Source organism: Neoarius graeffei, chromosome 20, assembly GCF_027579695.1.
Source record: "Neoarius graeffei isolate fNeoGra1 chromosome 20, fNeoGra1.pri, whole genome shotgun sequence".
Taxonomy (NCBI): Eukaryota; Metazoa; Chordata; class Actinopteri; order Siluriformes; family Ariidae; genus Neoarius; species Neoarius graeffei.
The window spans coordinates 35,313,325-35,457,503 of NC_083588.1; the positions used below are offsets into that span (position 1 = coordinate 35,313,325).

Genomic DNA, 144,179 nt, shown 5'->3' on the forward strand with positions numbered 1-144,179 from the left:
TGACTATATTTTCTATTCATTTTACAACTTATGGTGGGAAATAAAAGTGTGACTTTTCATGGAAAACACAAAATTGTCTGGGTGACCCCAAACTTTTGAACGGTAGTGTAGGTGCTTTGATTTGTTCAGTGGTACATCAGGTCATATTTGGCTGGTGCAGTCATATGGCCTTTTGATATTACAGGGATGAGAATGAAAAATATTTTTAAAAAGTCTGAAAAAAGCCAGGGGTTTGGGGGCTGCAGGCACCGAGCCCCAGTGGGGGCCCAGTGGGCGAAGCCCCTGGGAGCTAATGATTTTTGGCTATTTTTTTTTTTTAACCCCAAAACCATCAATTTTATCAGCAAAAAGTTGCAATTTATTTGGAAATAAATTCCCCTTCTCGGTGGACTACCAGGTGAAAATGATTAATATAGTACAAGAGACTTGTTTTTAATCAATTCACATTTGATGATTTAAAAAAAATAAATAAATAAAATCAATGCACCTTTTAATATAAATGAGCTCTACAGTATTATATTTCTGCATTTTTGCTATTCATGTCTTTGTTAACATGTGGATATCAATGTAAATTAATGAAAATATAATTTTTAAAATGTATAAAATACCTTACCAAATGGAGACTGGGCTGCTTTCTCTGAAGTTCTTTTCATAATAGTGATAAGGTTACAATACTTTTCCGTGTTTCTGTCCAGTTTATATACAAAATTAAAGTTTATATCAAACATTCATACACTCTAAAAAATAAAGGTGCTTCAGTGGTTCTTCAAATCTCTGGATGGTTCCATGGAGAGTCAAAACTCTGTGATGAACCATTACATTATGCGAAAGGTTCTTCACATTGGAAATGGTTCTTCAGAGCCTGGCATTCTCTTCCCATTTGCTGGTCAATGCACATAGGCTATGTTTACACAAATCTGTCTTCACTGCTCAAACAAATGGTTTAAATGGTTCTTTAAAGAACTGTTGCATGAACGGTTCTTTGAAGCCCTGAAAAAGGTTCTTCTATGGCATCGCCCTGAAGAACCGGTACTGGCCCCATTATTTTTTAGAGTGTAAGCATTATATTACGTCAATAAAATACCTGAGCATGATTCACACGATCAGCTACTGATACCAGAGGCTTTACAGTGGAAGTGTGGCCATCTGTGCTTTTCACCAGTGGTTGATGTACATGAGCTGCACTGCTACTATCACCAGTCTGAAGTGATGCTGGTAACTGGTAGTTTGTCCTCAGAAGTTTCAGTTTGTCTAAAATGATATCAGTATCATATGAAATTTATGTTTTGTTGATATACTCTAATCCTTTCAAATGAAGTGCAAACCAGAAAAAAGTTCTACCATATAATTCTCTTAAGCTTTCTTCTGATGTTATCATGGTAGCAGGAGGTCTTACATATTAAGCAGGCAACATTCAACATCACTTACCACTTCCCTTTCAACTGTTGTGTGTACTAACTAGGTTTCATCTGGACAGGATGTTGTGTAATGTAATACCATATGGTCAATTTGAAGATCAAGATGGTGATTTTGAATTAAAGAACAGGCATGTACAATTGGCATTACATATTGGAAAATTTTTTAAATCAAAAACTATAAGTTCATCTCGGCCTAAAAAATTTGGGCAGACGCTCCCGCGTGGCACATGCCAGCAATCCCCCTCATGAAATGAGCAATAAATAGGAGAGTTACCGTATAATACCAAATAATAGCCCGGGCGATTATTTGTCTCAATCACGTAAGAGACCCGGCGCGTATTAGAGACTAGGCGGCTATTTGGAACAGGCGATTAATTCCTTCTTCACAAACACCTTCCCCAAAATCTACCTCAAAACGGGGAAAAATCATTCTCAGATAGGCCTACTTTTAACCAGTATAACTTACAGTTTGTTTAGAGTTAGATTACAGATAGCACGGTGCCGACTTCGGGGAATTTTGAAGACGCAGAATGCATCTTCGCATGGCACAGTCAGGGTGGATAAAGGATAAATCACACACCTTTTCCTGTTAATGACTAGTTAAGCGCATGCTTTACAAAATAATCAAGAAACCACACCATTGTCTGTGAGCAGCACTGTGATTTAATTACTCTGCAAAGTTATGGTCACTTATATCACCCTCACCCATGCAGCCTCCACCCTTTGCGCTTCGCGATGTCTGTCAATCTGAAATTGCATGGAGGGCGCGACGCTGAAGCAACATAATTAGGGTGCGAAGTGTCAAACCAAAGGGTTTTTTCTTATGCTGAAAAATAAGTGACCTGCAGTGGCTACATACTGTCATCTTGCATTCTCACGTTTCTCTCCAAGACGTCTCCCTATTTGGCCGATATGAGCCTATTCCCCGAGTGAGTTGGTACGGTGGCTCGACCCCGTAGAAAACTTAAAGTTCGGATGAAAGTTAGTTGAACAGGTTACTGACTTGTAGGCCTACATGTTGCCTGCCTGACGCGCGCTTCTGCCCAACTTGCACGACAGATTACTTGTTGAAAAGGCCCCTGGGATTAGATTGGCCGCGAGCAGACTGAAATGCATGTTAGAACGCTCTCACCTTTTTTGTAAAGCGTCTTCCAGATCCGAATGGGTAAGGGCAAGTGAAATGGTATAAGGTCTTTAATAAAACTCAGTGTGTGCTTTGACGCATGCATTCGGCAATTTAGGTGGTTTAACAGAAGCAGCAGTCCAACCTTGGAAACCCGCAGTCCTCAATGTCACCACACACGCTGGCTTTCGTTGGGTATACCCAAAGGGGTGGCTAAGACATCTGTCAAAAGTTACGGAGTTGCATTCCTCAAGAAATATTACGGTAGACCAAGATTATAACATTGAAATGGCATGTTTATTATCACGTAACAAAATGTTGTAAACAGTATTATAGAAATAATTTCATTCATTCATATTGTTTCGGTAGAAAACTATGCAATGCAAAATCGTTTAAACACCAGAAAACCAGAAAAGTGCTGGGCCTCAAGATTCTAGATAGAACGTTCGGACGCTTTTTTTTTTTTTTTTAGACCCCGGCGAGTATTCGGAACCGGCCTTTATTTGTCACAACACACGCGTACACCCGGCCGTTAAAGGGAACTCGGCGGTTAATTGGAACTCGGCTATTATTTGGTATTTTACAGTATACATGGTATCATACCTAAAATTTCATCAGAAATATAGATACGATACTATGATTCTCCCCAACATGCTACATTAGATAAGCTAACTCCATTTATAAAAGATACACACTTGTATTTGATATTGATTTATTTTTATATATCATGGCATTGATTTGTGCAATATACATTATAAATAATATAATGAATCATTGAACAGGCAAAGTAATTTTCGACCTACCTTTGTGTTTTTTTGGTGTATATGTTTAGTTCGATAGTCCTTGCCCCTCTACTAGCGTAGTTTATCATGTCAGAACACAATGAGCAAAGTACTTTTCCTGGGACGTCTATTTTCCGTATGTGATCACAGGGCTTCGTTGTGATCTCGACATTCAGTGTTCTTTCTAACCAAGCCCATCGAAAACAGTTCTTTATTCCTGCACCTTTATCAATCTCCCTCACTCGATCCTCTTCTTTCTTATCTAGGACTTTTGCCATTGTCGATATGCTAAAATATCTCGCCTGAATACATGTGCCTTTCCGATGTTACAAATGCGTATCGTCAAACAGTGTGTACGGTCGGTGAACGGTGATTGCAAGCCACGCATGTAGAGCATGTGTACTTGTGTTTATGCACTGCACGCGATGGGATTTCCCGAAAATTCTACCGCAAATAAGTCGAACGTTGTCGCAAAAGTGAATGTTAATTACGACATGTCGAAAGACTCGAGTGTGTTAACCCGGAGCCCACCAAGAATCAAGACGTTATAAGGTGACCACAGATCGTTAACCATAACCCCCCCCCTCCCGAAAATTTCTCAACGGATTTACAACGATCTCAAAAACAATCATTTTGGTCTGAAAAAGTCAGAAATCCGCCGATCGGCGGAAAATTCTCATCCCTGATATTAGACCGCTAACTGACAATATTGCATAAAGAAAGTTTCAGTGTAGTACACACACCCCAAAAAAAAAAGGGTTATTCATTTTATTTATTTACTTATATATATATATATAAAAAAACCCACAACCCTTCAGAGAAACCATTTTACTGAGGCAGCTTTTTCAAGGACTGTGCTACAAATTAATCTTAATGGCTAAAAGTTTGTGGACACCTGACCATCAAACCCACATGTGAGCCTTCCTCAGACTGTTGCACACAATTGTATGGAAATGCCTTTGTATTGCTGTAGCATTACAGTTTCCTTTCACTGGAACTAAAGGGCTGAAACATGCTGCAGCAGAAATCTCATTAGAACAGTAGCTGCACAACAGCAAGCAGCACGTCATCCACTAATTGAGCATGTTTAACCTTATATTAAAATTCATTGCCTGTTCATTATAAAAACAGATACTGATGAAGAAATAGGAAAAATATAATGTATTACAGTGGATGAATCATTGCTATTATACCGTAACTTGTCTAATATCAATTTATCATACATGATAGCTACTTTTTTGTGCTTATAATGGCCTTAGAGCAGCTATAGATTCATGTCATGGTGTACCTTTAGGACCCCTACAATGGTTTAAGCTCAGGCATCTCCACAACCTGAAGGCCACCCTGATGGGAAGACCGTGCACAGACAGGAACCTGAACTCTGGATTGAATACAGGATCCTGGAGCTGTGATGTGGCACTCTCGTTAAATCTTCATCTTTAGCTCAAATTAAATAACTGCCTACTTTATTTAGAATTTTTGAAAACTGGTGGTGCAGCAGGTAGCGCTGGTGACTCGCAGGGTCTGAGGTCTGATCCTGAGCTCTGGTTACTGTCCATTTGGCGTTTCCTATCCTGGGTGTGTTCCTCCATAACCCTGACCAGGATAAAAGCAGCTACTGATGAGAACAGTGAATAAATATTATTTGCAGTATTTTTCTGCCTTACATTAATGTTAAGTGGAAACGCCTTTCAGTTATGACCTAAAGACTACTAACGCTAAAACCAATCACTTCTCACATCTTATGAATTACCACATACTTTATATATTTAAAAAAAAAAAAACAACCAAACTAAGCTTGTTTAAATACACAGTATTAAAAGGAACTTTGACCAACTGTTTTCTAAAGGCTTAATTATTACTGTTAAACAAAAAATTCTTTTGACCTCCATTTAAAAAAAAATTATAATAAATGCATTTTACCAAGGGTGTCAATAATTCTGGCACTAGATAAGCGTGTGGACAGTTTAGCTCTCTTCCAGTACAAAGAGGGCAAGCAAGCTGCCATGCAACACAGGCCAGCAATAATTTCGTGTGTGTCGCGTGTTTACAGTGCACAAGTCCAGACAGACCAAATCATTAACCTCACATCTCAGGAAAGAAAAAGTTCCAGGAATTAAAAAAAAATTAACTCAATTTTGAATGAAGTGGTTAATAGCCGTTTCAAAAATAAACCGCTTCCTGCATGTTGTGTGCCCAGATTTATTCACATCGGTATCCTTAAATTGCTGTACATAACTGACACTAAAGAAGCTAAAGACTGGAGACCAACAACCCCTTAAAAAGGCAGAGAACAGATTACAACATATCACAAGATTTTTAGAATTTCATTTTTTATTAATTTTGGAAAAAAAAAGCAAATTAAAAAAAAAAAAGCCCCCCAAAAAACAATAACAAAAAGAAACGCTCAAAACCTGTTCTTTAAGTAACAGAAGGTGAGACATTTAAATAGGAAGGATTGGTTCCATGTAGACACTGGTGCTGAGTGTCGAATGGGGAAGTGTGTACAAGGAAATAATGGTGTTTCACTGCCTCTCACTGTGGGACTGACCAACACACAGGCCAAAGCTGCAGGCTGGAGACACGGACACCAGAGAAAAAGGCACTAATCCAGAAAGAACAATAACAAAAATTGTTGGAGGAGGGAAAAAAAAAAAAAAAAAAAACTTACATAAAACAAAGGAATCAAAATTGCTGACACAAAGTGCTCGAAACACACAATACTAATGGAGAGAAGGGGAAAAACAAAACAAAACAAGAGTTACATCAGTAAAGCTGATCTCTACTATTCACATACAGACTCTATGGTTTCGCATACTGGTATTATTGGTGCCAGTTTTGGGACTGGCGAAATACATCATAATGAAAGATCAATCTTCTGTTTAAAATGTGTATACACGCCTAGTGCATATTGTATCATGTGTATGCATACATGGTCATGACACTGTAAATAGATGCGCCTCTGAAATCTTGAGCAAGTGTGTGGTTCAGGACAGTGACCTTACTTCCCTCATGCTCATTTCTAAGGTCTAAAGTCAGCTACATTCACGGCCCGGGGTGGAGTGGGGGGGGGATGGGTTGCAGTAAATACCTTGGCTTTGAATGGTGGCTGGCCTCACAACAATTTCACATTAGACAAACTCCTGCAGGATAAAATGGCTCTTACCTGCACGTCACTGAAAGAGTCCTGATAAACAGTTACGTTTAAGAAGATGCAGCTCCAACGCTAACTTTTCTTTTCTCCAAACGGACTATGTGGCGAGTTAAATAGCATGCTGATGTATCTGAGAAATCAGATTATAATTCATCAAAAATTATACTGACGATTCAGCATGTCCCAGAGCTACTCCGCTTCGTCCAAAAACAACTGAACATAATTTACATCTGAACAAACAATGTGTGGAAAGATAAAAAGACAAAAACACATACAAATATATAATATATATCTTCTTAAAAATGGATTCTCTCTCTATGTATATTTTCATGGCCAAAAACTGATGTAAAAAGTTCTTGTGCCTGTTATTTCAGACTTTAACTTGTAATTAGCATCAGATTTTTTTTTAAATGACATCTATCTAATGTGTGGTGTTTTTTTTTTTTTTTTCCTTTTGTTAAACATAAAATGGCCTCAAGATTTCCTGTTACAATGCCATTAAAACATGCAGCCAAAACTTAATGAAAGGAAAAATGCACTTCAATGAAAAGGTATTGAAAAAGAGAAGATGGGGAGGCAGACGGAGCAGGGGAAATCTACACAGAGGATTGTTTTGGTGTTAATTTGCGTGGTGTTGCACTAAGCTTGAGCTCATTAGACCCTGGCTGCAAGCGTTCATACATAGTGATGCAATCAATAATTCTCAGGAATCAGCAGTGATTTTTGCCCGTACGTCACTGGAGAAATGAAACACTTTACTAAACCTTTTTTTTTCCCTCCATTTTTTTCAGTTTCCATTTTTCTCTTTTCACTCTGCAAAACACAGGGTGTTGAGGCAGAGGGGGACATTTAGGCTTATTTGAGGAGGGGCGTTGTGTGTGTGTGTGTGTTTGGAAAAAAAGGGACCTATACTTTTATTGTTTACATGTTCCGATTGACAGGTGTGACGTAATTGCGCGGGAACATGCCTGTCTGGCTATGGCATGCACCCTTCCACCAGTTAGGATCCGAGTTGTCCAGGACCTGGATGAAGTCACCGCGACGGAAGCCCAGCTCTCCATCCTCCTGAGGGTCAAAGTCAAATAGGGCCTGCACATATGAGGGGTGCTGCACAAACAACAAAAGAAATACAGGAGTTATAATGACAGGAAGCCTTGAATACACCAAATCACATCTAACTGTCGAGAATACATGTTTCATCTGAATTCGGCTGTAAAAGCTCTGGATGCTAAGCATTCTGGTAGCTCCTAAATACAGACAAGTCATTCAGCTCAATCATGCGACTTAAGGTTCTTTCTGACTGACCTGATGCACCTGCTCGATGTCACGTAGAAAGATCTGTTGGTTTCGAGAGACTGAAGTGGAGCGGTGGTAATCCACCAGCTCGTTGAGGGAGTTGAATTTTACAACCCACAAAAAGTACTTTCCTGCTCCATCGCGCAACACCTTGAAATGCTGCACATCATTGCCGAACCTGCACGAACACACACACAGACAGACAGACAGAGAGAGAGAGAGGGACAAGTGAGCCATAGTCCAAAGTTTTTAAACCAGCATATGGATGACTGCCATCAATAAATCTAGTCACATTTTACATTTGTCCCGATCAGTGTGGACTGGCTGTAGTTTTGAATTTGCGTTACATAGTTGCTGCACATTACAAATATTTATTGAAGGAGAATTCTATTACAAGTCAGCTTTAACTAAATGGGTTTTCCATTCTTTTCATAGTAACGTCAAAATATTATTGTTGCTAATCACGCAAATGTTACTGATCCAGTGAATGGAAGAGACTGAAAAAAACATGATGTTTCTTTAGATAGGAGGTACACGTCAACCTTATCTTCAACACTCCATTGACGGTGCCGTAACATAATCAAGTAATAAAATGTATTCAAATGGTGGACTGTGGAATGACCTTATCCTGGAACACAGACATAAAACCAGACTCTCTCTCTCTCTTCTCCCAGTCAGTCACGTGAGGCAGTGGAATAAATGAGGTAATTACACTGATAAGAGTTGCTTTGCATGTGAAACTGCACATCAAAGCCAAGAACAACTGAAGCAGTGACAGACCATACAGAATCCGACAGCACGCACACACGCAGATGAAACCGAGGTAGATTAAAGACGAGACTGCAAGCTGGGCTGTGGGTAAAGGGCAGCTGGGAGAACTGACCACTAGAGGTCAGCTAAAGGCCTACAGTCCTTCTGTACAGTAGCAGTCACAAGTTTGGACACCCCTACATCACCCCTACACAGTTTTTCCGGTATTTTGACTATTTTCTACATTGTAGAACAATACTGAAGACATCAACACTATGAAATAACATATGGAACATATGGATGTGTGTGGTTTAAAAAAAAAAAAAAAACGTTTCATATTTTTTCCAAAGTAGCCAGAGTTTAGCCTAGGTCACAACCGGACGTATGACTTTTTGGCCGTGCGATTTTTGGCGTTTCCCAAATCGCTGCATTTTTTTTGTTCGTGGAGAAAGACGCACGTTGGCTGCAAGTTTGTCTTGCAACCTGAAAAAAACGTAAGCGCCTGTAGAGTTTGACATGACAAAGAACCTCTGCAGCCGGTCTGCGGCCAGTCTACGGCTCGAAAATCAGCACGTCACACGCGCGCCCTCCGTGCGTTTCTTATACGTAGACCAGCCGTAGGAGCACGTACGGCCGGTTGTGACCGAGGCATTTATCTTGATGCTTCGCACACTATTGGCATCATCTTAACCAGCTTCATGAGGTCGTCACCTGGAATGCTTTTCAATCAACAGGTGTGCCTTATGTATCAAAAGTTAATTCGTGCAATTTCTTGCCTTCTTAATGTGTCGGAGTTGTGTCAAGGTTGTGTTGGTATACAGTAAATAACCCTAATTCCACAACTGTAGTAATCCATCCTTGTGTCTGAAAATCACTCGCTCGTCCACTACTCCCTATATAGGGAATTACTATATAGAGGACTATATAGTGAACTCCTTGATGAAATGAAAAAAACGCTTTCAGACACTAGTCCGTCACGTTGCCATTCATGTCATCACTGTTGCATAATTAAAACGTGACAGATCAGCCGGCTGCTGGGTTTTCAAAATACTACATAAATGCATGCATTTGTAATAAATCCATATTATACGGCGCGTGTTTCCTATATTAATCAATACAAAGTACTTTGTGTCTGCTGCATCTTTCAGTTCTTTTAAAAATCAAGGCTGAATACTTTCTTCTTTGCCGCTGCCTTTTATTAAATCAAATTTGAGGCTTTTGATTTGATTTTTCAGCGCGACCGCAATGCATGATGGGATATATTGCTTGGTTAGTGACCCTCGGTTGTACACTACTTTTTGTGATGAATTGTGGGATATTTTGAGTGAACTATATAGGGTGTAATAATGCTCACTATACATTCAGACAGCACTACAAAATGGCGACCTCACTATATAGTCCACTATGTAGGGAGTGATTTCGGACACAGGGCATATTACGTCAAGAACCGCTCAACTAAGTAAAGAGTCCATCATTACTTTAAGACATGGCCAGTCAATTGCAGAAACTTGCAAGAACTTTGACTGCATCTTCAAGTGCAGTTGCAAAAAAAAAAAAAAAAAAAAAATCAAATGCTCTGATGAAACTGGCTCTCATGCGAACTGTCCCAGGAAAGGAAGATCAAGACCTACCTCTGCCGCAGTGGATACGTTCATTAGCATTACCAGCCTCAGAAATTACCAATTAACAGCACCTCAGATGAGAGCCTACATGAATGCTTCACAGAGTTCAAGTAGCAGACATCTCAATATCAACTGTTCAGAGGAGACTGTGTAAATCAGGACTTCATGGTTGAATTGCTGCACAGAAACCACTACCGAGTGTGGATAATAAGAAGAGAATTGCTTGGGCCAAGAAACTTGGTCCAATTCAGTCCACAAATCCAAGGAATGGACATTAGAGCATTGGAAATCTGCACTTTGGTCTGAGTCGTCCAAATTTTAGATTTTTGGTTTCAACTACCATGTCTTTGTGATGCAGACAAGTGGGAAAGGATGGTATCTGCATGTATGGCTCCCACCATGAAGCATAGAGGTGGTGTGATGGTGCTTTGCTGGTGACAGTGTTGGTCATTCATTCAAAACTGAAGGTGCACTTGACCATCACCACAACGTTCTGCCATCCCAGGTGTTCTACAAATTATGGTTCCCCAAAGTGTAATTTCAATGACCCAAAGCACACCTCCAGGCTATATAAAAGGTTATTTAACTAGAGTGAAGGAGTGCTACATCAGGTGACCTGGACTCCACAATCACCCAAACGAAAACACAGATGGTTTGGGAGGGACTGGACCACAGAGTGAAAGAAAAGCAGCCAACAAGTACAACATATATGTGGGGACTCCATTCCAGGTACCTCATGAAGCTGGCTGAGAGAATGCCAACAGTGTGCAAAGCTGGCATCAAAGCAAAAGGTGACTACTTTCAAGCATCTAAAATTTTAAATATTTTGCTCCGTTTACACTTTTTTCCTGCTTACTACACAATTCTGTTCATTACTTCATAATTTTGATGCCATCAGCATCATTTTACAATGCAAAAACTGAAAGAAAAACCACTGAATTAGGTGGTGTGCTAAAACTTTTGCCTGGTACAGGTCAATAGGTTGGTGGAGAGAGCGACAATCAGTGCGTTTACATGCACATCCAAATCGAGCTAAGGGTCCCAGCAGGGGTGCCAGAGAAATCCAATCCTACATGCACACAAGGAAATCGAGCTATTGTGTGAGGTACATTGTGCACCCGAGCCACAGGTGGCGCTACACGCCCCATCGTGTTGGTACACTTCCGGTTGTCGTCATGAAGAAGAGCTATTCAAGAGTATAAACAAAGTTATCAGTTCCGTGTTCACAAGAAGAACGACGACGAGGACAGCAACATCGAGAGATGTTGTTCTTCCCGACCTCTTCTGCCGCTCGCTACTACTACTGTTGTCATGCCGACCGAGGCTGTTGTGTTTCCCGCTTGTGGTCTCGTCACTTCCGGAAGGGGCAGTGCTGAAGTAAGTAGCTCGACTACGTAGCTCGATAGGGTTTTACATGCACCAAGTAGCTCGGCTACAACCGCATAATCTAGGTTGCGTAGCTCGATTACGAGAAATCCAGTTCGGTTCGATTTCAGCCGAGCTAAGGTGTTTCCATGGCATTTAGAACTTCGATTTCAGTCGAGCTACGGCAGAAATTCGATTTTCTCTATGTGCATGTAAACGCACTGAATGTTATGACAATACTTGAATTGAAAAAACGCTATAGAATCAGAGATCTTAAGCATCGGTCAGTAGAACTGGTTCTATAAGCAGCAGGTGGAAAGTTCATGAAAACACAACTAATTGACTATGGACAGAAGAGCCACGCAAGACATCCCAAAGCACTCAGACTAATGACCAGAATGTCAAGGACGTAGTCGCTCATCTGGCCTGCCATCAAAACAACCTTGACTACCAAAACGAACAGAACTGAAAATGTGACAAATGTGAGAGAGAGGACCAACCTCCACGGCAAATTGTTTACAACAGGAAAAATCAACAAAGGACTAAATTCTGTTCCCCAAAGGAAGATCTACCCAAAACATTGATCGGAACTGAATTCGCATGATAAATGAGAGAGGAGATACAAATTCTAGTCAGAAGAAAATGTGTTAAGCTGACCAAATTACTAATTTGTTCGCAAAAAAACTGACAATACAATGACCAAGTTTTGTTCCCTGGGGGAAGATCTACCAAAAACATCGATCAGAACTAAAATCGGGTGAGAACTGTGAGAGGAGATACAATTCTAGTGAAAAGTCTGAAAACTTAAGGTGACCCAATTGCCAGTTCGTTAGTAAACATTTGACAATGACCAAGTGTTGTACAGAAGGGCCAGTTCTTTCAAACAAAACAATCAGAACTGAAATCCACTGAGAACTGAGGGAGGAGATATGATTTAACTGAAAATTAACAACCAACCAAGTTTTGTTCCTCATAGGAAGAGCGAACCAAAACCTCAATCACAGCTGGAATCAGATGAGAAATGAGAGAAGATAAAATGCTAGTGAGAGGCCTGGAAAATTTGGCCTAATTACTAACTCGCGAGCAAAATATTTGACAAAACAGCCAAGTTTTGTGCGGAGTGAGGAGTTCTTTCAAACAAAACCATTGGAACGGAAATCTGTGGAGAACTGATGGAGGATATACGATTTAACTGAACTGTGGACAACGGACGCCACGCCATGGCAATAGCTCATCAGTCTTATGGCTAGATAAACTAATAAAGAAGGTAAGACAGAAGCCAGCAGTCACATGAAAGCAGCAGGAACAACAATTACACAAAGAACAATAAGTAATGAACTGCAACACAATCACCTCAGTTCTTACACCCCATGCATTCAGACAAATTAAAACTAACAATATACTCCGGTCAGACCAAACAAAAATAGAACTCTCTGGCAGCAGTTCAGTTTGTTGGGGAAAGGAGGAGTGTGTGCATTTCCCAGTAACACCATACCCACATTAAATTACGAGTTAGGAACATCATGACTGGGGCTGCTTCTCTGCAAACGGTACTGGGCCAGTACATTTCATAAAAGAAAACCTGAATGGAGCCATGTACTGGGACATTAGATTAGAATTTAAATCTTAAGGTGACCAAGAAACTCAATCTAGAGAGAAGATGGATGTTTCAACAAGAGCACAACCCTAAACTAACCAAGAATGTCCTGCATGGTCTAGTCAACCTCCTGACTTGAATACCAATGATTTATGGAGGATTTTAAAATTGCAAGTGGGTCCCTCGTTACTCTGGAGAATTGATGACAACTGGCAAAGAGGAATGGGCCAAAACGGAACCACAGTGCTGCAAAACCTAATTACTTCTACCATAAAATGTCTCAAAGCTGTAATTGCCAACGATGGCTTTGCGACAAAGTATAATGTTGGTAATTTGTGGTGTCTGAAATACTTCCTCCACTTCAGTTTTGTTTTTAAAAACATCTTTTCATGCTTGTAGTTTTTGCTCATACAAGTACAAAATCAAATGTGGATACGTACATATGCACTGGAAGTATATTAAATAAACAAAATTGATTATATGCACTCCGAGCCTTTGCAGACAGATGGGGACACAGAGCTCTAAAGCACACCCAACGTGATCTCAGTTTTAAACAAAAACTAAGAAAGGGCAAGCTCAGACAGACAAAATGAGAATAGTCTCATCTCATCTCATTATCTGTAGCCGCTTTATCCTGTTCTACAGGGTCGCAGGCAAGCTGGAGCCTATCCCAGCTGACTACAGGCGAAAGGCGGGGTACACCCTGGACAAGTCGCCAGGTCATCACAGGGCTGACACATATGGCCCTTTTCCACTACCCTTTTTCAGCTCGCTTCAGCTCGCTTCAGCCCGACACGGCTCGCGTTTCGACTATCCAAAACCAGCACGACTCAGCTTGCTTCAGCCCTGCTTAGCCCCTAAAACTCGCACGGTTTTGGAGTGGGGCTGAAGCGAGCCAAAGCGAGCTGAGTGAGGCTAGGGGCGTGAGGAGACACTCCCCTGCGCGCTGATTGGTGAGGAGGCGTGTCCTCACATGCCCACAGACGCCCCGCGAGCACGCTGGGATCTGTAAACACCGTAAACACGGAAGAATTACGAATTACGAGAATTATGAAGCCTTATGCGCCTCGCCTCATCTATACGCTCTTGCCAGTATCTGTCCGCGTTGTCGGTGACAACAAGCCACAGCACCAAGACCAGCAACACTAACGACTCCATGTCCTCCATGTTTATTGTTTACTATCCGGGTCGTGAGACTACCGCTTAAAAGATCACTGATGTCACTGTTTGCGCCGCCAAACGACATCACCTGACGTCCACCCACTTTCGCTAACTCCACCCAATGTGTCCACCCACTTCCAGCCAGCACGGATCAGCGCGGTTGTAGTCGAAATGCAACTCCAACAGCCCCACTCAGCTCGACTCAGCACGGCACGGCTCAGCCGCGTTGGTAGTGGAAAAACGGCAATAGACACAGACAACCATTCACACCTACGGTCAATTTAGTGTCACCAGTTAACCTAACCTGCATGTCTTTGGACTGTGGGGGAAACCGGAGCACCCGGAGGAAACCCACGCGGACACGGGGAGAACATGCAAACTCCGCACAGAAAGGCCCTCGCCGACCACGGGGTTCGAACCCGGACCTTCTTGCTGTGAGGCGACAGCGCTAACCACTACACCACCGTGCCGCCCACAATGAGAATAGTATTTATGAAATTAAAACTGAGCCAGGATTGGGTAAAATACCCAGCATGAGGTATGAGCTCCAGCATGGTCACTCACTTCACAGACAGGGAGAAGTCCCCAGGCGCACTCTCGCTCTCTCTAATAAGGAAAGCTCCATCATGCCTCTGTTTGTTCAGCAGCTCCTCTGCTCTTGCCCGAGGAATCCTCCCAAAGAACCACCTGCACGTACACACAAACAATAAGAGATTAAATGCTGTATTAAATACTCAGCAATGATTAGACAGCTGATTATCTGAACAAATCCAACTGAAACAGGGTGTTGAGGGCTTCACTATAATGCCTACAGTTATTACTTTTAGGTAGAGTGTGTGAGCAATTTTAAAACATGCATCAACAGACTGCTGGTAACTTTCAATAACTGGTTAAGACTCATGTTCATATTTTAAAAATCAAAAACACAACAACGCTTGTATGTTGAGCTTGTTTTTTTCTAAGTTTAAAAAAAAAAAAGTTCTAGCTTCCCCCCCCCTTCCCTCTTCCTGGAACATTTACCATACAGTGCAATGAGGAAGTGGCTGTGAGGGCACACAAGACAACTGTCTGCATGCCATTCAACACGTGCAACATGGGCATGATCTGGAACGCACTGGCACCTCTGGGAGCATGCCAGTGCAAAACAGAAGTTACAAAAAACCCAGCTGTCCTGTAGTAGCCTCTCCCTTTCCTCTGCCCAAGATCGGCACAGTTGTGTACACGCACAAAAAAAAAATAAAATAAAATAAAAAAGGCTGACTAGCAGAGGAAAGAGCCACCACCCCAATGCTCATCTTCCTGGAGAAAATTGACCTTTAGGGACACTAATTTTCAAACATGTCTAAAATTAAAGGTAAGCTGGTGGAAATCGCATCAGAATCATTAAAAGGCTTGTTCACGCTAAAAGCAAAAATAAAATATTCAGATTTATCAACTTAGGAAAGCGACCATTTAAGCCATTTCAGATCATTTAAAAAAAAAAATGCACATTAACAGGTTAATTTTAAAATTCTTTTAAGCACTAATGTGGACTACACCTTAATGAACCCTCAGCTCTTGCCCAAGCTGCACTGAGAGGAGGAATGCAAAACACACGGCCCGCGGCCACAACCAGCCTGATAAAAAGGCCCAACAAATGACCTTAGAATCCATGTTTGAAGTAAAAATCATCTGGACCACAACTGAACCAAAGGATTTAGAGAAAGGGGGAACAAAAAGGGGAAACAAAACACCAAAAACACCACCACCACTGGTCTCTTATTCCACTAGGGGGCATAATAGAGCAATAAACAGCTCCTAATAAAATGAGCTAATGATTCGCAATTCTTTGTTAGCGAACTAAGAATTAGTCGCTATGACCGTCTTTTCAAACAAGCTAATTTAAGGGTTTCACAGCAATAGCAGTGAACGCTTTTACAATCAAATACAATCAAAACTTGTGTTTACTTTGTACCTTTCAGATAAATGCTGATGAAGGAATACATTTAAGAGGAGTTCTTTTATAGGTCACTCAACGGATTTCTTTTTTTCGCTCTGGTGCACTTGCACTGAAAAAGTGTAACGTTACCTTTGAGAAACCTAAAACATTACAACAAAGACTGGGGGGGGGGGGGGGGGGGGGGGGGGGGGGGGGGGGTTTGCACACAAACAAATAAGCCAGCAAAACCTAAATGTGCCTGTCCAAGAGGGAAAAAGCAGCATGTCTGATATTAAAAAGCCTCCAGATTAACTGCATCAAGATGTTTAAAAAGTTCTAGCCAATTTCTTTATTAAAACTGCAAAACTGCCAATTTCTTTATTAAAACTGGGGCACGCCCAGCACGTGCGTTTTCCATATATGGAAGTTAAATCGAGAAAATCAAATTTACCGCCAAACATGCAGCGTTCTTACTGGTAAGACTTCGAAACAAGGCTTGAATGGAAGCAAAATACGACAAGTTTTGAGAGCTTCTCTGGCGAAGCTCGGCAGGTTTAGAAGGAGTAAGTCATGTATTTAGATAATTATCTTCATGAGTTTATCAAACAAGCATGATAAACATATTGACAGTAATGTTATACTTTCCTATGTGCCCACTGATAAATACAGATTTTAAATGACCTAAATTAGATGAAACATAAAACCTGTCCCCTTCCTCAGTCACACCGGACTCGGCGCGCTGAGAGCCCACTTCTGCATTCGTAAGAGACTGTTTGCATGGTAACGGCACGATAATCACTTTCACGTTTTCGGTTTCGACTGGTTTCTCTTTCACCAAGACTTACATTATCTTAAAATAGCACTTTCATAAACTACCATTATTATTGAATTTTTTTGTATTGTTTACAGTATTTACATTTTAAGTAACTACAGGAAAATTTCCTTCCATTTGTAACTTAATTTCACTTATTTTAACTCCTGTTTATTGCACTTAACAGAATCAAAATGATTAACATTTGGTGATAACATTTGCATTATGTATATTTCGTAAAATCAAAACTTGCTAAAGATATCTATTATTTTCAGTTGCATACCTTTCATAATATTAATCAGGAGTTGGCTGAATCTCATTTATCTTTGCTGTATATAGCTAGTAAAGATGTATTCTGTGTAATAGGACTTGATCGCAGCAATTTGTATTTAGTTAAGTGCACCAGAAATGATAATTTAAGGTTTCTGCATTTATTGCAGGAATTTGTAGATTTTATTGATTACAGTGAGTTGTAAAGTTCTGGTTAATGAATAAGAAACTAAATTTAAACTTTGTTATAACATTTTATTAAGTTAGTAAATAAAGTTTGTTAAATGCCTAATAAAATATAATTCACACTTAAAATTAATGCTCTCCTTCATTTCTTTTTAAGGCTCAATTGCAGCTCCAGAAGTCACCAGGTTGCACCAAAAAAGATGAAATTTTCTAAAACTATTCTTCGCCAATGTGCAATCAAAATATATTTTCTTATCAGTGCAACCTGTGTACATACAGAACCAAAACAATTCTGTTTGTACTATTTTAAGTGCAATCCGTGTACATATAGAACCATACAATAGATTTCTGTTTATATTCTGTTTATACCATTTTACCAGTGCAACTCTGTATACTTTACTATTTATTTTTATACTCTTTGTTCTCCCTTTTTTTCCCCTTCTTTTTTCTTTTTATAACTCATGAGTCAACAGCACCTTCAATTTCATTGTACCTTTGGAAAAGTGACAATAAAGACTTCTTAAATCCCCCCCTGTCACGACCAAGTTACACTCCCTACTTTCAGAAAAAACATTGTCAACCTTCCCAATCCCCTGGGTTGCTTGGATAGAGACCTTTTGACCTTTGAGTCAGGTGTTTCTCATCTTCCTCTTGTCAATACCCAAGAGGTTTTGGGGTTCAGGTCAGATGAGTTGGCTGGCCAGTCAAGCACAGAAATATCATGGTCAGCAAACCATTTGGTAGTAGTTTTGGCACTGTGGGCAGGTGCCAAATCCTGCTGGAAAAGGAAATCAGCATCTCCATAAAGCCTGTCAGCAGATGGAAGCATGAAGTGCTCTAAAATCTCCTGGTGTTGACTTTGGACTTGAAAAAACACAATGGACCAACACCGGCAGATGATCTGACACCCCAAATCACAGACTGTGGAAACTCACACTGGACTTCAAACACCTTGGATTCTGTGCCTCTCCACACTTCCTCAAGACTCTAGAACCGTGATTTCCAAATGAAATAAAAAAATTTACTTTTCATCTGAAAAGAGGACTTTGGACCACTGAGCAACAGTCCAGTTCTTTCTCTCCTTAGCCCAGTTAAGACACTGACATCTCTGGTTCAGGAGTGGCTTGATATTAGGAATGCAACAGTTGTAGCCCCTTTGCTGAAGACGTCTGTGCGTAGTGGCTCTCGATGCACTAACACCAGCCTTAGTCCACTCCTTATGAAGCGCTCAAGTTCTCGAATCGACTTTACTTGACAATCCTCTCAAGACTGCAGTCATCCCTATTGCCTGTGCACCTTTTCCAGCCACCCTTTTTAGCAATGATCTTCTGTGGCTTACCCTCCTTGTGGAGGGTGGTGTTGATCGTCTTCTGGACAACTGTCAAGTCAGCAGTCTTCCCCATGATTGTGGTTGCGCATGTACTGAACTCGACCAAGAGATGCACAGTTTTTATAAATGTTTTTACTCAAACTTGAAATGGAATATTCTAATATTTCAAATTTAAAAAAAAAAAATTGTGCTGTAGGCCATAATTATCAAAATTAAAATAGAAAAATGCTCAAAACAGTTTACATGTAATGAGTCTAGAATATATTAAATTTTCACTTTCTTAAATTGATGGAATATATTGAATGTTTCCATGATATTAAAATTTTAGATGCACCGTTATAAAAATAGATGTTTCTGTTGTAAACATCTGTATATTCTAATAACTAAAGTGTTGTTAAAAGTCATTTAGCTAATGATTTTACTGGCTTTAGTTTTCAGTGCAATCAGAGTACGGACTACACAGTCATTAGATTCCCCCATCAGTACGAACACAGTTTGATAGTTTTTTTTTTTTTTTAAATCACTTGCATGAATTTGATTCCTGTTTAAGCAGCAACAGCACACTGGAAGCAAGACTCGATTAGAAAGAAGTCACTAAACACTAAATCACGGAGCCTGTTCAAAATACACTTTACATCAAAACTATAATTAATTTCCTGGGTCACAATGTGAATTGTGCAACATTTTATAGAAGCCAGTTACTTATGAAATCACCCATTTGAGTCTGGTTCCTCTCAAGGTTTCTTCTGTCATCTCAGGTGCCCCCCCTTCCCACCATCTGCATGCTCAGTAGGGATAAAGTCATAGGTTTAAAATTTGTATTTTTCTGTAAAGCTGCTTTAAAATATATATTGTTAAAAGCACTATACAAATAAAAATTGACCTGGGTTTGTTTTCTCACGTATCCATATCATGAGAAGAATTACACCCAGCATAGAGGGCTAAACCATCATGCCACCCAGTAATAGTGAAGTGATATAAAAGAACATAGCTGTGTTTTTTTTTTTGCTCTGCTTGCATCTTTACTGTGAACGCCAAAAGTCTACCTGCTAACTCCATGACAACACGTCAGAAGATTTCACACTACTTCAATCTACACAATGCACTCACTAGAGATATTCAAACCTGGTTAAGCTCATAAAGTGATGTATAGAGTGGATGAATAACGCCAGTGATGGTGGGAAGGAGACAGAATGGCCATGTGAGTCATACTTACGGGTGCGCCTTCATTTCTATGTAATTCTTGGGGATGAAGCCATCTTTGCCGTTCAGCTCTGCCTTGTACCAGTTCTGATCACATTCTTCATTTAATACCTGCAGTCAAAACAAGCATTACTACAGGTTAGTTTAATGATTGTAAAGAAAGCATAGAGGTATTCTGACACTCCAAGTACATGAACTTTACTACCCCCCCCCCAAATAAATAAAGGAATGAAACCAGAGAGCTGTGTGTGAGATAATCAACCATTTCACAATCATAAGTCATGCAATCAGCTGTACACACAAGTAGGGTGTGGTGTATGTTTGATGCATGGGTTACCATGCACACAACACCAATTACATGCTACCTCAAGTGCGCATGTGCATTACTCCAGTGTGCGCATGCGCACACACACACGTGAACACTGTGGGGCAGCCATGTTGATGATCAAATTCTAAGACACTTTTTTTTAAACTCAATCACAACCCCATCACACATTTCTGAGTCAAACAAGTTACGAGACTGACCATAGGTCTTACATTTTTTTAGCATTTCTAGCTATGAACCCCCCTTCCAAAATACAATGCAAAACCAGTACTACAGCTTGCTTTGTAGTAGTGAGTCTTTGAGAGAAGAGGAAAAGGGGGGGGACCCCCCCACATCCCTTCCTCCACTTCTACTGGGGAGCTTCATCAGTTGTGTGGCATGGTAAAAAAGAAAAAAAAAACCCGCCATCATTTATTCATTGCTGTATGACCGACACGTTCAATATCATGAGACCAACACGTTTTTGATGGCGAGTGCTATGACTTGCTGTGAAACCAGTGGGGTGCAGACAAAACCATTATGAGGCCAGTGCATGCAGATTACCTTTGGAGTTTCATAACGTGACCGCGGTTCGGCTTAACAACGTAACATCTAAGCTGTGTTCACATATATACCGGTACGATAGTGGTATAACTGTATCGATACAAAGTATACCGGTACAGTTTAGTGCATCTGTCCACACTAGCGAGAAATGTTTGCGGTTTTCTTTCATGGTAGTTGAAATGCGCGTGCGCGAAATGTTTCCGTGGTTACCGAGTAACTTCCTTCGGAGAATATGGCGGATGAAACAATGCGTGTGCTTTTTGTTGTCAATGTACAGTCTGTATTTCTGGTGATCATTTATTCAGTCGAATCATATAAAACGCGCGAGGCAGTTTGGAAAGAAACAAAGAAAACGAATCTCCGTTCTTCACTATTTTATTCAGCGAAGACAGCGAAGTAGGAGGACTGGTTCATTGCGCATGCGCATTATATTTGTATTGATACAGAACCGCTTCATCTGTCCACACTACAGCGAAGCGCTACAGTACCGATACTGTACCGGTACGAAACCCATACATTTGTGGGTTTCGTACCGATAGTTGCTAGTGTATAGTTGCTAGTGTGGACAGGTGTTGCGGTACGAAAGTAGTATCGTATCGGTACAAAATCCCTAGTGTGGACAAAATGTTCATACAATACTTTTGAAATATCAAACAAAAACGACAAATCAAAATACAAAAAAATAAATAAATTTTTTTAGACTGGCAAATTATTCGTGTAATCGTGCAAAATATCAGTCTATTACTCTTCAGAAACCTTTTATTTTTGTTCCGTGTCTTTCTCAGTTTTGTTTGACGTAATTTATTTTGGTTGTGATTCCAGCTCTCGTTTGCGCTCCCTGACTTTTTTTTTTTGCTTGCAGTTTTGGCACAAACTTCACGTGTGGGTGGGCTGTCCAGGAATGCATTCCCATTGGCTAACTTGTGTTTGACTGACAGCTACGCTCAGCCATTCCCTACTCGGATTCTGGCGGACTGTTTGACGAGTGACCGATCCATTGACGGTAAACAAGGATCGAGTGACGCCAGAATCCGAGTAGGGAATGGCTGAGCGTAGCTGTCAGTCAAACACAAGTTAGCCAATGGGAATGCATTCCTGGACAGCCCACCCACATGTGAAGTTTGTGCCAAAACTGCAAGCAAAAAAAAAAAGTCAGGGAGCGCAAACGAGAGCTGGAATCGCAACCAAAATAAATTGTCAAACAAAACTGAGAAAGACGTGGAACAAAAATAAAAGGTTTCTGAAGAGTAAGAGACTGATATTTTGCACGATTACACGAATAATTTGTTTGCCAGTCTAAAAAAAAAAAAATTTTTGTATTCTGATTCGTCGTTTTTGTTTGATATTTCAAAAGTATTATATGAACATTTTGGCACAAAATTGATTCCATATACTATTTGCTTTAAAAAAAAATCTTTGGGATTATTCATCAGAATCCTTGGCAGAAGTGAAAAATTGGGACAAAAAGCCAAAATGTACCACTGCATAAAACAAAAAAAAAAAAAAAAAGAAAAAAAAAAAAAAAAGAAAAAAGCGCATACTATACTTTTGCTCACACACACATTTAACTATAAAACATGGTTAAAAAAAAAAATCCAGCTCTGAAACTAAGCTATCCCTGTGTCTGAAATCACTCCCTATATAGGGCACTATATAGTGGTCACTAACCTAAGCAATGTACATCCCATCATGCATTGCAGTCGCACTGAAAAATCAAAGTCTCAAATTTGATTTAATAAAAGGCAGCGGCAAAGAAGAAAGGATTCAGCCTTGATTTAAAAAAAGCTGAAAGATGCAGGTACTTTGTATTGATTAATGTGGGAAATACGCTCAGTATAATATTACAATATAACATTACAAAAATACATGCACGTATTTATCATTTTGAAAACCCACCAGCCAGCTGATCTGGCACGTTTTAATTGTGCGACAGTAATGACGTAAATACCAACGCGACGGACTAGTGCGCGAAAGTGTTTTTTCATTTTACCAGTGAGCTCCCTATATAGTCCTCTACATAGTAACTCCCTATATAGGGAGTAATGAACAACTGGGCGATTTCAGACACAGGGTATGACGAATTCCAATTTATAAACAAAATACCATTCCAGAGGCATTTACTTTGGGTGATCACGTCAACAAAACTGCTTAAACTATATGAACAGGTCAACACTGAGCACTGTGGTCTCACTACAACTGGAATAATGTCTAACTGCAAACAGTGAGCATTGTCAAAATAGTCAGCTTCCTTCACCAAAAATCAGGGGTTTCTTGGGGGGTGGGGGTGGGGGTGGGGGGGGTGGGGGTGGGGGGGGGGGGGGGTTTGGTAATTTCTGGATAAAGAATTCTGTGGTTGAAACTTGGGCACACTCGTGGGGGTACAATTAGCATCAAATAATTTTGTAATTAACCACACAGGCCGGACAACTAACCACCAGGACCTATGGACCCTTTTCACGTGACGTCACGACAAACGCGGCCGCCATTTTGGACGTGTACTACCAGTAGTTTACCACAGCCAACATTGAGGAACGGCAGCAAAGAAAGTGTTTATTTTCAGCAAGACTTCCATCATGCCACTATATTGTTGTGCACCTGGATGTAGTAACCATCAACAAACAAGGCAAGGTTTATCATTTTATCGGATCCCGACGGAGAAGATGGATAGCGGCCATAAACAGCAAAGACTGGCAGCCCTCGGCATACCAGCGCTTGTGTAGTGACCACTTTGTTGGAGGTAAGACGAATAAAATTAGCCAGAAAAGGCATTACATTGCTGTTAACATTCTGTGGCGGCAAGTGTGTAACCAAATAGGCTAAAATAACCCATTGTAACCTCTTTGTTCTTCTGTAGTAGCTATTAGCTAACGACATTAGCTAGCGTGGTGTTCCTTTGCTGTTGGTAGACTGTAGGACAGATCAGAGGCAGTGTCCTACAAACAGCGCTTAATTTGAGGGGGAGCAAGCCGGAGCGCACTCCGGAACCTCGGGCGTTGGCTCCGGCAGCTATTTACACTGGATCCAGTGATCCGACACCTCTCTTGACTATGTAACAAAAAAAAAAAAAAAAAAAAAAAAAAACTAAATAAAAAAAATGCAAGTTTATTTAGTGTTAATGTCCGATTTTGATATCTGTCTTGTTGGTGATTTCTCTCATGAAATGACATCCACAAAATATCTGCAGATGAACTTAATTTACAGTGTTATTACAAAACATGCCCAGAAGCGCAGCGCAGCGCCACGCCCCCCTTTTTCCGCACCGGAGCCGCTCATCCTCTGCGCTCCGGGACCTCCCACTTTACAAATTAAGCACTGCCTACAAATAAGTGTTCAAAATAAGAGGAACATGTATTTGTCTCTTAAATCCAGGCCGTTCCCTGTAATCTGTAACAACGGTTGGAGAAAGTAATGGCAAATAGTGAGTGCACAAACCATACGGTAGAAGGTAAACTGTACACAGCACCAGGGCAGTGTGATGGTATGTCTGCTTTTAGATTGTGTTAGCTTATCAATGAACACACTCGTCACTCGACGAGTTTCACGTCTTTACGACGGATACTTAAATGTGTGTTAGGTATTACTGTTGCAGTCTAAGCAGTCATTGTAGCAGCTAGATGAGCGAGAACCGAAAGGGTCTGTGCCATAAACCGTTATTTCTGTACAGCATTGCTAATGTGTTGTTACTGTTATTTCTCCTTCTGCTCACCCTGTAAATGCCCTACGTCGCTGGATAGCGAAGGTGTTTTCTGCATCTCGCTCCTTTTTCTTGTATGTTCTCCGTTTGTCGCCTTCCTCGCATTCAAACCAATTCGAGCTGAAGTCCGCTACATGTCCAAAATGGTGGTCGCGTTTACGAAGGTCACGTGACTGAAAAGGGTCTATACTTGTCATTTTGTGAAACTACTTTGGTCTGTGTAGGCAGAGTTCTGTAGCTGCACCAGCTCAGAGCGTTTATGTCGCCTGGGTGCACATCTAGGTTTTCAGAAACAAACATTCAAATGCAAACTAAGAACAAATCCAAAATAAGAAATGGAGGAAATGGACATTACGTTATGCTTCCTGCACCAAGTGTGCTTTGCATGTGAGGGCTGTCAAGTTTAAACTCCATCTCCAAGCAGCCTAACATGGAGTAAACAAAGACAACTTGGAGGAGTGAGACTGCAGTTTAACCACACGCAGCTCACAAAATCTGCTATAAGCCTAGGTCACAACCGGACGTACGACTTTTTGGCCGTGTGATTTTTGGCGTTTCCCAAATCGCTGCGTTTTTTTTGTTCGTGGAGAAAGACGCACGTTGGCTGTAAGTTTGTCTTGCAACCTGAAAAAAAACGTAAGCACCCGTAGTGTTTGTTTAACATGACAAAGAACCTCTGCGGCCGGTCTGCGGCCAGTCTACGGTTTGAAAATCAGCACGTCACACGCGCGCCCTCCGTGTGTTTCTTGCACGTAGACCGGCCGTAGGAGCACGTACGGCTGGTTGTGACCTAGGCTATAATGACGTTTCACCATGGTTAACACTTCAGGACTCCACAAACCAGAAGACAATACAAACATGCGTCACAAGTCTAATCCAGAGACTCAGAGCTACACAACACTTTGCTCAATCAGAAGCCTCATTGCAAACACTTCGATTTCTACACAATATGGCATAACTATTAGTGCAAACCATTATACGGCATCTTACAGTCCTGGGAAAATACTTCTGCATTTGGCTTTTACACACAAACACTTTCTCAAGAGCTTTGTTGATTCCTCACCTGCTGTCAAAGCTAGGAAATGTTTTTGTACACATTACCCTCATTATTGCTTGCCGTTTCTGTTTAAGGTTGAAATGTCTATTTTTGCACTGGCACGATTCGATTTAATGGCACACGGCCTGGTTGTGGTCGTGTCCTGTTTCGCCACAATAACAAAGGGAAACTTGTAGCCAAATTGACATGCAAATCTTGACTCCAAGTCCTGAAACGATGATTGTCTTCTTGAAACGAGAGCAGTGGCAGTTCAGTCGTGAAGGGTCCGTGTTATCACAGGACTGACTGACAAAGACTCGCGGAGCTCATAATATACAGATGACGTGCCTGCTTCTGGTGGGTAAAGACTAAGGTACAGACACCGCAAATTTGGTTTCACACCTTGACTAGACGCCCACCTGAATACCGGAAACCTGCTCAAAATCCCCCTTGCAGTTTATAAAAGAGACTCGAGACTTCACCCATGACAATGTTCTCAGGAAAGTATACAAGGCGATAACATGCAGCACTACTTAAATCTGCTCACAGCAAAACTTTTAAATCCTCCATTTACAGCCTCTGACTGAGCCCCTTATCAACAGTGAATTACACAAATGCTTTGTAGTCTATTAATTACATATTCTCATGCTACAGATCAGTCCAGCTCTGAGAATTACCATCAACCCAACACCCTGTTCAAAGTACAATTCCTGATAAAGACGGAGTGAGGATACTCCACTACAGTACATGCCTCTCAAGATGATCTAGTTAAAGGGGAAAAAAAATTAGAAATAACTTACACTCATTTGCAATCAAGAACCACACAGACTTCCAAAAGGAACAATATTACACAACTGATCCGAGGCTTTTGCTTTCTTTTGTCTTGACTGCGATACTGCTTTGCTCACAAGGCTAAATATATCCCCAATAATATCCTAGCTGCACGCCGTTGAACACACACCAGGAAAGAGAACCCATTACACCAGTTTTATCATCACTGCACTAGTTTCCTGTTTGTACAACTGACTATAAAATGTTATTACCAGGTTTTAAATAGTGTCATAATGCACAACCCTCACAGCTGTCCGAGTGTATAATACCGTGTGCTCTGAATTGTCCTTTAAGATCAAGCAGTGCTGCGGTTCTCCACACTTTGATTTGCATTTCTATTCGTTCTATTTTAGCTGGCTTGATTTCTATTTCTGCGATCAGTTCATCTGCTAGGATTCTACTTTAATTTCAGCTTGTATTATGAGCAATTCCAGCGTTATGGACGTGACACTTGAACTCAAAATGGCAACAAATGACCCAGTGCATGTTTTATCGTCTCCCAGTATTTAAACAGGTGTTGCATATTTTAAGGCTGTACCATACTGGAGAAGTGATAGAACAAGAACAATTCCCATAGTACATCTAGGGCATGCCAGAAAATGCCAATAAAAGATGCGTTATGGATGTGACAGAAAAAGTATCACTTTTCTTGGGTGACTGTACATTTTTATCAAACTCTGTGAAATTGTAAACCTAATGTCGAAATGGAGATATCCATTTGATAGAGGGGTCCAAGGTGAATATTAAAAAATCTTTGTTTAAAATATTTTGTATTTCATGCAGAGTTTCGGAAGGAAAAGTCAGCGTTATGGATGTGACGAAATTCCGTTATGGATGTGACGCGTCTGAAATAGACATGGCATATGTTTAGAAAATCAGCAATTTAACCACCATAACCCTTTGAAAAACTCTCTAAATATCAACTAAAACTATCAAAGTTCTTAAATAATATTTAGGATGGCTATTGTTTTGCTGTTTTGTGGATTTTAGCATACATTTCTGTGGCTTGTGGCAATAATATAGAATTGTACATGATCAAAGTTGATTTTAGCTTGGGTTTTACATTATAAGAAAGAAAGACTGACAGTGACATATTAGGTTGGTTACAAATTGGTTCAACTTATTCACATCTGTAAAATACAGGCCTAGGTGATATCTCTGGGAGTGGTTTTGATGTATTACATGTTGCTTTATTTTTGCATGGTGAGGTTGACATTTACATGGAATTGCCCTTCTTAATTATGTTCACTTTAACTTGTGGATTTCCTTCTCATTACTCTTATTTTATTTTTAGTTTTTGTTTGCATTTTATTCTATTTGAAGGGTGTGAAGTGATAAGTGCTTTAAGGTGGGTGAATGAAAAAAAAAAGTCATTCATTCAAATACAAAAGGGGGGGGAAAAAATCAAAAACAGTCTAATAGCTCTGGAAAGACTACGCCATGTAGTTTGTGAACAGTTCCCCCAGTAATCCATGCTAAAAGTTTAAAGCGGAGATATTTCCAGGATCTAACTGTTAACTCTTTACCCCTTAAAGCAGTTGCTACAGCCACCCTTGTATATGTATATACTGTTCGCCCTTAGAACATATTTACAAGAAAAAAAAAAAAAGTCATCAAATGTCATTACGGTGCATACACGGGGTCGTCATATGTCGTCATTAAGGGGTAAAGAGTTAAAGGTGCTGACTGCAAAGCCATCTGAAATTTTGAAATCTTTTTTTTTTTATTGTGCATGGCATTTTCCTATGTCTCGCAAGATCACCACCACGCGGACGAGATATGATCATTTTGATGTGCGGAGGGTCACTTTCCTCCGTTTTGGGACCGAATATCCTCCCTCTTGAGGTAAACAGAACGGCCCCAGGGAAACAGCCTAATGTGAGGAGCTTTAACTAATTAACATAGTTATGGAACTGAGTCACACCAAGATGGCGATGCGCGGAAAACATCACGACTCTGTATCGACCTCAGAGTTTTGAGTTGCAGGGATGTAATTTGTAGTTGACATTCACGAACAGATCCGTGAAACAAAAGATGAATACACCTTCTGTTACTGCTTTTGCGTTATTGTTTCTTTCTCTGTAAGATCAAAACATTGTGTATAACTCCATACTCACTACCATGGAGCTGAGCCCATGTATCCTAAGACTAAGATAGCTAAGCGCTAGCTAGAATGGTTTAGTTATCGGTCCAGAAAAATGAGGTCATCTAACCTTGCTATATTTTGCAGTTGCGCTCACTAGGCAGGCTTTCCTTTTCTTCCCCGCTGGCTTTTAGCTGGCAGGAGAGCAGAGTCTGCCATGTTTGCCCATGCCAACTTGTTTTGGTTAAAAGTAGGTCAAAAAAAAAAAAAAAAAAAACCCACGGTGGTCACGTGATATTGTTACTCACTTGCGTCGGCAATCTCTGTAATCGTAAAATACAGGACACATTTTATCTCTGCAGAACATTTACACACGAGATACACGTGTGTGCAGCAGCGAAACATCTCGAAACTCCAACAGCAATATCAATAGAACATTTTGCCCAGAATTCAACTTTGCAGTCAGCACCTTTAACTGAAAAGTTAAAAATGACCGGATGCAATCAGAAGTATTCCTGCTATGAAAAGCGTGTTATGTATCACAGTAGCTGGTCGCCTGGTAAACACAAACTACAGGCAAAACGAGATTTCTTTCACTGAACCATGTGTGTGCTTATCTTTATCCTCCCTCTAATTGTCACAGGTCATCACATTAACATGTTGTATTAAAACATGCATTTGCAGGAACTGATATACGTTTGGTGGCATCGCTATGATTTGCCTGATCTCTTTTCCATCAATAGCTCTGCTAACCTTGAACATGTGCAGTGATACTATACTGAAGGCACAATTATGCTATCAACTGAGCTTGTATAACATGGTCAGACATTTCATAAGCAGCTAGAAGAAAAAGAAGCCTTTATGACATATTACAGCACAGTGAAATTCTTTCTTCACATATCCCAGCTTGTTAGGAAGCTGGGATCAGAGTGCAGAGTCAGCCATCATGCAGCACCCCTGGAGCAGAGCGGGTTCATGACCTTGCCCAAAGCCCCAACAGTGGCAGCTTGACCATGTTGGGGCTTGAACCCAACCGTGTGATCAGTAACCCAGAGCCTTAACTGAGAGCCAACATGCGTCTACTCAATCATCTGCACTTGCAGAGTGACCAACAGCTCAATAGCGCTAGACTGTATTGGCCAACATGTATGACAAGAACCATGTTATAATGGTTAAACAGAGCTCTCCAGTAGCTTTCAAACACCACCAGTCCTGTGCCTCTGATCTACAGCATCCTGGAAAGAGGCCACAGAAATTGGACATTTTAGCCGACTTTGAAGCACTGTGGAGCTCAGTATATTTCAGCTGATCACCTTCTATATCCCCACTTCCGCAATCTTCTTGGACATCCTGCAAACTTCCCAGACAATCAAAATCTCCCCAAAATACAGACTGCTGATAATTTGGACATTTCAACTGAGCCTTTCACAATGGATGAGCTGCTCGATGTGGTTAAGATGACTAAAACGAACAAGTCCCCCGGCCTTGATAACATCCCAGCAATATTATGGAAAGACCCTGTATTCCACAGCTTACTCTTGGATATCTGTAACACCACCTTCTCTGACCTGGCGCCACCCTTACAATGGCTAGAATCCGGCATTATTCCAGTTCCAAAGAAGGGAGCTCTCACAAACCCGTTCTATAGAGGCATAATCGCTAATACCAATAGCGGCCAAAATGTACAACAAACTCATTCGGAACCGACTTGTACCACTGGTGGACCCGCTTCTCTGCATGAATCAGAATGGTTTTAGAACAGGAAGATCACAATCACCCAGATACTAACTCTTAGAAGAATAATAGAGGAGATGAACAGGTACAACATGGATGTCGTTGTCTGCTTTGTAGATTTCAAGAAAGCCTTCGACTCCAACTGTAGAGAGACCATGTTTGAGATACTTCCCCTCAATGGAATACCTGACCATATCGTGATGGCGATCCAGGTACTTTACACCAGCACCGAAGCCTCTGTCATCACACCTGATGGCAAGACCGACTTCTTTGATATCTATGCCAGAGTGCTGCAAGGTGACACACTGGCTCCGTTCCTTTTCACCATCGTGCTTGAGCATGTCCTCCAGATATCCATAGACATGCACCCTGAGAGAGGCCTTCAGCTCCAAGCTCTAAAAAGCCACAGGCATCCTGCTGAATACCTCACTGATCTCGACTATGCTGACGATATAGCAATTGTCTCGGAACATGTAAGAGACGCGGAATCCCTTCTTCAGGCGCTTGAATCATCAGCCTCCCTAGTAGGTCTCTACTGTAACAAAGCTAAGACAGAATACATCTCTACTATCGCAGATATCACAAGCATCTCCTGTCTCTCTGGCAAGGAAATAAAGCGCGTTGATTTTAAGTACCTCTGCTCCTACATAATGGACTCATAAGGATTTTAAGACTTGTAAGGCACTTGCCTGGAAGGTGTGCGACTCCCTCGACAAGATATGGCGCTCGAAATTGGAAAATAACCTGAAAATCCGCCTCTTTAAATCTGTCGTGGAGCCCATTCTCCTCTATGGAGCCGAGACCTGGACCCTCACAGTACAACAGCAGCAGAGACTGGACGGTAACTATACCAAACTTGCTACACAGAGTTCAGAATATTCACTGGTCGACGCATGCTACGCTACAGGAGATTTACAGAGACCTGTCCCCAATTTCTACTCGGGTTAGGCAAAGGAGGCTGAAGTTCGCTGGGCACTGCTACCGTGCCAAGGATGAAGCAATCTCCCGACTGATACTGTGGTAGGGCTGAACGATATCGCTATCGTCTCTATATCTAGATATGAACATTCAAGATATTAATATCGAAAAAGCAACGATATAGATGATATAGATTTCCCTTCCCCGCACTCGCCCTGCATGTACAGCTCTGGCAGTCACAACAAACATTTTTACGATTGCCCTTGAATGCACCGCTAAGGCCAGCCAACCACAAACCTTATTTCATGCTTGCTGTGGATCGACAGCTGAAGCCAACCAATGACAAACATATGAGGGCGGGACGAGGGAGACAGAGACCGACGCGCGCGCACACTACAGACACAGCTGGGAAATTAAAAAGAAAGAAAGAAAATGAGTGCGGAAGATAATGCAGCCGGTGGCGGTGCAGAATCTGACTTGGTGCCAAAACATAAATCATCCTCCATTATTTGGAGGTATTTTGGATTCAAAAAGGACGATGTTAACCAGAGTAAGGTGTTGTGCAGGTTGTGCTTAGCAAAAATTGTGACAAAGCAAGGTAGCACAACAAACATGTTTCACCACCTGAAACACCACCATTGCGTGCTGCACGAAGAGTGTATGACAATGAGAGAAACACCGGGGACTTCTCAGTCATCCCAAAATAAGCCAAAGCAAAGTTTGATTGCTGATGCGTTCAGTAGCGTTACACCGTACGAGTCGACATCCACCAGACAAAGAAATTACAGACGCTATAACATACCACATTGCAAAAGACATGGTACCTGTTCTGTTAGTAGCAAATGCATTTTCTGCATACAGTTATGTGATCTTTTGAAGAATACAAGATGTTGCACTTCAATGTTCCACCAGCTGCTGCATTTGTTATTTATTGTTAAAGCAGAGCTGCAGTAAAATGTTTGATTTGTAATTTATTTATTCTAGTGCTGTCAAAAATGTCGCGTTATTAACGTGTTAACTTGACTCAATTTTAACGGCGATAATTTTTTTATTGCGAGATTAACGCTCTGTGACATGATGTAGGTTTTTCATAAGCTTTTGAAACTGCCAGGAACTTGGAACAGAGACTTTGCTTAGAAAAACGATAGCAGCTAGCCCCGCCCCGCCAGAGTCCTCTGCCCTCCTCCCTCAAAGAACCAGCGCGGGCAGGGCGCGCTAGTAGAGATGGGATTTATGGCTCTTTGATGGGATCCGCATCTTTGTGATCCGTTCTTTGAAAAGAGCCGTTCAAAAGACTGGCTCATTTGGCTCTTTTTAAACATTTATTCAGTTTTAAGAAGACAGCGTCTAAAGAAGCCAGATCCCTCTGAACTGTAAACTCAATGCTATCCCAGAAATCCTTCCTGCAATATGCAAATTTGGCCGCCTCTGATTGGACAGCGCGACGCATCAACAGGCAGAAAGTGTAAAAGTACAAAATGTGTTAAGTGAGCTGAAACAGTAAAGATCAGATTCAATGCAATATTTATCAACGAACAACTTAAACTTAATATAATAGTGTACTTTATATTATAATCAAGCATGTCAAGCCTACCGTCACTGTGTAACCTGTCTCTCTGATAGACTAACTCAAGCAGTAGATCACTTCACTCATGGTTCTCTTGTTAGTCTCGGGACGAAGAGCCCCGGTGCTCAGCTTAGGTTTCAGTTTGCAGTGGCTGTGTCAAGACGTGTTATGCTTTGCAATAAGAAAAACATTGGTACAAAACAAGCCCATTCACTTTTTTATGCTGGTAAGAGAATTACAATGGTTTTTCGTGTGACAAAAATGTGCGATTAAATTGTGATTAATCGCAAGTTAACTATGACAGTCGTGACATTAATCACGATTAAATATTTTAATCGCTTGACAGCACTAATTTATTCGTAATTTATGTTAATGTTGATGACTAGTAGTGAGTTATTAAAAACAAAACTGCACTTTCCACATTTTTTTGTATTATGATGTTTTTATTTTTCTGAAAAATGCTTGGTTTTCACCGAACCCGTAGTCATATCGTATCGATATATCTGGCATAAATATCGAGATATGAAATTTTGTCCATATCGTTCAGCCCTATACTGTGGAGCCCAAGCCGGCTCCCTGTGAGGTCACGAAAGCTAACTTTCCCTGCCACCATCGCAAGGGACTCGGGAATACCTTTGCAGGATCTTCCATCCGCAATGGCCGACTGAGAGGTGTGGCGAACTGCTGTATGCAACATCTCGGCCGAGGCCAAAGGAGGAGGAGGAGGAGGATATCCCCAGGTCAAACACTTGGTTTGTTTAATAAGTTTTTTTTTGGGGAGAACTACTGTCTTCTGGTGAAATATTATTAAAATAGCAAATTTGGTCTGCCTATTTGCTTGAACAATAAATTAAGAGCATTATTTCACCAGAAGACAGAGCGCCCAAGTTTTATTCCATTATTAATTTGTGTCTACATTAACATGCATCTCGCAAAGACTTCCGTGATTCTTGTTTTTCCCTCTCCATACTTCTACGTGCCTTACTAAAGAGCACCTGTCGAATTACCCAGAGCCATATAACACTTGTTCTTTTGGGGGAGAAGAAAAAAGGAAGCGTCTTTTCATTCAGAAATTTTCAGAGAATTAAATTAAATAGAATCATAACTGGACTGAATCAGGACACCTCTGACTGAGAGGACAGAAAGGCACCAATACGCCATTTCCAAAGATAATGTACAGTATATAAAAGATAATTAACTGCAAACCCCGAGACAGTGCACGCAAACGATGAGAAAACTGCCTTCTTTTGATCTTGCTAAGCTGCAATTGCAGAGACAGTTTCTATTTCTGTGCCTGAAATCAGGGATAATCTCATCCACAGCTGGTTGGGCCTCTTGATGCTGCGGGTTGGACATCGGGACATCTTGAGGATCAATCATTTGACCGCATTAAAGCCTGTCGAAATGTTTTTCTCCCCACCCACCCAAATAAGATCTCCATATGGATGGCTTGCTGAGAGAAAAAGAGTCGAACCTTAGGACAAAAATCGAATATAAAATAAAGAATTACTATAATAAAGAATGAACGTGAATTCCATTAGAACAGGGGAGCCGCTTGTATTTTACACAGCACTATCAACAGTCTAGCATGTGACTCAACAAAAGGTTGCCTCAGCACAGCTGTACACTCGAATACACAGTAAAGTATACTATACAAGTTTTACGAGCAGTGCTACGACTCCTTTCACAATGCTGTGTGTTTGTACCAGCCTCTCTGCAGCGTCATTCATGAGCACTTGGACTTTCTAGATAGAACACACAGCGTTACAACAATCAGACACACTTCAAGTATGGAAGACTTATGGGGTTAGTTAAACAAGAGTCTTGCTCAAAAGCAAACGTGCATCCTGCCAGCTGTCAGTCAAAGGAAGTTGATTACAAAACTAAGTCTAGGCTACAGAAAAGCATGCTAGATGTGTAACGGCTTCTTTAGCAAAGCTCAGGCTTTGGTTGTGTCCTGGTGAAGTAAGGGATGAAGTATAATTTTTTTTTTTTTTTTTTTAAACTGAGTTTTTACAGGAACCTCCGGATGCTTTCAGGGGCACCGGACCATGCTGTCTGAACAGTTGTAGAGAGAGCAAGCAAACTTTTAAAAAAATGACATTCAAATCACCACCACTACCATTACATTTATATGTAACATCAGATCTTACACTTCACTGTAAGCCTGTTTATTCCATCAGGTGCAAAAAAGTGGTGTTTTACCCATTTTGGTTTAAAAATTCAGTGACCTGCTTAATAAATACAGAATAACGACATGCTTATCTAATGTTAGTCAAGTCAAACAAACCTTAACAGACTTTCACAATAATGAACTCAAAACCCTCCCCATTTACCTTGAGAGAAAGTGAGGGCACTGTCTTTCCAAGTGAGAAAATCGACAGGAGACGACAGAACACTCATGAAAGATGACGGTGTGGGGCTTCCATGGTGTCCATTAACAGAGTTTTAGGCCCTGTCCACACGGCAACGGATTCAGGTGAATCTGATAAAATTGTTTAGCGTTTCGGCCTGGCGTCCACATGGCACCGGCGTTTTGGGTGCCCCAAAACGAAATCTTTTGAGAACGGGTTCCAGAGTGAAAAAAATCTGGCAACGGCGCCGTTGCGAAGTCGTCTGGATGAGTAGAACGGATTTGTTTACGATGACATCACAACCACACGACTAGAACAAGCAGCACTCTCGCACGCATCATTCGTAACAACAGAAACTGAAATTGTTTACACATTAACCTGACTGACCTGCCAGACAGACAATTTACACCTGCTTTGATGAACAGAAAGTACAGCCTTCCACACAAAGCAAGAGTTACCTGACTACAGTGGAGGCAGACGGGAAAAGGGTCAGAAGACCCTTCAACAGACTGTTTTGTATGAACCACTGCATTGCATTCACTTTTGCATACAGCTTTTCTTTTAAATAAACAAGTAACCGAACCATTTCTTGAATTTCTTTTTTTTTTATTGGATAAGACTGCTTTTCAAAATATTCACACAATAAGAAAATTAAGTTATATAAAACTATGCACACTAATAAAACTAATTTGTACACACAGAAGGCACGATTTCCTCGCGTAGTTGCAGCCATCTTCTTCTTGTTGTGTGTTTGTTCCTGTGAGTGCTTCACGCCGGGTAGAAGAAGGGGTTTATGCGTGTAACAGACATTGCGTTGTGTTGTTCACCAGTCTTTTTATTCTGAAGGAATGAGACACAAATACACTGCTGAGGACGGGCTGCAAACGTCCAGTGGAATTGGCGCTTACATTTCCAAAACGAACCGAAAGAGGCCAGCGCCTCGTTCCCATAACTACCTGCGCTCTTAAAGGGCCAGCGCAGAATTTCCCCACCACTACACACAATGGCAAGTGCAAAAAAATAAACCCGTTACATGTGCATGCGTCCTACTTCTATTGTTCTGGTGTCTCCGATGGGACCGTCTTACAGCGCACGTAGAGGTGTGGCATGTGTATTGCATCGTTTTCAGCAAGTGTTGCGTTGCCATATGGACCTGATATTTTACTGATCCGTTGCCCATGTGGACGCGATATTTTTTTTACCCGCTAAAAAAAAAAAAAAAAAAAAAAATCTCGTTGCCGTTGTGTGGATGTAGCCTTAATTAAATACCTACACAACAGTCAATCAGCTCACCATTTTTTTTTTTTTTAAATGGGGGTTGGGGGAGCTTTGTGCATGTTTCAGTGAAACAGCATAGCAGTTGTCCTCCATACAAAAAAGTGAGCAGGTCTGCATATAGCGTTAGACTCTCAAAGCTTTGCTTCATCTTTAAGTATGAGAGAAAAGCAGCTGTAAGCAACCAACAAGTTAGACAGACCTTGATGGATTTAAAAAAATAAAAATCCAAAAAAATTTAACCACCACTGTGTAACTCCGCCCACCCCCTCTGAGACCTGTTCTGAATGAATTTTTTTTTTTTTTTTTTTAAAGCAAGGCAGAACAGATTCAAGGGACATCTTCCAAGACCACTTATGCAAGACCATATGCCACAAACCAAGCCCTACCCCCAAGACAGAACAAGACCTTCCACATAAACAACGAGATCAGATCAGATTTAGGCCAGTGCTGCCATTACACCATACAACACAAGCATGAATAAGTTTACCATGAAGTCAAAATGATAAATACACCATAAACAAATGATAGCTTCATGTTCATTGACCACTGCCTGAGGTGTCCTGAGCAAGTCACATGACCCCAAACCACTGAAATCCCAAACATCTGAAGAAAAATATAACCCACAGCAGAGCTTTGGGAAAAGACGACAGCTCGATGGCTGCTGCGCAACTTGATGGTACAGACCGATGGACGAAGCCTCATTTCATAAACAGGATGTTGGTTTTAACACTTCTTGGACATCTTCCGCAGAAGAGGCTTCTTCAGAAGCTCATTCATCACGCCCTCTGTAACGATGCTTAAATACATAATGGAAAACCAGGGAAAGGTTCTGCTACAAATTACCGTAACTGATCTAAAACATAGCTTTGAGAGTTAAATGGCACTCTCACACTGAGCATCCCAGATCATTAAAGCCCAGTCAAGACAAAGTAGGTTATTCAGGGTGCCATTACTTATCTCTTTGGCCACACCTTATTTGTACTTTTCCTTTGCATGCCTCAGTTTGTCTGAGCAAGAGGAGGTTGATGGAAATCACATTTTTTTTACGGGAAGTTATGCAAGCGAGAATCGAACACAGTCCCCCTCTCTCAAAACGGACCGTCGGAGTTCATAGACAGGATGTTGCTCATCAATACAAGCAAGTTTATTATTCAACAGACATGACTGATGATTCCAGAAAAGATTACAAAACTTTTCAACCAATCATACAATGACTAGAATGCACAGGAGGAGTTATTTCTATCTGCACTTTTCCAAAGAACAATCATTGTGAAGTGTTAAAATGAGAAAATATTTGATCAAATCATGCAAGGTCAGTCAAAGCAAAATAAAAAGGAATCGCACTGTGATAAAATGGAAATTAAAAGGTCACTAATGAGACGCGTTCTCGCTGAGAATTAATGAAAAAGATTAATTAAACTACTCTTTTTCTGAAACACGAAGGATTAGGAGAACAAAACTCCTAAGCTGAGAAAAGGTTTCGTGAGTTGAGCATTCCTTGAGCTTTCCAGTTTGGTCCTTCTGCTGAAATGTTATTTATATCTAAAGTGATGCTCCAGATGTTTAAGAGCCATGGGGGAAGCCATAGCCTAAAGGTTAGAGAAGCAGCTTTGGGACCAAAAGGTCGCTGGTTTGATTCCCTGGACCAGCAGGAATGGCTAAAGTGCCCTTGAACAAAGCACCTAACCTCAAACTGCTCCCTGGGCTGCTCTGGGTATGTTGTACGTTGCTCTGGATAAGAGCGTCTGCTAAATTGCCTGTAATGTAATATTAGGACGACTTCTACACAATGCCATTAAGGTCTCTAAAGAGAAAAATAAAAACTAAACCTAAAATTGTCCAATATGCATATGAATAAAGACAAAATATCCTCTTAAACAAGGTTTAAAAAAAAATAATAATAATCAGCGTGAGGCTGTTTATCAAAATATCTAGGGTGATGATTATATCATTATTATGATGAAGACCATGAGGAGGGGGATGTGGAGGAGGGCAAGCAGAAGAAAAAGGAAGGAAAAGAAATAGAAGAACTGGGGGAAAAAAGTTAACACTAAAAAGGATGACGAAAAATCCAGTTCGGTAATTTTTCAAAAGCATTTAATAATTTTAAGGGATTCAGTTTAACATCAAAATATTTATATTTACAAAATGTGTCATAAAACGATAACAGTAACTGGGAGCAGATAAAGCCTAGGTCACAACCGGACGTATGATTTTTTGGCCGTGCGATTTTTGGCGTTTCCCAAATCGCTGCGGTGGTTTTTTTTGTTCGTGGAGAAAGACGCACGTTGGCCGTAAGTTTGTCTTGCAACCTGAAAAAAAACGTAAGCGCCCGTAGAGTTTGTGTGACATGACAAAGAACCTCTGCGGCCGGTCTGCGGCCAGTCTACGGCTCGAAAATCAGCACGTCACACGCGCGCCCTCCGTGCGTTTCTTGCACGTAGACCGGCCGTAGGAGCACGTACAGCCAGTTGTGACCGAGGCTTAAGTGGATTGTGACAATTTATCATGATCTAGATATTATAGCCTCACAGTGCCAAGCTCTAGTACAAATCGCCTTATTCTTGTACACACAAACAAGAAATTTTATTTCATCTTAAGCTTCATTTTCTCTCCACTCTCCTCCGGCCCTCTCCCCTCCTCCTTCTGCCCCCCTCTGTATCTGCACACACTTGCTTGCCTCCACTACTCCTGCCTGTATAATAAGGTTATATTTGAGAATGAGTAACGGGATATAATTCTCACCAATATTTGATCAGGCAACCATTAAAAACATCAAAATATTGCGGTAGCCACCACTAAAACGTTGTAAATTTTCAAAACAGAGGTCACTTCTTTCCCTTGAAAACTCTAGGTCAAAGCTCAGAGCCTTGAGGCCCTCCGGTAACGTTACAGGATTATCTTCATCAATATCAGGCATCTCTTTCATCTTGGAGTAATATTTTAACAAACTAATCTGAAAAAGCAATCAAGAATATTTAATACATAACTTCAAAGAAAAGAAAACCCATTTTTAAAATACAGTTATGAAGATAGAGGATATAAACTAACGATTCATGTGAATAATTGAAAACAAGGAGCTCACACAACTAAGATATCCATCTCCAAAAGTCAGTTTCTATGCAGAATGGACGATTTCATGGAGGCCACCATTGAAAATATTTTAACCAATCAGAAAAATCCCCCCCCCGATTGTTTCCTGCAGTGTTCCGACGTCATTTGGGTGCAAGACACAGAAGCACCGCATAGCGAGTAAGACTTGAAGCTGCCCCTGGCTGGAGATTATTTCACTAAAAGTTTATATATATATATATATATATATATATATATATATATATATATATATATATATATATATACATACATACACTGGAGATCAAAATTAGAGAACAACTTATAAAAACTTGAATAATTTTGAAATAATACCATCTTCACTGCTCAACAGTTTAAGGACATTTTGTTGTGTCTATACCATGCTACAACAACACTTTCACAAAATGGATAACGCATTTCAACAAAAAACCTGCATTTTGCAAAAAATGCACTGATCAAAATTAGAGAACACTTTCAGGTGCCTCCCACTTAATGGTGCTAATCTAGCACATGGTGCTAATTTCCTTGATTATCAGTCAACCCCTATTTAAGTGGCATTCTAACTGCCAGTTTCATTGACTTTGCAAGATGGTGGGTCGTTCTAAAGTGACTGAAAGCCTCCGGCAGCAGGTTGTCCAGATGAAAACCAAAGGGATGACCCTATCAGCCATAGCAAGACAAGTTGATCGTTCCAAATCTGTGATTTCAAGCATATTGAATCTTTACAAAACTACAAACTCATTCAAGTCGCCCAAGAAGGCTGGTCGTCCACGGAAGACAAATGCAAGAGAGGACAGGTCACTGCAAAGGATGTCAATGGGTAATCGTTTCCATACTGCAGGTGGAATTGCTCGCCAGTTCAGTGCTGAACATGGTAAGGATCTGTCTCACCATACAGTGGCTCGCCGTTTAAGAGCATTTGGACTGAAGGCCCACACTGCAGTGACCAAACCTCTCATTAGCAAAAAAAAATCAAAAAGCTAGACTGAGCTTTGCTGAGGAGCATGTTGTGTGGACAGAGGAGAACTGGTCCAGGGTTCACTTCAGTGATGAAAGCAAATTTAATTTATTTGGGTCTGATGGGAAGCATTATGTTCGGCGACACATTGGAGAAAGACTAAACCCAAAGTGTGTAAAGAAGTCAGTGAAAGGTGGAGGAGGAAGTGTCATGGTTTGGGGCATGTTTTCTGCTGCGGGAGTTGGGCCTCTTGTACAGCTACATGGCCGAGTGAATGCAAATGTGTATCAGAACCTTCAACAGCACATGGTTCCTTACTTGCGTTCATCGCCCAATCAGCCTGCAGTCTTTATGCAGGACAATGCTCCATGTCACACAGCAAAACAGGTAAAGAATTTCCTTGAAGGTGAAAACATTGAATTAATGGCATGGCCTGCCCAGAGTCCTGATCTCAACCCAATAGAGAACCTCTGGAAAATCCTTGGTGACAAAGTTATGGTCAAGAAACCCTCTACAATCACCGAACTGTGGAGGAGGCTGGAAGAAGAATGGACCAAAATCACACCAGAGCAGTGTGAGAGACTAGTGCTATCCTGTGGCCGCAGATGTGCTGAAGTCATTCACAGCAGAGGCCTGTACACTTCTTACTAATTGCTGACTGTTGTAACCTTCAGATTTTTGTTCCAGATTGTTGTTCTCTAATTTTGATCAGTGTGTTCTCTAATTTTGATCAGTGCGTTTTCTGAAAAATATTTTTTTTTGTGAAATGCCTTTAGTCATTTTGTGAAAAAAATGTTGTTGAACCATGATATGGACACAATAAAATGTCATTTAACTGTTGAGCAGTGAAGATGGTATTATTTCAAAATTATTCAAGTTTTTATAAGTTGTTCTCTAATTTTGATCTCCAGTGTATGTATGTGTGTGTGTGTGTATATATATATATATATATATATATATATATATATATATATATATATATATATATTTTTTTTTTTTTTTTTTTTGGGGGGGGGGGGGGATTTCATTTCTCTAATAAAGTGGAGGGGGAAAGATAATACTGAGGTCACTGATAAACAGCGAGGGAATAGTGAACAGCTGATGCATGTGTGTGACTGAACGGACGGAGGTAACTTTTCATATTTATATCCCCAGTACAAGTAGTGCTGCCGTGACAGCCTCATTCTGTGGACTGTAACCGTGCTAGACAACCTACAAACAGATCTGCATACAATCAGGCTTGCCTAAATCTGTTGTTGAGGGAAGCGCAGGAGTTTTCACACGTTGCTGGCAGCATAAGCACTCGTTAGCACACTTAGCATGCTCTCAACTCATTCATGAAAAACTTCAAGACATCACCAGGCGAGCCTACCATAATTACCGTCGTAGACAGTCCAAGCCCCGCGGCAATGCAGAAAGAGGGTAAACAAACACTGCTTTATGCAGCTCGTGTGCTCGCAACATCTCATTCTCGTCTCATTATCTCTAGCCGCTTTATCCTGTTCTACAGGGTCGCAGGCAAGCTGGAGCCTATCCCAGCTGACTACGGGCGAAAGGCGGGGTACACCCTGGACAAGTCACCAGGTCATCACAGGGCTGACACATAGACACAGACAACCATTCACACTCACATTCACACCTACGGTCAATTTAGAGTCACCAGTTAACCTAACCTGCATGTCTTTGGACTGTGGGGGAAACCGGAGCACCCGGAGGAAACCCACGCGGACACGGGGAGAACATGCAAACTCCACACAGAAAGGCCCTCGCCGGCCACGGGGCTCGAACCCGGACCTTCTTGCTGTGAGGCGACAGCGCTAACCACTACACCACCGTGCCGCCCCGTGCTCGTAACATTTTGAATAAAATTGTTTCACTCAAACAACTCTGATGCGCTGGCATTAGGAATACTGTACAAGCCAACGCTGAATCCAGATGTGGTTCCCACAATCTTCGGCCAAAACAAACGAGACAACACGGTCAGTAGTCCGCAAAAGATTAGTTCAAAGGGTAAGAAAACACTTTTTATGGCTTCCCTAACTGTTTATTAAGCATGATGTTATTTTGAGCTCCTTTAGGCATAAACATAGTAATTGCTGATGCAGCTAAGCAGCTTGATGTTTGTTGGGTGTCTCGCTTTGATTCAGTGTTGTCAGAAAAGCCTCAGTAATGACTCAAACAACTCTATAAATATTCTTCACTTGTGTGTAACCAGCCCTGTGATGACCTGGCGACTTGTCCAGGGTGTACCCTGCCTTTCGCCCGTAGTCAGCTGGGATAGGCTCCAGCTTGCCTGCGACCCTGTAGAACAGGATAAAGCGGCTAGAGATGAGATGTGTGTGTAACTGACATGATAATGCTCGTTTATCATGACTACTATTCGTGCCATTGTCCGAAATACTCGAGGAAATCAGTGAAGAAATGTCGCTGGCGCTATGGTCCAGTTTGTCGAATACGGTCGTGTATCGTAAGTGACGTCACACTTTACGGAAACCATTCGGAGTTCTTTTAAGTAAACAGGAATGTGTTTGTGGAATAGCCGACCTCGATCAGTGCAAATAATTTTGGTGCAGTTTCTGTTATCTAGTCGTACTCTGTGATACAGCTAGCAGTTTTTTGTTTATGACTTTCATCGTTTAGACAATTTTGTCAATTTATTATTGTCTCTTATACTTTGTTTCCTGCTGTCAAGAGGACCACATTAGAAATAAGTGTATTTTATACTGTGTGTTATCCTCGGTGTGATTTATACCGCATCTTTTTTTACATGTATGAATTTTACCAAACAAATCCATACCATACCAGCAGCTCAGGTGTTTCTGGCAACATTTCTGCCTTTTTTCATACAAGTGCATCTTTCTGTAATGCTCACATGAATCCTGTATAGCAAAAAACAGTGTTTGTTTACCCTCTTTCTGCATTGCCACGGGGGTTGGACTGTCTACTACGGTAATTACGGTAGGCTAGCCTGGGGACGTCTTAGTCTTGTTAACACCAGACCATATCGCAAGTGAAATATGGTCTGGAATCCGCCTATTGAATTTCTCGTAGGGGAGGTGTGGTTTACGATTGTCAACGGCCGTTTATTGGACGTTGCGAATGTCTATCATTTGGCGTATACGTAGCCCATGGCCAATCATGGCAGTTGTACCCGGTGACGTAGTTAGAGCGACGAAGACGAGAAGGAAAGAGAAAGAGAAGGCAAAACAAAAATAGGAAAACAATGGCACCGAACGATTACTGCCGTTTGTGCAAGACAAAGCTTGATCGAAAGTTTGGTTCGTATCGCTCGCCACCATGTTAAATGTGATCCGTAAACAGTCCCAAATAAACTACAAGCTTCCGTTTGTCGAGTAGTACGCGTCACCGTCTTTCCACCCCTCCCCACTCTCTGATTGGCTCCCTAACTCAGGCGAGCCTTTAGACCATAGTTTCCAGGCTGTCTTTTCAGATCGGAACGATTGTGCAAAGCAGCATGGGATTTCCCAGGCTAGGGACGTCTTGAAGTTTTTCATTAATGAGTGGAGAGCATGCTAACGAGTAGTATAACGCATAGTTTCAGCCTCGTTTTACAGGTAAAGAGTTCAGAGTTATCCATAAGTCAGGGTTGCAGCTCATTAATACACTATTTCAGATGTATAGTTGGGGGGGGGGGGGGGGGGGGGGGATCGTCACCTTAGTAGACCTTTTGCTTTGCCCCTTCAGTCCTGAAGTATAAACTCAGCCTTGCGCCCAAACGACGTTACGCATCGCCCTTCCCACAGGCAACATGGCAGCCTCCTGGTGTCAGAGTAGCGATACAAAAACGCTCACAACTTTCTTATAAAATGGTCAAACATACCTGAAACTTTTCTTACAGGCTCTCAATATTACAAGCTACCAACCCATGCATGTATTTACTTCACATTTTCTATTCCTTTAAACACAATTGATAATTATTTTACTGAAGTTTATTGAAGTAACGTTAATGTTAAAATGATGCACTGAAATAACTGTTACATAACTAACGTCAGCTGAACCATTATTTCACGACAAATAATAAACAAGCTGGCCATGAACATCAATAGTGAACATATATTTTTAAACTGTACAATCTAACTCGACATTAAGCTCTCTTTCTTCCTCATCTCGTCTTGCCCAGGTGTCTCCACTTCCTTTATCATTCCAAATTAAAAGTCCTCTGTCGAATCATGACCCTTCATAAAATTCTGTAGCAGCAGTAATAATTTTGTATAAATAGAGGATATTACACAGGTGCAGAAAGATATGAAGTTTATCTTCGAGTGGTGAACATATTCACAAGCGAGCGACATGAACAAGTGATATTTTTCAACACGAGAAGATAAACTTCATATCTTTGTGCACCCGTGTAATGCTCTTTATATTATATAGACACATTCACCCAAAAAAATAAAATAAAATAATAAATAATATTAAAAAAAAAAAGTTAGAAGATTTCACGTGACAACATGCGTCACGTGAGTGGGAAAACACCGGGAGTGACATCACCGGAGTGAAATCTCAGAAAATAGGTCACTCAGATGCATTTTATATGAAAAACACGAGTTTTTCAACATAAGAAACTTCATATCTTCAAGCCAATGTGTTATTTTCTTTTTATAGGCACAAACAAAAAGTGCCCACACTTATCAAAATTTATATATAAAAACCCGAGCCCGCCCCCTCTCCGAAAAAAGGTGCAACATAGCTACAGGTAAACAAAAAACCTGTTTATTAACAGAACCTTGTTTTTTTTGGTCAATCAGTGCAAAATGGCTGATGGTCAATCAACAAAATCAACCACAATCAAGTAACAACAAAGTCAAGCTGAGTAATTTACTAATAGTAAATCTCACGTTTTCAATTTTTTGGCCTGGACAAGCCGTTCCATGGCCAGTTTCCTCTGCTTTGCCATGTGTCTCATTATTATAGCTGGTTTAATATTCACAAACTTCCACTGCTATTACAAAGTTGTTAAGACTGGATCCTCATTCCAACAGACATGATCTAGGCCAGGGGTCACCAAACTTTTTTCTCTGGGGGCCACACTGTCGTTCCTGACTGTGATGGGGGGCCGGGGTCGGGTCAGCTATATAACAGAATTGTATGACCCAGACAAATATGACCACCAGCAGGCCTCATTGTGTAGTAAAGATTACTAGCCTGGCACGGCCATCCCCACTACTATATCCCCACTACTATATCAACACTTGATTCCTGGCACATATTTGTTTATCTTTACTATGGTTTGCAAAAGTAGTAATCGAGTCTTCACACTTTGTTTTAATTTGAAATACCACTGATATTCCATTTATTTATTTTCTAATAAAAATAACATCAAAGCTGTCAAGGTAAGAAACATCTGCCTAGTTGAGGTGATTGACACTGGCAAAGGTGAGTGGAAAATTATAAGTTATAGGTAGGCCTGTTGATATTATTATTAATAATAATAATAATAATAATAATAATAATAATGTGCAGCACTTAATAAAGGTAAAATAAATAGGCCTATAAAATAAATACATTAAAAAAGAGAAATTATAATATGAGCAATAGATCAATAGATTACAGCAGTTGTGCTGTGTCCTGCACATCACTGCTCTCATCCATGGCCAAAGCAAAAAACTCGAATTCTGACGCTCTCTCATTCAGCTGGTCATACACGTTGTCCCCCAAATCTTCGGTTCGCCTGGTTATAGCAGGTGCGGAGAGACTCACCGCGTTGAGCGCATCCTTGTCGGGACACACCTCCTCGGCCACAGCAAGCATGCATACTTTAACAAAGTCCCCATCAGTAAACGGCTTTCCATGGGTAGCTAGTAGGTGAGCTACCTTATAGCTAGCTCGGACAGCAGCCTGGTTGATCTGGGTTTGGTGAAGGAATACATTGTTGTGCAGCCAGTCCGCATTTCATCCTCCGAATCCTGTCTTCTCTTGTTTGCCCTCGCAAACTAGCATACTCTTTGTGGCGGGTTTCGTAGTGACGACGCAGATTATATTCTTTGAAAACCGACACACTTTCTTTACATACAAGATAAACTGCACGGTCCTTACACTGAACGAAAAAATAATCGGTGGTCCACTGTTCTTTAAAAACTCTGCACTCTCTGTCAACTTTTCGCTGACCGCTAGCCATTTTGCTGTCCTGAACACTGACAGTTCTCTGCGTGTGCGCTGCCTGTCACTGCTTGATCGCGAGCATATGACGAAAATTCGGAAAAATATGAATAGTTCATTTTATAACTAAATATAAATTTTAATTGATAAAATCAACAAAACACAAGATGTAGACATGTTATTTTGCCAAAAAGCAATTTAAAAAAAAAAAAAAAAAAAAAAAAAAAAAAGATAGGTCATGACCACTTTTGGAGATTGCCTCATAGGGCTGGTTCAAGTGGTGGGGGGCAGAGGGGCTGGGGGGCCGGTAGGCCGGAGTCGGCCCGCGGGCTGTAGTTTGATGACCCCTGATCTAGGCTATGGTAGCTAATCTCTAAATTAACTAAACGTGCAATGTACAATATTTTTTGGCAATGTAGGCTAGTCTACTCCTATTTTGCCTAACATTAGCCTACTGGCAAATATCAAGTAACCTGTTAAACAGTGAAATGGTAGAATTACAGAGAACTACAAGCCTAGCCTATCCTACACACCTCTGCATTGGCAACTCGCTGAAATGTAGGTACAGGCACCCTGACTCGCTCCCTCATAACATCAGGCCTCTTGGAAGCACTTTGCTCTGGGACTGGAAGGACACTGGATGTGGTCATAACAGTGCACACTTTTTGGCAGTGTGCCAAAAGAGCACGAGAGCCTTTGTTGCTCTAATTTATTTCTTTTTGGCAAAGGCTGCATTTTGAATACCTGCCTTTGTCTATCTTGTGCAAAAACTGTGACAGCGGGAAGCTGTGCTGAACTCCCTTCACTTCAGTCTTGACCTCGATTTTTAGCCAGGCCCAGCTCCACCTGCACCTCAGACCTGCATCAAGCTTCGCTACATAAACAGCATCTTCCTCTTTAAGCTCCCTCATTCTGGAAAAGAATTGACCAAATATTATCGGCTGGGTCAGGGCTCCTTTTTGTTACCATAAACGTTTGTAAAGGCCAACTCTACATCCATCCATGTTAAATGATCCGCCGGAGAAGGTGTTTCAATCACTTAAAAAACACCGGTGTACTAACGTTAATGTTACGTGTTCGTTTTCATTCCTCATCTTGTGACAATGTCGCATTATCATCAGATAACAGTACGGATGCAGTAGAGATAGCCTTCACAAAAATTATTCGAACTGAACCGACTGGCATGAAAGGTTAACGTTAACACACAATTCACTGATGTTAGCTGACATCCTAGCTAACGTTAGCATACAAGCTGAAAAACTTTACATTATGTATAACGTTAAACATGTTGGAAAAGGTTTCATGTCACGACACGCGTAACGTTGCTAAAGTAGGATTATCTTTAACAAACCAAGTTTAATTTACGCAGCATATTACATTGTTGGCAGATAAGACTTACCTCAAGTCTGTCGCTAGTGTCCATAGATCTCTGAAGTCTCCGACGCAGGTCGTATGTTTACTGTCTATGGTTTAGTCAGGCAAAGGTTTAGTTCGCCATGGGGAAGATGGATTGAGTTGGATGTTTGTGATTGGCCAAATGAGTCTTGTGAAGATGGCAATCCCATTTTACTGAAAGTCCCATCCACCGCTGATCTCTCCCCCCCCCAAAAAAAACCCTCTTCGGATCTAGATGAATCACGAGAAAGACATTTTGTTTGCAAAATGGCGAATTTTGCCGAAAAGCGACTAGTTTGCAGGTATGATGTATCCTCTTGAGTGACAGACTTCTGTCATAGTTTTGGTTCTTCATGTCCTGGATGTAATAGTTCATATGAAAAATATGAGTGGTGCATTTCCCAGTAAAACTATCTATCTATCTATCTATCTATCTATCTATCTATCTATCTATCTATCTATCTATCATTAGGTCCATAAATATTTGGACAGACATTTTTCTAATTTTGGTTCTGTACATTACCACAATGAATTTTGAACAAAATAATTCAGATGCAGTTGAAGTTCAGACTTTCAGCTTTAATTCAGTGGGTTGAACAAAATGATTGCATACAAATGTGAGGAACTAAAGCTTTTTTTTTTTTTTTTTAAACACAATCCCTTCATTTCAGGGGCTCAAAAGTAATTGGACAAATTAAATAATTGTAAATAAAATGTTCATTTCTAATACTTGGTTGAAAACACTTTGTTGGCAATGACTGCCTGAAGTCTTGAACTCATGGACATCACCAGACGCTGTGTTTCCTCCTTTTTAATGCTCTGCCAGGCCTTTACTGCAGCGGTTTTCAGTTGCTGTTTGTTTGTGGGCCTTTCTGTCTGAAGTTTAGTCTTTAACAAGTGAAATGCATGCTCAGTTGGGTTGAGATCAGGTGACTGACTTGGCCATTCAAGAACATTCCACTTCTTTGCTTTAATAAACTCCTGGGTTGCTTTGGCTTTATGTTTTGGGTCATTGTCTGTCTGTATTATGAAACGCCGACCAAATCAGTTTGGCTGCATTTGAGCACACAGTACGTCTCTGAATACCTCAGAATTCATCCGGCTGCTTCTGTCCTGTGTCACATCATCAATAAACACTAGTGACCCAGTGCCACTGGCAGCCATGCATGCCCAAGCCATCACACTGCCTCCGCCGTGTTTTACAGATGATGTGGTATGCTTTGGATCATGAGCTGTACCACGCCTTCGCCATACTTTTTTCTTTCCATCATTCTGGTAGAGGTTGATCTTGGTTTCATCTGTCCAAAGAATGTTCTTCCAGAACTGTGCTGGCTTTTTTAGATGTTTTTTAGCAAAGTCCAATCTAGCCTTTTTATTCTTGAGGCTTATGAGTGGCTTGCACCGTACGGTGAACCCTCTGTATTTACTTTCATGCAGTCTTCTCTTTATGGTAGATTTGGATATTGATACGCCTACCTCCTGGAGAGTGTTGTTCACTTGGTTGACTGTTGTGAAGGGGTTTCTCTTCACCATGGAAATTATTCTGCGATCATCCACCACTGTTGTCTTCTGTGGGCGTCCAGGTCTTTTTGCATTGATGAGTTCACCAGTGCTTTCTTTCTTTCTCAGAATGTACCAAACTGTAGATTTTGCCACTCCTAATATTGTAGCAATTTCTCGGATGGGTTTTTTCTGTTTTTGCAGCTTAAGGATGCTTGTTTCACCTGCATGGAGAGCTCCTTTGACCACATGTTTTCTTCACAGCAAAATCTTCCAAATGCAAGCGCCACACCTCAAATCAACTCCAGGCCTTTTATCTGCTTAATTGAGAATGAGATAACCTGCCCATGAAATAGCCTTTGAGTCAACTGTCCAATTACTTTTGGTCCCTTTAAAAAAAAAAACAGGGTGGCACATGTTAAGGAGCTGAAACTCCTAAACCCTTCATCCAATTTTAATGTGGATACCCTCAAATGAAAGCTGAAAGTCTGGACTTTATGTCCATGTCCATTATATAAATATAACTTGAATATGTTTCAGTAAACAGGTAAAAAAAAAAAAAAAATGTGTCAGTGTCCAAATATATATGGACCTAACTGTATCTAAAATTAATGGAGACATGTTTAATTCTAAATAGCAATTCTCTCAGGATTTTGTGGTACAAATTACTAAAATCAAAATACACATGAGCCATCATTCACAAACACATGAAAGGAAATACAGCTGCCATGGCCTACTAAATGTGATTGCTCCTCGTCAAAGACCATGATGAAATGATCTCAATTCTAAGCCAAAGAAATCGCACAGCCCTACCCCAGACCTGCATTTAAATTTATTTTACAGTGATGTGGTTCGATTTATGGCATTAAAAATCAGACTCTCCATCACCATTAAATCACCATCTCTAAAGAATATGGAGCATGCGTGAGTGAGTCACTGTAGCTCAGTGCTGTATGCTCATGTCGATGAGCTCATGGCCCAGTGATCACAGCAGGAAGGAGAGCTGCTCTCATCTGTATAAATGCAGGAGTGCACACAAACCAAGCAATAAAATATGATTAGAAACAGGGCATCTGTGTGAATGCTGCGTTCGTATCCAGCAATTTACAGCAGATGGCATTGTATTAAAGACAAAGTTGGGGAGGGGGGTGTTTTAATATGGCTACAAGTAAATAGGTCGGAGTACATTTTTATAGTTAAACTATAAAAATAGCTGAACATGCATAGCAAACATGACCGACTCTTCTGAGGACCCCCAAAAAATTGCTGGCAATTACTAATGACGGGATCTACACTTAATGCCAATTCATATCTACATTCAATAAAGAAATAAAAGCAATACAAAGAGGCTTATCATCTTGCGTGTAATATAGATCTTTGTGCTGTGTATAAACACTGAAGGATTAATCTATGGTGAGTAAAATTTGTTCTCAAAGCAAGAAGTAACCTACAACTTGGTGACTGCTTTACAATAAGTCACATCTGATTTTATAGCGCTTCTTAGGCCATGTACACACGTAGCCGGGTATTTTTAAAACCGAACATTTCCCCCCCCCTCCGTTTATAAAAATGTTTTATCCACACCACCTCGTCTTCGAAAAAAAATCCCTTCCACACACAACCGAACATCTGCGTTTTCAAATCACATTTATAAGCATTCCAAACCTGTAGATGGCATTATTTCCCCAAATCCTACCCCCTAATCACATCAATAGCCCTCTGTTGGCGTCACTTCCGCCTAAACATAAAACATGGCGCCAAGCTCGTTCGTCTGGACAGACTCGGAGACAGAATTGCTTCTAAACACAATTTGAGTATAAACTTCAAAAGACGCAAGAAAACGTTAATTGGGAATCTTATCAGTACTTGGGCTTCTAAAATGAAACATGTAAATAGCACCTGCACAATAATTAACGCTTTCAAGGCACTACTCCGATCCATTACTCTTTGTCCATGCTTAATCTGGCTTCTGCAGTAAACAAAGGTCGCATGTTTGACGTCAGGGCAGATGTGTCGTCATTTTTTTGGCGCAGATTGTGACGTTCTAAAACGCAAAACTCCGGTTATCTCTGTCTACACGAAAAGGCATACACGGAGTTTTCAAAAATCTTCACTTTGCCCGGAGTTTTTTTAAATATTCGTTTTTGATGTGTTTTCATGTGGATGACAGGCCAAAACGTAGAAAAATATCTTCGATTTAGCAGATACCCGGCTACGTGTGGGCGGGGTCTTAAACTGGATGGAATGGGTGTTGAGTCTGAACAAGTTTTGCTGGGTGTTTACAGGCTTTGCCAGCTCCAGCATCTGTACTGTGCTGGTTGAAAAGGGAGCAAAATGAATTTGACAGAGCTCAAAGGATCTGAATTATAAATCCCACAGTACTCGTTTTCCCAGTTAAAATATAAAGAATGTTAATGCACGTCTTTGGTTTGTAAGCACACTAGCAATGCAGAAACGATATTTCCTTTACTACAAGACTTCAACAACCACAGAAAACCGGCTGTTTGCTTGTGCTGTTTCTGTGCAAGACACGCTGCACTGGTGCAGCCTCGAGCTTTCATTCTGATTTTCTGGGTCAATGTGAAATAGAAGGGGGGGGGGGGGGGGGGAACCAGAATTAAGAACGTTTGCTTGAGGGGCGGGAGGAAGACTTTAATTAAGAAGTAATCGGTCCTGCTGCATAGTCCCTAAACACACACACACACAACGTGGAAAAGCTTGCCATCCTGCTGTGGGAAGACAGCTTTTCTCACAGCAGGATTGAGACTGGGATAAACAGCAGATAAAGGAAAATGCGTTCGGGCATTTGGAGTAGAGTGACTGCTTCCTAGAAATAGTGTTTCTTATTTTAACTAGAAGGAAGAACTAAACCAGAAATCAACTCTGGGGCTTGCCCCAAAGAGGCCATAGTGCACTTCATTTTCCTTCCATTTCCTCTTCAGTAATTAAGGGTTGGTTTACAATCAGGGTACAAAGTTTGTGTCACAGGGGTCCAAAATTCAAATTGATTCAAACTGGTTTAAAAAAAAAAACTATCAAATCTGCACTTTTGGAAATTAACACACATATGAACATAGGCATGTGTAATAGTTTGCATTATAACAAGATCAAGTGTGGCTTTAAGCAGGGCTGGGAGAAACAAATGAAGCGATTCTCGGAGAGGACTTTTTTTTTGACAATTCAGAATCCACTACTTCCATCGTGCTTTTAAATATAAGGCTGTAAGCTTTGTGTTAAGCTGTGTTCACATATATACCGGTACGATAGTGGTATAACTGTATCGATACAAAGTATACCGGTACAGTTTAGTGCATCTGTCCACACTAGCGAGAAATGTTTGCGGTTTTCTTTCACGGTAGTTGAAATGTGCGTGCGCGAAATGTTTCCGTGGTTACCGAGTAACTTCCTTCCGAGAATATATGGCGGATGAAACGACGTGTGTGTGCCTTTTGTTGTCAATGTACAGTCTGTATTTTTTTTTTTTTTAAGATTTTTTTGGGGCTTTTTTCACCTTTATTGGATAGGACAGTGTAGAGACAGGAAATGAGCGGGAGAGAGAGACGGAGAGGGATCGGGAAATGACCTCGGGTCGGAATCAAACCCGGGTCCCCGGATTTATGGTATGGCGCCTTATCCACCTGAGCCACGACGCCCCTGCAGTCTGTATTTCTGGTGGTCATTTTTTCAGTCGAATCGTATAAAACAAAGAAAACGAATCTCCGTTCTTCACTCAACTGTTCCTGGCATCGCTCATCTCCCCAAAGCTCCAACAAACACATAACTTCGTCTTTGCTCCATGTAGCTCCACGGTCGTTTTGAGCCATTTTGACGTTTTATTTACAGCTGGAAAGCACGTGCGTATTGTATTGTATGAATAACCCGGAAGAAGTAGGAATGGTTCATTGCGCACGCGCATTATTTGTATCGATACAGAACCGCTTCATCTGTCCACACTACAGCGAAGCGCTACAGTACCGATACGAAACCCATACATTTGTGGGTTTCGTACCGATAGTTATACCACTACAGTACCGGTATAGTTGCTAGTGTGGACAGGTGTTGCGGTACGAAAGTAGTATCATATCGGTACAAAATCCCTAGTGTGGACAGGGTATTAGTTGTCTAATATTTATGTCCCAATATCTTGACCACATTTTAGGATGAAAATAATCATTTTAGATATATGTTATTTTATATTGAAAAATTAGCTGTCTTGGAGAGGACATTTTTTTGACCACACTAATTTGATCAAAATAGTCTGAAAACTTACTGGCATTCAACATTAAAACTTAACTATGTTTCCAATGATATGGAACCAAATATTTATTTTATGGTATAAAGAATGATTTAAGTGCATCCCTTTTGGAGCTACCTGTGGTCAAAAAAAAAGCACTTTTTCTAAATGACACGAGTAATTTTGCTAAATATGACACATATTGCCATACATTCACCAAAAATAACGTTATCACCAATTTTTTTTTTGCATGGTAAATAGAGCTATCACAGGGCTACAATAAACAACCAAGTTTATTTAGTCAAGCCTTTTGATATTGAAGATAATAAACGTTAAATGTGATTTTTAGCTTGCGTACCCTGATTGTAAAACAACCCATAATCAAGACCGATAGAGAAGGTCTGAAGCAGGGAGAGCTTAATGTGATTTAGGAGACTTACAGAAAGCCAATTTGATCTCAGGGTCACAGAAAACAGCAATTAACTAGGAGAAATTTGAGACAAGGAACATGCGAGTGCAATCAGCTCAGGTTACTGAAATAAAACATAAAATAACGGGGTGGTAAGGTGGGAGGAAGAAGGTAGAGGACACATGTTCAGAGAACCTAACAGGAAAGTTCTAGAAGAATCAGACAAAGTTAAAACAGCACATGCTGCTCCATGAAGACAGGAAGGTGATGGGGGTGGAAGAGGCACCAAACAGGAAGTGAGAACAAAGTGGTATCAAGGGCGGCTGCAAACTTGCATGCGCACGTCACTGAGTTTATTGCTACATTCACACAATCTCACTAGCAGCTTTAAAAAAAAAAAAAACCCACACACGCACAATGCAGGTTTCAGTAAGTTATTCCATAAATCTAATGATGCCTCACTACAGTGCTGAGAGCTCTGGGGAACCGATCAGCAGAAACTGCGTGTGAGAGAACGGGTGCGAAGTGAAGCCGGTCTGATCGAGCCAGACCACCAGCGGCAGGTAATGCTGCCATGTTTTAAAAAGTAAAATAAGAGCCCCCCCCCAGCAAACCAACAAAGCAGAGGAGAGGGAAATGAAGCGAACGCTGTTGGGTAAAGTCAAAATTTAAATTTCAGACAAGGTCACTAATGACTAACCATGCAGATCCAGAAAACACGCGAGAGAATTTCCATTTTGTATTTACTTCTGCATTCTTGCACTAAGCACAGCTTAAAATCTTAAATGATTTTAATCCAACTGAGCAATCCCAGTTCCTTTTATCCCCCCCCCCCAATTTTAAAATAAAACTTTGCCAGACGCCCTTAATTCCATACCAGCAGGCTGTAGCTTTACATTAATATTATATATGTATATACAGTGAAATCCTTATGCACTCTGGCTCATCTAATTACTCTAAGGTACATGACATGGTGCAAGCCCAAAGGAATTTTTAGAGACAGTTTAGCTTAAAATCAACCAAAAAAAAAAAGGTTCCTTCTCCTTTTTTCCATCTGAGTGTGATTCAAAACCACAAGATCTCTGTGCTGAAACAGCCTCTTATGATGCAAGAAAATTCCCGTTAGTCATATACACAGACGTACTGTACGTGTTAAAACAGAGCTAAGAAAAGCCTTCTTGATAATAGTGGGGACATGGAACCGATAAGACACACGTGAAGTAATTACCGTATTTTCTGGACTATAAGCCGCTACTTTTTTCCTAGGTTTTGAACCATGCGGCTTATACAAAGGTGCGGCTATTCTGTGGATTTTTCTTCCACCGCTAGGGGCGCTCTAACCGGACGTAGAATCAAAAATAAGATAGACGAAAAATCAATGCAAAGAAGAATTAGCAGATCTTTAGCAGATAGAACACGCACGACAAATTACTAACTGGTAATTATTTTCAAATCCAGCGAAGATGATTAAAGTGACTTGTGGTTTCAAACACAGGAGAAATGAAGGTAAATAAATACCGATTATTTTCTCTTGGTTCTGTTCCGTTTTAATCAGCAAAGTTGCTGCCGTGTTAAAAGGCACTGTTTGGAAAGAATCTGTTCAGGTACATACATGTACATTTACAGTACAAAATCGTTCTGTACATGCAGTAAATATCTAATTTTTCAACATAGATATCTGCAGCTTATAGCCCGGTGCGGCTTGTATATCTTTTTTTTAAATTTTTTTTAAAAAAATAGAGCGGATGCGGCTTATATACAGGTGCGCTCTATAGTCCAGAAAATACGGTAGGCTGAATCGCCATGGAATGAAACTAGAGACAACTGGTAGAAGGAAGGGCTTGATTTTTACAAAGCATTTTTACTGATACAGGTTAAAGGAGGCACTTTTTCAGAAATATATTAATCTGCATTTTTACTCATCTACTCCTACAGGAACATCATTCCAGGGGAAACATGTTAAGGTAGAAATAAGAGCTGTGGCAAGTCTTGTTCCTCATTTTAAACTCTTACTTTTGACCCATACATATCATTCAAACGCAACAGCAACTGGACTGCATACTTAAAGACCTTTTAGGGGCCGATGTGGGAGGCGAAGCATACTTCTTCCTGTTTACAAATATAGAAATATTGGACAAACCAAAACAGCCAGCTGTAATATCACAATGACCATACTTTATGGACACTGTTTGGGATTTTACTTTTGCAGTTCTGCTCATTTTGTCCTTTTAAAGCAAGAGGTCAGTTTTTGGTGTTACTGGCCAGCACTGTTGATTACCCAACACAGAAGATAAGCTATGACAGACACAAAAAGGAAAAAAAGTACAATTGGCACTTTTAAATAATATCAGTCCTGAGGTTGTGTGTAAAACGTGTTAGTAAATCTCGCCATTAAAATGCAGTTTTAATGGCAAATGTGTTTCTCAAATATACAGTGGTGCTTCAAAGTTTGCGAACCCTTTACAATCCATCTATATTTCTGCAACAGTAGGACCCAAAAACATCAGATTTTCACACAAGCCCTAAAAAGTTGATAAACAGGACCCAATTAAACAAATGAGAGAAAATTATTATACTTAGCCAGTTATTTATTGAGGAAAATGAGCCAATATTACATACTAGTGAAGGGCAAAAGTATGTGAACCTTTGCTTTCAGTTTCTGGTGTGCAACAACTGCAACTAAACATTTGTGGTAACTGTTGATCAGTTCTGCATACGAGCTTGGAGGAATTTTAACCCATTTTTCTGTACAGAACAACTTCAACTCTGCAATGTTGGTGGGTTTCCTCACATGAACTGCTCACACATTTCTACTGGATTAAGGTCGGAACTTTGACTTGGCCATTCCAAAAGCATGAACTTTATTCTTCTTTAACTATCCTTTGGTAGAATGACTCATGTGATTACGGTTGTCTTGTTGCATGATCCACTTCCTCTTGAGATTCAGTTCACAGACATTTCCCTTTAGAATTTGCTGGAATAATTCAGAATTCATTGTTCCATCAACGATGGGAAGCCATTCTGGTGCAGATGTAGGGAAACCAGCCCAAACTATAATACTACCACCACCATGTTTCACAGCTTAGGATAACATTCTCCTAACAACACTTTTCATTTAAACCAAAAGGTCCTATTTTGGTCTCATACGTTCACAAAGTTTTTCCATATAGCCTTCTGGCTTGTTAGCAAACGTTAGTCGGGCAGTAATGTTCTTTTTGGAGAGCAGTGGCTTTCTTCTTGCAACCCTGCCATGCACATCATTGTTCACTGTTCTCCTGAATGTTACCATTAGCCAATGTGAGGGAGGCCTTTAGTTGCTTGAACGTTGCCCTGGGCTCCTTTGCAACCTTGCAGACTATTACACGCCTTGCTCTTTGGTGGTAGACACTCCTGTGGAGGGAAACCGTGATCTTGAATTTCCTCCATTAGGCTGTCTGTGGATTGGTGGAGTCCAAATACTTTAATTTCACCTTCAAATTAACTGCTTATCTTGAAGGCTCGCATACTTTTGCCACTCACTGGTATGTAATATTGGATCATTTTCCTCAATACATGACCAAGTATAATATTTTTGCTTCATTTGTGTTCTCTTAATATACTTTTAGGATTTGTATGGGGTGGAGAAGACCTAAAGCATTAGATATCAGTTATATAGACCATTTTAAAGGGTTCACAAACTTTCAGGCACCACTGTATATCAAGTTTAAAAAACAAACAAAACAAAAAACCCCACCCCTCACTATTAAAACTACTCTTAAAGGCAAGATTTATTAATGTGTTTTACACCACTGTATTAAGGGTGGGAATCATTTGTCGCTCCCACCCCCCCAGTACCAGTGCTAAAACAATACTTTTAAAATGGTACCCGAACTGATAAAGCAAGTCAATGACAAATAACAGCTTTTTTTTTTTTTTTTATTTCTAAGGCAAATAAGAACTTCAAAATGTAATGGGATTTAATGGGAGAAAAATGGTGGCACCACAACGGGGCACCGAAATCTGTTGTGATTCACTGCGATTGCATTGCAATTCTGGTAGATATTGATCGCATTGGAACCAGTCTCAAGCACTGGATTTTGGTACCCAACCCTGCACTGTATATGTAATAACATTCCCACATATATTACATGGTTGCACAAAGATATGAAGTTTATCTACGAGTGGTGAATGGATACATCACAAGTGAGTAAAACGAACGAGTGAAAGTATTCTTCAACCAGAGATGAAAAACTTCATATCTTCACACCACCATGCAATGTTTATTATATGGACTGCCACTAAAAAAAAAAAAAAAAACCCGCCCCAAAAGTGAATCAAAAGAACTTTAAATTTTGAACCATGCATGTCCAGTCAACAGGAAAAACACTGGGAGTGAGGTCATCGCTGCAAAATATCAGAAAATACATCAGTCAGATCCATGAAGTATTTTGTATGAAAAATGTGAGTTTTTCAACACGATTAGATAAATTTCACATCTTCAAGCCAAAAGTATCCAAAATTTATCAAAACAATTCATCAATTTCCTCTCGAGTGACCGAGATTTCCATCACAGTTTTGGGTCTCCATGTCCTGGATGTAGCTCGTAAGAAAAATACAAGTGGCATATTTCCCAGTAAAACACGTCCATGTAATAATATACTAGATTACATCAGTGGTGGTGTTCTGAATCTCAAAATGGTATGCACTGTATGACAAGTGCACTTCAGTGTCCAAGGCAATTATATTACACCCCTAGGCAGCACTCATAACTGAATAAGGATTCATTTGGAATGTCCTGTTTGTCAGATTAGTGGTGTATGCAACACAGCAATCCCCCTCACTGGAATTAGGAGGCCCAAACCTGTCCCACCATGACCGTGCCTGATGCACAAAGCAAGCTCCATAAAGGCACGGTTTGCCATATTTTGGAGTGGATGAACTCTAGTGTCCTGCACAGAGCCCTGACCTCAACCCCTCTGACCAGTGGGATGAACTGGAACACCGACTGCACCCCAGGCCTTCTCATCTGACAGCAGTACCTGACTGAACACAAATCCCCACAGCCACTCTCCAAGATCTAGTGGAAAGTCTTCCCAGATGTGTGGAGGAGAACAGAAAGTGAATCTGTAAATAAATCTGGCATGTTCAACAAGCGCATATAGATGTGATGGTCAGATGCATACTTTTGGACATATAAATGTGACCCCTCACCAAATCCAGGGACACATGTCGGCCGAAACGAATCCAAGATAATCGCAAAAGAAGCATTTTTTTTTTTAATTTGTGATTTTTGTTTTTTTCCCCCATCATGTGCAAGTTGAGATCTTGAAGAATGCAATCAGTATTTCAGATAGATGGCTTTGTTGGAAAAGCATACATTTTTTGTTGCAAATTGCCTCGTTTTTGTCAGGACTGTAGCCTGCTGGGGGGGTGTGGGTAAATTACCATATGGGCCATTCACATGATGATTTAAGTCTTTTTTTTTTTTTCGCAAATCAGCTGTATGATGCAAGCTGAGCGCATGGCTACTTAACCTGCATACAGGCGTGTGATTTCACTATGGAATGAGCAAGTTAAACAGAGCGCAGGGTATTTACATCGGAGATCACCATTTCTAGCAAAAAAACCCACAACCTCGTTTTCCAGATTGAATGGAATACTTGAATGATCGGATGATACACGGACCGTTCTAGGATTACATTCCATCGGAGGCATTGATGTGTGCAAGGCGACGTTTCTCTTTCTGATGGGGTAAGTTTATTAATCTAAGGCTGTGTGGTTATTTTTGCATGTAACGGAGAGTGTTGTGGTTTGGTTAAGCAGAGGTCACAACTGGACGTACGATTTTTTGGCCATGCGATTTTTGGCATTTCCCCAAATCGCTGCGGGGTTGTTTGTTTGTTCATGGAGAAAGACATGCATTGGCCGTAAGTTTGTCTTGCAACCTGAAAAAAAAACGCAAGCGCCCGTAGAGTTTGTTTGACATGACAAAGAACCTCTGCGGCCGGTCTGCGGCTCGAAAATCAGCACATCACACGCGCGCTCTCGTGCGTTTCACACGCGCGCTCTCGTGCGTTTCACACGCGCGCTCTCGTGCGTTTCACACGCGCGCTCTCGTGCGTTTCACACGCGCGCTCTCGTGCGTTTCACACGCGCGCTCTCGTGCGTTTCACACGCGCGCTCTCGTGCGTTTCACACGCGCGCTCTCGTGCGTTTCATACGCGCGCTCTCGTGCGTTTCTTGCATGTAGATCGGCCGTAGGAGCACGTACGGCCGGTTGTGACCGAGGCTTTACATGAAACTAGTGTTGTGTTGTGTCATCATCGTGCTATCTTTCTTTCTTACGGTGCGAGTAATTTTTCAACCACAAAACGTTAAAGTATACTTTAGGACTTATTTTTGTACTTCATAATTGTGTTGGGCATACTTTGCATGGAAGGAAAATTGACGTGGTGATCTTTGTTTACATGAAAGTAGTATCGTACTAGCTAGTAGGGGGTAGAGCTTTCCTTAATATCATGCAAATGAGCACCATTATGTACCCGCCCTACACCCAGAGTAGCTGAGATGGAAAACTTTGAGGGCGATTTTCTCCCTTTTCTGTTTTAAGAAGTATACACTTTCAAAAGGCCACACATTCTTCAAATATTGTCAGATCTCCACATGGAAGGCATCATTGGAAAGCTTAGAAACTGTACTTTCTGAATCTGTCAATAACTCAAAATGCCCCCGGGCCGACATGTGTCCTTGGATTCTGTTTTCTGACACAAATGTATTTATTGCACCGATTTATTTATTTACTTTTGTCAAGTGCAGCTTAAAAACAAAACATTGAAGCTGTAAATGTGTAGCCTGTGCATGGCTACTACTGATCCACTGTTTGGTGCGTTTTATGCTGTACTAATACAAGGTGGGCGGCACGGTGGTGCAGTGGTTAGCGCTGTCGCCTCACAGCAAGAAGGTCCGGGTTCGAGCCCCGGGGCCGGCGAGGGCCTTTCTGTGCGGAGTTTGCATGTTCTCCCCGTGTCCGCGTGGGTTTCCTCCGGGCGCTCCGGTTTCCCCCACAGTCCAAAGACATGCAGGTTAGGTTAACTGGTGACTCTAAATTGACCGTAGGTGTGAATGTGAGTGTGAATGGTTGTCTGTGTCTATGTGTCAGCCCTGTGATGACCTGGCGACTTGTCCAGGGTGTACCCCGCCTCTCGCCCGTAGTCAGCTGGTATAGGCTCCAGCTTGCCTGCGACCCTGTAGAAGGATAAAGCGGCTAGAGATAATGAGATGAGAAGAGATAATACAAGGCGCTAAAAATACTGATATCCAACAACTTCATCCCGTATCATTTTTTTTTTTTTGGTCCATGCTGTACAGCCTGAAGTTCACTTGCTAACCGGGTTCATCTGGTCTTGTAGTAGCAAGTAAAGTAGCAGTCATATTTAACTGGAAAAGCAAATGAACAAGGCCGTGACTTCACTTCAGCTCGGCAGAAAACAAGGTAAGCTCTATTTCTTCATCAATCATTGACCACACTGCTTACATTCAGTGATGAAGCTGCTGTAAGTACAATCGATCCTTTGGTGAGCTCAGAGTGAACCTGAAGCTCAACTGAGCGTTTTAAATAATCCACAGTAGATGGGGTTGTCTCTAGATTGAGGAAGGATTATTTATTATTGTGGACTGGGTCACTGGATTATACTAAAAGTAATAATTCTCTCCTGCTGAAAAACCCATCAGTGTGTGTGTTTAAAAAATAAAAATCTCTTCACATACCAGGATTTTAAAGTGAATAATGCGAGGAAGAAGTCTGCTTTGAACGTGATCCCTGACCTCCAACAATCGCATACATCAAAACACAAACTCACAGTACACACAGACATAGTAATATAGCAGTGGGCCAATTCAACAAGCTTTTAATATTTATAACTGAAAAATACACAAGGAATAATAGTAATTTTTTCTTTATAAATGATAGTTCAAAAATGTCGCAGCCTGACTGATTTTGAGCTGAATTCATTAATCTCAGGCCTCAACGTTAACTTGACACCTTTTGCCCCCCCCCCCCCAGGGCAAATGGCCTCAATTCTTTTTACCCCCCTTGAATTTCCTTTTACCCTAAAATTTTGCGGTATTTCAGCAAGTTTTCAAGTACATGGTTCAAGGCAACACTGATACATTTTCTAGGGGTATAACAGTTTAGACAAAAGTGCATTTAAACAAACAAAAAATATTTTTTTAAAAACATTCATTTCTGCAACAGAACAAGACAAGCCCTGAAAACATGAAGCATACAACCCCGATTCCAAAAAAGTTGGGACAAAGCACAAATTGTAAATAAAAACGGAATGCAATAATTTACAAATCTCAAAAACTGATATTGTATTCACAATAGAACACAGACAACATATCAAATATCAAAAGTGAGACATTTTGAAATTTCATGCCAAATATTGGCTCATTTGAAATTTCATGACAGCAACACATCTCAAAAAAGTTGGGACAGGGGCAATAAGAGGCTGGAAAAGTTAAAGGTACAAAAAAGGAACAGCTGGAGGACCAAATTGCAACTCATTAGGTCAGTTGGCAATAGGTCATTAACATGACTGGGTATAAAAAGAGCATCTTGGGCTACATTTACATTAGACCGTATCTGTCTCGTTTTCTTCGCGGATGCACTGTCCGTTTACATTAAACCGCCTGGAAACGCCGGGAAACGGGAATCCGCCAGCGTCCACGTATTCAATCCAGATCGTGTCAGCTCCGGTGCTGTGTAAACATTGAGAATACGCGGATACACTGTGCTGAGCTCTAGCTGGCGTCTCATTGGACAACGTCACTGTGACATCCACCTTCCTGATTCGCTGGCGTTGGTCATGTGACGCGACTGCTGAAAAACGGCGCGGACTTCCGCCTTGTATCACCTTTCATTAAAGAGTATAAAAGTATGAAAATACTGCAAATACTGATGCAAATACTGCCCATTGTGTGGTTATGATTGTCTTTAGGCTTGCCATCCTTCCACTTGCAAGTGGTAAGTGATATGCGCTGGGATCACACACACACACACAGCGGCTCAGTCCCGAATCACAGCTTGTACACTTCACTCGCGTGCTCTGTGAGCTGCGCAAGGCCGGAGTGCGCACCCTCCAGAGGGCACTCGCTGTTTAGGGCGGAGTGATTTGGAGCGCAGGATGCCTGCGGAGCCGAGCGTATCCGTGTATTGGCATTGCTGTGTGCACGCAAATCGTGTATTGGTGTTGCTGTGTACACACTAATCGTTTTAAAAACGTTAATCTGATGATCCGCTGATACGGTCTAATGTAAACATGGGCTTGGAGTGGCAGCGGCTCTCAGAAGTAAAGATGGGAAGAGGATCACCAATCCCCCTAATTCTGCGCCGACAAATAGTGGAGCAATATCAGAAAGGAGTTCGACAGTGTAAAATTGCAAAGAGTTTGAACATATCATCATCTACAGTGCATATCATCATCAGAAGATTCAGAGAATCTGGAAGAATCTCTGTAAGGGTCAAGGCCGGAAGACCATACTGGATGCCCGTGATCTTCGGGCCCTTAGACGGCACTGCATCACATACAGGCATGCTTCTGTATTGGAAATCACAAAATGGGCTCAGGAATATTTCCAGAGAACATTATCTGTGAACACAATTCACCGTGCCATCCGCCGTTGCCAGCTAAAACTCTATAGTTCAAAGAAGAAGCCGTATCTAAACATGATCCAGAAGCGCAGACGTCTTCTCTGGGCCAAGGCTCATTTAAAATGGACTGTGGCAAAGTGGAAAACTGTTCTGTGGTCAGACGAATCAAAATTTTAAGTTCTTTATGGAAATCAGGGACGCCGTGTCATTCGGACTAAAGAGGAGAAGGACGACCCAAGTTGTTATCAGCGCTCAGTTCAGAAGCCTGCATCTCTGATGGTATGGGGTTGCATTAGTGCGTGTGGCATGGGCAGCTTACACATCTGGGAAGACACCATCAATGCTGAAAGGTATATCCAGGTTCTAGAGCAACATATGCTCCCATCCAGACGACATCTCTTTCAGGGAAGACCTTGCATTTTCCAACATGACAATGCCAAACCACATACTGCATCAATTACAACATCATGGCTGTGTAGAAGAAGGGTCCGGGTACTGAACTGGCCAGCCTGCAGTCCAGATCTTTCACCCATAGAAAACATTTGGCGCATCATAAAACGGAAGATACGACAAAAAAGACCTAAGACAGTTGAGCAACTAGAATCCTACATTAGACAAGAATGGGTTAACATTCCTATCCCTAAACTTGAGCAACTTGTCTCCTCAGTCCCCAGACGTTTACAGACTGTTGTAAAGAGAAAAGGGGATGTCTCACAGTGGTAAACATGGCCTTATCCCAACTTTTATGAGATGTATTATGAAATTTAAAAATCACCTAATTTCCCTCTTTAAATGATACATTTTCTCAGTTTAAACATTTGATATGTCATCTATGTTCTATTCTGAATAAAATATGGAATTTTGAAGCTTCCACATCATTGCATTCCGTTTTTATTTACAATTTGTACTTTGTCCCAACTTTTTTGGAATCGGGGTTGTAAATCAATATCATATGTAAGACTTGCGTACAGTACTATGTAATACGCCTTTTTATATAAAGTTCAGGACAACACTTTGTTTTGCCGACAATGACTAGCAATATTGTTATTATATTATTAATTATATTATAATTTTATAATTAATTATAAAACTACACATACAACAGGAGTCTGTACTGCAGTACTGTCTTATTCAGTTTGCCACTGCATTTAGGAGGAAATTAAAGAACCTGTCCTCCTCATCTATATCAGCTTCCTTCCTCTATATAGCCCTGAAGGCAACCCGGGTAAATGTAGAGGGCACCAGCGACCACTTGTAGTGTTGAAAAGCACAAATGCGCATGCACGCCTGAAGCGAGCCAATCAGAATCGCTGTTACAAATCAGGAAGAAAAATCCAAAATGGCAAATCACAGGGGAAGAGAGTATGCTGGTTAATACAGCTGGTTTTTCATAATGTACTTGCTCGAAAATCATTTTTATGCTTAAAGAAGCTGACCATAAGTGTGCCCGAACGTGCCTAACAATATTTATGCCTGAGTGTTTTCGTAGGGCAAATCAGGCAATACCTGGCGTTGAGGCTTGAATCTGGCTTGGCCTTTTTCCAAAACACATACTGATTATTTTATACTGACACTTAGACACTAAGAAAATTCTTATCTAAAAAGACAATAATATACAAAACATGACAGGCCATACTGTTATAGGAAAACAATCCACAACAGGGTGCTGTTTAATGGCTTTGATGCAAAGTGCTGTGGTACAAATATTTATGGGTTGTTTTACAATCAGGGTACGCAAGCTAAAAATCACATCTAACGCTTATTATCTTCAATATCAAAAGGCTTGACTAAATAAACTTGGTTGTTTATTGTAGCCCTGTGATAGCTCTATTTACCATGCAAAAAAAAAAATTTGGTGATGACGTTATTTTTGGTGAATGTATGGCAATATGTGTCATATTTAGCAAAATTACTCGTGTCATTTAGAAAAAGTGCTTTTTTGACCACCGGTAGCTCCAAAAGGGATGCACTTAAATCATTCTTTATACCATAAAACAAATATTTGGTTCCATATCATTGGAAACATAGTTAAGTTTTAATGTTGAATGCCAGTAAGTTTTCAGACTATTTTGATCAAATTAGTATGGTCAAAAAAAAAAAGTCCTCTCCGAGACAGCTAATTTTTCAATATAAAATAACATATATCTAAAATGATTATTTTCATCCTAAAATGTGGTCAAGATATCGGGACATAAATATTAGAGACAACTAACACAAAGCTTACAGCCTTATATTTAAAAGCACTATGGAAGTAGTGGATTCTGAATTGTCCAAAAAAAAAAATTTCCTCTCCGAGAATCACTTCATTTGTTTCTCCCAGCCCTGCTTAAAGCTACACTTAATCTTGTTATAATACAAACTATTACACATGCCTATGTTCATACATGTATTAATTTCCAAAAGTCCAGATTTGATAGTTTTTTTAAAAACCAGTTTGAATCAATTTGAATTTTGGACCCCTGTGACACAAACTTTGTACCCTGATTGTAAAACAACCCTTATACAACCAACAATATTCAGAGACGACGTTTTCCCACCTACACAATCTTGAAGACTGCAGTCTAATTGGCTGTTTGGTTTCAGACATGCAAGCAAACTTCCTAATACTGTTCTGCCCCTCCTCCCCCTGCCACATTCTGCCCGGACACCCCCCTGCGCCCCCTTCAGCATCCCTCAGGGCCTCTGCATGCTCTTGCGACAAGGCTTTCGCAGATAGCTTTTCGCAGACAGTTGTAATTTATCGTTGAGTGGGGAGTAATAGGCGTGCGCGATGTTATTCACCGCCACAACGCAAGGGGGCGCGAAGTCGCGAAATCGCTAGTAGTTGGTGGGTGTGGTTAGTGGAGTGTTTATCCTCCGGTTACTTATAATGACTAGAACTGGAGTCGTATAGATGTCCGTACTTCCTCACTTCCTCGATCAACCGCTCTTCGTGCTGCTCCATCTTCGCTCGTGTTTTTAAAAATGGCGGTCGTGAAAACAAAAACCGGGAAAGTAGGGAAGCGGAACATATCTGTGAAGATACTCAGTCGTCCAGGTACATAGTAATCTGTGGTTGGTAGAAGAGAGCAACTGGACTTGCTTGAAAAGTCTTGAAGACGTTTCGCCTCTCGTCCGAAAGGCATCATCAGTTCTGTCTGTCTCTGTTCAGTGATGGTCGTTCCAGGCTGACAAAATTGAACGATCCTCTCTGGCTAAGATGTCTGCCAGTTTTCTGGAAGTCCTCTCATACTCCCGCACTAGTCGAAGGGAACTCATCCCAAAGTGTGTAGAAACATATCTGTGAAGATACTCAGTCGTCCAGGTACATAGTAATCTGTGGTTGGTAGAAGAGAGCAACTGAACTGATGATGCCTTTCGGACGAGAGGCGAAACGTCTTCAAGACTTTTCAAGCAAGTCCAGTTGCTCTCTTCTACCAACCACAGATTAGGGAAGCGGAAGTGCGTGTACAGCGGATGTAGAGTGGACCAATCAGAGCCCTCTTGTCTGCGAGGCTGTCTGCGGTGGTCACAATTTTTGGGAGGTGCGCGCAGAGCGTCTGCGGAGGGGGGGGGGGGGGGGGGGGGGGGGCTCCGCAGACACCATCTGCGAGGACTGCGTTGTCAGCATAAATTGGCCTTCACAGTCCCCCCCAACACACACCATTCATTCGCACACTGAACTCAGGGTCTGCACATTTCACTTTACCTCGCTCATTTGCACTATTCTGCACTACCTCACCGTAACAGCTATTAGTCTGTTTATACTGCTTATTTCATGTCTACCTGCTATACCTCAAGTGCCCTTGACTGTTTATTTTATGTCCTTTTGCTCAGTCTGTGTCTATTTCTTATCTAGTGTGTTTATACTGTTTATTTCAGTTATTCTATTTTTATTTATTGCATTGCCTGTTTGCACCGTGGGTCAGAGAGGACTGAAATTTCATCTGTGCTGTATGTCGAGCATGTATAGCATATTTGACAAAGTTGACTTGACACTGTTCCAAACAGTAAACAGTTTTAGAGTTAACATGTTTGCTTAACCGTTTTGTTCATGCTTTGGCCTCTTCCTGTAAAAGATTCTGCCCAATTATGCTGAACAAGCAGGTATACAGCACCTGCACAGCTAACAGGGTAAGCTCTGTTTTGACCAGCATCACATTTCTCTTGGGAGACAGCTATGTTTGTGTTTTGTTTTGGTTTTTTCTAGGAATGCATTTTCAGGACTTTTGCTGTTGCCATTACAATTCTACACAAAACTCAGGATGTACAATTCCTAGTAGAGACATTTTCAAAGAACAGAGAAGTTGAGCAAAAAAAAAAAAAGCTTACCAAGTAAGCATTTTCATTCTTCCCTTTTTAAAAGTTTACAAGGTCTAAAATGAATGTTTTCCACAGTCAGTTAATTTTATACAACAAAAACACTGAGCTGAACAATTCAGGATGAATCTGTGAGCCAGACTCAAATTCTCAAAGCTGGCCAAACTATTTAAATTTAAACTCTTCCACGTAAACCAGTGAGCGTAATGATTACTGAAATACAATAGCAACGCACCCAGGCGTACATCACGTATTATCATCAGGGTACCATTACACTTTCAAACAATAAGTAGAATCAAGCCATATCCATGGACTTACATCTACCATTACTGCAAGTTTCCCCACACAACACTGAATGCACAAGTGTTTAACAAATGCCGCTTTTCCACTACAAACGCGGCTGAGTTGGGCTGAGCCGTGCCGTGCTGAGTCGAGCTGAGTGGGGCTGTTGGAGTTGCATTTCGACTACAACCGCGCTGAACCGTGCTGGCTGGAAGTGGGTGGACACATTGGGTGGAGTTAGCGAAAGTGGGTGGACGTCAGGTGATGTCGTTAAGCAGCGCAAACAGTGACATCAGTGAGCTTTTAAGCGGTAGTCTCACAACCCGAATAGTAAACAATAAACATGGAGTCGTTAGTGTTGCTGGTCTTGGTGCTGTGGCTTGTTGTCACCGACAACGCGGACAGATACTGACAAGAGCGTATAGATGAGGCGAGGCGCATAAGGCTTCAGAAATTCTCGTAATTCTTCTCCTTCCGGGTTTGCGGTGTTTACAGATCCCAGCGCGCTCGCGGGGCGTGTGTGGGCATGTGAGGACACGCCTCCTCACCAATCAGTGCACAGGGGAGTGTCTGCTCACGACCCCAGCCTCACTCGGCTCGCTTTGGCTCGCTTCAGCCCCACTCCAAAACCGTGCGAGTTTTAGGGGCTAAGCAGGGCTGAAGCGGGCTGAGTCGTGCTGGTTTTTGGTAGTCGAAACGCGAGCCGTGTCGGGCTGAAGTGAGCTGAAAAAGGGTAGTGGAAAAGGGCCATTAGACTGCAAGTAGAATTTGGACTAGCAAGAGTGCAGGACTGCATGTTGACCCATACAATTCACCACTCTGACTTCACACTATTTACTTTATAAACCAGAGTCTCCGGTTAAAGCTTTTCACACGGCTCTCTGCTCGTCCCGTCGCTCTATTCTTCTTGGATGAAAGAGCAGAATTCCTGCTCTACGCCACTTTCATACAACAGGGGGAGGAGAAGAGAGAGAAATCAAATCTCTTACGTGTCACATAATGCACCCATTCATGCTTCAGCAGCAACCAAGTCTGTGAGCCAAGGTCAGCAATGGTTTATAGCTTTTTAAACTCAGAAGCATGCAGACGTGCCAGTGTCTCAGGTACACGTAGAATAAACTCTCAGGATCAAACATGCTTGCTGCTGCAAATGGAGCGATTAAAGATTCTTGTGTGAAAATCCCTTTAACATATTGCAGGCAACGTCGTTAGAAGTTCATATCAGGTTTCATAACAGCGCATCATTTCACATCAGGTGTGTACAGAATGGAGGGTATAGAAAAACAAAATGGAAATTTTGTGCAAATGTATTAAGCATCAATAAACTACTTTTAAGTACCCAAGCTTGAATCTAACGCCCTGCTCTAGGAAAACGCTCCAGCCAGGTCACAGCATGCAGATGTGTTCTGTTCGTTTGATATAAAATGCTTATTAACACGGGAACTTAAGCTAGCTGCATCTATATTTACGTTCAACCCATTATGTACATGTTTCACTTCCTGTGTAAAAAGTAACCACAACTTTAGTAGTTTTTTTTTTTTTTTTACACTAAATACTTTCTTACCCATGTAGACATTGAGTTTTGTTTTTTTACACTCGAGTTGTTCCCCCCCCCCCGAGTAATGATGCTTAAGTAACTTATACTAACCACCTCTGACAAGTATTATTTATTTTCACAATGTAAACATTTTATAACACCGCAACATTAAAATCTACATTCTGTTTTCATTAATGGATGATTTTAACTTTCACTGTAACCCAATTTCTCAGATTTGAGAACTTTTATTAAAAGTTATTCAAAGCAGATTAAGAATTTGCTAGTTTTCTCTTATTTCCCTTACAGTAAGAAACAAATGATGCTTATAGATACAACAGGACTTTTGTTCAGGAAAGCCAAGAATTAAAGGGATAGTTCGGGATTTTTGACATGAATCTGTATGGCATCCCCATCAATAGTGTCGTGCAAACACACTGACTTACCCCTGACAGCATCCTGCGAGTCCAGTTCTTGTCCAGTTTTGGTCCAGACGAAAGTAGTCCGGCAAGTTTGTTGGGGTCACGAAAGTAAAACGTTTTTCGTCTCAAAACAGTACGTGTTCAAAAGAGTGATATATTTGCATCACAAAACCGTTGCCAAATAAAAAGTCAGACCTCGAAATCGCTTGGCACTATTTTCTCTCCCTCGGTATCACTGCGCGCTGCCGCCAGGTGACAGCCACGGCTGTTTCATTCATTGTTTACTAGTGATGGGAATTTCGGCTATTTTGGCTCTTCTTACTATAAGGAGCCGGCTCTTTCGGAAGATTTTTTATAATTATTTCTCATGACTTGTACATTCACATCGAGTGCACATATCAATGCAAATTAACACGAAGGGATTTACTAGACCAATTTATATCTGGAACTATTTTCAGCCACAGCACAGGCAAAGCACCGCTGCAGGCGCAAAGACACCGCGCAGCGCCTGAAAACGGGTGTGCAGCGCCTGAAAACCCGTTTTCAGGCACTGCGCGGTGTCTTTGCGCCTTCCTTTTCCTACCTATTCCTTTAATTGCTGCAATTAACTAGTTAATTCTGATTCTATTTCTCCTCTCAGTTATAATCTGTCCTGCTTTTGAAAAGATCCTGTCTGGGGGGACAGATGCTGCCACTATACACATCCTCCGTGCCATCACGTGTGTAAGCCGTGGATAGAGTGCAGCCTTGGTCTCCCACCAGCTTAGTGGGTCTGCGTTTCGCTGTCACCTGGCGGCAGCGCGCAGTGATAAGAAGGGAGAGAAAATAGTGCCAAGCGATTTCGAGGTCTGACTTTTTATTTGGCAACGGTTTTGTGATGCAAATATATCACTCTTTTGAACACGTACTGTTTTGAGACGAAAAACGTTTTACTTTCGTGACCCCAACAAACTTGCCGGACTACTTTCGTCTGGACCAAAACTGGACAAGAACTGGACTCACAGGATGCTGTCAGGGGTAAGTCAGTGTGTTTGCACGACACTATTGATGGGGATGCCATACAGATTCATGTCAAAAATCCCGAACTATCCCTTTAAAGAAAAGTATATATTTTGTACATCAATTACATATAAAAAAAACAAACAAAAAAAATTGCTGGAAATGTACAGTACTGTGCAAAACTCTTAGGCACATATAAAGAAATGCTGTAGAAAAAAATGGCTTAAAAATAATGAAATATTTCAACATTATAGTATTTTTTTTTTTTTTTTTAAACAGCAGCAAGCCATAATAAATGAAACAAAGTCAGTCAATATTTGGTTTGAGACGACCCTTCGCTTAAAAAAAAAAAGTCTCCGGTACAGTGAGTGCAGTTTGATAAGGAAATGAGCTGTAGGTTTTGCTGAGCGTCTTGCAGAACCAGCCGCAGTTCTTCTGGACACTGTCACACTTGCGTCTTAATTCTGCAACAAAACCGAGTAGCCTTCATTATGTTTTCTTTTTTAATCTGGAAAAGTACTCTCTTATGTAATATGTTGCTCAGATACTAACTTCTTTTTCTGTAGCATTTAATTTTGTGTTGGAAAACGTACGTTTGGAACTCTAAAATGTTTTTGTACTGACTTGATAAAGCAGGCCTAGAAATTCTTTTTTTTTTTCCCCCACCAGCCAGCCGGACTAGTTACCTTCCAAATCAACTAGCCAAAATTCGTTCATGTATGAATTTTACTTGTCAAAAATAACACAAAAGAGAGTAGTTACCATTGTTCATGACTAATGTGCATTTATTTCAAGACCTGAGTATTTTGATACTGTTGTTAAAATACATAAATGAGAACAAGACAGCACCATAATATAATAACAAATAATAATATATTGGAAAACTTGGCAACTTGGTGTATGAGTATTGAAAACAAATATACTTACTATCATGACTATAGCACCCAAAATATGTCCAACATGCTTTCTGTATTTAACCATTTATGAGAGAGAAAGCATAGGAGCTTCATATTGACTAGGAATCAACTCGAAAAAAAATTAATTATTCCATAAAAATCGTATCGCAGCCAAGGCCTACCCTGCTCCCACATTTGCCTACAAGTCCTTTGTCATTTCTCCTTCTCGTACGCTTTATCGGCGGCCTTTTTCTCCTCTTCAGACAGAGGTCGCTTTGTCCCCGTCTCTGGTGGTTTCTGTACACCTTTCAGAAAATTCCACATCGCAATGTAGCTTTGGCAGATGTAAACAACAACGTGTTTAAATGGGCGATAATGTGGCCACATCTATTGAATTTGATAACGTGATTACCGCGATATTCAATGAGATGCGTTATACGCATGCGCAGTAGTGAAAAAAAACGTCAGCCTGACTCGTACACGATGCGATTTGGAATTCTTCGGTATTTTCCGTCCTGCCAATAAACACGTCGATGAACACAGACACGGCACGCGCTTAACATGTGGCGGCTTTAGTTGACGGTGTCTCTGAATCTTCGCTTCATATATATTTTTTATTTTCAACTAGCCAGCCGAGCTGGCTACTGACAGGAATTACCCGTCAAATGACAAATTAAGTCGCCTCGGGCGACCAGACCACCGCGAATTTTGAGCCGTGTAAAGTCATAAAATAGAAACCTATAACAAAGTTTGCATTAAAAAATAGGGTGCCTAAGACTTTTGCACAGTACTCTACGTCACTAAAAATTCAATTTCTGGATTAAAAAACAAACAAAAAAAAACCCTGTTTATATGTAAAATCACTTACATAGTAGTTATCTAGGGGAAAAAAAAAAAAGAACCTGAACAATTATTGGAAAAAGGTTTTAAGGCACCGTATGATAGACTACTCTATAAATAACTGAAGGAAATATGAAAAAGTCAAATAAGCTATAAACAAAATAGTCGATAGTGACGTCCCTAGCTAACACAGAGTCTGAATGCGACCTTTGTAGTTAGACAGGACTAACCTGAATGACCGTATATATTCCAAGAAATAAAGCAGTCAAACAATAAAGCCTGTATGAGAAATAAAAGATGTGTTGTTCGCTCCTCAGGAACGAGGACACAGCCATGTTACCCACAGCACCAATGCTTTTCCCTCCCTGGCATGATTTAGTCCGTCATTCATATAACCACAGGACAATGATTCTTGGGGGCTAAACTTTACTGACCGAATCGGTCTCACTTCAAACACTTGGAAAGCAAAAACAAAAATGTAGCATGCTTCAGTGCTCAGACTCTTGCAAAACCCTGAGGGTTAGGATCAAGTAAATGTAACACAGGTCAAGCCTGGAACAGCTGCCCTGTCAGTGAAAAGCAGCAAGCTGCCTTTGCTGAGCCTTGAACATGTTTGGGATTTGTGGCAACTAGTGTAAACATCATCAAACCTCAAGAACACATCCAACCCCAAAATGATCACTTATCAATTATCAAACGACAAGGCCATAGTGAAGAGGCAGTAGATTAGAGAACGCAGAACTCAAACAATAGGTTTCTATTCAACACGCTCGTTTTGAATACGTTATTGATTCTAGAGTAACAACAACTTCACAGGCATTTCTTAGGAACACTGTCTGTGGAATCTAAAGCCAACAACAGTATATATGCAAATGGGTAAAGAAATGTAAGAAAGGAAAACATATAACTGAAGCGGTTCTGTTCCAGGTTCTCAGCAAGATTAAGTGCAGGTTTGGGTTTTTTTGTCGATATCCCACAACATTCAACGTAACTAAAATGTGCCTCTACTAATTTAATGCCTTTAATTAATAAATTAAAAGATAATCATTGTCAAATTCAGACACCACCCAGTCGTGGATTATTTTCCTACAACAGCACATCCTAATGCGTTTTCATTGCTTACTTATGATCCTTAAACCAGCCTGCTGAACCAACGATCCTGCATTATTGTGGAAAAGAGAAATCATAACACAATGACAATAATACACCGATCTACTGGGGCTAAAGGCAACGGCAAAAGTTGAAGCGAACCTGGAGCTCCGTGTTCACAATGCACAGGATACATGAACCACGAGGTGGTCTCAGTTCAGTTTGTTTCACAAGAGTCAGACCTCATTTGAAGCGTTCATTCATACATGTCTCTCTCTCTCACACACAAAAGTTGACTAATTGCTGTGTTTGAGAACTGAAAAGAACCAAGTGTGAAAACACCTTAAATCTCTACTTCCTTTCTGAAAAAAAAAAAACCCTTGCATTTGTTTTAGCATACTTTAACAGAATATTTTTGGCAAAAACACTTACTGCACGTCTGACACGACAACTGAGAACAGCGTTTGAGTGTTAAAGGAACAGTCCACCGTACTTCCATAATGAAATATGCTCTTATCTGAATTGAGACGAGCTGCTCCGTACCTCTCCGAGCTTTGCGCGACCTCCCAGTCAGTCAGACGCGCTGTCACTCCTGTTAGCAATGTAGCTAGGCTCAGCATGGCCAATGGTATTTTTTGGGGCTGTAGTTAGATGCGACCAAACTCTTCCGCGTTTTTTCTGTTTACATAGGTTTATATGACCAGTGATATGAAACAAGTTCAGTTACACAAATTGAAACGTAGTGATTTTCTATGCTATGGAAAGTCCGCACTATAATGACAGGCGTACTAACACCTTCTGCGCGCTTCGGCAGCGCACTGATACGGAGCTCAGATATCAGTGCGCTGCCGAAGCGCGCAGAAGGTGTTAGTACGCCTGTCATTATAGTGCGGACTTTCCATAGCATAGAAAATCGCTATGTTTCAATTTGTGTAACTGAACTTTTCATGTCACTGGTCATATAAACCTATGTAAACAGAAAAAATGCGGAAGAGTTTGGTCGCATCTAACTACAGCCCCAAAAAATACCGTTGGCCATACTGAGCCTAGCTACATTGCTAACAGGAGTGACAGCGCGTCTGACTGACTGGGAGGTCGCGCAAAAGCTCAGAGGTACGGATCAGCTCGTCTCAATTCAGATAAGAGCATATTTCATTATGGAAGTACGGTGGACTGTTCCTTTAAGAGCATCTTTAAATGTGTAGTTCATAAAGGAACAAATATGGTGAAAACTGTTTGGTTTATAAAACCTTTATACCGAGTGTACAGCAATCAGCTATGTTTTATACTGTGTACTTTATCTACAGCGTTTAATACTGCAAGAAGAATTTTTATTAAAAGGAGTTGGGATTTTAGTTGCGTTATTCAATTAACCGAACAACTGCGCCTACACTTCCACGACAAGATCATGTTCCTTTCTTAATAAAGGGCAATATTGAAACTATACAAAGGCAATGCACTGGATAAAGATGATTAATATTCCACATGAAGGTCTAGTCACTGTGGTTAATACCTCTGGCACAAAAAGCCCTTTTATAATTTCTAACGAAAAAGGTCTACAAACAGTTCATTTCACAGCTTTTCTGTAGTGTTGTAACTTCTTAATAACCGAAGACACATTTCTTCATGCAATGAGTTTGCACAAGCAAAAAACTGAAGCAACTGCGTAAGAGACCATTTGCTTGATTTTTATAACCTTAACAGCAAAAAAACACATTATAACTGCTGTCAAACCACATGAATAAAGAACACGTACCAAGCGTCAATCTTTTGTCTGAACTGCACTACTCTTAGCAGTGTATACAGCACATTTCCTCTTCTGTGGCGTTTCTTGCCATTAGCCAACACGGCCAAACTTGTTTAAAATGTGATTTTATAGCACTTTTCCCAGAACATGCTCCATTTTGGGGGGGGGGGGGGGGGGGGGGGATATCTATTCCCTAGAAGTTTTAGAACACTTAGTTTAAAAAAGGTCTCAGAAAAAAAAAAAAAGGAAAGGTGCGACATTTAAACCTCTGAATATTTCCTTTTAACCAAGCTATATAAGCAAAAGGTGATGAATTCCACAGAAGAGGGAGCACTCCTACAGGGCAAAACTAATGCCATGATCCTAACGATATTTCCATCAACTAAGGTTAGAGCAGGAAACGTTGGTTAATATCAAAATGCTAGAGCTGTACTCATTTTAACACAGACTCACAGTAATGAAGTAATGAATTACAGTATAATGCAGGTGTCCCTCTCGTTTTCAGTGTTCATTAAACAGCCAATATCAGTTTAATTTTAATCAATAGCTATGGGCATATTTTAGACATCTGGTTATTGTAAGTGTTTGTGATGGAAAAAAAAAAAATAGAGCAATTTTAGTCAATTAAAAATACAGATGGTGCTGATCTGATCCCCAGTACTGAGAAAACATGACATCAGATCCTGTAACAACTGGCAAAGACTCGAATTAGAGGGCGGGGGGGATGTCTATTGTCATGTCGAGTGACTCAGCCAAATGGCGGCCAATCGCTTCGTCACCATAAGCGAATAAGAATTACAAATTATGAAAGAAAACGCTGTTCCTGAAAACACTAAACGTGCTATGAAGTTTCATCTTAAACTATTCAAAAGGTGGAATTGTGATTAATTTTATCCATTTCAAAGCAAAAAAAGTCTCTTACGTGACTCGATGTAAATAAGTGACAACTCTGCACGCAGGCCACAAGCCTACAAGTTTCTCATTACATTTGCATGCTGCTTTTGAAGTCTGAAACACATTTTTTTTTTTAATTCTTTAAAAAAAAAAAAAAAAATTCACCTGTGCATTTATGCTATAACAATTATCTACCTCAGGCTCAGTGAATAATAACCTCGACTTCATCTCGGTTATTATTCACCTCGCCTTCTGTGAATAACTGTTAAATAAAGATACTCAAGCACTTGCTCTTTCTTGACTTTATAGTTATATTTAAAGTCTAACTGATGTGTGAAACAGCGCAATTATACTTCAGTTAAATTTTTTTTTTTTTTTTTTAAAGCTTAGCGATTTTAAAGAAAACAATATAATACAGACATCAGTTTTAGCTGATACTTAACTATATTGGTTTTGGGAAAGAAAGCGGTATCCTGAAGGGTCGAGTCTCTCCGCCGCCCCACCCTCAACACATTTTTATTTCAAGTTACAAAAAAAGCAAGTGTAATAATTTCATAAACTTTCAATTTCCAGTTTGTTTCACAAACACTTCATTGTAAGCTTACGAAACCATTTAGCTCATGTTTTAAGTCGTTCAAATTCTGTAAAGCTGCTTTGCGACAATGTTTATTGTTAAAAGCGCTATACAAATGAACTTGACTTGACATCTGTCCTTGTGTGTGGGCTAAGTGAAAGTTCTGCTGTGGAGGAAGAGCTCATGATAAAAGACTAATAAAAAGTCCCACGGAAAAACTCAGTAATATAAGAGCTGCTGCAACCACTTCAGATCCTACTGCCATCATAAGACCAGTGATGCTTCTTAAACCTGTTGAAGCATTTATATCATCCTGCGTCAGCTTTTACATCACTGACTTTAAATATATTAATATATTTACTTTATATTAAAAAAAAAAAAAGCCCACATACAGCTAAGCTCCATATAAATCTCGGTGCACTGTCTGCGCTATTAATCCTAAACCATCTCATTCTGGCCGCTCTTTATTTTACTCCGAGAAAAATCAGGCCATCAATTCAAGCAGAATGCTTGAAAAGATGAGATACGAGGAGTGCATATGTCGTCATCTTTGTCAAAGACCCTATGATTCCTGATGAGAGCGATTATAACGATTGCTTTTAAATCTCAGAGCTCTGGGCTGAAAACAGAGACAGCTTGAGGTCTTTTTTTAGGCAGGGCTTAGTTTTGAACAAGCAGGGCAAAGACTAACTCAACAGAAACTGCAATAAGCATTCAGGCTAAAACTGAGGGATACGATATAATGATTTAGAATATCAGTGTATTTTTCAGTAGCATCATGAACATCAGCATTTACAAACCAATAAACATCAATATTGTTGAGCACAGCAACATAATTAAATCATTTTTGTTGACATAAAACTATCACTTGATTCCACTTTTTAAAAAATAAATAAAAAAATTTTTTTTACACAGCAGTAATGTTTTATTGGAAAATCTTAACACCAACATTGTGTTGTGAAATTTTTTTTTTTTTTTTTTTAATCATGAGACTGAAGAGAAAAGGGAACCAAAAAGACAGACATTTCCACTAAGTCTGAAGAGAGAGTAATATATGAAATCTTAGTCACAGCAAGCCCATGACTAATTTAAGGTGTGTAAATGTTATTCTTGGTTTACTGCCTTAATTTCACCAAGGCGCAGCAGTACCGGTAAGGAAATGAACATTAAATTGAACCGTTGCAGGGTGAGCTTATTACTCAATGAGAAGCAATTAAATAAGCTTTTAGGTACACAAACAAAAAAATTTCCTCGAAGCTAAATTATTTAAACAAAGCCTCTTGCTGGACATGAAATTAACAATATTTTTCATTTAGGCACATACATGTATTAAACTCATATGTGCATGTGCCCATGGACTAGATTTTTTTTTTTTAAGTGACAAGGACACACAAAAATCTTGATTTCAGCACAAAAACTGTTTACGGGTGAGGAAAACACCTGAGGACATGCTTTGCATCAGGCCACATTACACTCCCATGTCATGAATTACTTTCCTATAATAGCACGTCCCAATGGGTTTTATTCCTCTTATACCACAGTGATCTGATCATTTTAAATCATTAAACATCATCCTTTTAACATTGTACAGCTACATTTCATTTTGTGGATCATCTGCAAGAAAGTTAGTTCCTGTTATTGCTTCTGTTAGTGCAACAATAAATAGTTGTTCCTTCACTTGCCTCTCTATTCTTCTCTCCAAGTTAATAAGCAGCCAATCATTTTACTAAGAAACTGGAAAGCGCATAATCATTTCTGTGGCAGAAAATTTACCGACCGTTACAAAAGCGCCGAAAACGAAAATATTAAACAACTCCTTAAAGAAATGCTTCACCATCTCAACAATGAGATGTTATTCTTAGTTAACACTTCATCTTTTATTGCTAGCCTTACATCAAAAGTCAGGTCCATAAGTATTGAGACAGCAACACAATCGACATCATTTTTACCACAATGGATCTGAAATGAAGCCATGAAGATGTGATTGACGTGTAGCCTTTCAGCTTTAATTCAAGGCATTTAACAAAAATATCATGTTCATTGTTTAGGAATAACAGCCATTTCCTCTTAGAGTCCCTCCATTTTTGCAGGCTCAAAAGTAATTGGATTATAAATAAGCATCCTTTGCAGTCAATGACCACCTGAAGTCTCGAACCCATGAACATCAGCCAAATGCTGAGTTTTCCTCCTTTAAGATACTCTGTCAGGACTTTACAGCAGCCGTGTTTAGTTGCTGCTTGTTTGTGGGTCTTTCTGTCTTCGGTACGTGAAAAGAACGCTCAAGTGGGTTGACTGAATCAGCCATTTAAGAACACACCATTTCCACTTCAATCACATGTCGAGGGCTTCATTCCAGACGCAAAAATCACAAAAATGGTGTTGCTGTCCAAATACTTACAGACCTGAGTGTGTGGAGTGTCTTGAGTACTTGTTAACGAGTTGCTGCTGTCGAATTGATAACGCATTTGAACAAGCGCTTGACTATAAGCATCGCCTGAGTTACAGCCAGACCGTCTGATAAACTCATCAGAGCAAAATGAATCGCTGCCTCCTGACCAGCTTCGGAAACTCAACTGTCTGCGATTTAAAATTTTAAACCAACTGCTTTTAGATAACTGGGCAGAAGGGAGATTTAAAAAAAAAAAAAAAATGTTCTAACACTTGAATAATGCTTGATTAGTGTTTACACTTCAAGTGTAATTCAGGATACGAGGTGAAAGAGGTCTTCATTACCTTTAGGATTTCTCCTCGTTTAAAACTCAGCTCATCATCAGCAGTCGCATTGAAATCATACTTGGCAATGGCCTCCATGATTCAGCTCCAACACCTGCGCGTGTCTACACCAAGACAAGTGGAAAACGTCTCGATCGATTTTTCTCCTCCCCTCAAGTTTATTCCCTGTGTCCGGATGAAGGAGACGATGTCTCGACTCGACTGTATAACACGAGCACAGGTCCAGGACACAAGTCTGTGTGGCTCCCAGTGTCTCTCCTCCTCCAGTCTCTGTCCCACGTCTCTCCGGCACTGTCTTCTTACATAAAAGGACTCTGTGAAGCTCCTGTAAACAAACCAGAGACATAAGACACCTCGCTGCACAAACTCCAACTCAACACCGACCGATTCGGAGTCAATCCAGATCATTCAATGGACCGCGCCCACGATATGAACAGGATTAAAAAACCCAACACTTCTCATAACACAGAGGAAGGAAATCCGCCTATATGACGTTTCCAGCGACCAATTGCGTCGTCCGAGTACCGCAGCGCGACCAATCAGAGAGCCGCATACAGAGACGCTCCCCAATCACGGGGCAGAAAACCAACAAGAATAATCCTATTGGCTGTGCACAAGCTGGCGCTGGACCAATCACAAAGCGGCATTTTACAGCCCCAAAAAAGAAAGAAAGAAAATCCGATGACGACATGGCGCACAGGCAAGCGTGAGTATTTTGGCAATTGAAGTGTCTAAGAGAGAATGTTTATGTCCCGTTAATTCTACAGAGAAGAGTAGAATTTAACCTGAAAAATAAAAATGTATACACTGGTTATACTTCTGAATAAAGTATTATCCCCCCAAGTTTGGTTTCATTTAGGAACAGCTTTACACAATACACCACTTATTAAAGTCTCTCCGTTCACTCACTGTTACATCCTAATAATAATAATAATAATAATAATAATAATAATAAACCTCAGTCATGAAGTTAATCTGGTTGGTTAATTCTATAAAATCCACTGGACGGTTTGGAGGTTTGTCTAGAAGCTTCTATAGTCACCACAACACAGCATTAGCCGAGTAACGGTTATAAAACATCCTGTAACTCAGCGCGAGTATTTATCCAGCACGACAGACAGACAGACAGATAAACAAAAACAAACAAGAAGACTGATTTATATATAAAAAGCCTCTGTAAGCTGTGTGTTTTGACAAACAGGACTGATGCCAGCCTCCGGGACACCATGCTAGCTCAGCTAACGTGGCACACACCAAGAACCGCCTGGGAATAGAACTAAACCGAGAGCCCCGACTCCCTCTGAGGTTTAACTCATGGCCGCCAGTCAGCAGCGGGGCACCGCGCGGTGCCGGAGGAGTTCAGCAAACTAAAAGAGCGAGCGAACAGACGGACTGCGTAATAACACAACAAGCTTGTTTTGCTAACTCGACATTAGCTAGCTGAGCAGCCGAGGCGTGGAGGAAACCTTTGGTTCTTCAGTGTTTTGTCGATAAACCGGTTAAAAGCGTTATACTCACACTGATAAAGGACCTTCACTCTTCTTTCACTTCACGTAAATTCCAACTTCGAGTAAAACTCGGTTTGTTGCGCTCACTGTTCCAGTAAACGGGCGAAAGAAAGTACGTTCCACCGAGATACAGTTTTTCCACCAGACGCTTGTTATGCTACTGGATCGAGCGAGACCATTTCCGCTTCCTCCAGAGCCGCGGCTGTGTGTTTACTCTGCCCCCTGCTGGCCGCCTCTATTAACTACACGTAGGCGTTATTAAAGGTACACTATGGACGATTGAGGTATTTCACCTGACGTCACAGGGTCACGTGACGCCCGGTGTCCACCATTTTGGACGGCAAGCTAGCTAATGTCAACAACAGTAGCTGGTATGTTACTGTAGCAATATTTACGTTCAGTCATTTGGATGACTGTTAAAACCTTTCAGTCTCAAGTTTTTCCTTTACTGGATTTACTAGTTTACTGAGCTAGCGCGCGATGGCTCCCGGCTCGGCCGGCGAGCGCGCGATGGCTCAGTAAGCTAGTAAATCCAGTAAAGGAAAAACTTGAGACTGAAAGGTTTTAACAGTCATCCAAATGACTGAACGTAAATATTGCTACAGTAACATACCAGCTACTGTTGTTGACATTAGCTAGTGCTAACAGCTAGTTGCTAATACACTGCTACAACTACACCGACCCTAATAATACAGTTCTTGGTCATTGCCTGGTAACAGCAAATTTATAACGGGCCATTTCTCAACAGACTAAGAAGTTATTTCAATGACATTTAATAACATTTTGTTTATCCTGAGGACCGAAAGTAAATGAAAATGTGAACAAACCTTAGCTGTAATCAGATGGCGACCACCGGCTCCAGGGACGACCCGCTGATGTAGGCATGTTACCCAGCCTGACACAAAATATTTGTAGGCATCCAAACTCTTATACGCTTTCAGATCAATACCTGTGTATGGCGATGGGTTTTTAACGACATAGGTATACAGATCATGTGGGCCGAAGTCAGGTAAAGACGAGGGCTTCGTGTACTTCCGTATGTCAGTGAACAATCCTGGTGGAAGCAGGTAAACGTCGTTCTCTAAGCCTGCTAACCTCAATTTTTGCAAATACCTCTCCCTCTGCTCGCCCTGTAAATGCCCTACGTCGCTGGATAGTGAAGGTGTTTTCTGCATCTCGCTCCTTTTTCTTTTATGTTTTTCGTTTGTCGCCTTCCTCGCATTCAAACTGATTCAAGCCGTGCCGTCCAAAATGGCAGCATCACATGACTTGGTCACGTGAGTGAAATACCTCAATAGACCCCTTCGCATGTTTGTAAACAAACCGACCGTTGCCAGGATGCGCGCGCAGCCTGGACTCAGAAACAATGGCGCTGCCCATAGACCGGCATTATGAGCTGTCAGGTTATGCAAAACAATTGTCGTTACAAGATCGAGAATGCTACATAAATATAGCCTAGTAAACTAGACCCACCCGCCTAGCGGCCAAAAATATTTTTGCCTAGCGAGTGGGTCTAGCCTCGCACTATATAAACAAAAACACCCCGGGCATCAAATCGTGCCCGCCAATCACAACGCAAGGTTTTTGTTTGGATTCTTTGGGCGGGCTTTTGCAGGAGTGACGACAAAGCTGCGCGATGCTGGAGAAAGCACAGCAGGAAAGATGGCTACGGCTAGAGAACAGTGCGCGTTTGACTCCGCTTTGGAATCAGTTTTAGAAGAATTACACTACGTTCACACTGCAAGGCTTAATGCTCAATTCCGATTTTTTTGTGAGGTCGTTCACATTAACAAATATATGCGACTTGTATGTGATCCTCAGTATGAACGAAAAGCGACCTAAAAGTGTTCCGCATGCGCATTGCAGGATACGACGACGTCACACGCAGTGAGCATGGCCAGTGTTTACGGAAGTAAAACCGTCCGGTTGCGGTATGACCCATCCAATCTAGCTTGAATAGCTGTATCCTCCCAAATGGAAATCAGCTCCCTAACCTCTGCGTCCTTCCATTGAGAAGATTCAGAACCTTCACAGCCCGACGCGTCCCTCGCATTGATGTCATGCGCAGGGGCGCAGATACGTTTTTTGAACTGGGGGGGACAAAAAACTGGGGGGGACAAAGCTGCCAGCAAACCAACCCCAACCCCGATATGCCTGTCAAACTTGTTGTGGGTTACCATAGCAACCAAGCTCGAGCTCGCAACCTGTGCAGTCTGCGCAGCTCAACCAACCGAATATCAGTCTTTGTTTTATGTGAGTTGTTGCAACTATGTATATACTGCCGTGCACCTCAATAAACCGAATGGTAATTAGTCTTTTGATTTTTCCGTGAGGTTTGCCTTATGCAAAGAAAGACAGCATAGACGTTTTTTCCTCCCTATAAGTGGGGGGGACCGAACGAGGTGAATTTAAATCTGGGTGGGACGAGTCCCACCCTCTATCTGCGCCCGTGATTATGCGCCATGTTGTTGTAACTTTTTTTTGAGAGACCCGCCGCCTACTTCAGCGCAGAATAGTGACGTTTGTGGCTTGTTGATGACGTGTAAGTCGGATGAATGCGACCTGGCGGTTCAGACTGAAGTCGCATATGAAAAGAGCGGATAGGAATCGGAATTAGGACCACATATCCAAACAGCCTGGGTCGGATTTGAAAAAATCCGATCTGTGTCATTCATATTGTCAATAAAAGATCGGATACAGGTCACATATGGGCGAAAAGATCGGATTTGAGTCACTTCAGCCTGCAGTGTGAACGTAGCCTTAGACTTGGAGTTTTCGTTGAAACATGAGCAGGAAGAGGCTCTCCGCTCATTCCTTTTCAAGAAGGACGTTTTCGCTGTTTTGCCGACCGGCTATGGCAAAAGTCTGATCTACCAGCTGGCTCCGCTCGTAGCCAAAAGGATGGGGCTAGTTTGTGCAGTACGAAGAATTAATAAACAGCTTTGAAACATGACTTTTTGATTGTTTCTTATTTTCCCGTTATTTTAAATTTAAGGGAAATTATTTCACCAAACACCACTAAATAAAAACTCTCAAAAACAGTTTAAGCAAACACTTGAAAAAAATAAGAGTGTATATTAAGTATGTGGTACAGACTCCAAACTTGTGGTCATTATCTCCAAACTTCTTAATATCTAGAACCTGTTTATTAATTAATACGCATTTTGAAAAATTATTTATTTCAAGGTCTCCCCCACTGCTTTCTGTCGCTCTGACTACGTCACAGTCACTGTTGCGCTGATTGGTCAGAGCGTTGGCCTATACGCACAGAGACAGTTTGAAAGACAGCAGTTTGTTCCTCCTACACCCTTCAGAAATGTCTACGGATCGAGGCCAGACTAAATATTCACATTTAGTCTGGCTTGCCAGGCTAACAATAGCCCTGTTCACACGGCACATATTTGCATCGATGCTGCACCGATGTATTTTGTTGCGATATATCTTACACCGGTGTAAATTTTGTGGAGCGTTCACACGTCACAACCCTGCTTACTAGAGAGAAGCGTGTTAGCACCGGTGCAGCCCCACTTGCGGTCACACGGCAGTTTCTGCGACCGTGTTATAGTAGCAAAAACTTTATTACTATCATTTCCTTTGATAGTAATAAAAGTTTTGATATCATTTCCTTTTATTATTATCATCATTTCCTATCATTATTACTATCATTTCCGATAGTAATAATGCGGAAATGAAATATGCGCATGCGTGAAAATGTACTTCCTTTTCCCGGTTGTCATGGCATCATCAAGCGCCGGGAAAACAACGTGGATGAAGACACCAGTGTTGCCAGATATTGCTGACTTTTTCCATCCCAAAATATGTTCAAATCCACCAAAATGCACTTAAAACTGACAATCTGGCAACACTGGAAGACACGCAGTTCTGTTGTTGTTGATATTCGCCATTTTGGAAGCGCAAAATACCAGGATGCAAAATTATGCAATGCCCGTATGTAATCAACTCTCCTCACGCGTAGCGAGTCTACCCCTGTAGCGTTCAGACGTCCCATTTTATATCGGTGCTGCCCCGCAAACTAGCATTTACTCCGGAGTAAATTTCTTAAACCACCTCCCGAGCAGGGTTAGATTTGCACCGGTTTAAGCAGCTTTCAGGGGCTACACCGGTATAACTTTGTACCGTGTGAACGCTCTACCGGGGCAGCCCCGGTGCTACACCGGAGTAAAAGTTGCCGTGTGAACACCCCTATAAATAAGTTAACTCTAACAAGTGGACATCGCCTACCGGATCCGTATTTAATTAAAGAGTGGACGGACGATGTTAGTAAGTTCCCTGGTATACAATGGCCAGATATATACTCGTACCTTATTGACAAGCCTTCAGTGTACACCCATGAAAGACTTCGTGCCTACAAGTCTTTAGACGCATATGATTGTTATGTGCGGGCATGTACAACTTGATTAACAATGGGACATTCATATTCATTTTGTTTTAATCAAATTATGCCAGTGATGTGATGGCAATGTGGCTTTAGCTACAACAGCAAATACCAACACTAAACAGCAATTTGCAGGAGGTAATGGCATGAAAGGAATGATAGTGTAAAGAGTGCAGCTAAGAGAAATCAGAGCTGCGTAAAAAGCGAGAGGCAGAGCAGAAATGAAACTGAACGGGGCGGGAGCTAGGTTAGAGCAGTCAACGCAAGTTGGCATTTAGAGCGAGGGCACACAATTTTACCTTTCCATCCTTGCTTTAAAATTGTGATTTTCGGCATACACAAATAACGATGGCACAAAATCTGGACTGCTTGAGCCAAGCGAGACCTCTCCTACAAACAAAATTGCATGCAAAGCTAAGTTAACATGCTAACAATAGTCATTACATTGTGTAACTATGACCCAGCTAATCAGACAAATGTTACCAAAGTATTTTGCTACATCAATAAACGAAGACTAGAAAGAATAAAAAAGAAAGATTTAATAAATAGCCTGATCTTACCTGTGATGAAGTGGGCGCTGCAAACCCGCGCATTTTTGATAGTGCTTTCATCCCAGTCTACACGTTTGATGGCTTGTAGCCATAGACGTCGGCGATTTTTTTTGGAATGGGTGAGATCCTGCTGGAATTCTGAACATTTTAACCCCATCACTGCTACGATTCTGACACCCGACAACACAACAACTAGGCATTTCTGAGTCTTTTTTGGGTCCAGGCTGCGCGCGCAATTTCCGCTTACGTATGAATGACGTTTACTGCGAAGGGGTCTATTTCGTAGCATCAAGCGGGTGAGGTTGCAGATTGCAACCTACTGATATCCCCCTCCCTCCCTCATTCTAATTCCAAGCGTGTATTAGAACCTACAATGGCCGTCAGGTGCAAGAAAGAAAGTTGGTGAATTTAACCCTTTGATGCAAAACATATGCACACCCCTTCTAACGCACAACATGGGTCAAAAATGACCCGCATTCATTTTCCAGGTTATTTCATGCTGACTGAGTTTTTCTTTGCTCTATCTTTTGAAATCAATTTATTTTATGATTGAATATTCCAAGTATTCTTTAAATATCTTGTTTTTTTTAGGGCGGCACGGTGGTTAGCACTGTCGCCTCACAGCAAGAAGGTCCGGGTTCGAGCCCCGTGGCCAGTGAGGGTCTTTCTGTGCGGAGTTTGCATGTTCTCCCCGTGTCCGCGTGGGTTTCCTCCGGGTGCTCCAGTTTCCCCCACAGTCCAAAGACATGCAGGTTAGGTTAACTGGTGACTCTAAATTGACCGTAGGTGTGAATGTGAGTGTGAATGGTTGTCTGTGTCTATGTGTCAGCCCTGTGATGACCTGGCGACTTGTCCAGGGTGTACCCCGCCTTTCGCCCGTAGTCAGCTGGGATAGGCTCCAGCTTGCCTACGACCCTGTAGAACAGGATAAAGCGGCTAGAGATAATGAGATGAGATGAGATCTTGTTTTTAATTACCACAAATCATTAAGTTAATTTTTTCTTTTCTACTTTATGAACAAAAATACTTTTTATATTACTACACATGGGTCATCCAAGTGTGATTTAAAATTAAATGTCTTAATACTATAATAATAATTTGTTTCAAGTAATTACTTTAGCAGTGAATGGGGCCAGTTATTTATTTATTAACTATGTAGTTAGCTAAGCCAACTACAATAAAATTAGCTAACTAAATTAGAATATGTCAACAGCTCGGTAGCTAATAGCAATTACTTGTAACTTTCTGACAAGTAATCTACTCACTCTCAAGGTAACCTAAACAATCAATTTTTTTCTAAGGTCATGTGAGAACAATTGAAAAACATTACTTCCATGTATTAGATGGGCAAAGGGCGCTGTACTGAGCTGTGAAATGTCTGACACAAGCACAATTCACAGTTCCCACCAAACGCTGTAGTAAATGCATGCGGGTCGTTTCTGACCCATGGGTGTAAACTTGACGTAGAATTACAAAAGCTGTGCTTGTTCATAACTTAAGAAAGGAAAAATAAAAATGATTTGTGCTAAACAAAAACAAGATATTTACTGCATATTTGGAAAAGTAAATGACAAAATGAATTTATTTCAAAAGTATATCATAGAAACACTCAGCCATACATGAAATAACCTGGAAAATGAATGCAGGTCGTTTTTGACCCATGTTGTGCATGAGAAGGGTAGTGATACAAAAAGGGGTTTTATTCAAAAAGTAAGAAAGGAAAAAATAAAATAAGGATGTATGATGATCAAAAAAGTTAATTGAGGAATACCTTGAATACTGAAAGGGGTTTTATTCAAATAAGGGGTTTTATTCAAAAAGTAAGAAAGGAAAAAATAAAATAAGGATGTATGATGATCAAAAAAGTTAATTGAGGAATACCTTGAATACTGAATGATGGAATTAATTTATTGCAAAGATATAGAAGATAAAAACTCAGCTGGGTCACTTTTGACCCATGTTTTGCATCAAAGGGTTAAATACCTGGGGTCAACTATGCAGGAAAATGGGGGCTGCAATCAGGGCCGCGTTAAAGGAACAGTCCACCGTACTTCCATAATGAAATATGCTCTTATCTGAATTGAGACGAGCTGCTCCGTACCCGTCCGAGCTTTGCGCGACCTCCCAGTCAGTCAGACGCAGTCAGACGCGCTGTCACTCCTGTTAGCAATGTAGCTAGGCTCAGTATGGCCTCGGCAGCGCATTGATATCTGAGCTCCGTATCAATGCGCTGCCGAAGCGTGCAGAAGGTGTTAGTACGCCTGTCATTATAGTGCGGACTTTCCATAGCATAGAAAATCGCACGTTTCAATTTGTGTAACTGAACTTGTTTCATATCACTGGTCATATAAACCTATGTAAACAGGAAAAATGCGGAAGAGTTTGGTCGCATCTAACTACAGCCCCAAAAAATACCATTGGCCATACTGAGCCTAGCTACATTGCTAACAGGAGTGACAGCGTGTCTGACTGCGTCTGACTGACTGGGAGGTCGCGCAAAGCTCGGAGAGGTACGGAGCAGCTCGTCTCAATTCAGATAAGAGCATATTTCATTATGGAAGTACGGTGGACTGTTCCTTTAACCCTTGCCGGGGCCCTGGGCAGACACCCCCCCCGAGGCCCCACCCCCACCTGTTGTCAACTGCGCTCAGCAAATTCACCCCCTCAGATGTGCCTGTCTAACTAGACACAGAAACTTAAATAATGTCAGTGGCACAATTAGAAATACTATTGAACGATAAAACTTTATATCCATCAACACCTATTTAATTGAGAAAAAGCAATGGTGAAATAGGCAATTGCATGGTGAAAAAATCCATCAGACATCACGGTTAACAAGTCTGGTTAACTAAAGTTTAGCCTCAAGAAGCCTTTGAATGAGTGAGTCAATGAACAACATGTCAAGAACATAACCTCGGCCTACAACAGTTTCTTTAGTATTCAGAACAAGAACGTTCATTTGGTACACTACCGTTCAAAAGTTTGGGGTCACCCAGACAATTTTGTGTTTTCCATGAAAAGTCACACTTTTATTTACCACCATAAGTTGTAAAATGAATAGAAAATCTAGTCAAGACATTTTTCTGGCCATTTTGAGCATTTAATCGACCCCACAAATGTGATGCTCCAGAAACTCAATCTGCTCAAAGGAAGGTCAGTTTTATAGCTTCTCTAAAGAGCTCAACTGTTTTCAGCTGTGCTAACATGATTGTACAAGGGTTTTCTAATCATCCATTAGCCTTCTGAGGCAATGAGCAAACACATTGTACCATTAGAACACTGGAGTGAGAGTTGCTGGAAATGGGCCTCTATACACCTATGGAGATATTGCACCAAAAACCACACATTTGCAGCTAGAATAGTCATTTACCACATTAGCAATGTATAGAGTGGATTTCTGATTAGTTTAAAGTGATCTTCATTGAAAAGAACAGTGCTTTTCTTTCAAAAATAAGGAAATGTCAAAGTGACCCCAAACTTTTGAACGGTAGTGTATATAACCGTTCGTTTTCATTTTGGAATCCAGGTGACTTTTAACTTGTGAAAACAAAGAGCGATAACAAAGGAAGAAAAATATCTTGCTTCTCAGAAATAAATCTCAAAATGTTAGGCTATGTGAAACATTTCATCCTTTCACACACGTAATGTCCCAAACAGCAGTGGCACACAGCTTTGCACATTCAGTTTGACAGCCATGGGTCAACTTACAAGGGCACTTTCCTACTTTTCTGGAAAGCGAAGTCATTAATTAAATCATTGAACTCAAGCTGGCGTAGCGTGTGAAGACATGGTGGACAGTGATCATATTGACAATGACGGGTGGTTTATGCGACGGGACAAGGTGGGCTTCCTTACGGGTGGCGAAATGCATCAAAAATGTTATCAGTATGATCAAAACTTCTGAAAATATCGTTTCATATTTTCCGATCTCGCTACCTCCGAGGCCCCCTAGTGGCCGAGGCCCTGGGCAGCTGCCCATGAAGCCCATTACGCGTCCTTGGCTGCAATAGTGAGGTGAGAGAGAGAGAGTGCAGGCAGGGTGGAGCAGTTGGAGAAGGATTTTGGGAGTCATTTGTGATAGGAAAGTCCCAGCAAACGTGAAAGGTAAGATGTATAAGACAGTAGTGAGACCAGCTGTGATGTATGGATTGGAGACCGTACCCTTAACGAAGAGACAGGAGGCAAAGTTGGAGGTGGTGGAGTTGAGGATGTTAAGGTTTGCGATGGGAGGTTGGACAGGATAAGGAACGAGCACATCAGAGGGACAGCACATGTGGAGAGCTTGGGAATTAAGCTGAGAGAGATGAGACTGAGATGGTATGGGCACATCCTGAGAAGACATGCAGAGCATGTTGGAAGGAGAATGTTGAGGATGGAGCTGCCAGGCACATGAAAACGAGGAAGGCCAAAGAGGAGATACATGGATGTGGTGAGAGAGGACATGAAAGTGGCAGGTGTGGTAGAGAAGGATGTGGAAGACAGGGAGCAATGGAGATGAAAGATCTGCTGTGGCGACCCCTAATCGGGAGCAGCCAGAAGAAGAAGTGGCCATCAGGTGCCATAATACTGCTGTTTTTTTTCGTAGCCCAGTTTCCATCAAATCGTGCGCTCTGATTGGTTCGCAAGCAGTCCGGAATCCTACAATACAGACCCCGGTTACAGACCTTTAGCGACTCACTCATTCACAACAACAGCAAACAACATAGTAGCAATTTTTTGTCAACATTTATTTTTGCATTTCTCGGTATAATAACATTAATTTTACAGTGTTCACGGGAAAAGCGAGTTTTACTACCCTGATGAAGACGAAATAAAAGAAAAAACATTTCAGGAGACCTGTAACTGTTGCTAATGCCAAGCAAATCTAGCAGTTTATTGAGGAGCAAAGGGCAGAAAATACAACAAAAAAGACGACCTACGACCTCAATGTCTTTGGGAAGTTCTGTCGAAACCGAAATGAAGGTCAAAAGGTGGAAGACATACCTGGCGAAGAGATAAACATGATGCTGTGCAACTTTTTCATGTCCGCGACAAAGATAAATGGCGAGGTGTACGAGCCGTCCTCGCTCACGTCTTTCCAGAGAAGTATCCAGCGCTATCTGAATCAGTCTGGCTCGAAACTAAATATCTTCACGGACCCTGAGTTCAACAAGTCAAGAGAAGTCCTTGTGGCCTGTAAAGGGCAGTTGGTCAAGGTTTTCGCGAAGGGAAACCGTCCACAAGCAGCCAGGGCGTGTTTTTGACGAGCTTGTAGCAGCTTTGTTCTAAATATGGTTTCCCTTTCGAGCGCTCTCATTTTCTGTTAGAATTTGGGAAAGAAAAAAATGAATATATTATTTACCAGCTTAAGGTCAGTCCGTATCATGAAATACCGTGACCTCAGCCTTGAAAATACTGATCGAGGCCCAGAGGCCTCGGTCAGTATTTTCAAGACCTCGGTCACGGTATTTCACGATACGGACCTCCCAGCTGGTAAAATTTTATTTATAGACACACGAGTGTTTTACTGGGAAATACGCCACATGTACTTTTCATATGAGCTACATCCTGGACATGGAGATTAATCTATAGGTCATTCGTGATGATATCTATGAATTGTTTTGAAAAATTTGGGTACTTTTTGTTTGTGAACATGTCTCATCTCATTATCTCTAGCCGCTTTATCCTTCTACAGGGTCGCAGGCAAGCTGGAGCCTATCCCAGCTGACTACGGGCGAAAGGCGGGGTACACCCTGGACAAGTCGCCAGGTCATCACAGGGCTGACACATAGACACAGACAACCATTCACACTCACATTCACACCTACGGTCAATTTAGAGTCACCAGTTAACCTAACCTGCATGTCTTTGGACTGTGGGGGAAACCGGAGCACCCGGAGGAAACCCACGCGGACACGGGGAGAACATGCAAACTCCACACAGAAAGGCCCTCGCCGGCCACGGGGCTCGAACCCAGGACCTTCTTGCTGTGAGGCGACAGCGCTAACCACTACACCACCGTGCCGCCGTGAACATGTCTATATAATAAAAAGAAAATCACACGTTGATTTGAACATCTGAAGTTTATCTTCTCCTGTTGAAAAACTCACATTTTTCATTCGAAATACATCATGGATCTGAGTGACATATTTACAGTGCCTTGAAAAAGTATTCATACCCCTTGAACTTTTTCACATTTTTCCACCTTACAACCACGAACTTAAGTGTTTTATTGAGATTTTATGTGATAGACCAACACAGAGTAGCACATAATTGTGAAGTGAAACGAAAATGATAAACGGTCTTCAAAATTTTAAACAAATAAAAATCTGAAAAATGTGATGTGCATTAGTATTCAGCCCCCCCGCGTCAATACTTTGTAGAGCCACCTTTTGCTGCAATTACAGCTGCAAGTCTTTTGTGGTACGTCTCTACCAGCTTTGCACATCTAGACACTGAAATTTTTGCCCATTCTTCTTTGCAAAATAGCTCAAGCTCAGCCAGATTGGATGGAGAGCGTCTGTGAACAGCAATTTTCAAGTCTTGCCACAGATGCTCAATGGGATTTAGGTCTGGACTTTGACTGGGCCATTCTAACACATGAATATTCTTTGATCTAAACCATTCCATTGTAGCTCTGGCTGGATGTTTAGGGTCATTGTCTTGCTGGAAGGTGAATCTCCTTCCCAGTCTCAAGTCTTTTGCAGCCTCCAACAGGTTTTCTTCCAGGATTGCCGGTATTTAGCTCCATCCATCTTCCCATCAACTCTGACCAGCTTCCTTGTCCCTGCTGAAGAAAAGCATCCCCATAGCATGATGCTGCCACCACCATGTTTCACAGTGGGGATGGTGTGTGCAGGGTGATGAGCAGTGTTAGTTTTCCGCCACACATAGCGCTTTGCATTTAGGCCAAAAAGTTCAACTTTGGTCATCTCTGGTTGGTAGAAGAGAGCAACTGGACTTGCTTGAAGATTCTTGAAAACGTTTCACCTCTCATCCAAAAGGCTTCCTCAGTTCTGTCTGACTAATAGGGAGTATCAGGTATTTATCCTCTCATGGATCATCATAGAATCAGAATTCTGATGGCTGCACTGTAGGTGGCTGATAAAAGATGTCTTAGACTAGCCTGGGCCCGCCCATCCTAAGCGTGATGCAACACGAGGGCCTGTTCCGAGCTTAGTCTGGCCAGGCAGGCTATCTACAGCATTTCCAAGCTCCCGAAAAATCGGGAACCAATCAACTTTGAGCATCTCCAACGGCCCTGGGTAGAGGCGTGTTCAAGGCAGTGACGTAGTAGAACTGCGACCGAAAGCCATAGATTGTTTACAGAACCTATGCCGGAAGCGCTTCATTCACATCACGAACATGGAGCAGCGGCAAGCCTTTAACACAGCGGTAGATGCTGTATTGAAAGCATTCAACGGGAAGTTCTCATTGAAAACGGAGCAAAGAGCAGCCCTGGAGGTATTTATTGAAAGGAAGGACGTTTTCGCCTTGCTCCCGACCGGCTTCGGTAAGAGTTTAATCTACCAGTTAGCCCCGTCGCGTCGCATACGTCAGAGGAAAGAGTGATGTGATTGGTTTAAGCTTCGTCACAGCCTTTTCTGGCTTCGACCAGTAGCAAACTGAGGCATTTCAGGGAGGCGGGTCAACCATGGGCTCTGGGAAATGGTTTGGCTTAATAGCTTGGCCAGACCAAATGCTCGGAGAGCTTTGAAGTCGCGTTAGCCAGGCTAGTCTTAGACACTCACCTCTGTTCAGTGATGGCCGTTCTCATCTGACCAAAGCACCTTCTTCCACATGTTTGCTGTGTCCCCTACATGGCTTCTTATGCCTGTCTTTCAACAATGGCTTTCTTCTTGCCACTCTTCCAAAAAGGCCAGATTTGTGGAGTGTACGACTTGTAGTTGTCCTGTGCACAGATTCTCCCACCTGAGCTGTGGATTTCTGCAGCTCCTCCAGAGTGATCATGGGCCTCTTGGCTGCTTCTCTGACCAGTGCTCTCCTTGCTCGCTCTGTCAGTTTAGGTGGACGGCCATGTCTTGGTAGGTTTGCAGTTGTGCCACACTTTTTCCATTTTTGAATGATGGATTGAACAGTGCTTCTTGAGATGTTCAGAGCTTGGGATATTTTTTTATAACCTAACCCTAATTTAAACTTCTCCAGAACTTTATCCCTGACCTGTCTGGTGAGTTCTTTGGTCTTCATGATGCTGTTTGTTCTTCAGTGTTCTCTAACAAACCACTGAGGCCTTCACAGAACAAGTGTATTTATGTTGAGAGTAAACTACACACAGTAGGACTCTATTAACTAATTAGATGACTTCTCAAGGCAACTGATTGCACTGGACTGTATTTAGAGGTATCAGAGTACAGGGGCCTGAATACTAATGCACACCACATTTTTCAGATTTTTATTTGTTTAAAATTTTGAAGACCATTTATCATTTTCGTTTCACTTCACAATTATGTGCTACTCTGTGTTGGTCTATCACAAAATCTCAATAAAACACTTTTAAGTTCGTGGTTGTAAGGTGGAAAAATGTGAAAAAGTTCAAGGGGTATGAATACTCTTTCAAGGCACTGTAAATAATATTGGCTGGCTTTGAGTGGTATATCAGATATATTCCATTCTGCTAGCATGATATTGAACGAGTCGAAGACAAGTAGCTGAATGGAATATATCTGATATACCACAAAAAAGACAGCCAATATTATTATTACATACACATTCAATGGAACAATTATAGATTTTACAAAAAGTTAAGAACGGGGGGGGGGCACCTTACCAATCTTGAATGCTGATTCTGATCGAATGTAATTCAATGTTCTGTCAATCCAATGTACATGTACAAAGTCAAAGTTCTAACAAAAATGGTACAAGTCCAAAAAGCCTGAACAACAGCCCGACTGTATACAAGCTATACACAGGTAGACAGTTCAAGTTCACAGTGACTTCTGGTCAGAGTTAATTGTTACATTGCAGTTGTTTAAAATAAAATGTCCGTTGGTATGTTTTTCTCTTGTAAATATGCGCGGAGAATATATAATGAAGGTTTGGTAGCCTTTCGGGTGTTCAGCGCATCTGTCTCTTTAAATCTTCTGCTTTTAATGAAGTAAACCTCGCAGCCATGTTTGTGTATAAACGGTCACAGTCACTCACTAGCATGGAAGTTTTACATCTCTAACGTTTCTTTTCCAGTTTTTCGAGGTCCATTGGTGTGTTCTTCTCTTGTAAATATGCGTGAAGAATATATAATGAAGGTTTGGTAGCCTTTCAGATGTTCAGCGCATCTTTAGTTTCAGTTCATTTATAACCCTGATTCCAAAAAAGTTGGGACAAAGTACAAATTGTAAATAAAAACGGAATGCAATGATGTGGAAGTTTCAAAATTCCATATTTTATTCAGAATAGAACATAGATGACATATCAAATGTTTAAACTGAGAAAATGTATCATTTAAAGAGAAAAATTAGGTGATTTTAAATTTCATGACAACAACACATCTCAAAAAAGTTGGGACAAGGCCATGTTTCCCACTGTGAGACATCCCCTTTTCTCTTTACAACAGTCTGTAAACGTCTGGGGACTGAGGAGACAAGTTGCTCAAGTTTAGGGATAGGAATGTTAACCCATTCTTGTCTAATGTAGGATTCTAGTTGCTCAACTGTCTTAGGTCTTTTTTGTCGTATCTTCCATTTTATGATGCATCAAATGTTTTCTATGGGTGAAAGATCTGGACTGCAGCCTGGCCAGTTCAGTACCCGGACCCTTCTTCTACGCAGCCATGATGCTGTAATTGATGCAGTATGTGGTTTGGCATTGTCATGTTAGAAAATGCAAGGTCTTCCCTGAAAGAGACGTCGTCTGGATGGGAGCATATGCTGCTCTAGAACTTGGATATACCTTTCAGCATTGATGGTGTCTTTCCAGATGTGTAAGCTGCCCATGCCACACGCACTAATGCAACCCCATACCATCAGAGATGCAGGCTTCTGAACTGAGCGCTGATAACAACTTGGGTCGTCCTTCTCCTCTTTAGTCCGAATGACACGGCGTCCCTGATTTCCAGAAAGAACTTCAAATTTTGATTCGTCTGACCACAGAACAGTTTTCCACTTTGCCACAGTCCATTTTAAATGAGCCTTGACCCAGAGAAGACGTCTGTGCTTCTGGATCATGTTTAGATACGGCTTCTTCTTTGAACTATAGAGTTTTAGCTGGCAACGGCGTATGGCACGGTGAATTGTGTTCACAGATAATGTTCTCTGGAAATATTCCTGAGCCCATTTTGTGATTTCCAATACAGAAGCATGCCTGTATGTGATGCAGTGCCGTCTAAGGGCCCGAAGATCACGGGCACCCAGTATGGTTTTCCGGCCTTGACCCTTACGCACAGAGATTCTTCCAGATTCTCTGAATCTTTTGATGATATTATGCACTGTAGATGATATGTTCAAACTCTTTGCAATTTTACACTGTCGAACTCCTTTCTGATATTGCTCCACTATTTGTCGGCGCAGAATTAGGGGGATTGGTGATCCTCTTCCCATCTTTACTTCTGAGAGCCGCTGCCACTCCAAGATGCTCTTTTTATACCCAGTCATGTAAATGACCTATTGCCAATTGACCTAATGAGTTGCAATTTGCTCCTCCAGCTGTTCCTTTTTTGTACCTTTAACTTTTCCAGCCTCTTATTGCCCCTGTCCCAACTTTTTTGAGATGTGTTGCTGTCATGAAATTTCAAATGAGCCAATATTTGGCATGAAATTTCAAAATGTCTCACTTTCGACATTTGATATGTTGTCTACGGTATGTTATATTCTGAATACAACATCAGTTTTTGAGATTTGTAAATTATTGCATTCCGTTTTTATTTACAATTTGTACTTTGTCCAAACTTTTTTGGAATCGGGGTTGTATTTAGTGCTGAAACCGAGCACTGAATTAACCACGTCTTCTCTCTCTCCCAGCCGACAAAGAAATGATTGTGCGCGTGCACAGCAGAAAAGTTTTGTCATTGGATCTTCACATGCGACATTGTGTTGTCTTGACAACGTGCAATATTATCACAATATTACAAGCTCATTCTCCATTGGGGAGAGTGGCGTGATACATGGAGGATAAAGGATATGATAATATTGCATGCCATCAATAAACTCACTAGAAGGGAACAGAATGTGTTTTTATTCCATGGAAAAAAAATGGCCCGTATGTATAATAATTCCCAATATTTCACTCCAATGACGTCACTCCCAGTGTTTTCCCAGTGAGTTGACGCACATTGTCAAAATGGTGAACCAGTTCAAAATTAAAATTCTTTTGATTAACTTGTTTTGTGTGTGTGTGTGTGTGGATGTGTCCATATGATATAAAGAACATTACACAGTGGTGTGAAGATATGAAGTTTATCTTCTCCTGTTGAAAATATTTTCATTCATTCACTTTGCTCACATTTTCATCACTTGAAGATAAACTTCATATATTTGTGCAACCATATAATATCCTATATACAGTAGATATAAAAAAGTGTACACACCCTGTTAAAATGATTGATTTTTTTTTTTACTTCAGAAAAACCTATGAGACCATGATAAATAATTTCAAAACTTTTCCCACCTTTAATGTGACCTATAACCTGTACAAATCAATTGAAAAACAAACAAATCTATTAGGGGGAAAAACATAAGTAAAACAAACAAACAAACAAACAAAAAAGTACAATAAGCTGGTTGCTTATTAAGTGTACAAACCCTTAAACTACTTTGTTGAAGCACCTTTTGATTTAATTACAGCATTCAGTCTTTTTGGGTCGGAGTGTATCAGCCTGCCACATCTAGACTTGGCAATATTTGCCCACTCTTCCCTGCAAAAGCTCTTCAAATCTGTCAGATTGCGAGGGCCTCTCTTGTGCACAGCCGTCTTCAGGTCACCCCACAGATTTTCAATTGGATTTAGGTCTGGGCTCTGACTGGGGCATTCCAAAACTTTTTTGGGGTCATTGTCATGCTGAAAGACGAAATTCCTCTTCAGCTTTCTCGCAGACACCTGAAGGTTTGCGGCCAAAATTGACTGGTATTTAGAACTGTTCAGAATTCCCTCCACCTTGACTAAAGCCCCTGTTCCAGCTGAAGAAAAACAACCCCGAAACATGATGCTGCCACCACCATGCTTCACCGTGGGTATGGTGTTCTTTTGGTGATGTACAGTGTTGTTTTTGTGCCAAACATACCTTTTGGAATCGTGGCCAAAAAGTTCAACCTTGGTTTCATCAGACCATAACACATTTTCCCACGTTTTTGGGAGAATTTATGTTTTTTTTTTTTTGCAAAATTTAGCCGGGCCTGGATGCTTTTCTTTGATCCTACTTATAGTCCAGGCATATGGAGAATATGGGAGATCGTGGTCACATGTAGTACACAACCAGTACTTGCCAGAAATTCCTGCAGCTCCTTCAGTGTTGCTGTAGGCCTCTTGGCAGCCTCCCTGACCAGTTTTCATCTTGTCTTTTCATTAATTTTGGAGGGACGTCCAGTTCTCAGTAATGTCACTGTTGTCCCATATTTTCTCCACTTCTTGATGACTGTCTTCACTGTGCTCCATGGTAGATCTAATGGCATGGAAATGTTTTTGTCCCCTTCTCCTGACTGATACCCTTCAACAGTGAGATCCCTCTGATGCTTTGTAAGCTCTCTGTGAACCCTGGCTTTCGCTGGAGGATGCAACTGAGTAAATGTCTGAACTTTATTTGGGGTTAATCAGAGTCATTTTAATTGATGGCAGGTGTGAACCCAAAAAGACTGAATGCTGTAATTAAATCAAAAGGTGATTCAACAAAGTATCAGTTTAAGGGCGTGCACACTTATGCAACCAGCTTATTGTACTTTTTTTTTTTTTAATTTGTTTTCCCCCTGAACAGATTTGTTTTTCAGTTGAATTGTACAGGTCATATTAAAGGTGGGAAAAGTTTTGAAATTATTTATCGTGGTCTCATTTTTTTTTTACCTCAGAAAAACCTATCATTTTAACAGGCTGCGTACACTTTTTATATCCACTGTATCTGTCTGCAGAGCCGCAGTTTCATCCCTTTGGTTTACCTTAGTAACTGTTAGACTAATCAACATTTCAATCTTTTTAGGTGGGTTTTCAATAAATTTGTAATATCTAAGAGTTTGTCTGGACTTTCTGTGTACACTTACCCTACATGCACAGGAATAAAGCTTGATTTCAAACCGGCTTAAACTGTGAGTATAATAAGATTTTATTGGAACCACAGAAACAATTACACAAGCAAGAATACAACTTCACTGACATTTACCTCTTCTTTCTTCATCTTCCTCACTTTTTCGTTGTGGTCCTTCTGGCTCTAGATTCAAGCTGCCACTTGTAAAAACACGAAATGTGAAATGCACTCTCTAGAGCCAGAGTTTGGTTTGTCCGCTCTGGGCTACTGTCGAAACATGATGGTGAAATGTAGTGGGCCCTGTGGAAGAGAGCCCGCTCCCTACGTACAGCGGTGCTTGAAAGTTTGTGAATCCTTTAGAATTTTCTATATTTCTGTATAAATATGACCTAAAACAACATCAGATTTTCACACAAGTCCTAAAAGTAGATAAAGAGAACCCAGTTAAACAAATGAGACAAAAATATTATACTTGGTCATTTATTTATTGAGGAAAATAATCCGATATTACATATCTATGAGTGGCAAAGGTATGTGAACCTCTAGGATTAGCAGTTAATTTGAAGGTGAAATTAGAGTCAGGTGTTTTCAAATCAGGTGTGAGTGGGCACCCTGTTTTATTTAAAGAACAGGGATCTATCAAAGTCTGATCGTCACAACACATGTTTGTGGAAGTGTATCATGGCACGAACAAAGGAGATTTCTGAGGACCTCAGAAAAAGCGTTGTTGATGCTCATCAGGCTGGAAAAGGTTACAAAACCCTCTCTAAAGAGTTTGGACTCCACCAATCCACAGTCAGACAGATTGTGTACAAATGGAGGAAATTCAAGACCATTGTTACCCTCCCCAGGCATGGTCGACCGACAAAGATCACTCCAAGAGCAAGGCGTGTAATAGTCGGTGAGGTCACAAAGGACCCCAGGGTAACTTCTAAGCAACTGAAGGCCTCTCTCACATTGGCTAATGTTCATGTTCATGAGTCCACCATCAGGAGAACACTACTTAACAACAATGGTGTGCATGGCAGGGTTGCAAGGAGAAAGCCACTGCTCTCCGAAAAGAACATCGCTGCTCATCTGCAGTTTGCTAAAGATCATGTGGACAAGCCAGAAGGCTATTGGAAAAATGTTTTGTGGACGGATGAGACCAAAATAGAACTTTTTGGTTTAAATGAGAAGTGTTATGTTTGGAGAAAGGAAAACACTGCATTCCAGCATAAGAACCTTATCCCATCTGTGAAACATGGTGGTGGTAGTATCATGGTTTAGGCCTGTTTTGCTGCATCTGGGCCAGGACGGCTTGCCATCATTGATGGAATAATGAATTATACCAGCGAGTTCTAAAGGAAAATGTCAGGACATCTGTCCGTGAACTGAATCTCAAGAGAAGGTGGGTCATGCAGCAACACAATGACCCTAAGCACACAAGTCGTTCTACCAAAGAATGGTTAAAGAAGAATAAAGTTCATGTTTTGGAATGGCCAAGTCAAAGTCCTGACCTTAATCCAATCGAAATGTTGTGGAAGGACCTGAAGCAAGCAGTTCATGTGTGGAAACCCATCAACATCCCAGAGTTGAAGCTGTTCTGTACGGAGGAATGGACTAAAATTCCTTCAGGCCGGTGTGCAGGACTGATCAACAGTTACCACAAATGTTTAGTTGCAGTTATTGCTGCACAAGGGGCTCACACCAGATACTGAAAGCAAAGGTTCACATACTTTTGCCACTCACAGATATGTAATATTGGATCATTTCCCTCAATAAATAAATGACCAAGTATAATATTTTTGTCTCATTTGTTTAACTGGGTTCTCTTTATTTTTAGGACTTGTGTGAAAATCTGATGTTTTAGGTCCTATTTATGCAGAAATATAGAAAATTCTAAAGCGTTCACAAACTTTCAAGCACCATTGTAGATAATACGGGTTTGTTCTAAGCTTACAGAAACAGCGATTCTTAGTTACAGGTGATTATACACTAAGGAAAATATCATTATGAATACTATATTCAATCTCTACTAATAGTTCCCAATAAATCCTACATAATGCGCCTTTAAGTTTAACCGATATATCAGATCATCAATATATCTTTATATATGCACATTATTTTATATAGTAGTGGAATTATTTGGGATTCAGCTGGAATATGACATGTGACTGCTGGATTAAACCCTTGGTCAAATTTTGCTTTTTTTTTTTTGTAGTTCTGAAAACTATAGGCTTTGCCGAAATGAAATAGCTTGCGTTTCTCCTTTGTATCATGGACAGTATCTCAGTCAGAAGTTATGTCAGAAATAAAATGTAACAAAGTGTGCTGCAATTGGAAATTAATCCACGATGAGGTGGTGTGAAGTAGCCTGAAGAAAAACAGATTTACTCTTATCACCGTGGATTATTTTCCTGTAACACCACATCCTAAAGTGGGCGGCACGGTGGTGTAGTGGTTAGCGCTGTCGCCTCACAGCAAGAAGGTCCGGGTTCGAGCCCCGTGGCCGGCGAGGGCCTTTCTGTGCGGAGTTTGCATGTTCTCCCCATGTCCGCGTGGGTTTCCTCCGGGTGCTCCGGTTTCCCCCACAGTCCAAAGACATGCAGGTTAGGTTAACTGGTGACTCTAAATTGACCGTAGGTGTGAATGTGAGTGTGAATGGTTGTCTGTGTCTATGTGTCAGCCCTGTGATGACCTGGCGACTTGTCCAGGGTGTACCCCGCCTCTCGCCCGTAGTCAGCTGGGATAGGCTCCAGCTTGCCTGCGACCCTGTAGAACAGGATAAAGCGGCTAGAGATGAGATGAGATGAATACATTTCATTTTGTGGAATGTCTAAAAGACAAATTACTTTCTGTTATCACTGATGTTATAGCAGCTTAAAACTACGCAGCCCTGGAAGGGACATGGCTTTAAAAAAAAAAAAAACATCCAAGATGGAGTTTTGCAAGATCTTGAAAATTATTCCAGATAACGTCTGTGAGATCTCACAAAACCTTTGTACATCTTTTTTTTTCAACCATGTAAAAAAATAAATAAATAAATTTTCCATGAGCCTGTCGTTTCTCTCTCTCTCTCTGATAAGAAATATAACTGGTCATGTTACAGAGAAACTGGAAAGCACAAAACCCTGAAAACTGACACTAGAGACTTCTCCTATAAATGCTGTATAAATGTATCTTTACAGAAAGTTTCACTATATCAACACTTTATGAAACAGCATATATTTTAAAATCTATTTCTTTAAGTCGCTGTATATCCGTAACATATCAGAACAAGAACATTATTATAAACGTGTGATTTGATTTACAGCCAGAAGTACTGTTAAAGCTGCTGTAACAGAAAATTAATCAACACCTTTTGATAAAAGAATAGTGCTGTGGTAGAGCATTTGATAATCTGGCCAGCCAAACAGTATTTAAAGATTCCTCTCTAACTCCACTGAGATACAGACACCGAGTGTCTAAAACCGATCACTGTTTATTGATTTCATTTAGTTTAATTGGTAATAAATCAGACATACAAATTAGAATGTTTTATATGGTATATTAAAACACTTCATCAAAGAATTACAATAGAAATGTCTACTCACCGAACACCATGTTTGTATAACTACAGTGCTATAGAACTTTCCTCAACCACCCCCCAAGTTGAAGCTAATTTTTACTCGTAGTAGGGTACAATTGCTGGGTTGCATCCGACGTCACATCCGCCTCATTAAAGGAGATACGCAGAACCATGGCCTCACGTTTTGTTTATAAATGCCTTGAGACCTCAAGAATGGCATAGGAATAGTTTTAAGCATTAACAATAAATCTAATATAGTAATTAAAATGATTCATATAGGTAGCGGTCTGAGTGAATGAACTTGACATCTGTGACATCACCACAGGAAGGCTATCAGTCTCACTGCCATTTCCGCTATACTAAAACACAGAGCTGACTGCAACTTCGATCCTCCATTTTGAGCTAATTTATCGCCATGCCACATAGATGTGTTGCTGGCAGGTGCAGCAACACGACAGAAGGTGGATTTATGTTGCATTCATGGCCCAACAATGTTCAAACTGCAAAGATTTGGATGCGTTTTGCGAGAAGTTCACGGGCACATTAGGCGCCTACGAAGTGGTCTCTCCTCTGCTCTGCACATTTTACTGAAGACTCGTATGAAACCTCTGATCTGTTGAGGATCGTTGGCTATAAGCCTGTATTGAAAGACGGTGCAGTACCAACAATTAAAGAAAACTACAAGAAAAGGAAAGTATTTATTTTTATTTATTTAAAAAAAAAAAAAAGGAAAGCAAGTTCAGTTGCACCAGTTCTCCCAGAGCATGAGCTGAGGGCTGCTGGTAAAACCCGGGACGGAACGGGACGTGACATATTGTCGCTCAGGCAGTGACCTCCCCACGGTTGTTGCTGAAACTGGCGATGTTCCATCCTGGGTTTTAGTAATTGCCTGAGCCGAGCAGTAATGGTGGAGTACTCAGTATAGAGAAAATGGAGAATGAGTGGAGCAGCCATCTGATTTCCGTGCTGGATGTTGCTGCTATCTCGCCCTTACATGGAAGAAGCGCAAGGGCGAGACAAGATCATTCACTCAGACTGCTACCTATATGAATCATTTTAATCATAAAAATTACTATATTAGGTTTATTGTTAATGCTTAAAACTATTCCTGTGCCATTCTTGAGGTCTCAAGGCATTTATAAACAAAAGTGAGGCCATGGTTCTGCGTATCTCCTTTAAGTTTAGCGTTGGATTTGCTAATGACAGTGTCAGCGATTTGGCTCCCTGACAGTGACTGGTCAAGAACAACTCCTAAATATTTAAACACAGGTTTTACTGGCAAGGGTTTGACCATGACATGTGACGTCTATAGACTCAGAACTATGGCGTCTCCGTTTGGAGCCAAAGAGTATGGATTCTGTCTTCCCAAGATGGAGGGATAGCTTATCATCAATAAGCCATTCATGGACAGATTGAAGTTTGGAAGACAGCTGTAGGGGGCTGCCATGCCGTAGCCATAATACCCACAATTCCCTGCTTCACTTTATGGCCCATCTTCTCCCCTTTCACTGTTACAGCATTGAACACAACAATCCCTGTACTCGATGCCATGTTCTATCTCCGCCCATTCTTCTCACACTCACTGTAATGGTATTGGATACAGAGATGATACCGGATACCAAAAATACAGTGACGACACGACTGTACTTTAAAACCCGTGGTGGAATCGAAATTCTCTCTCTCTGGTGGTGGATCCCCACACGTGAAAGAGATATCGTTGCATCTGTGCTAAAGAACAACAAAGAATGAACTATTGATACCGGACCTTTAGCCAAAGTTCAATGTACTTGATCTTCGCATAGTTTTAATAATAACTGAACCGGTTAGTTACTGCAGCCCACGCAGTATTTTAAAAGAAGAAAGGCGACCAGATCCCTTTTCCCTTTCGCAACGTCGACAAACTAAAAGCAAGATTCCTTCCAGATCATCGGATGACCGATGGGACACCGAAGATCTTCAGCTGACGAGCTGTAAAAGCAAAAGGAACAGAACTGTTTTCTCCCTGGACCTGCGTTCCGCGCTGTCTTCAGATAACAGACGACGCACCTTCGGTCGCCAAGCAAGAGCGATCTCAAGTAAGGCTGGCATCTGGGCAATTGTTAGTCTTAGCTGTGGCTAGTTAATGCGAAGAGCGTTGTTTATTTGAATTCATTCATGGTTTAAATGTACGCATTTTGATTCACATGAAAGTCGGTCTTAGACCGCATGTTTGATTTGCTTTGTTTACTATTCGTATTAGTTAGATCGTGCATGCGTTCTCTCTCTCTCTCTCTCTCTCTCTCTTTTTAACTCCCTCCATCGCACTACACCCCTCAACATTGGGATTTCAGGAGTAGCTAAGGGCTAGGTTGTTTGAGTTTAAGGCCTAGTTGAGACTAGCTCTTAAGGTACAGATCCTTTGTTACTCTCCCTCATGCGCTCTCCTTGTTGCCCATCCCCCCTTTAGGCGGTGCCTAGCACAAAGGCTCGTGCACTACATTCGCATATCACACCTATCTCTCACCCGCGCGCCACGCACAGCCTCGTTCCTTCACTCCCCTCCTCCTTGTTGTGCACCTGCGCACGCTCTCTCCCTAGCTCCTCCTCATCTCGTTAGTGCGCAGCTGTGCACATGCATGCCTACACTCAAACACGTGATTTCCCCCTCACATTTTAACATTCACTCGCCCCTACACTCATTTGTTCCCTACACTGTAACACTTGCATATAGCCCATTACTTCTGATCACCATTAGTGCCTTGGTTATCATATTCACTGCTGATTCCTTACTCTTTTTACTGCTGGTTATCATCCTGTTTACTGCTGGTTATTCTTCTACTTATTACTGACAATTGCTTTATACACTACTGATTATTACTTGTATACACTGTATCACCATTTATATTGAATTACTCCTTGCCTGCTATTGTTGCTATAGTCCACTTGCATGTGACGTCACAGCCGATCCAGATTGTAAACAGATGCCATCTTGTCGGTCAAACGCCATATTTCCGCCATCGCAATTTACCGACACTGACTTTCATTGTTTTTCGCCCAAATCTGCAAATATTACCATGCCACAATGCCGGAGAGTTGTATGGCATATAATTACCCCTGTGGGAAATTGAGAGAGTGATGCAGTGCGCGTAGCAGCCGCAAGTGCAGGAGCTCCACTGAACTGTGTGAATGCAGTGGCGGCTCCTGAATTTTTTTTCAGGGGGGGCAATTTTCCCCCGTTATGTCTACACAGACCATAAATGTCCACAGGACTGAAGTAAATTGACCTAGATAGCAAGTCAATAGTCAACCAAACCCAGAAAAACACCACGGTGACTGGAGCCCTCAGTTTCTTCTTTGCCTCGTAGAGCTAACTCGAACACTCCACAAAATTTCACGCATTGGGTGAGCCGGTTTAATATGTGCCTGTTCTTGCTCACCTCATCGTTGTGGCGGCGAACTGCTAGCCTGTAGCCCTCATCCGGTTGTGTAGCGATGTTCACTCTCCCAAAAGCCGAAAATTTCAGGCAGCTGCCCATGTGAATCTTTGATGACTCATGTTTTTTTTTTAATTTTCTCTGACAAATGATGCATGTCCGAAACTCCAGTGACCATCCAAGCAGTGTTGTCCGTGGAGCCACCTCCAGGGTGGAAAAGTAAGCAGGGGGAGCAGAAAACCGCCGAGGCGTCCTCGCAGCCAGCTCGCCAGGATTTGCGCTGGCACCATGTTGAAGTAAAACCTCGAGTATATGATTTCCCCCCCTTGTCGAAATTTGTTTTATGTTTACAGTTGGTTGAGGGGGTCCAGCTTGTTTTGTTGCCAATTTAGCTCGATTTGATCGCTGACTAAATGGAACTTCTTTTAAGGACTGCACTGAATCGCTTTCCGCATCCATCTCACCTCAGAAACTGACAGGCATATAAACATAGACGCCCATTGAGCTGGTGGCCCCGTTGCTGGGATACGTCAGTGTCCGCCATATTTGATGTGGCAAATCTTCCCCGTAAACCAATGCAAGTAAATGGACTGAACGTCATAAAGCCCCTTTCTACAATAATATTTAACTCGATGCCTTTTATTCACCCATTAAGACACACACGTATATATTTGGGAAACAAACAGGCATCAAAACAATATAACTTTTAATGTGATGGTTATAAATAGTGTGCGAAATACCCTGTACACTGCAAACTAGCGACAGATACGCGATAGATAGCTCAGGTAAGCTAATCAGTCAGCATACCGTAGCAAGCTCCCAAAACCTGAGGCCACAATAACCAACCTACAAGACTGAATATGATAAATGATGGAAATAGTGGAAAAACTGGAAATAGTGAATGAAAATAAAAATTTACTGTTTTATTTATCGAGTCACCACACAGACCTACTCTTGTTGAATAAAGTGAGCTGAATGACCGCCAAACTGAGTTGGGCCAGGTTCTAACGTCATACCAAAACAAAATACATCACTGATTCCTTCACATTCAGAAAGGTTAAAAACATTCATCATATGTTCAAAAACGTTCATCATAATGTGGCACTGTATTATCTAATTCTCACTGCTTATAACTATACACCTACCCGGTGGAGATGAGCTGGGAAACTGAAGACTGAAGGAACAGCTCCCTCTCTGATCCTGACTGTCTGGCCTGTTCTGTCAAAATCCTTCATATTAGCCACAAAGTCAGAAAAATCTGTTCGTAAAATTACGTTATAATGACCAAATACAATGAAAAGTATTTTTCCAGTCTCACCTGTGAAAGGTAATCCCATGTGATCTCGTTTGGACGGTAAACCTGTTGGTACAGTTAAACGCAGCACATGAATGAGGCATCTTTATTCTCGGCTACTGTCTAGACGCTATACCAGAGACGGTTGAAGAATCTCCACTTTGCCACATCCAATATGGCGGCGAGGATGACGTATGATTCTACGCAGAATGCGGCGTCTATGTTTATATGTCTATGAGAAACTGAGCGGATCGAATGCAACTTTGCCGCGCTTCGCAGTGACGCAAGCACGTTAGGGCGAGCCCCCCCGGAACCCATAGAGACTGCATTGAAGTGTCAGTCAGGAGAAAAAAAATAAATTAACATGGGACTCTATCAGTGAACTCTTGGGCGATTCTCAGCGTGACTGAAATCGCCCCAAAAGGGGTGGTACTCTAGAAGCAAGACCACCCTGATTGGACAATGATACCCAGAGACAGATTAAAACGGCCTCGAGCAGCGCTGGTGAAAGTTTGTTTTGGCAGTGCGTCGCCCAATTGCCCTTATACACCAGCCGCCCTTGCGTGAATGTGTGACTTGCCCTGATGCTACAAGCCTGTGTCTGTCTGAGAGCGAGCAGCCCCTTCCTCCCGTGTGTGTGTGTGTGTGTGTGTGTGTGTGTGTGTGTGTGTGTGAGAGAGCGAGCATCCCCTCCCCCACCCGCGCGCTGCGAGCAGAGACACAGAAAGGCACACAGAAAGGGCAGTATTTTCTCAGAGTGCACCCTCCAAACAACGGGGATTTACATGAAATCGGAAGGAGATATTCACAAAATTCTTTCACATTGAGTGCCGCAAGGCTCTCCTGAACACGTTGATGTAATATTTTTGTCTGTAGTGTAAAAAATGAGGATGCTAGAGCGAGTTAAAAACGAGTGACTTTTCTGATTTTGCAGTACAAGCGCTGCCACGTTTATAATGGGAGTCTATGGGGCAGCACGCCTGTCCTCTCCTTACTTTCAGGCTTCTCATTCAAAAACTGTAGGGGTCAGGGCCGGCCCAAGCCTTTAAGGGGCCCTAAGCAGAATTTGATTTGGGGGCCCCCCACACCACCAAAACTACACTGCTAGCTGCCTTATTATTTCTTAGGCTACACAGTTAGTCTAGCCACCCACCATAATCTGCGTTTTTAGTTGGTTTACATTATACTGCAACTTGTGGCTACTGCAATATAAAATATTCAGAGTGATGTGTGGCATATTTGTAAGTAAAACAACAAATCAGTAGACAAGACACTGTATATGTAAACAAGTTAACCAGTTTATTTTGCACTAATGTGCAAAACAAAACCTAACATACACATTTCTTACAAACAGTACTTAGTACTTGTACCCGTTATTAAATAACAAACAAATAAATAAATTTTAAAATCTGGAATAAACCTTACATCTTAAAAGAAATCTTAAATAAATTCACAAAATGAACAGAGAAATTTGCAGCATAATAACATCAACAATAACACAACAACCACCTATTATGTTGCACTTAAAACTATTTATAGGAGAAAATATGAAAACTTGCTGCTTCGGAAAGACAGCACTTGTCCTTTTTCCTGTCATCATCAGTGCTTGATCATTTCCCTTCAAAATCTATGTTTCCTGGCTTTTCGGGAGGCAAAGTCATCAATGACGTCATTATAGGAGATCTCCCGACCAACTTTGCTATTGATACTTATAAGTGCAAGCCCACTGAGTCTTTCCTGTGACTATGACAGACATTCTGTTAGCTAATCCAGCCAACCTAGCCAGAACATAGACAACCTTAATGACACAAAAATAGTAACATTGGACATTCAAATTTACCTTTTTCTTGCTGCTTTTTTCTTCCTCTTGCCTCTTCCTCTTCTCTGCCCCAGATGGATAATTTCTTTTTTGAGACATGGCTTAGCCATCTAGTCCACCTATCTTCCGAAGTGAATAACTCCTGTCACGTCACGTGCGTCTGGTTGTGCAGGAGCGCAGTGGCAGCAACCAGCAGCAAGGATTAGTTAACCTAATGTACCAACTATGAAAATGATACAAAAAACGTTATTTTGTGTCTTATTTTTGTGTCTTTTGTTTCTGCTATATCATGTCATTGATATTACTTTTTTAAATTAAAAATATTTTCGCAGGTGGGCATTCCAACTGCTCTTGGGGGCCTCCTGGTGGTGTGTGGGGCCCTAAGCGGGCACTTAATTCGCTTATGCCTTGGGCCGGCCTTGGTAGGGGTAATCGATAAGGGTCACTAATCTGTAGGTCATTTATTTTAGACATATATCTAGTTATCTGTTCATTAGAAAAATGAGCCGTGTAGTCCGTCGGTTGAAATTGATCCATTTTATATGTGAGTGCAACAATATTCAGCTGTGTTGTTGACCGACAAGATGGCGGCTGTTTACATTCCAGCCAGGATTCGGTCACGTGACTGAAAGAGGTCTATATCTGATCAGTATTAGTTTGCTAATTCGTGTCAGCCATTTCAATAAATGGTACCTTTGGCGTAAACTGTGTCCTGTCTATTGCTACAACATTCACTGAGTGCCAACCTCTGCCAACAAGTATTCTAATTGCCTTCGCCCATTTGGTTGTTATATGAATGTTTTAGATCTAGAGTAAACATATTACATTAGAGCTACAATACTCACTAAAACTATAGCAGCATCACCACTAAGTTATTCCATTGATTTTAATAGTTTAACTATAAACTATTAGACACTTGAATTAATGATTAATGAATTTATGAGACTGATCCCTTTTTACATGAGACTGATTCAATAAGCCTATTGCACCTACACAGCTGCTGTTGTATGTCAATAGTATTCTTTCCACCTACCAAGAGGGCAGAATTGTCTGCGTACAATAGCAGTTTACTATTTACTGCAGAGGGCATATCAACAACATAGATAAGGAAAAGCAAAAGGCCCAATATTGAGCCCTGTGGGACACCACAGATCACATTAGCAGGTGTAGACAGTACGCCACCAACTTCCACATGCTGCTGCCTATTACTTAGTAGGCATGGAACCAGTTAACAGCAGGTTTCTGAAGCCCCATGGCTTCAAGCTTCATAAGTAGAATACTGTGGTCCACAGCATCAAAGGCTTTTTGTAGCTGTAGAAGCACCTTGCCTGTATAATTGCCTTTGTCTTGTTCATACTTAATATATTCAGTGAGATTAATTCAGCAAGTATCTGTGGAGTAAGCGGGCCGAAACCTGACTGGTACTCATATAAGAGTTTATGATCTGTGAGGTACTGAATGAGTTGGTCATGGACAACCTTCTCAATCAGTTTGCTTACAATGCTGAGAATAGACAGAGACCAATAAATACCAGCTTCAGTTTTGCTGTTTTTCTTGTGTATAGGAGTGATCTTACCAGATTTAAGTTCAGAACGGATCACCCCAGTGGATAGGGACAAGTAGTCCCTAGTAGTTCATAGTTCACTTCCTGTTAGTAGTTTGAGGGAGCCAGCTGAATCTGCACATTTGTGTTTCTGTTAATCACATGTAATCCACACTGTAAACACCACAGAGGCAATGTCGTAAGTAAATAATTTGATAGTTGGATGCATAAGTTAAAAATATTATTTACATTAAAAACGTGTTTGTATTAAAACACATCCATTTACATTGAGGAAAAGCACATGTTGCAGAGTAAAATGGTGATTTTTTTTGTATTCTGTCTCGATACAGTTTTCACTAGGACTTAAGTCATCATTTGCAAGGAAGAGTTTAGCTAGTTGTATAGTTGCAGTTCCTACAGTGTAGGGAGGACAACATACTGTTTAAATACTCTGCTTTATGATTCTGCTTTTGTAAAGAACGCACCTGCTAATAAACACTCTTCCTGCACTTAGATCAGTCTACCGCCATCTATCTTGTAGTGTCCTGAGCCCCATATCTTCAACCCAGCCATATAAAAAAAGTTGTACTCCTCCATGCTTTTCCAGGTTTTCATCTGTTTGTCCGTGTAGAACGATGTCTGCAGCACCAGGTAGTTTGAGATGTCAGGGAACTCAATGGATGGATAATTTTCCAACTCATAGGAAAAAATCCTTCTTTGTTAGCGTGTAAGGATCTAATCCCATTGAGTGGTTTCCATATCCACTTCTTTTGAATGGACTTCTTGATTTTAATAACTTGCTTGTTTGCTGAACACAAACATGGCAATAAGTTCTTGTGTTAATCGCCCAGACTCCACTTTTGGATCATTAATCCCTTTTGGCTGAGAATGCCCTGCATGCATGGTTTGGCTTCTGCCACATCCATACAGTTTTAAATACAATACCTACAATTAAAAACAGTTTGTTTTTATTGCACTTATTTAATTCCTGGGCTCCCATCTGTAACAGGGCGTGATGTTGCATCCCATTAATACACTTTACAATAGATTATTAGATTCTAATAGAATCAATGAGCCAAAAATATTTGGGGATCTTTAATAGGCCCTGACTCGTTACAAGTATGAATAGGTGGGCCTCAAAGCAGAAAAGGTTGAGAACCCCTGATGTAGAACATTTGGAACATCTTACAAAAAAAAAAGTGCATGTATGTATTCACAACAAATTTTATAAACTGTACTGATAATGTTAACCATTATCATTTCTGATAAAATGACTGCAATGTTACACAAAATACAGAATACATGCTAGAGGTTCAGCTTAAACTTTACACATAATCTTGACATTTCTTTTAGTCGGTTTTAATTTTTAACTTCCAAATTGGGAGTGTTTTTCCACTGCATATTCATGAGCTGTGCAACAGAAAAATCGCGATTTCAGGCTCAATCGTAAATCTGAATCCTGACGATGGAATCTTAGAGAGTTAAATTGGCCATACTCTTTAGTGCAGGGGCAACATTACTTACTCCCCTGTCAATCAGAGCACCACTGATCAATCAGGGGCATCTGCAAGCTCATGTATGTGGAAGAGGGTAGTTGGCGCTTTCCTATGAGTGTGTTGTGCTGCGCTGGCTAGTGGGAGAGAATTAGGAAGTGACAGAAATAGGTGAACATGGGGTTAAAAAAAAAAAAACACCCCTCAACCAACAAGAAGTGGTACAAACTGGAAAAAAACTGAATTTGTGGTTTGGGCTGTAGATTAATACTGGGGCAGCACGGTGGTTAACACTGTCGCCTCACAACAAGAAGGTTATGGGTTCAAGCCCAGTGGCAGACGGGGGCCTTTCTGTGTGGAGTTTGCATGTTCTTCCCGTGTCTGTGTGGGTTTCCTCCAGGTGCTCTGGTTTCCCCCACAGTCCAAAGACATGCAGTTAGATGAACTGGCTACTCTAAATTGCCCATAGGTGTGTATGGTTGGTTGTCTGTGAACCCAGCCACTGTTGCCCCTTTTCCACCAAAGCAGTTCCAGGGCTGGTTCGGGGCCAGTGCTTAGTTTGGAACCGGGTTTTCTGTTTCCACTGACAAAGAACTGGCTCTGGGGCCAGAAAAACCAGTTCCAGGCTAGCACCAACTCTCTGCTGGGCCAGAGGAAAGAACCGCTTATGTCGGGGGGGGGGGTTGTTAAGACCAATAACAATAACAAGACCGCGAAAGATCGCCATTTTTAAGCGACGAGAAGCAGCAGCTGTACAAACGCGAAGTCATCCATTATTATTATTATTATTATTATTGTTGTTATTGCTGCTGCTGCTTCTTCCGTGTTGTTTTTGCTTCGATATTCGTGCCAAGGTTTATGCAAACGTAGCAACGTAACTGACGTATACAGCGACGTAACTGACGTATACAGCGACGTAATGATGTGGATTCCCTTAGCACCGCGAGCTATGGAAAAGCAAACTGGTTCTCAGCTGGCTCGCAAGTTAAACGAGTTGTGAACCAGCACCAGCACTGGCCCCGAACCAGCCCTGGAACTGATTTGGTGGAAAAGGGGTATGTTTGGTGCCGGTCCCAAGCCTGGAAAATGGGAGGATTGTGGCAGGAAAGGCATCTGACATAAAAACCATGCTTCAGTTAATATGACACGTGTCCACATGGCAGCAACCCCGCACACATAAGCGGGACAAGTTGTAGATCAACATCCCACTATTGTTACTTTTACCTTATTGCTCACCACATTGTTTTCCTGTTTCCACGCATACACACCTACATGTGGTTGGTTGTGCTCCGATTTAAGCTCTTCGTGTATCCTCATGCGCTTGTGAAATCAGACATCTAAGCTGCATGTTCCTTGGTTTAGGCATTTTTGTTTATCCTAGTGGTTTCCTCTGCAGTTCCTGATTCTTGCAGAGCATTGTGTTCTCTTTAGATTTTGATTCTTGCATGTTATCTGGTTTGTCAGTATGAATTTGCCCACATTGATCCTAGCTGTATGGATTCTGACTCATGTTGTTATGGATGTTGACTATGAATTTGGTTCTTTTTGCAAAAGCCTACAATGATAAAAGCCTATAGTCTGAAAATCAGGTGCATTGAAATGTCCATGAGATGCCACATACCTGATTTTCAGAGCCAGTATACACAAGTAGCACACTTCATGCATACAGTTGCTTGTTTTTGCGAAACACAACCTGGGTTCGAGCATAAATTACCATTTTGAATGCTCCATTTGGGTAGCATGGTGGTACAGTGGTTAGCTCTGTCGCCTCACGGCAAGAAGGTTCTGGGTTTGAACCTTGTGGCTGACTGGGGCCTTTCTGTGTGGAGTTTACATGTTCTTCCTGTGCTTGAATGCGTTTCCTTTGGGCAATCCAGTTCCCTCCGATAGTCCAAATGTGGATTAGGTCAACTGGCTACTTTAAATGTGAATTGTTGTTCGTCTCCGTGTTACCCCGAGATAGACTGACAACTTGCCCAGGGTGTAGACTGAACTCAGCTGGGATTGGCTCCAGCTTCCCTCGACCCTGAAGGATAAGGGCTATAGATGATGGATGCTCCATTCCATGCTAATCAGTGCTTTGTGTAGATGTGCCATTACAGTTACTTTGGATTTTGCATTATTACGACTAATGCAGACATCAAATCCTTATCACTTGTATTTGTTGAGAAATCTTCACACTTAAAAAGAAATACACAAGTTTCCTTAAGAGCAAAGTATCAAAGATGTGAAACAGCCCCTAAGGCAGTTTGTGCAGAGAAGAAATTTCAAAGAATTGAACATTTCAGTGGTGCAAATCCAACAAATGCTTTGTCCTTGACAAATTTGCAAACCCACACCTTTGTGTTTGCATGAGTGTCTGTGTTCCAGCATGTTAAGCCAACAGCCAGATCAAGTGGCACAAGTCTCAGTGGAATTAAAGAAAACCAAGTGAGAAGAAACCAATGCTTCAACACGGATTAGTTATTATGATTTATTAGTGGCAGCATGGTGGTGTAGTGGTTAGCACTGTCGCCTCACAGCAAGAAGGTTCTGGGTTCAAGCCCCGTGGCTGGCGAGGGCCTTTCTGTGAGGAGTTTGCATGTTCGAGCCCCGTGTCCGCGTGGGTTTCCTCCGGGTGCTCCGGTTTCCCCCACAGTCCAAAGACATGCAGGTTAGGTTAACTGGTGACTCTAAATTGACCGTAGGTGTGAATGGTTGTTTGTGTCTATGTGTTAGCCCTGCGATAACCTGGCGACTTGTCCAGAGTGTACCCTGCCTCTCGCCCATAGTCAGCTGGGACAGGCTCCAGCTTGCCCGCGACCCTGCACAGGATAAGCGGTTACGGATAATGGATGGATTTAATGGTCAAAATGAATGGGGCAACTTTGTTTAAAACCACTATTACTGTCTGGAAAGAAGCACACATTCTAGTTCAAGTTCAACCTCACAAAGTTTATGATTTCCTGTAATAAACACAGGGTTTTACATACACTCACTGTCCACCTTTAATTTAAAAAAAAAAAAAATTGTACACCTGCACATTAATTAAATTATTCAATCAGCCAATCATGTGGCAGCAGTGCAATGCATAAAATCATGCAGACACTTGACGAGCACTTCAGTTAAAGTTCATGTCAATCATCAGAATAGTAAAAATATGTGATTTCAGTGCCAGAGGTGGTGATTGAAGTTTTTCACAAGCCGCTTCTGGGATTTTTACAGGGGGAGAACAATTAATGAATTTAGAGCCCCGTGGCCCTAAATTCTCTGCTATTTTTTCCTGCTTCACCACGACACAATTCAAGATACTACAACCCCAATTCCAAAAAAGTTGGGACAAAGTACAAATTGTAAATAAAGACAGAATGCAATAATTTACAAATCTCAAAAACTGATATTGTATTCACAATAGAACATAGACAACATATCAAATGTCAAAAGTGAGACATTTTGAAATTTCATGCCAAATATTGGCTCATTTGAAACTTCATGACAGCAACACATCTCAAAAAAGTTGGGACAGGGGCAATAAGAGGCTGGAAAAGTTAAAGGTACAAAAAAGGAACAGCTGGAGGACCAAATTGCAACTCATTAGGTCAATTGGCAATAGGTCATTAACATGACTGGGTATAAAAAGAGCATCTTGGAGTGGCAGCGGCTCTCAGAAGTAAAGATGGGAAGAGGATCACCAATCCCCCTAATTCTGCGCCGACAAATAGTGGAGCAATATCAGAAAGGAGTTCGACAGTGTAAAATTGCAAAGAGTTTGAACATATCATCATCTACAGTGCATAATATCATCAAAAGATTCAGAGAATCTGGAAGAATCTCTGTGCGTAAGGGTCAAGGCCGGAAAACCATACTGGGTGCCCGTGATCTTCGGGCCCTTAGACGGCACTGCATCACATACAGGCATGCTTCTGTATTGGAAATCACAAAATAGGCTCAGGAATATTTCCAGAGAACATTATCTGTGAACATAATTCACCGTGCCATCTGCCGTTGCCAGCTAAAACTCTATAGTTCAAAGAAGAAGCCGTATCTAAACATGATCCAGAAGCGCAGATGTCTTCTCTGGGCCAAGGCTCATTTAAAATGGACTGTGGCAAAGTGGAAAACTGTTCTGTGGTCAGACGAATAAAAATTTGAAGTTCTTTATGGAAATCAGGGACGCCGTGGCATTCGGACTAAAGAGGAGAAGGACGACCCAAGTTGTTATCAGCGCTCAGTTCAGAAGCCTGCATCTCTGATGGTATGGGGTTGCATTAGTGCATGTGGCATGGGCAGCTTACACATCTGGAAAGACACCATCAATGCTGAAAGGTATATCCAGGTTCTAGAGCAACATATGCTCCCATCCAGACGACGTCTCTTTCAGGGAAGACCTTGCATTTTCCAACATGACAATGCCAAACCACATACTGCATCAATTACAGCATCATGGCTGCGTAGAAGAAGGGTCCGGGTACTGAACTGGCCAGCCTGCAGTCCAGATCTTTCACCCATAGAAAAAACATTTGGCGCATCATAAAACGGAAGATACGACAAAAAAGACCTAAGACAGTTGAGCAACTAGAATCCTACATTAGACAAGAATGGGTTAACATTCCTATCCCTAAACTTGAGCAACTTGTCTCCTCAGTCCCCAGACGTTTACAGACTGTTGTAAAGAGAAAAGGGGATGTCTCACAGTGGGAAACATGGCCTTGTCCCAACTTTTTTGAGATGTGTTGTTGTCATGAAATTTAAAATCACCTAATTTTTCTCTTTAAATGATACATTTTCTCAGTTTAAACATTTGATATGTCATCTATGTTCTATTCTGAATAAAATATGGAATTTCGAAACTTCCACATCATTGCATTCTGTTTTTATTTACAATTTGTACTTTGTCCCAACTTTTTTGGAATTGCGGTTGTACATCATGCATCACGTGGTAGGCTTTTCCCCATTTGCGCAAGGCATTGTGGGATATAAATTTGAAACAGGAGAGAAAAATGGAGGATGTGAGTGTGCGAATGAAACGTGAAAGACCCGCTACAGTAACGGAAAGCGAGAAGAAAAGACGTTATGTTGCGAAGGAAAGGAAACGCAGGACCAAGCTAATAAATATCAGCGGTCAGCGAGCACCTCGGTGTGATCAGCTGTTCGTTTCGCGACAGAATGATGGACCTGTCGATGCACGGTCAAAGGTAAACCTGTAGATGGCAGTAATGCAACACTGTGGATGCCGGCTGCTGTAAAACTCAAAAGAAGAAGGAAAAGAAGGTGGTAAACCTGCGCATGCGCACACGGACTTCCTCTGTCTGCTTGACTGCGCGAAGAGAGCGATTTCATGCACATTATTTGCTCGGGAATCCCCTCAAATTAAATAACTTCCCAACCACAGAATGGCCTGGTTTTTTTGAGATATTGCAGAAATAAACATATCACAATGACCAAATATCATCGGGAACTAAATTTCACCGATTGTATGAAATCGAAAGGCCGTCTAGCTTTAACGATTAAATGTAAAAATGACTCATGGTAAAAACTCAGAAGCATGATAGCCAGGCAGCATTTAGGATAAATTCCAAATATTTTTCACAATTCCTTAAAATGATTATTTGGTATGAACTTAAACCTGCAATGTCCGTCTGATCCAGGGTGTATTCTCTTGTCATTCCCAGTGTTCCCAGGACGGGCTGTGGATCCACCAACACACTGATCAGGATAAAACTGTTACTGAAGATGAATGAATGACCTTATTATGTACACTATATTGCCAAAAGTATTTGCTCACCCATCCAAATTATCGGAATCAGGTGTTCCAATCACTTCCATGGCCACAGGTGTATAAAATCAAGCACCTAGGCATGCAGACTGTTTTTACAGTTCGGAGCTGGCCCCTTCCTCTTCCAACATGACTGTGCACCAGTGCACAAAGCAAGGTCCATAAAGACATGGAAGACAGAGTCTGGTGTGGATGAACTTGACTGGCCTGCACAGAGTCCTGACCTCAACCCGATAGAACACCTTTGGGATGAATTAGAGCGGAGACTGAGAGCCAGGCCTTCTCGTCCAACATCACTGTGTGACCTCACAAATGCGCTTCTGGAAGAATGGTCAAAAATTCCCATAAACACACTCCTAAACCCTGTGGACAGCCTTCCCAGAAGAGTTGAAGCTGTTCTAGCTGCAAAGGGTGGACCGACGTCATATTGAACCCTATGGATTAGGAATGGGATGCCACTTAAGCTCATATGTGAGTCAAGGCAGGTGAGCGAATACTTTTGGCAATATAGTGCATTTCTGCCAGGGTGCCATATCCAATCAAATTAAAACTACAAGGAATATAAAACCATTCTTTGCTTTGGTAGCAGGTCATTGTTGTTTCTATAAATAAACCCAGTGCAAGTAGAAAAGAGCAGCTTTGAAGATGTACGCAGATGAAATTGCTCATCGTGGGTATTTGTTTTACAACAGGGACTTGTTACACTCAAGAAAGAACGAAGAAACAAACAGCGTTGTCTACACATTACAGTGACTTTAATTTGCTATATTAAAAATAAAGTACAATGTGCTATATAAAGTGACAGTACAAACATGTATAAGATTCCTTTCCAGTGTGTTGATTACGTTTGTTTCATTTTTGTCTTTTGCCATTTCAATCAGTATTTGAGCAAAATGATTAATTACACAATTTTACATCTTTATTTACATTTATTACAGATTAGTTTAAAAGCTTTTGAATACAAAAATTTGCATAAAAATATATCCACAACCTTTAACCCTTAATAGCAACATTATTCCTTCATTATAGTCCTTCAAAAACAAACAATTCATTCCCATCATATTTACTCTTCTGAAATGGGAAATGCTAAATATAGTTTTTCTTGTCGTCCTAAAACCAGAATTGAGTCACTGAACCAGGAAGTTGGGGAACAGTGACCACAAAGTGACTTAGAAGTAAGGCAGAATTCACTTAAGAGTCTCACTCAATGGCTCAGCGGTGGCTCTCGAACAGTACTTGGATTTGAACTCACAACCTTCTGGTCACTTGAACAGAAGCTGTTGTGCTTTCACTGGCTTGACTGAAATACTACATGCGCAGAAATTTAATTGACTGGGCTAAAAAAAAAGGTAGCTAACAAAATGTAATGTGTGGCGAGCTAATTCAATGCATTAAATATATAATTATACAGGTCCTTCATCGGGTTGTTGGATGAGAAAAGAAAAGACACTGGTGACTGCTAACTGAGGGGGTGTGTTCGCTGGATCGTTATTTAAAAAAAAAAAAAATCTAGAAGAGCTGTCACTTATCTACTACATCTTTGGGCAAGTCTAAACTCCTTGGAAAGCCTGTACAGAAGGAAGCCTGTACGGAAACAGACGCAGTGACTCGTAAAGCAACGAATCCATGAGATGGAAAAAAAACAATTAAGGCCCATTTTACACGGGGACGGTCTGAAACAAAAACGCAAAAGTCCGTTTTCGTTCTCACTTTTTTCCGCGTCTACACGACCGTTTTCAAGGAGGAAATCTGCGTCTATACGGTGACGCATAAATGTGTGGAATTCAATTGGATGTGCATGCCAGGCGGCTAGGTGGTGCTGTGAAAGACCTCCGCTATGTCTGCACGCATGCGCAACGTCTTCCGTCTTGTCTGATCTGCACATCTGCGCCGCGAAAACTTTGACTACTCTGGCTATGGTAAGTAAGAAAGTAAGTAAAAAAGTAAGAGCATGCTATACCCGCCTCTGTTCATTAACGGTATATGTGCAGATTCGGTAGAGATGTTCGAAGGACTCCTGGACGTTTATTAAAGCTGCCAGAGCAGCTTGAAGGTCCGTTGGATCGACGTAATCAGACATGCTCTTACTTTCTTACTTCCCGGGCTGGCATGTACAGTATATGACACATGTATGACGTAAACGCGTACCCGACGTGAGCAGATCCGAGCAGAGTTTCGCGTATTGGGTAGTTTAGACGGATATGCAACGGGGGCTGTTTTTAACTTATCCACTCTGGAAGGCGTTTTCAATTTTTTCCGTTTTTCAGCCTCGGAAACGCCGTCCCCGTGTAGACGAAAGGCACTTCCGATAAAATATTTAGTCGTTTTTACCCGACAGCGTCCTCGTGTAAACGGGCCCGAAAACAGAACAAAAAGCCGTCAAATATATTCTTGTTCCTGTTCAGTGCCACTCAGTATAACAACTCCTATCTTTTCAGAGCAGATACGACTAAAACTCAGCATCCATCTCTCAGAAATCTCACACACACACACACATTACTGGCACAAAAAAAAAAAAAAAAAAAGGATTGTTGCCTGACTTTCCAGCTACATAAGAAGTGCAATTTCTCTCACTATACATATACACATATTGCTGTTGAATTCAAACAATAGGAAAAATGTACACCAGCCATTTTGTCGACACTAATATTATAACACATCTACAGCTTATATTAGCTTAGTTTAGTGAACAAAGGCCCAATTTCCCCAAAACCAACAGATTGTCTTATTTAGCACAGAGTGTTCAATGTTCCGTTTAAACATTTGAGAAACTCTGACATCTTTGCTATGTTGAGAACAGAGAACAAAAAAAAAAAAAAAGCTGAAAACTTGATTCATACATTAGCTGCAGCTGCTTCTCTTTCGAACTCTATCTGGATGAGACTGTACAGATGAATCACGAGTCCATATGTACACCAGTGCACACACACTTGTGCACACCATGTAGAACACATTGCAAGTGTGCACGTGTCTATATAGAAAACATTAATACTAATGCTCCTTCAAGAACATTATCAAAAGGCACTTAAATAATATCGCAACCTTTGAGCTGTTTTGCAGATAAACACTGACTGCTGTTTTTGTATTTAACAAGAATCGATTTATTCGGCTGCATTTAATTGCATAAATGTTGAATTGCATACTTATCAGCTTCTCTGGTGTATTTATCCAACACGGTACATTTTAAGAGAAGAAAAGACAAGCGTATATTGATCCAACTAGTGTACGTTAGGAAAGTAACTGGTTCTGTGCCCTGGGGGGGGGGGGGGGGGGGGACAAACAAAAAACAAACAAACAAAAACAACGCCTGGTGCACCATACCATAGAGGATCTCTACAAATTTACCGCCGCTGTGCAATTCCCTCAAGCATTTTTTTTTTAAATTTGTCTCGACAATGTTTTAGGGTTTGCTTGGCAAAGAAGCATATTCCAAGTTTTTACCTGACTCGAACCATGTTTACACAGAGTACCAGGAAATGTTTGTACAGTGCCTTGCAAAAGTATTCATCCCCCTTGGTGTTTATCCTGTTTTGTCGCATTACAAGCTGGAATTAAAATGGATTTTTTGGTGGGTTGGCACCATTTGATTTAAACAACATGCCAACAACTTTAAAAGGTGCGCATTGTTTTATTGTGACACAAACAATAATTAAGATGAAAAAACAGAAATCTGGAGAGTGCACAGGTATTCACCCCCCAAATCAATACTTCGTAGAGCCACCTTTTGCTACAATTACAGCTGCAAGTCTCTTGGGGTATGTCTCTATTAACTTACCGCATCTAGCCACTGGGATTTTTGTCCGTTCCTCAAGGCAAAACTGATCCAACTCCTTTAAGTTAGATGGTTGCGTTGGTGTCCAGCAATCTTCAAGTTATCCCACAGATTCTCAATTGGATTGAGGTCTGGGCTTTGATTAGGCCATTCCAAGACATTTAAATGTTTCCCTTCAAACCACTCCAGTGTAGCTTTAGCAGCATGTTTAGGGTCATTGTCCTGCTGGAACATGATCCTTCGTCCCAGTCTCAAACCTCTGGCCGACTCAAGCAGGTTTTCCTCCAGAATTGCCCTGTATTTAGTGCCATCCATCTTTCCTTCAGTCCTGACCAGCTTTCCTGTCCCTGCAGATGAAAAACATCCTCACAGCATGATGCTGCCACCACCATGCTTCACTGTAGGAATGGTGTTCTCAGGTTGTTGGGTTTGCACCACACATGCCATTTCCCATGATGGCCAAAAAGATCAATTTTTGTCTCATTTGACCAGAGAATCTTCTTCCATGTGTTTGGAGAGTCTGCCACATGCTGTTGGACAAACTCAGAATGTGATTTTTTAAGCAATGGCTTTTTTTCTGGCCACTCTTCCATAAAGCCCTGCTCTGGAGTGTACGGCTTAAAGTGGTCCTATGGACAGATACTCCCATCTCTGCTGTGGATCTCTGCAGCTCCTTCAGTGTTATCTTTGGTGTCTTTGTTGCATCTCTGATTAATGCCCTCCTTGCCCGGTCTGTGAGTTTTGGTGGGCGGCCTTCTCTTGTCAGGTTTGTAGTGGTGCCATGTTCTTTCCATTTTGCTATAATGGATTTAATGTTGCTCCCTGATTTATTCAAAGTTCGGGATATTTTTTTATGACCCAACCCTGATCTATGCTTCTCCACAACTTTGTCTCTGACCTGTTTGGAGGCTCCTTGGTTTTCATATTGCTTGCTTAGTAGAGTTGCAGAGTCAGGGTCCTTCCAGAACAGGTTGATTTATACAGACATCATGTGACAGATCATGTGACACTTTGACTGCACACAGGTGGATCTTAATCAACTAATTATGTGACTTATGGAGTGAATTGGTTGGACCAGCTCTTATTTAGGGGTTTCATACGAAAGGGGGTGAATACCTATGCACACTCCAGATTTTGTTTTTTTTTCATCTTAGTGTTTGCGTCACAATAATAAAAAAAAGAAAAAAGTGCACCTTTAAAGTGGTCGGCATGTTGTGTAAATCAAATGGTGCTATCCCTCCAAAAATCCATTTTAATTCCATCTTGGAATGCGACAAAACAGGACAAACACCAAGGGGGATGAATACTTTTGCAAGGCACTGTAAAAGGGGCTGTTGGTTCCTCATGTGCTTTTTCCAGTGATAAATACTATAAGAAATAGATCAGGATATGTCCAACATACATGGATTTAAAAACGATGTGAAAATCAAAGCTAAAAGTGCAACTTAAAACAAAATCAGAGCAGAACAAATCTTTTAATGCTTCATTTTCTAGGGATGCACTGACACCAATTTTTTTCAGCCAAGCACGAGGACATGTGCATGTTTTTGGTACTTGTTGAGACCAACACTAATCCCAAAATAAACAGCCTACTTAGTATTAATCAATCAGGGTAACACTGAACATTTTATTCCGTTCTATCCGTGTTGGTTGCTGCTGTCTGAATTTTATGTTCAAGATACAATATATGGCCAGAAGTTTGTGGACACATGACTATAGCACCCAGATGTGCTTGATGAACATCCTATTCTACATTTAGTCCCTTTCTCCTTTGCTGTTTGTTATAATAACCGCCACTCTTCTCAGAAGGCTTTCCACTAGAGTTTGGAGCTTGGCTGTGGGGATTTGTGCTTATTCAGCCACAAAAGCATTTGTGGGGTCACGTACCTGTCAGATACAAGGTAGACGGATGTATGTGCAGAAGTGATGTTTATTTACAATGAAGATATGTACAAGAGTGCAAACAGACACAGGCAAACAATCCAAATGGACAGACTAAATCCAAATAGTGAAACAAGCAAAGGGTCGGGCGAGGCGCAAACGGGGTATCAGAGGCAGAGCGAAAATGGGAACGAGGAACAGGAACAACAATCAGGAAACCAGGAAATCAAACTCGGGTAGAAAGGCTCGGTAATGCGTACTGGCGTAGCATAATACTTCGCAAAGACAGTGCGTCTGAACAGTCCTTATTATAGGTGCAGGATTAGTCAAAATGATGTTCACACTTGAATGGTAGAAACCATTTATTCACAAAACATACACCATATGTGCAAGATGATTTACAGGACGGTCTCAACCTGTTCGCCATCGTGTTCAACACACACAAACCAGCGAGCAACAGTACCATTTAAAGCCTGGACACACATTTCGCAGGGAATAGATGATACCACAGTCCTTAAGGCCAATTTATGCTGACAACCCAGTCCTCGCAGATGGCGTCTGCATAGCCCCCCCTTCGCAGACGCTCTGCGCGCACCTCCCAAAAATTGTGACCACCGCAGAAGCCTCGCAGACAGCGTCGCAGACAAGAGGGCTCTGATTGGTCCACTCTACACGCACTTCCGCTTCCCTACTTTCCCGGTTTGGTTTGTTTTCACGACCGCCATTTTTAAAAACATGAGCGAAGATGGAGCAGCATGAAGAGCGGTTGATCAAGGAAGTGAGGAAGTACGTACATCTATACGACTCCAGTTCTAGTCATTATAAGTAACCGGAGGATAAACACTCCACTAACCACACCCACCAACTACTCCTAGCGATTTCGCAACCCCTTGCGTTGTGGCGGTGAATAACATCGCGCACGCCTATTACTCCCCGCTCTACGATAAATTACAACTGTCTGCGAAAAGCTATCTGCGAAAGCCTTGTCGCAAGAGCATGCAGAGGCCTATATTTTGTCCTTGAGGTCACTGAAATCATGAATGGCCATTCGTGTTAACATAATTTTGACTAACCCTGTATAGCTCCTTAATTATGTTCAGGTATGCGTCGTTAATGGCACGTGTGCTAGAGTCCGCTCGAGGTGCGTGCAGCCCGGGGCGCGCCTTCCGGTGCACGCGCCACAGCGCGCAGGACTGACCGTACCGATGTTAGGCGATGAGGCCTGGGGTGTGTTTGGCATTTCAGTTCATCCCAAAAGTGTTCAGTGAGGTTGAGATCAGTAGAACCAACCTTGTTTTCATGGTGCTTGCTTTGTGCACAGGGGCATTGTCATGCTGAAACGGGTTTGGGCCTCTTAGCTCCAGTGAAGGGAAACTGTAATGCTACAGCACACAAAGCCAGCTGGTACAAGTCTGTGCTTCCAATTTTGTGGCAACAGTTTGGAGAAGACCCACATATGGGTGTGATGGTCAGGTGTCCACAAATACACTATTTGCTCATATAGGTGTATTATAAATGTTGAAACGGTATGCTTAATAGAGAGTATGAGCGCAGCTGGCCTGAGTACGCAGAGCGGTAACAAGTGTAGTCATAAAAAGTGCAAGGTGCTGTGAATTGCACCTTGACTCACGAGCAAAGTGTAGACCCCAGAGAACTCGAGGAAAGGAAGTGTGCATGTCTCAGTGCTCACAGACCTCAAGTGGGAAGCCATGGCCGAACGGTCAGAGAAGCAGCTTTGGGACCAAAAGGTCACCGGATCGATTCCCTGGACCAGCAGGAATGGCTGAAAAGCCCTTGAGCAAGGCACCTGCTCCCCAGGCTGCTCTGGAGATGCTGTATGGTCAGGTCAGTCATTCTTGCGCTCTCTATTAAAGATACCGCTTAACCGTCATAAGATGTTTCATCAGATTACTTATATTACAGGAAGATGCTGTAGTTTTCTTGATAATTTTACATATATTCACAGGACGATTATCCATTTTCATTTTGTGTTGTCTGTTCAGTAGCACTGCAACTTACGTTAACTTTACATTACACAGTAGCACGTGCTCTCAGATACTGATATTGGAGCATTTTTATGAGTACAGGGAGTGCAGAATTATTAGGCAAATGAGTATGTTGACCACATTACCCTCTCTATGCATGTTGGCCTACTCCAAGCTGCATAGGCTTGAAAGCCTCCTACCAATTAAGCATACCAGGTGATGTGCATCTTTGTAATGAAAGGGGGTGTGGTCTAATGACATCAACACCCTATATCAGGTGTGCAAAATTATTAGGCAACTTCCTTTCCTTTGGCAAAATGGGTCAGAAGAGGGATTTGACGGACTCAGAAAAGTAAAAAATAGTGACATATATTGCAAAGGGATGGAGCACTCTTAAAATTGCCCAGCTTTTGAAGCATGACCATCGAACAATCAAGCGCTTCATTCAAAATAGTCAACAGGGTCGCAAGAAGCGCGTTGAAAAAAAAAGGCGCAAACTAACTGCCCGTGAACTGAGGAAAGTCAAGCGTGAAGCTGCCAAGATGCCACTTGCCACCAGTTTTGCCATATTTCAGAGCTGCAACATCACTGGAGTGTCAAAAAGCACAAGGTGTGCAATACTCAGGGACACGGCCAAGGTAACAAAGGCTGAAAAACGACCACCACTGAACAAGACACACAAGATGAAACGTAAAGACTGGGCCAAGAAGTATCACAAGACTGATTTTTCTAAGGTCTTATGGACAGATGAAATGAGAGTGAGTCTTGATGGGCCAGATGGATGGGCTCGTGGCTGGATCAGCAAAGGGCAGAGAGCTCCAGTCCGACTCAGACGCCAGCAAGGTGGAGGTGGGGTACTGGTATGGGCTGGTATCATCAAAGATGAGCTTGTGGGACCTTTTCGGGTTGAGGACGGCGTCAAGCTCAACTCCCAGTCCTATTGTCAGTTTTTGGAAGACACCTTCTTCAAGCAGTGGTACAGGAAGAAGTCAGCATCCTTCAAGAAAAACATGATTTTCATGCAGGACAATGCTCCATCACACGCATCCAAGTACTCCACAGCATGGCTGGCCAGAAAGGGTCTAAAGGAAGAAAGATTAATGATGTGGCCTCCTTGTTCACCTGATCTGAACCCCATAGAAAACCTGTGGTCCCTCATCAAATGTGAGATCTACAAGGAGGGGAAACAGTACACATCTCTGAACAGTGTCTGGGAGGCTGTGGTTGCTGCTGCACGCAATGTTGATCGCAAACAGATCAAAACACTGACCGAATCCATGGATGGCAGGCTTTTGAGTGTCCTTGTAAAGAAAGGCGGCTATATTAGTCACTGATTTGTTTTTTTTTGTTTTGTTTTTGAATGCCAGCAATGTATATTAGTGAATGTTGAGTTGTTATATTGGTTTCCCTGGTGAAAATAAATGAGTGAAATGGGTATATGTTTGTTTTTTGTTAAGTTGCCTAATAATTATGCACAGTTATAGTCACCTGCACACACAGATATCCTCCTAAGATAGCTAAAACTAAGAAAGCCCTACTCCAACTTCCAAAAATACTCAGCTTTGATATTTATGAGTCTTTTGGGTTCATCAAGAACATAGTTGTTTTTCAATAATAAAACTAATCCTCAAAAATACAACTTGCCTAATAATTCTGCACTCCCTGTATAAATAAATGACTACGGTATTATTCTGATACCTGATCCCAGTATCCATCAATGCTTCTCTATATTTTACACACGTATGCAAGGCAAAGTATGCTAGATCGTATAATGTTGGCTTTCTAAAAAGTTATTAAACCTAATAGTTTTGCTTGCGTTCTACATATAATGGAATTTGGCTCGTTTTTGCAGCAACAAATCACTGCAAAAGTTGAAAGTCTCTGTCTTGACACATTAAACCTTATTAATCAAATATAGCATGCACGGAGAGGCTTTGGTTAAAATTATGGATTCTCTTCGGTGACTGGCATAGTACTATGCCAGTCACCGAAGAGAATCCATAATTACCGGTGCATGGTATATTTCATTTATATCCCTCATCAAAAAAATCTACACTACCGTTCAAAAGTTTGGGGTCACTTTGAAATGTCCTTATTTTTGAAAGAAAAGCACTGTTCTTTTCAATGAAGATCACTTTAAAAGTGCCATTCCACCATTGGATGTATTCTTTGGCATAAAATACAATATATTTTATGACAACATGACTAGATAGAGAAATCTTTTAGCTTCAAAATGATATATCAAACATAATTTTTTGACAACGACAAGTATATTAATTTTGCGACCAAAGTCACCTACCCTTTTAATTTCCGCGCGGTAGTGAAACGTGATGTCATCGGCAGGTTCCCCTTCTTGTGTACCACGTGTCGGTCTATTTTTAGACCAGGAAACCCCCAAAGTGAGAGAGTCATTTCTCCTCGTATATGGGGGCCAAAAAAACTGCGAAAAATTTTGAGTTAATCTTTCAGTTAGCTAGATTTATTGGTATTAGCTAGATTTATTGGTATTATTTTTATCGCGTTCTATCCGCCATTGCTGATAATATGTGCCACGTCACACGTCACGTGGTACACAAGAAGGGGAACCTGCCGATGACATCACGCGCGGAAATTAAAAGGGTAGGTGACTTTGGTCGCAAAATTAGTATACTTGTCGTTGTCAAAAAATTATGTTTGATATATCATTTTAAAGCTAAAAGATTTCTCTATCTAGTGATACCATTTATATATGTTGTCAAAATATATTGTATTTTATGCCAAAGAATACATCCAATGGTGGAATGGCACTTTAAACTAATCAGAAATCCACTCTATACATTGCTAATGTGGTAAATGACTATTCTAGCTGCAAATGTGTGGTTTTTGGTGCAATATCTCCATAGGTGTATAGAGGCCCATTTCCAGCAACTCTCACTCCAGTGTTCTAATGGTACAATGTGTTTGCTCATTGCCTCAGAAGGCTAATGGATGATTAGAAAACCCTTGTACAATCATGTTAGCACAGCTGAAAACAGTTTAGCTCTTTAGAGAAGCTATAAAACTGACCTTCCTTTGAGCAGATTGAGTTTCTGGAGCATCACATTTGTGGGGTCGATTAAATGCTCAAAATGGCCAGAAAAATGTCTTGACTATATTTTCTATTCATTTTACAACTTATGGTGGTCAATAAAAGTGTGACTTTTCGTGGAAAACACAAAATTGTCTGGGTGACCCCAAACTTTTGAACGGTAGTGTATGCTCAAAGTGTTGAGATTGAATCCCAGCATAAACTCACTGGAGGCAGCCATATTTGTTGTTTACATCAGCGCGACCGTCGACCTTTGCATGCGCAATGTACCACGCCATCGCCTGCCTCGCTAGGCATGATCATGGTACGTAGACCTACACACAGAAATGCTCGCGGAGCCACAGCTGTGACTCGAGTCAGCCATAAAGCTTGAAATTGTGACATTCGTTCATGGTATATCCAGGATATACCATCACTGACTCACACCATATCCTTTTTTTTTTTATGTCAAAAGATACATTGCTTAATCAATGGTGAAACTATTTTATGTCACCTGAGCCATCCTTGGCCAATCCTTGCACGGGAATTTTTTGATGAGGGACATAAACTTATATCATAGCTGACACGTTTCGCAAACTGTAGGAGTTATTTATAGGACACTGAATCTATGTGAGAAATATGACTGCAAAATATTCCTTAAACATATAAAAATAAAGGTTGAATCCCAGTTGTATATATCTTATTTAGTCAAAACCTCATGGATGAATATCTTGAAGTCACAGAATGTTTATATAGAAATATTGTATAATTCCAAGATCTTGGTTTTTATGATGTAGCAAACCTACTGATGACCATTATTCTGAATAAAATAAAGGGGGGTGGATTAAAAAAAAAAATTAATTTCTTAGGTTTTGAAACCGGGCGGCACGGTGGTGTAGTGGTTAGCGCTGTCGCCTCACAGCAAGAAGGTCCGGGTTCAAGCCCCGTGGCCGGCGAGGGCCTTTCTGTGCGGAGTTTGCATGTTCTCCCCGTGTCCGCGTGGGTTTCCTCCGGTTTCCCCCACAGTCCAAAGACATGCAGGTTAGGTTAACTGGTGACTCTAAGTTGACCGTAGGTGTGAATGTGAGTGTGAATGGTTGTCTGTGTCTATGTGTCAGCCCTGTGATGACCTGGCGACTTGTCCAGGGTGTACCCCGCCTTTCGCCCGTAGTCAGCTGGGATAGGCTCCAGCTTGCCTGCGACCCTGTAGAACAGGATAAAGCGGCTAGAGATAATGAGATGAGATGAGGTTTTGAAACCAAAGCTGGAGATCAAAGTTACCCAATAGGCTGTGATGACATTTGATTTCATGCGATTTTAGACATTTCTGTCATTAGCTACCGTTATTAACCCTCATCGTCGGCTAATCCTCACATTATATTCTCTTATACCACAGCACTGTTGAATTCCTGATTCTGATTGTTCAGATGATGTTGATTAATTTTCCATAACAGCACGGCTTTGACAGTAGTGCTGACTGATCAGAGGTTTTTATTCATGCAGTTGTTCTAACAAGTTATTGTTTCTATACTAACTGCTCATTTCCAGAGATGTACAGTAGCTGTTAAGAAACATTTATGGACGGAGTGTCCAGAGTCAGCACCATGTAACAGTCAGACATGCCACGGGAAAGTCTCCAGGACAGGCAAGTTTGCTATGTATGGCTTCTTTGCAACAAGCTGCATGCTTTTATTTTATTAATTTCAAGATGAAGTGTAGGAATGACTATTTATAGCTGCCATAGCACAAGTTATAAGAATTAACTCATTTTCATGGATGTTCCATAGTATTAAATATAGCATTTAATTTAATATAAAAAGTATGATGTGTTGTTCTGTAAGAAACAAAGAATTGTAATCGTTGGCAAATTGCTGTGGTATAAGACGAATAAAACTCTTATAAGCAAACGTTATTCTACATCGTCGTTGATTATTTTCCTAGAACAGCATGTCCTGTTATGTTTTCGTTCCTTACATGACAGCAAATTATTTGAAGCGTGACACAAAAGAATGAAACTTTCATCATTCCATTACTTTGCGTGTCTAGAGCCACAGCACAGGGACGATACACTGGATAAAAGGATGCGAGACAGAATGCTAACTTCAAGACATGTGAAAGTCTGGGGATAACGGCTAAATAATAATCTAGTTCAAATCATTTTAATTTGTGGGCTACTTAAAAATAACATTATTAAAAATGATTTGTTTAAAAACGCAGTTTCGTTTTGCTCATAGTAAAACATTGTACGTTTTCTTGCATTCAACCCGAGCCTTTGTGAAATATCTTCTAACTATCTTCTCTTCAGGGAGGCACTCGGACTGGAATTATCTGCACCTAAACCGACACTTGCACGCTTCAGCTGTCCTGATATCAGAAGCAGGACTCGGGCACTGGTCTCTGTCTGCCTAGTGAAGTGGTGCTGTATCTGTTCCTCTGCATTGTACTGTAGGATGGTTTATCAGCAGTCTGTCCTTTCTGAGGAGGAACCAGCAGCCCGTTCCTCTGCAAGGACACGGTCCTCCGCAGATTCAGATCCAGTCTGCTTTGAAGGCTGGAAGAGCTCAGAGCTCGCTTAATATCCCCCCCACTGCGGGTTTCCTTTGCATTGATCAGAGTCTTGTTGTAGTACCGTGCACTGCTGCTCCTCTGTGTGCTGCTGCCTTTTTTCTCCTCCACCACCAGTCCATTTGGAGTGCCGTTGGACACAGACAGCTTGTTTGAGCTCTTATTTGTTGGTGTTCTTCCTTGACTTCCTTCTTTGGCACGCATGTCCTTTGACTGGCTGTCCTTCTTAACATTGCCCGGCATAAGGAATGCTGGGATGCCCGGAATCTCCTCAGTCCTGCTCGCTGCAACATCATCTTGCTGGTTTTGACTACATAAAATCCTGGTAGCTCCAGCTGGCTGGTTCCAAAGTTGCTTTAATGTGGAATCTTTGCTTTCGCTTGTGCTAGTACCAGGCTGAAGCCCAGCAGTGGATTCTCGGCAAGACTGACCATCTTGAGACTTTACGTGCTGCTCCTGCCTCCTCTTTGAAGTCCTCCTGGCTAGAAAACCGTCATCTCTGCCCTTAGTAGTGCCTCTGTCTGAAGCTGGTCTACTCTGGCCTTCAGGTACTCGAGGTGAGTCTGGCTCACGACAGCTTCCTCGCTCCGCTCCACTAAAGCTGCTGCTGCCACTCGGTGAGCTCAGAGCGTCTTCCCCAGGAACCTGGGCTTTACCTTGAGCAGGACTCGCCACCAGGCTCACTATGGGCTCCTTGGTGCACCGTGGCCTCCGTCCAGATTCCAGGTACTCCACCAGTTCTCCAGGCTGTGGTTGTGTAGACTGAGGGACAGAAGCGACTTTCTTACGGTCCTTGGAGCCAAAAGACCACCGTAAGGGAAGCACTTTGCCCAGGTTCTCCTTGTTCTTGGTGGGCGAGCGCAGGCTTACACTACGGCCCTGGGTGCCACGGACAAATGGTCTCGACTCAAATCCATCTATGGGTGGAGATTGGAGGACAAAATTAGGATCTGTAAAACGGAAAATTGCTGATGATGCTCCGAATGAAGACATTTGTAAAACTGCCATTATTTTGATCAATATTTTGCGAGCAGAAATTACAAAACCGTAACCCAAGAAACCATATTTTAATCTCTACAACATTACAATGATAAGCAGTAAATAACATGACCAGGATACTCCAGTTGATGATCATCTACCGCATGGGTACTTGTAGAGAAATAACTCACCAGCATCTCCTTTGGGCTGCTCATGGAAAACAGGAGCAGTTGGTGTTTGAGGTTCAGGAGCTGAGGAGCAGCTCGAGGTCTTGGTCGTGGGACTCAAGGTTTGGCTTTCTTCTGATACAGACGTCAAACGGATGAGCCAGTGATTAGACACGGAGGAGCAAGTCGAGCCTGTGGAAGAAGAGATCATGTCCGTGTAGTGTGGCCTGTCAGTTCTCCTCAGTGACAACAGGAAAAAACCAGGAAAAAGGAAGTCTGCTAATAATAACAACAGCTGTGGGTGTGAGCTAACCTTCATCGATAAACGTGCCTTAGCCTTGTCATGTAATAAACTACATTTTATTTTTCATATTTAAAAGATAATTCATTCCAACTGACTCAAATTAAGTCACAATTTGATTGTGATATTTCATTTTCAACTGCATGTTCTACCCTATTACAGTTTGCAATTTTGATTTTAAATCACAATTAAAAGGGTGCGTTTTGTGCCCTGGAATGTGACAAAAATATAAGAATTATATTCTTCTTGCTGCTCCTTTCCAATCATGAACAGAGTCACAAACACTCCGTTCACACTGCAAGGCTTAATGCTCAATTCCGATTTTTTTGTGAAATCCGATTTTTTTGTGAGGTCGTTCACATTAACAAATATATGCGACTTGTATGTGATCCTCAGTATGAACGAAAAACGACCTAAAAGTGTTCCGCATGTGCATTGCAGGATACGACGACGTCACACGCAGTGAGCATGGCCAGTGTTTACGGAAGTAACCTAAAGTTTCCTGTGTATGACAGTAGCCAGCATGGAGTACCTGGCGATGATGCAGTTGTTGCGACGGAGCCAGAACATGCACAATAGCCTGATGTTAAGGAGGAGGTTGAGAAGGAAGAGGGCAAGGGTTTTGGCTCAGGCGTTCTGCGGGGTAGTGACTGCAACCTCCATTCAAAGGAACATCAAAGCCATGTTGTTGTAACTTTTTTTGAGAGACCCGCCGCCTACTTCAGCGCAGAATAGTGACATTTGTGGCTTGTTGATGACGTGCAAGTCGGATGAATGCGACCTGGTGGTTCAGACTGAAGTCGCATATGAAAAGATCGGATAGGAATCGGAATTAGGACCACATATCCAAACGGCCTGGGTCGGATTTGAAAAAAATCGGATCTGTGTCGTTCATATTGTCAATAAAAGATTGGATACAGGTCACATATGGGCGAAAAAATCGGATTTGAGTCACTTCAGCCTGCAGTGTGAACGTAGTGTTTGATCTATGTATCTTGAATTATGTTCTAATTCAATACTGTATATTGTGCATTTTCATGAAAGGAATGAATTAAAAAAAAAATTCCTCTGATGCTCCATATTTATAAACGAAACGTACCAGTCAAAAGTGTAGCTTGAGCTAAGGCCATTATTAAAAAATGTTCTGTTTCCGGTCCACCGGCTGGGTGAGTGCCGTTTGTGGGGATGAAATTTTTTTTTTAACGCCGGTTTTTCGACATTTTTTTCGGGTTCGTAAATCTAAACTCGAACTTGACATTTACGCGTTCCGTGCAGAATATAGAATCGAATCAGCTCTGCGCATGCGCCGTGCGGCACAAAAAAATGGCAGCCACCATGAAGGAAGGAGATCCGGAGTTTTCAAACATTTGCTTAAGTGTGAAATCGTAAAATGGTATTCTAGCGAACAACAAAATAGTAAAGATCCAGAAAAACAAATCATTCAGTGATCATTTTAAAAGTGTAATTTCATCCGAACTAGGCCTAACGCTTGATTTAAAACTACAAAAAGTCCGTGTGTCGGACCATCACAAACCGTTACTGGAAAATTCGTTTGATCTTGATCCATCCGAGACGTTACAAACAGCTTTTGAGTTTTGTTATGCGAAATTCATTACCTACTTTGTTAATGACCCTGACAGATCTGTAGGAGAACCTAATAGATCTATTCAAAATGAGAACGGAACTGAACAAAAAAAAAAGCGTTTACGGAACTAATGCAGGTTGGCTGGACAGAATTAAAAACTGTGTCTGTAGCAAATAAAAAGAACGAATTACACAACGAAATTAGTTGATTAAACTGTCATTTTATTAAATGTGTCTGCTTTTGTAATAAAAAAGTACTGAAAGAAAAAGCAAACACAGCATTGCAATTTCTTATCCATATTTTATATATACGAGTGATTCCACGCTTATGGGTACTGAAATGGGGACATTAACTTATTTTTAAAAATTCACCTAAAACCATTTATTTTTTTTTACCATCAGGTCACAAAACGTAATCTTTAATGAATGATATGTTAAAAGATAACTTTAATTTTCTGAGATGTAATAAAAACATATTTATATGCCAAAGTCAGAACGTAACAGAAGTGTTGTGGACATATATATTCTCAATTTTAACAATGTAGAATTACTTTTTGAAACATAGGAAGGTGATGTTTTAGCAAATATAATTAATAAACATGTGTAGTAGAATAAACATACACATTCTTTCAATAAGATTAACATGGTATATAGCTAGATTGTAATTAATTTGTAACAGACACGAGATGGACAATCGTAACAGAAGTAATGTAACAGACATCATTTTGGAACTCATAGGCTTGACTTTGGCATATAAATATGTTTTTATTACATCTCAGAAAATTAAAGTTATCTTTTAACATATCATTCATTAAAGATTACATGTTTTGTGACCTGATGGTAAAAAAAGAAATGGTTTTAGGTGAATAAGTTCATGTCCCCATTTCAGTACCCATAAGCGTGGAATCACTCATATATATATATATATATATATATATATATATATATATATATATATATATATATAAGTGCTGTCAAAAATGTCGCGTTATTAATGTGTTAACTTGACTCAATTTTAACGGCGATAATTTTTTTATCGCGAGATTAACGCTCTGTGACATGATGTAGGTTTTTCATAAGCTTTTGAAACTGCCAGGAACTTGGAACAGAGACTTTGCTTAGAAAAACGATAGCAGCTAGCCCCGCCCCGCCAGAGTCCTCTGCCCTCCTCCCTCAAAGAACCAGCGCGGGCAGGGCGCGCTAGTATAGATGGGATTTATGGCTCTTTGATGGGATCCGCATCTTTGTGATCCGTTCTTTGAAAAGAGCCGTTCAAAAGACTGGCTCATTTGGCTCTTTGTAAATATTTATTCAGTTTTAAGAAGACAGCGTCTAAAGAAGCCAGATCCCTCTGAACTGTAAACTCAATGCTATCCCAGAAATCCTTCCTGTAATATGCAAATTTGGCCGCCTCTGATTGGACAGCGCGACGCATCAACAGGCAGAAAGTGTAAAAGTACAAAATGTGTTAAGTGAACTGAAACAGTAAAGATCAGATTCAATGCAATATTTATCAACGAACACCTTAAAGTTAATATAATAGTGTACTTTATATTATAATCAAGCATGTCAAGCCTACCGTCACTGTGTAACCTGTCTCTCTGATTAACTCAAGCAGTAGATTACTTCACTCATGGTTCCCTTGTTAGTCTCGGGACGAAGAGCCACGGTGCTCAGCTTAGGTTTCAGTTTGCAGTGGCTGTGTCAAGACGTGTTATGCTTTGCAATAAGAAAAACATTGGTACAAAACAAGCCCATTCACTTTTTTATGCTGGTAAGAGAATTACAATGGTTTTTCGTGTGACAAAAATGTGCGATTAAATTGCGATTAATCGCGAGTTAACTATGACAGTCGCGACATTAATCGCGATTAAATATTTTAATCGCTTGACAGCACTAATATATATATATATATATATATATATATATATATATATATATATATCCCTCCCTCCCTACTGAAAATTTTTTTGCTCACCCGGTGGACAGGAAACGGATTTTTTTTTTAAGGATGGCCTAACTTGGTATAACTTATTCTTTGCCATCCTCTTAAATTTCCAAAACACATCAATCCTTCTTCATCAAAATCGTACACTGTCAAAGCTAATCATAAAATAAGCATGCACAAATTTAACCAACAGTTTCATGAGTCATCAATTTAATCTTTGGTGTTTTTACATAATCAAACTCCTGTTTGTCAGAGTACCAACCTGAAACATGCCAAATACAGGGGCTATCAATTCGAATGATCTAATCTTTCTACAATATAGTGATGGAGATGAAATCTGACCTCGGAGCGAGCAGCTGGCTGACCATGCAGGGATGCTGTTGCGTCTCTGGTAAAAGAGGATATAAGCCCCCCGTGTACACACTTCCCCCTCAGGCACTGGCTCTACACTGCTGTCATCATAACTGTACCACTGGCCATCCACGGAGTTCCTGCAGTATGCTGAAACAACGGAAATGCGGAGATTAACGGCAGAATGTGCTCATGTGTATTCTTTTGCCTGCTGACACACTCTAAAATCAATGACCACAACTCCAATTTGTCAAAACACACACACACTTTCAAATAAAAGTGTTATCCAGCAATTCATCATGTACACTCTATACTGATTTAACCCCAGTTTATTCATCATCAGTCCACAAACCTGTGTAGTGACCTCCATGCATGCCTCCATGATGGTTACACACAGCGTACAGGTCATACAAGAAGTCCTCAGGATGTTGGTTTGTTTCGGTCCTTTGATGTTTCCATGTGGAAGGCAGACGGGTGCAGTTGCTCCTCTTGACCATGTGGGGTGCCATGTCCAGGGCTGTGAGAGGGAAGCGCACAAGAGTGGAGAGCTTGTTTCGTCGTTCACCCACCTGCCTGAAGCGCTTGAGGTGGAGGATGAGGATGTCTGGGAGTGTCCACAGACTCATCTGAACCATGCCTTGCTGTAGCTGCTTGCAGTGAGGACATTTCCAAGCATCATCTGGAGCCAGCTGTATGTGCAGGGCATAATATAATGGGCAACACAATATATGATATGATATTGCAATTAATTCTGTCATGACATGGTTTTTTGAGAGTATTGTGGATACGGTCAGTACTATAAGCTTGACCAACTCCACTGATTACTTGCATTAATGGACTGGTAGCTGCTTGGATGTAACTCATTAAAATATGGTTTTCTTATTATTTAATATGCATTAAAATGAAAGTATACTAGTGATGCCTTATAAGGATGTTCAAGAACTACAGGGAAACTAATACTAAAGTTTTGCAAGTACAAGAGTGCACAACGCGAGTCTGGACCGGTCAATGGGCCTTTCACGGTAGAGTTTCGCAAACAGATATCATGAACATTGTACAATAATATTTTCTCTATTTATGACCGAACATTCTATACTGCCTACACTATACTTTTCGATACCTGAACTTTCCACTGACATTACATCCAAATGAAATTATTGACATTCCTTCCTCTTTCTGGTTAATTAAGGCTGGCTTAAATCCATTCAGTTCAAGTGACAAGCCAACTAGGCTAATAATTATAAGAACTCAGTCATACATTTAATAACTTTGATAATGAGGAGTTAGGATTGTAACTAATTTATTTTAAAAATAATAATAAAAAGAGGCCCCCACAGCTAGTTTTCATGGACCCCTGCTTTAGAGAGGAAATGGTTCTTTTTGGATCTCTTTTCTTTGAACTGAAAATGAAATTGCTTATTTTTTAATCTCTTTTCATGTCAAATCATTCCCTTTGTTATTCTAGGTTTTGTAGTTTATTTTATTTGTAGTTTATTTTACTAGACCTTTTCTGTATTGACACACACGCACACACAAACAAACAAACAAACAAGCAAACAAAAACCCACGTTTACTAAATTTACTTTCACTTGTATTTCTTTGCGACAGCATGAACCCAAGATATTTCACATTTTGTCGGGTCAACTTCTGTACAACTTGCCAAAACTGGCGTGGACTTGGAATGGAGGACAAGCCATTCTCCCTACTACAAGTCAATGTACCATCAAAACAGTTTTGATGCTGATAAGGTCAAATTGCTACATAATGTTGCTTTACAGTGGTGGTAGAAAGTTTGTGAATCCTTTAGAATTTTCTATATTTCTGCATAAATATGACCTAAAACAATCAGATTTTCACACAAGTCCTAAAAGTAGATAAAGGGAACCCAGTTAAATCAGACAAAAGTATTAAACTTGGTCATGTATTTGAGGAAAATGATCCAATATTACATATCTGTGAGTGGCAAAAGTATGTGAACCTTTGCTTTCAGTATCTGGTGTGACCCCCTTGTGCAGCAAGAACTGCAACTAAACGTTTGCGGTAACTGTTGATCAGTCCTGCACACCGGCTTGGAGGAATTTTAGCCCATTCCTCCATACAGAACAGCTTCAACTCTGGGATGTTGGTGGGTTTCCTCACATGAACTGCTCGCTTCAGGTCCTTCCACAACATTTCGATTGGATTAAGGTCAGGATTTTGACTTGGCCATTCCAAAACATTAACTTTATCCTTCTTTAACCATTCTTTGGTAGAACGACTTGTGTGCTTAGGGTTGTTGTCTTGTTGCATGACCCACCTTCTCTTGAGATTCAGTTCATGGACAGATGTCCTGACATTTTCCTTTAGAATTCGCTGGTATAATTCAGAATTCATTGTTCCATCAATGATGGCAAGCCATCCTGGCCCAGATGCAGCAAAACAGGCCCAAACCATGATACCACCACCATGTTTCACAGATGGGATAAGGTTCTTATGCTGGAATGCAGTGTTTTCCTTTCTCCAAACATGACGCTTCTCATTTAAACCAAAAAGTTCTATTTTGGTCTCATCCGTCCACAAAACATTTTTCCAATAGCCTTCTGGTTTGCCCACATGATCTTTAGCAAACTGCAGACGAACAGCAATGTTCTTTTTGGAGAGCAGTGGCTTTCTCCTTGCAACCCTGCCATACACACCATTGTTGTTCAGTGTTCTCCTGATGGTGGACTCATGAACGTTAACATTAGCCAATGTGAGAGAGGCCTTCAGTTGCGTAGAAGTTACCCTGGGGTCCTTTGCGACCTCACTGACTATTACCCGCCTTGCTCTTGGAGTGATCTTTGTTGGTCGACCATGCCTGGGGAGGGTAACAATGGTCTTGAATTTCCTCCATTTGTACACAATCTGTCTGACTGTGGATTGGTGGAGTCCAAACTCTTTAGAGATGGTTTTGTCACCTCTTCCAGCCTGATGAGCATCAACAACGCTTTTTCTGAGGTCCACAGAAATCTCCTTTGTTCATGCCATGATACACTTCCACAAACATGTGAAGATCAGACTTTGATAGATCCCTGTTATTTAAATAAAACAGGGCGCCCACTCACACCTGATTGTCATCCCATTGATTGAAAACACCTGACTCTCATTTCACCTTCAAATTAACTGCTAATCCTAGAGGTTCACATACTTTTGCCACTCACAGATATGTAATATTGGATCATTTTCCTCAATAAATAAATGACCAAGTATAATATTTTTGTCTCATTTGTTTAACTGGGTTCTCTTTATCTACTTTTAGGACTTGTGTGAAAATCTGATGATGTTTTAGGTCATATTTATGCAGAAATATAGAACATTCTAAAGGGTTCACAAACTTTCAAGCACCACTGTAAATCTTACTTTTTCAAACTGTTACCGTTTGTTAGCTTGGAGATCCTTCAGACTGTACAAAAAAATAAAAAATAAAAATGTACAACCCCAAAATCAGGAAAAGTTGCTACGGTATGGAAAATGCAAATAAATAAAGCAGTGCTTTCTAAATTTACTTTGACTTGTATTTCATTGCAGACAGAATGAACCCAAGATGTTTCATGTTTTGTCTAGTCAGCTTCATTTCATTTGTTAATATACAACCCCGATTCCAAAAAAGTTGGGACAAAGTACAAATTGTAAATAAAAACGGAATGCAATAATTTACAAATCTCAAAAACTGATATTGTATTCACAATAGAGCACAGACAACATATCAAATGTCAAAAGTGAGACATTTTGAAATTTCATGCCAAATATTGGCTCATTTGAAATTTCATGACAGCAACACATCTCAAAAAAGTTGGGACGGGGCAATAAGAGGCTGGAAAAGTTAAAGGTACAAAAAAGGAACAGCTGGAGGAGCAAATTGCAACTCATTAGGTCAATTGGCAATAGGTCATTTACATGACAGAAGTAAAGATGGGAAAAGGATCACCAATCCCCCTAATTCTGCACCGACAAATAGTGGAGCAATATCAGAAAGGAGTTCGACAGTGTAAAATTGCAAAGAGTTTGAACATATCATCATCTACAGTGCATAATATCATCAAAAGATTCAGAGAATCTGGAAGAATCTCTGTGCGTAAGGGTCAAGGCCGGAAAACCATACTGGGTGCCCGTGATCTTCGGGCCCTTAGACAGCACTGCATCACATACAGGCATGCTTCTGTATTGGAAATCACAAAATGGGCTCAGGAATATTTCCAGAGAACATTATCTGTGAACGCAATTCACCGTGCCATCCGCCGTTGCCAGCTAAAACTCTATGGTTCAAAGAAGAAGCCGTATCTAAACATGATCCAGAAGTGCAGACGTCTTCTCTGGGCCAAGGCTCATTTAAAATGGACTGTGGCAAAGTGGAAAACTGTTCCGTGGTCAGAAGAATCAAAATTTGAAGTTCTTTATGGAAATCAGGGACGCCGTGTCATTCGGACTAAAGAGGAGAAGGACGACTCAAGTTGTTATCAGCGCTCAGTTCAGAAGCCTGCATCTCTGATGGTATGGGGTTGCATTAGTGCGTGTGGCATGGGCAGCTTACACATCTGGAAAGACACCATCAATGCTGAAAGGTATATCCAGGTTCTAGAGCAGCATATGCTCCCATCCAGACAACGTCTCTTTCAGGGAAGACCTTGCATTTTCCAACATGACAATGCCGAACCACATACTGCATCAATTACAACATCATGGCTGCGTAGAAGAAGGGTCCGGGTACTGAACTGGCCAGCCTGCAGTCCAGATCTTTCACCATTTGGCGCATCATAAAACGGAAGATACGACAAAAAAGACCTAAGACAGTTGAGCAACTAGAATCCTACATTAGACAAGAATGGGTTAACATTCCTATCCCTAAACTTGAGCAACTTGTCTCCTCAGTCCCCAGACGTTTACAGACTGTTGTAAAGAGAAAAGGGGATGTCTCACAGTGGTAAACATGGCCTTGTCCCAACTTTTTTGAGATGTGTTGTTGTCATGAAATTTAAAATCACCTAATTTTTCTCTTTAAATGATACATTTTCATAGTTTAAACATTTGATATGTCATCTATGTTCTATTCTGAATAAAATATGGAATTTTGAAACTTCCACATCATTGCATTCCGTTTTTATTTACAATTTGTACTTTGTCCCAACTTTTTTGGAATCGGGGTTGTACATCCATGTGGCAGCGGGGGCGTGGTCAAGCGCCGGTCTGTGACAGGAGGGCGGAGTCAGGGAAGGTAAGTGGCAGAATCACTACACCTGAGAGCAATTAACCTGTGTTTGTGTGTCTTCCCAGTGACCGCGCCCTATATAAGGAGGGAGAGCAGAGAAAAGCCCTGAACGAGACACCCGTCGTGTGTGTGTCTGTTTGAGTAATGGTTAGACTGAAAAGTGTAACAATAAACGCTCATTTGAACCTGATCTCTGTCCTGCCGTCCTCTGTGCTCCACCCACCAGTATTGAACCGTTACAGTGGTGCCGAAACCCGGGATCCAGACTGGAGCACCAACCGATCAGCCCCATGGAGTCCTCCCCGTTCGCCGACCTGGTCCACGCCCTCACCACGGCCCAGCAAAGCCAGCACCAGGCGCTCGTCACACTCCGGAAGGAACAAGAGCGGCGCTTCGAAGCCCTGGTGCTGGCCCAGCAGGAAGACCACGAGGCGTTCCGGCACCTCCTCGCGTCGGCGGGGTCCATCAGCGCTCCGGCCGCGGGCTCGTCTCCCCTCACCGTCACCAAGATGGGCCCGCAGGACGACCCCGAGGCATTCATCACGCTATTTGAACAGGTCGCAGAATCCTCGGGGTGGCTGATGGAGCGGCGCGCCTCCTCCCCCTGCTAACGGGAGAGGCACAGCTGGCCACGCTACAGCTCCCCGCCGACCGCCGGCTGGCCTACGCGGACCTCCACCGGGCCATCCTCCAGCGCGTGGGGCGCACGCCAGAGCAGCAGCGCCAGCGCTTCTGCGCTCTGCACTTGGAGGAGGTCGGCCGGCCGTTCGCGTTCGGCCAGCAGCTCCGGGACGCCTGCTCGCGGTGGCTGAGGGCCAACGATCGCAATGCCGAGGGGATCATCGACCAGATGGTGCTGGAACAGTTCATCGCTTGCTTACCAGCAGGAACCGCAGAGTGGGTCCAGTGCCACTGCCCAGCGTCACTGGATCAGGGAGTCGAGCTGGCGGAGGATCATCTGGTGGCTGTTCCGGCAGCAGGACAGCAGACGGCAGCTACTCTTCTCTCTCTCCCCCTCCTTCTGTGTCCCGTCCTCGCCCCATTCCCCCACCGCGGAGATGGGGGCCGGCACCACCCCAGCCGGCCCGCCGCACCCGCGGTGCCCTCCCATTTCTCCCTTCTGTGTCTGTCTCTCCCCCCCTCAGGTGAGTGAGCCCCAGAACACCGGTGCAGAGGGAAAGCCCGGGCCGGTTTGTTGGCGCTGCGGGGAGCCGGGCCACCTTCAACAACAGTGCACGGCAATGGAAGTGGGCGCGGTGGTTCGGATCCCCGACGCGCCAGAGGCCGCCCTCGATCGGGCCGGAGCGTATCGCATACCGGTGAGTATCCAAGGGGCTACATATCAGGCGTTGGTGGATTCGGGTTGTAATCAGACCTCAATTCGCCAAAGCCTGGTGCAAAATGAGGCATTGGGGGGAGCACAGGGGGTGAAGGTGTTATGTGTGCACGGGGATGTTCACAGCTACCCTTTGGTGTCGGTCCACATTTTTTTCAGAGGGGAAAAATCTATAGTGAAGGCGGCGGTTAATCCTCGCCTTACCCACTCTTTAATTTTGGGGACTGATTGGCCGGGATTTCAAGGGTTAATGACACGCTTAGTAAAGAGTGGGTCCTGCCATTTGACAGGGGGAGGTCCCGGTGTCGCTTTGGCGGGAGCAGCTGTCACAGAGCCGTCTACGTCATCTCCGCGTTGGAGTGAGGAGCCGCTGGCTCCTCCTCTCTCTATTGGGGAATCCCTCGCGGATTTCCCATTAGAACAATTGTGAGATGAGACTCTGCGACATGCGTTTGACCAAGTGAGAGTAATCGATGGTCAAACGCTCCAGCCGAACGCCACCCCATCCTTCCCCTACTTCGCAATTATGAAGGATAGGTTATACCGAGTGACGCAGGACACT

General features: G+C 41.4%; 2 protein-coding genes across 4 annotated transcripts in view; both read right to left on the reverse strand.

Moving 5' to 3' along the window:
* Positions 1-5,639: 5,639 nt before the first annotated feature.
* grb2b (growth factor receptor-bound protein 2b) lies at positions 5,640-81,673 on the reverse strand. Of its 2 annotated transcripts, XM_060901587.1 has the most exons (6): positions 81,514-81,673; positions 79,996-80,320; positions 20,000-20,097; positions 14,833-14,955; positions 7,783-7,951; positions 5,640-7,584 (listed from the first exon to the last, which is right to left on the reverse strand). In XM_060901587.1, exons 2-6 carry the CDS (start codon positions 80,071-80,073, stop codon positions 7,399-7,401), a joined length of 654 nt encoding a protein of 217 aa, XP_060757570.1. In that variant the 5' UTR covers positions 80,074-80,320; positions 81,514-81,673; the 3' UTR covers positions 5,640-7,398. The 2 variants fall into 2 exon arrangements, with proteins under 2 accessions (XP_060757570.1, XP_060757571.1); XM_060901588.1 differs by lacking the exons at positions 79,996-80,320; positions 81,514-81,673 and adding an exon at positions 26,385-26,460.
* A 48,661-nt stretch (positions 81,674-130,334) lies between these two features.
* Positions 130,335-144,179, reverse strand: part of usp43b (ubiquitin specific peptidase 43b) — a 278,525-nt gene continuing 264,680 nt past the window's right edge. For both annotated transcript variants that reach the window (XM_060901590.1, XM_060901589.1), the window contains 4 exons: positions 137,410-137,746; positions 137,049-137,207; positions 132,898-133,065; positions 130,335-132,645 (listed from right to left, as the gene is read on the reverse strand). In XM_060901590.1, coding sequence (XP_060757573.1) covers positions 131,534-132,645; positions 132,898-133,065; positions 137,049-137,207; positions 137,410-137,746 — 1,776 coding nt within the window. In that variant the 3' untranslated portion in view covers positions 130,335-131,533. The remainder of the gene's footprint in view (positions 132,646-132,897; positions 133,066-137,048; positions 137,208-137,409; positions 137,747-144,179) is intronic.

Excerpts from the sequence above, each read along its gene's own strand:
- grb2b (XM_060901587.1), bottom strand. The coding sequence starts at position 80,073 with ATGGAGGCCATTGCCAAGTATGATTTCAATGCGACTGCTGATGATGAG. Across the intron at positions 14,956-19,999 it reads ATAGAAATGAAGGCGCACCC|GTGGTTCTTTGGGAGGATTC; the intron begins GTAAGTATGACT and ends GTGTACGTGCAG. Across the intron at positions 7,952-14,832 it reads GACTTCTCCCTGTCTGTGAA|GTTCGGCAATGATGTGCAGC; the intron begins GTGAGTGACCAT and ends GTGTTCGTGCAG.